The following is a 130,170-nucleotide window of genomic DNA, read 5'->3' as shown; positions in this document are numbered from 1 at the left end:
GAAAGGTAACGCACCGGCTCACCTAAGCTCGTTTGCAGGGGGCCGCGTGTCTCGTGAATGGCACAGAGTGCTTCAAAATGCCTTCACTTTAGTGCCAGTTTGCTCACCGGCGGCACACTCGAGACACACCGACGGCTCGAAGGAGTTGGTTTTCCTCTTATTTTAGCGCACTTTCCAACAACCGTCGAGGAAACGCGTGGTGAACGCGAATCAACGCGCTCGTGATTTGTGAATGTGTGCATTTTTCGCTTTTTTTTTTGCGACACAATCATAAGTGCGTGACGGAAAGGGAAGCAAACCTTGGAGGGTTAGTCGAGGGCGCGAGTCCTTTGCGCGAGTCATCCACTCGAGACTGGAACAAAATCAGTATTCCACCCCAAACGAACGACCCGAAGTCGATCAATGCCGACCAGCACATGGTTTTAGCTTGAGGATCACGTCCCTTATGGTGCATAGTGGTCGTGGTACGGATCCTTCGAGTGGAATGATTTAAATAAATTACAATCCACACAGGCGCCCGAAGCGCTCGTGCCTTTAATTGCCCATTAGCCACGATACTCCAAAAATTTTTATTTTTTTATTTTCTTAGCACGATTCAAGCTCTCCCCCCATTCCTAATTGTATCGCGTTAGTGAAGCAGCCTGGAGGGGAGTGATCCTCGAGCGGTCATTTCGTATGCTCGCAGTTCCTTTATGATTATTATGATTGATGATTTCCGCAAGCCACACCAACCGCACGGCAAGTGCCCACTCGCTCGCTTCTACTGCTATTTAGTGTCCAAATCGCTTAAAAACAACCCAACGAAGCTTGCAAAGCATATGTTTCATTAATTAAAGATCACCATTATTCCCCACCGCTAAATGCAGGGTTTCGCTGACACGTAATCAGTTGGCGATCATGGTTGTGTGTACAAAAAAAAGGCAAAGCAAAGCGATGCTAATAATCTCAACCGCTCGTCACGGCTAGACACCCGGTAAGCAAGCGAATCGCGAATGTGACACGGGTCTTCTCAAGTGCCAACGGTCACAAGCGAGTCAATCACCACACGACGCGGCTCGTCAACTCGAGCCCTCGAGAGCCCTGGGAAAAGTAAATCTACTCCCGCTCATTACCATCATGCCCATTTCCCTGACGGGCTCCTCCCGGGAGCAGCGTCATTGTCGATGACCCCAACGCTTGACTCGCGCTAGCCGTCAGCTAAATGTCTTCCCATCCGGGCACAACTTGCAAGGCTCCATGGAACGATTCGCGACGACTTGGCATGCAACGTGCGCACTCAAGCTCGACAGCACGCTCCGCCATGTTGATGATGCGCCATTTGAGCCGTGGAAAAAAAGGCACGTTTCTCGTTCGGGTTACGCGCGAATGGCAATCATTTTGCGCTCCAGTTCGGGGTTTAGGCGAACGCGCCAAGTGGGTGGCTCGTAAGGGGCGATCGATCGAGCCGGGTGACACTTCATAAATCATTCAACAGGCGCACGCAGGGACAACATGCAAATGGCGATCAAGGTCGCAGGTGGACGATAACGTTTAAAACGCTCGATTTCGAAGGCACACCCGTAGAGGACGGCTTTAAAGTCACCTTGCGTAGTGTGGCCGTCATTAAATGCGGGTTGAGCTGTTGCGTGTCATTGGAATGTGCCCTCTCCCACCAAAGCCAGTGGCCATTCGGAGGCGATAATACGCCATAAGGAGGTCGGAACTTCCCGAAACCCATCACCAAGTGAGGCAGCAATCTTCATCTCCGGTCGCCGGTGATCTAATGGTAGGTCCACGATCTACTGCTCACTTCAAGAACGCACGGCCAATTTCACCCCATCGATCGCCAACGCTCCAAAGTGCGCCGGAGATTGGACAATTACACCGCACCATCCATTTTGGGGGGAAGGTCCGCAATCTGCCATAAACGCACCCATTCCATTCGGTGAGCCACAAATAAGCGAACCATCATCGCGCGTTGGTACTCCCCTAATTTTGAAACCATCGCCAAGGGTTCGATCCGCAAGCTCGATCGACCGTCCCGTTAGACCTCGAAATGGTTCCACCCGGCGGACTCGCACTGGGTCAGTCCATTAATCATGGCGTCGGAAAAACTGCCGAGCTGCAACACCAACTCAACCTACCACAGATCTGCAGTGGCTGTTGCGAGGTTCCGTGTCACCGTGGTGTGCCAGGTTGATGGTTCAGGGACGGTGTAACCTAGATTTCCTGCCGGCACCCGATCTTCCGCCGGGTGTCAAAGAGTAAGACCAGGTCAGGTCACGTGTGCGATGGACCACAAAAAAAACACACCACAGCACGATCGAATGCAACCCACGGGGCCTTTCAGCACGCACGCAAGCTTCCGGTTCCATGCTTGAATGGCTCCCGGCATTGGTGTGTGCGTATGTGTGTCTCCAACAAAGCCTAAAAAACACAGAGACCCACCTTGCACCGACGTGGAATGGGAAATGCCACCGGCAACGCTTGTGCGATGTGATTTATGAACATTCTAAACATCGAGAGAGCAGAAATCGATACCCAGAAACGGTGCATTGACTCGACAACCGACGGTGCGACTCGTAAACCTTCATGGCCTAATGGCGCTGCAGGTTTACGGTGAACCCATGGCCCATGGAATCCGGAATGTTTGTCCCATTTCTAGCGCATCCCCGCAGGGTCGTCCCGTTGCGGCTTCTTCCCAACCAGATGATCGAACATAAACCATCGCCCCCAATTCCATGCTATCGTGGTACCAGCCATCCTCCGCCCAAAAAAAAAACGAGTTCCCCAGACTAGAGGGTCAAAAATGACAAAAAAAGCAACAGCTGCTGGAATGCAACCCACCCCCGTAGCTGCTCGGAGGCTGGAGAGTGGACCTTTGCAACAAAACCAACCCCCTCTCGGGGGCTGCTAGGAAAACGGGTTTGGCTCATGAATGCGCGCGCACACCCTTCCGAAGGGGCGGGGGAGAACGCAACGCACGTATGAGAGAGGGGGGGGGCGAAAGGGTGACAGATTTTTACGATCAATGCGGATTTCCACCAGATTCGAATGTCATTCCCAACCCCGTATTGGGTATTGTCTCAACCCCCGAGGGCCGTTCATAACGCGACGCAGAAAGAGAGAGACAAACGAGCTGGAACGAAACGGTTAACCTTACGCGCTGTTCTTCTGGTGGGTGGCTTTAGGACACCCATTCTGTCAGGTTGGGTATAGGAATAAACGGTACAACAACCACCGGAGAGTAATCGCTCGAAATCGCACCACCCAGCGGTAGATAAACACTCACCCCCTGCCCGAAAAAAGGAAAAGCGTCCCAAACAACGCCATCTGTTTCGCTTGCGATTACACAGTCGCCCTTCCACCGATAAACGCATTACGAAGCCAGTTGTGGAGCCCACGTCCACAAGGGTCGTGTTTTGTTGTACTCCCTCGATCGCCACACTTCAACAGTCAACAAAAAAAAACGGCAAACGAACGGCAGACCCCAAACGTGGTCAACGGTGCACTTGGTAACGACAACACATTCACAACCCCCCCGTTTGGTCAAGTTGCCATTTTTCGCCATCGTTTGTTGGCTGAAAACGGATGCCCTTTTTTGCAAACAACTCTGTTCGATTTGCAAACAACACCGCCGCGCTGCGCTGCGCCAATGGGCCATTCTGTCCGGCGGAAATATGTGCCGGAACCAGACGCGACATCTTGGTCTCGGTGTGTTTATGCATTCTTTCAAGGCTCGTGCATTCGATTGCGAGCGCGTGTGCATCTTGACATTTGAAGAACGAACGCGAGCTGCAGTAGGCCATGAAAGATGAGTCATTTCGACGGTTCAAGCTGGTGACAAGTTTTGCGCTGAGGCCCAATATTGTGACCTTTTTGGATTATGGTTTTGTGGCTTTGTTGAGATGCGCAATGTCTGAAAGCGAAGGTCCGGAAGTTTCCACAAATGGACGCAAAAAAAAAAATAGCGCCACTGCTCATCCGCTTGTGTGCGACCGACAGGGTCGTAATTTTGTCGCGTTTAAGCTCCAGAACAGACTCCTTCAATGGTGGGATTACAACCGGGCGTCATAGGGCGCTCGTAGGTCGTTTTTTTTTTCTCTTCCCCCACGAATGGAGCATAAATAGTGCCACTAACTACCATATTTTATCGCTAGAACAATACAATTCTCACACCTCACCGGCCGTGTGGGTGCGTTTGGCGTACATTATCATAAGTATATCTCGCCTGCGCTCGTGTCGATAAGCGCTAGCCAACATTCCCAGCCATATCAACGGGGCTTATTTATTCCTACGATCTAAACCTGGCTTACCGGCCAGTTTCCGTTCCCTTAGCCCTCGAGGCGGCCAGCAATTACTTCATTTCCCATTAGCCTCTGCGCCGGAGCACAATCGCTCGGAAGATGCACTCGCGTGAGACAGCGACACAACAGCGATGCGTCCCCTTTTTCTGACGTGCAAGCTGTTTTGTGGCGCAGAAAAAAACCGTGTGCCATAAAAATGGCTGGCGGATTAAAACGCGCGTCTGCACAACCTCAAGAAGGTGGTTGAGATTTTATTACCTTCTGCTGGGATTGACCTGTCGGTGAGCATATCTACCGATGCACCGGCACTCCAGGGTCGTATGTAAAGTGTTTGCCCATCAGCAACTTACTGCGACTTGACCCTAAGAAGGGAAGCCCAATGACATGTCCTTTTTTCGACAAATACAAGCGTATCACCTGCGCGTGGCACCAGGACGAGGTGATTAGACGCGACTCCTTGCTGCAGACACACAATCCCTTCCCGATTGGTTTGCGACGCCTTCCATTAAGGGGCAGCCACCTTCACAACAACCGGACACAAAGGCACACAGCTCGACGATAGGGATCGCTTGGCTAATGACGACGCCTGCACGACGCTCTCTTCCGTCCGGACGGTCGAAAAATTATGGCACCACCAATTTCCGTTCCTCCGATCTCCGAGGGTGCCCTCGGATTCGGCAAAACCAGCAACCAGCACCGTCTTCACCTTCGAGGCTGCCGGACCTGAACTCAGCAGCAGAACACGCAGTCGGTTGGAAACGTTCGCACCGGGAAGGCCAGTGTCGTCAGTGCTGTGGACGGAGGTGGCTTCAGGTGGCTCAGTATAATTAAGTCGCGATCCCCTCCGGGCGGCGGGCCGGCAAAGCTTCAAGGGTTTTTTTCTCTCTCTTCCGTCACACTCGAGTGCACAATTCGGTGCCAACCCGGCACAAACGAGGAACTAAGGAAGCGCGAGAACAAGTGAATGTTCTCGGTTTCTGCTCGCTCAAGCGAACCTCCAGCACCCACAACGGCTTGGAAGGCGGAAGACGGTTTTTGAGTGGTTTTGTGTTTTTTTTTTTCGTTATTATTTTGCCGGCCTACAGGGCGCGAAGAAGTCGAACACAACCTCGGTGTCAAGTGAAAGTGAACGAGTGCATGGTTTCGGCCGAAGGAAACGACATTGAGCGGGTCCGTTCGTAATTCCTGAGTCGCTCCAGAAGTCTTAGTTCACCGGTAAGAAACCATTATCCTCGCTGTCTGAAAGTACGCCATAAAAAGTGCATAAAACTGCCAGCGAAGATCGTTGTCTGTGTGCGTTGGTTGTTAAAAGACTTGTGTAGACCAGCTAAGCGACTTGTGCGAGACGAAGAGCGCGCGCGTGCTCACAAAAAAGTGACACTTTCGTCCATTTACTTCCTCTTGCGATGCGTTAACGAATCCAGAGCACACCTCTCAACCGGCTGCATTACATCACCTGCCGCAAGTAGTCCAGCATCAGCGCAATCTCCCGGTGCTGCCGGTGTTGTTTCACTTTCATCGTGGTCACTTTCCACCACCGGATGAACCTGTTTTCATGAACAGGAAATGTGAAAAGTGCCGTTTCGACCCCGAGTGCGTGTGCGCTTTCACCCGTCTGTAACTGTCGCACATTGGTTCGAGATCGAGCGCACCTGTTAAAGGATACGACGATCGCCATCAAAGGATGCACGGGCGCGATTTAAGAAGCAAACCATAGGCTACTAGATGCAGCCTTCTCTGACCATGATTTGTTCTTGTCCACCTGAAAATGACACGCCCGAGCTAAAGACGCGTGCCGATTTCGCTGCACAACAGAACAATCCACTCCTTGCAGCCCTTTAGGGCACTCTGCGACAAAGAACAGCCAACAGCTGGCACGGGTGGCACCAATCGAAATCACCCGGTCTTGCCGGGCGATTATTTCCTGCTCTATTTTACCACTGACCGCATTCCGTGCGATTCAGCGATTCGGTTGCCACCCTGGCGTAGCCAACAACTACCACACCCATATCGCGATGCCGATCTCGGTGCACCTGGAAGGGGAGACCTCTGGGCGGCGGTTCGAAACGGGTTTTTTTGTTTCTTCGTGCGGTGGGTCTAGTCTCTAGCCAAATGCCGGCCTGTAGATTGGATTTGTTGCTCCCCACCGAACGCGGTGTCTCGCGACGCGGTCACATTCCGCACAGCAAAAAGGGCCAAAGGGAACGAGTAACCGTGGCGGGAGATCGAGATCGAACAAACAAAAGCAACAAAAAAAAGGCGGATAAATTTATTTCAACGCGACATGAACCAGTAAAAAAGCGCTTGCACTAACGTTGCGCGCGAAACCAAACAGGTTGTGCAATATTTGGGCTGTCAATAATTGGAATCCCGCCCACCGGGTTCGAGCGAATCCTTGGCAACCCGACCCGGCGTCAAACATTGATGACCCAGCCAGGGTTGATTTTGGTTTTGCAGGATGGGTAACACGAAAACAATTCATTGGGGGCACGAATTTGGTTCCCATCGAGCGAAGGTAACGAAGGAAGCACACAAAAAGGGCGCTTCGCATCCTTTCACACGAAACCCTTCCTGTCCGGTTGAGAGAAGCACAACGCATACCACAAGGTGTTGCTACCTGCAGCACCTCAGTAAAATGGGGGGTTTGGACAAAAAAGAACGCACCCCTCTTTAGAAAGGGACCGCTCGTGTGGGACTTTCCCTCTCTGGCGCGTTTTTCGCGCTCCGTGTGTGTGTTTGTGTGTGCGGAACCACAGCCTGCTGCGATGCTCCACCACACACACACACACACACAAACACCAGCGCACAAGACTCCTGCAAGGCACCACACGATCGTGGAACAACCCCACCGCAAGAGGGTGGAGAGAGAGAGAAGGGCTCTGGCATTCGTCTCCGCCACGCAGCAACGCAGAAATATTTCGTCAAAGCGAAAAACAGGTTTTCCACTCCTTTCGTTGCTTCGTCTGGCTTGGCTGTTGTTGTTTGCGCTGAAGGACTCAGCGTGCGGCTGCGGGGAAGTGAGACCATTTCTTTTTTCCCTTTCATCCCTTTCGCACATCGATACCGCGTCCTCCTGGCAGGGAGGGCTGCTTCTGCTCCTGACGCTTCCTTTTCCTTCGTGTGTCGGCTTTCATCGTCGCGGCCTTATTCGCGGGAAGGTCCTGCCGGTGGAGAGGTCCCGGGTTTGGTTGCCGAGGTCCGGTTACCCTTAACGACCTGGCGGGGTTCGTGGGTGGTTGGGTTGGGAAACCGTACGCGGTGCAATCACGCGACTTATTGCCCCCGCGGCCACACTCGGCAACGGCACAAAGGAAGGTGGCAAACAAGAGGTGGATAAAAAAAGCTCCAGATCACCGCGACTACGGAGCAATCGTCCCGAGCGAGTCATTCGTCTGCCATTCCTGCGCACGGACCTCGGATACGGGTTTGTGTGTGCCGGTTAGTGGTTCTTTCGCCGTGTGTAAGTCACGTTCGAGTTCGAGTTGCGATCGAAAATTGTGCGAGAAGGAAAATAGGAAGTAGAAAAAGACAAAGCGCCATTTTCGCGCGCCATTTGTGGATCCGCGCGGTCAGTGGGTGACGTCAGTGGCGGATGTGAACCGGTGCCAAACTCCAACCACCTCAGGACACACGCACACACACATACTGGCGCATACCGTGAAGAAAACCGCAGAACGATCGTGATCGCGACGTCACGCAACTCCCCGCGTGGGAGTCAAAATGGCGCGTTCCTTTCCAATTGCAGCTTGCAGGTGAACGTGTACCGGTGGTCTAATAGTGGTCTCTTTTTTTTTTGTTTCCTCTTCCTTCTCTTTCGTTCTCACTATCTCCCACAGGACTAGACCGTGCAGTGAGGGCTTCAGCAGCGAAGCAAAGGAAAGGGATCCTCCAACAAACGCCCCAAATCATCCACGAGCCATCCGTACAACACCGGTCCACTCGCGTGTGTGTGAGTGCTGACGGGCACACACAAAATGGACGAGTCCGGTTCATCCCGGAACGGGCCAACGGCCGGCGGTCCGCCCGATGCCAGCGGATACGCGTACAAAAACGAAATCTCACTCTCGATCGGCGAGGACGATCAGAATTCGCGCACTAACAGCACGGCAGTGCCAACACCTTCACCACGGCACGTCGAGCTACCGATGTCCGGTGAGGGTGACACCAACGACTACGCTGCCCTTAATCGATCCAGTACCTCCGGTGGTTCACCGGGAGGAAAATCGAACGGGCTGGATAATCCCGCGTTCGAGCTCGATCAGGACAAACGGCCGCTCAGTTCGTTCGGTGTGCAGCCCAAGGACGAAAAGTCGCTTGGCGTTGTGTCGATGAATGGAAAGGCGGCCGGAGAGAAACCACTCGCCGAAGCCGTCAACCTGGAGCTGCTTAACATGTCCTCGAAGCCGGCCGCTAATGGGCATCATCAAAACGGCACTAATGGGACTGCAGGCGCGCTTCCGGTCAAGAAGGACACCGAGGTGGACCTTGGCGATCCGTACGACGAGTACTTCGTGCCGGTCAACGAGCACCGGAAGTTTATGAGGTAAGACGTCCTGTGACAGGCTAGCTGGGAGCTTTCGATCCTGAGAACCTGGTTCTCTCAGGATCCATCTGGGGAACTACCACGGGAACGCGTGTTGTTTGAACCTGGTTGAGTTCGTTTTGTTTCATTCATTTGCCATCGTTCAAAAAAACCATCGAAATCCCTCTAACCGTGGAACTAAACCCAACCGCTGTGCGCCTTGTGTTGCGATTTCGATCGCGTTTACTTCATCACCTCGAGTTCTTGCATCCCAAATCCACCTGCACCACGCCATCTATCGCTTCCTGCTCCTTTGTGCCGTGTGTGTTTGTGTTTGTGTGTGTGTGTGTTTTGTACGTTTTTACCACCCACCTCCACCCTACTCTCTATTGTCTTTCCGTCTCTCTTTTTTTCCAACCCTCGCCCGCCGGTTACGGTGGCACACGTGTGTCCTGCCCGACGTTACACGCGCTTCCGGTTCCGCTCGATTTTTCGGGGGAGGGTAGTGTGTCCTTCCAAAAACCCCGCCATGGCCACCCGGCGGCATGGCACGGTCGGCATGGTCGCGGGGTCGACTACACCGGGCACTCGGTCAGTGAGCCCGCCCCCGGCACGATGGACTATAAACAGTGGACCAAAATCACGAGGTACCTTTTCCCAGCCAGGATGCCCACCGACGGCATTCGATTATCACCAACACACGCACCGCCATTAGTCACCACCACCGTTAGCGCCTGGACACTCGTCGTTGGTTCCTTCCTCCCTCTCGGGAAAAATGTGGCCGTTTCCTTTCCGTCCTTTCCATGATCCGATCCCGTCCCTGGGTTGGCTTTGCACGCACTGTACACAAAACACCACCACGCAGACACGAAAGAGACGGCAGCTCATGTGAATACGTCATTAAAAGAACATTAAAAGGGACACACGGAGACAACCGACCGACTGCTTACGATCCACTATGTCGCCTGTCACTAAACCAAGCATTTCGCTCTTGATCGCTATCCCGCACTTCCGGCAGGTTCGTCTAACACCGCAAGGGTCGCTAACGGTGCACTGTACATATACACAGGTTCATACAGGTCTCGTGGTAACTGGCTCTAATTTGCTTCGGTTGCGCCCCAGGTGGGGACACGCTGGTTGGAGATTGGGACAAGGGAACTTGGTGGTTCAAATCCGCGTTGTACATAGCCTGTGTAGATACTGTCTGTTGATGGTCGAGAAAATGCGCTCTCACTAACCCTCGGTGTCCTTCGTTTTTTGCATTTCTCCAGGGGTGAAAAGCTGTACGTCACGAAGGATAAGCGCGAGAAGAAGCGCAAGAACTGGCCCTTCTGGTTGCTGGGGCTAGCGATTCTGCTAGCCGTGATCGTGGTCGCCATACTGGCCGGATCCGGTGTCATCTTTAACGATAGTCCCACTCCTGTTGAGTCACGCCAGTTTGGCGATAAAGTGGCCACGGCGGGCGTATTTGGTGCGGGTGGAAAACCACGATCGGAAAATGCAACCACAACGACGACGACAACGACGGGGAAATCCACTAGCACTGGCTACCCAACGACTCCATCACCTTCAAGCTCGACCATACCGCCGGTTCCACCGACGACTGAGGAGGTTACCACTTACGTACCGAACACCCTCGAGGGTCAGATCACGCTGACGAACGTGGAGTTCCTGGAAGCGTACCGCAATCCAAACAGTTCTGCTTATCGGGCGTTAGCAGCGGAGCTGGAAGAAGAACTCAAGGACACGCTTAGTACTCCGGATTCGCGGGGTCCCATCTACGTCAAGATCCTGAACATGAAGTAAGAGTCTTCCGTGATCGAGATCAATGGCGCTAGTTAGTTACTAATTGGTGTTGTTTTGTGTGTTCCTCATCCATCTAGGCCTGGTTCGGTGGTCGTGGATTATCGCGTCAGCTGGGAGGCGAATGCGATGGAGCTATCCGAGGACACGATGAAGCACCGGTTGAGCAACGCCTTGCTGCAGAATGGCAACTACTTGTCCACGTACATTGTGCCGACTAATACGATCCGTGTTGCCAGATTGCCCGACGTTTGCGTCATGCGGAATTCTGCAATGAAGTAAGTTTAGAAGTTCAGAGATATTGGGTGGCTTAAATTCTAACAAATATTCAATGTTGTACCGTTTCCCCGTAGCTGCGAGTATGGCTGTACATTTGATCCGAAGGTTGGTGATTTCATGTGCACCTGCCCCAGGGGAATGCTGCTGAATAACGAGGATGAAAGGACGTGCTACACCCCGGTTCCGGCACTCAACGTGCACGAGCTGGAAGATGAGGAACCAAAGAGCGAACCAGAGCCAGCGAGTGAACCAGAACCAGCGAGTGAACCAGAACCAGCGAGTGAACCGGAACCTAATAGTGAACCAGAACCAGCAAGTGGGCCAGAGCCTACTAGCGAACCAGAACCAGCTAGTGAACCTGAGCCAGCTAGTGAACCAGAGCCTGCTAGTGAACCAGAGCCGGCTAGTGAACCTGAGCCAGCTAGTGAACCTGAACCAGCTAGTGAACCAGAGCCGGCTAGTGTACCAGAGCCGGCTAGTGAACCAGAGCCAGCTAGTGAACCAGAGCCGGCTAGTGAACCAGAGCCAGCTAGTGAACCAGAGCCAGCTAGTGAACCAGAGCCTGCTAGTGAACCTGCTAGTGAGCCAGAACCTACCAGCGAACCAGAGCCTTCTAGTGAACCTGAGCCATCGAGCGAACCAGAACCATCTAGCGAACCAGAACCAACAAGTGAACCAGAATCAGCACATGAGCATTCTAAAAAATCAGAAGCAGTAGCAGAACCAGAACCGACGAGTGACCCCGAGCCTTCAGCGGAGCCTGAATCGTCAGGATCGGATATCTACACGAAGGCGTCTTCCAGTGACCACTCGGCCAAGCTGATCGTTTCCACTGAAGCATCCACTACGGAGGCAGAACCCCAAAGTGAACCGGAGCCTTCTAGCGAACCGGAGCCCTCGAGCGAACCGGAACCTTCAAGCGAACCGGAACCTTCGAGCGAACCAGAACCTTCAAGTGAACCGGAACCCTCGAGTGAACCAGAACCGACTAGCGAACCGGAACCGGCAGTAGAACCTGAGCCATCGTCGACTACTGATTTAGTGAAGGAGAAGTCGACGGAGTCGGAGAAAGTGCTACTGCAAGCCATTAAGTCCACAACCGAACGTGAAGTGATCATCTCGACATCGACACTCGGTCAACCGTCCGTGACGTACTCAACGACGGATGATTCTCAGCTGCCGGACTTTATGTTCGTTGATCAAGCTTCCATGGCGCGGCACATGAGCACGACGGAACACTCAACGCCCAAGGACACATCGTCGGTTACGGAGCAGGCTGTGAACGGCGAAACACCTGCACCCGTCACGGAAACGATCGTAGACGATACACCGATGCCGTCCACCTCGAGCTACTTCGTAACACCGAAGCCAACCACCGCACCTACGGCGAAATCCGTCAACGGTTTCGAAGGACGTTCGTTGCCAGCTAACGAAACCACCGAAAGCGGAAGTCCGGTGTATGCCACGTCCAGTCCTATTTCGCTGGAGCAGTGGCGTTCTTCGACTAGCTTCGCAACCTCCACAGAACCATTTGGACGAGAGTCGGGTCAGGACGAGGTGAGTCCTTTCCTGCCGGCAGGGATCGAAACATCCAGTGCGCGGAACGCAGCCACACAGTCGTATGCCGTAACCGAGACCGTGGTAGAAGCGGAAACGGCCGCACCAATTTTGGCGGCACACAACGAGTCACCGTTCCTGCCCGAGACGGAGAATAACGCGAGTTTGGTGAAGATCCTGCACGAGGGGCTAGACCGTCACGAGGCCTACGAAATTGAGACGCAACCGCAGTTCGTGGACGTGGTGCCGCTTACGAAGGATGGCGATCGAAATGAGTACAAGAAGCAGCTGAACACGCACGTCACGGAGACGATCTACATCACGACGACCATCCGCAGCCCGGTACCGGTCACGACGGATTCGCTGGAGGAGCTGTTGTCGGTGGCAAGTTCGCGGAACGTCGTGGAACAAACCACGAACAGTGAGGATGAAGAACTGATGACTAGCACGGAGCGTAGGATGGAAGAACCTACTACGACGGTGATGGAGCAAACCCGGCAAGCGATGCAGCAGGAGATGAGCACGAGTTCCACCGAGTCCTCGTCGACTCGCAAAGATGTACGGATGCCTAACGACTCCTCAACGGAGCAGATGTCCGACGGTGCGACTACGGCGGTGATGAACGAATCGAACGCGGACGAAAGTACGGAACCTCTCCTCCAGACGACCACGAACAGCGGCGAGGAGTCGATCGCTGCGACAACGCTCGAGATGGAGGAAGAGAAAACCACCCTCATGGAGCGGATGGAAATGGGCGAAAAATCTGGTCTGGTCCCTTCGACATCTACAACGACAACAACAGAAGGCACCAGTTCTACCACCACCACTACCACAACGTCATCAACGACAACAGTGGCACCATTGGTGACGGAAGCACTGGAACGGATCACCGCGATCGAGAAGGACCTTATCAGCCTGAAAGAGAACGACCTGACCGAAGACAACAACATTCTGGACAACGATCTTCGTGTCATACCCTTAAGCCCGGTGTGGACAAAAGAAACGACGCCAGGATCAACGACTCCACCGGGAACTCCCGAAGCAACGAACGGTGCAGCTCAGAACCTGATCCCAACCACGACGACCGGTCATTTTTTAGACGAAACGACGTTTCATTCGATTAGATCTGAGCGGTCGAATGGAACGTCGTTAATCGGAAGCCGCTTCTCGGAGCAGGAAGACCGGACCGGACCCACCAGCGTGTCCATGTTCACGAAGTGTGCCGTCGGTCAGTTCGAGTGCACCAACGGCACCTCGATCAAGGACGGTAGCTCGTGCATCCAGCGATCGGAACGGTGCGACTCAGTGTCCCACTGTTCGGACAACTCGGATGAGCAGGACTGCGAGCGGCTTGGTTGTCCGGGACATTTCCAGTGTCAGGATGGCGTGTGTTTGGCGCGCCAGCACGTGTGCGATGGTATCGCCCACTGTCAGGATGCGTCAGATGAGCAGGATTGTGCGGCGTGGCAGTGTAACTTCGACGAGTTGTCGTGCGATCCGGCAACCGGAAATGGGCCCTGTTTGCCGGCCTTGTGGAAGTGTGATGGGTTGGAGCAGTGCGCCAATGGGTACGACGAGAGTAACTGTCCGGATACGTGCACGAACGATGAGTACTTCTGTGCTGGACAGCGCAAGTGTATCCCGGAAGCGTGGCGTTGCGATGGTTCGATTGATTGTAGCGATGGCGAGGACGAACGGTTGTGCGATTGTCCGCTGGATAGCTTCAAGTGTCACACCGGCGGTTGTGTGGCGGGTGCGTACGTTTGCGATGGACATGCGCAGTGTCCGGATCAGTCAGACGAATGGAACTGCTACCAGTTGGACGCTGAGACGGGATCTTTACGCGTTAAACGCAACTCCTCCGAAGCGCTGGCTGTTTGTGGGGATGGTTGGAATGGACAGCTGGCGGAGTTGGTGTGTGCTGAGCTGGGATATGCCGGAGCTAGTAAGATCCTGTTCACGCGAGTCACCGGAAATGGGTCACTGGTGGACAGCATGTACCGCGTGACGGAGAAGAACCGGCTGGAGTTCGAACCGATCCACCTGATGGAGTGCAACCAGGGACTGGAGTTGTACTGCGAGGAATACCGTAAGTCAGGATTCGATAAAGGATCGCTCAGCTACACGTTCTCTCGTTCTAATGGCTTCTGGTTCTCTTTCGATAGGTTGCGGTCGTGAAAGGATACAACCAACGCTCGAACAGCGGATCGCTGGTGGTGCAACATCGGAACCCAACCAGTGGCCAAGTTTGGCACTGGCCTTCAGTAACAACGCCGCTATCAAGTGCACGACTAACATAGGTAAGAATCGAATTAATCAGAGAGATTCTGTGGGAGTTTGTATCGCACGGTGTCACTAACGGCGGTTGTGGTTTCGCATCCTTTCAGTTTCCCCACGATGGGTGTTGGCCAGCTACACCTGCATCATGGGCAAGACGGAGTTCGTGAACAACCGCAATGTGGCCGATATGAGCTGGAAACTGTTCGCCGGAAGCGCACAGTTCAACGCGTCACTGGAGGAACCGGAATCCAGCAACTCAAACGCCTCGTACCAGATCGTGGACGTGAAACGCATCGTGCCGTATCCACAGGTAAGCAGATTTAGCTGAAACTGACGAAGGCATCGAAGATCCTTCTGCTAACACTCGCTTTCGTTCCACCAGTCGAAGTACAAGCAGTTCATGTACACCGGAGATGTCGCACTGCTCGAGTTGGCCAGCCCACTCAGGCTGAACGAAAGGGTCGGCAGCGTTTGCCTCACGAAAGCAGCCAACATCGACTCGGAGCAGATCTGTCTCACCGCCGGTTGGGGTTCGGATCTCGAGAATACGGCCACGACGGAGCAGTACCTAAAGTACCTGCCCGTACCGACGATGCCTGCGGATCAGTGTAACTCCTCGATGCACTATAATGGAGCCCTGCCCAACGACGCCATCTGTGCTGGATACCTCAACAGCAACAAAACCACCTGCTACGTAAGTAGAGCGCCTCCCCAATGACCGTGCTTCTCTAAGAGACTGATGTGCTAATTTCCTACTCCTGTTTGCAGAATGATGAAGGTGCTCCGCTGATGTGCTATCTCGACGGATCCGGCCAATGGCAGCTGGAGGGTATCCTAAGCTACCACGGCAACTGCGGCAAGCGGCCACACCCGGCCATCTACAATGCAATTACCTCAACCATCTCCACCTGGATCCGGAACACCGTCGGTAACGAGCTGATGTTCGACCGAAGCGCCTCACATACGACCGTCGGAATCGCTTCAGAGGCCGTTAGCACCACCGGCGGTTCCTCGTCCACCTACAGTACCACTACACCGGGGTCTACGAGTGGCCTCAGCAGTTCGACTGCAGCTTCCACATCCGCCGATCGGTAATCAATCCGTCGGGCCGGGTTTCGCAATCGCACTAGGCGAGCACGTTTTGTACATAATGTCTACCAGTTAAACACTAGGGGGATCACTAGGGGAAAGGGAAGAGCGGGGAGGGGGGGGGAGGGCAGGGATATGTTACTAAAAAAGGCGATGTAAAATCGGGCAATGATACCACGAGGATCACGCTCTCCGAGCCAGATGAAAGCGAAAGAAGCAATATCGGTGAGCGATAGTAGGGATGTTTCGCACAAAAGAGCGTCAAACAAGCGAATGGAGCGCGAGGAGCAGGAAATCCTAGTCACAAAAGTCGAATATTTTGTGCCAATATAATTTTGAACGCCGCAGTGTGTACAGAGTGTGCATTCTATCCCAATCGTTCGACGTTCCGGCGAACACCATTCCTCCTCACGCTGTAATGTAACAATGCGAATGAAGCAACATGTAAACCAGAACGCAAGCAAGTGGTATAGCTTAGCCGCTGCTACGGTATCCATTAGAATTTAGAAACGGAAAACACCACAACCGCGCCAACAGGAAAGCCAAGCCGCCATGAAGATCCAGCAACGTCAATAGTGGGGAAAGTTTTGGTGCATCACCTTTTTTTTATGCATCTTAGGCGTAGCAAAATTTACGAAAGTTTCCAATGGCGGTATCAACGCGCGGTAGCAGGTTACAACTGACTCACTTTTCGTGACTTGCGCAAGACTAGGACCGATCGCTGGGGTCCACAGCTGGGGGTGTTCTTTTTTTTCTCATATTTTAGTTCGTTTGTGTAAGCGCAAATCGCGCAGTTGTGCTGTGGGGCGGTGTACCAGATTAGGGCGTGCGTGGAACGGCAGAACATACCGCCAACAGCACCGCATAGGCAAGTAATCGTGCAGTTTTTGAATGTAAAGCAATAAACAATTTATATCTACGACGCGTGTCCGTAAACTATATAAACGTGGGCACTTCTTATTTTTCGTTCGTTTGCGCACAGCCAATTACATAATATTGCGTAACAAATCACAGTGCCCTTCTTTATCGTTCCACGTTTGCGGCCGTTTCGTTCTTATAGCATGCAGTTACTTTCTTCGTCGCTCGCAATTCATGTTTCTCTTAAGTTCAAGACCGGGAAAAGATGACCGTCACTCGAAGCAACGGGGGGTTAGGGACTCATCAAGGAATCCTTACATGAATGTCCCAAACCGTCAAGCGCATATAATTGCGGAAAAAACACATCCACATGTGTGACGGTCTTGTCTGAAAAGGATAAGCGCCTCCTGGCTAACACAACGAGGACATACGATTTGACTCAAAGTGAATTTAATACCAATGAATTTCAAAGGTAAATCACAGAACGTGCTTTACAGTTGGACCAAATTGACCACCGGCAAGAAGCCCACCGGTTGTGGAAACCTCGAAGAGAGGTCGATCCTGTTCATGAATTTCACCATTTTCGATATTTTGCCGATGACACTTGACTTTAAAGGGAGTTGGGTTTCTTTCAAACAAGCAGCGAATGCTAAGTTAAAACACACAAGCGTTTAATGTTTTAGATAACCTTTGTCACAAATGTATTTTTTGTTTTGTGTAGACAAAAAAATACTAATTTTCTTCACAATTTTCGCTGGTGGCTTTTTGTGTCTGTGTTGCCTGCTGCCTGTGTGTTGTGTAAAAAGCCTGTTACACGTCGGACCGCATGGCTTTTATACTGCATCATCACGCGGTACAATCCCTGTTCCTCTCAAGCGGTGCCTGATTTCTTTTCTCCTAGCTCCTCCGCTTTGTGTTGTGCAAAACTATTTGCACATGAATTTCCCTCTGGAGCTGTTTCCTTTCGCCCCGCACCCCGAACGAAGAGAATGAAAACTCAATGGACGAGATTTGCGTGCTGGGAAACAGTGGTTTAAAAATCCTTAAGTTACCTGGCTTCGAAAAAAAAAACACACACACACCAGCACATGGCCGTCAGCAACGCATGCAATCCCTAAGCCGCAGCTAGCTTTCTGAAGGGAAGGGGGGATATCGAGGAGTGCACTGCGACTCCGGTTTTTATCGTTTACATTTACCTACTAAGGAAATTTATATCAACCTCTATCTATTTCTTCTAACACATAAAATTATACTAGTTAAAATAATATATGAAAGAAATGTGCTTGCTTCACCACGACGAAATCTGCGTGACGTCACCAGGATGGTTCAGGGAACCTTAACACGCGCGTCGTCAAAAACGCAATCAAGCGAAAGCGCACGAAGAAAACCTGCTACTATCGTTCACAGAAGCACGGAAAATCTTGCAACATGCTCGAGCACACCGCCCATAAGCTGGCCGCCATGCTCCTCGACAGTAGCATTGGGTCCCTTTTTTATTGCAGTAACCACAAGATTTTCCTTAACTAATTACGCCAACATGCCGTACAGCGAGCAGACTCTGATTGGCTGACTGGCTGGCTGGGGAGTAGGAATAAAAATGGTATGAAAACCAAACATCGCACTTATCACGAATTGGCAACGGAGTCGTACAAAAAGCGTATTTCATTACTCTGGCTACTTTATTTTCGCTTTCCACGGAATCGTGACAGAATCGCGCCTGCAGCACCGGAATCGACTTGCTCGACCTGAATATGCTTAGATGCTACGTTGCGACTACGACTTAAGAAGATGGTTATATCCCTTTGCTTCTGGATCTTGGTGCCACATGATGCGTTTATCGCCTAAGCACACGCTACATTCCGTATTCTATTATGCCTCCAATGCGCTTCCTTGTTTACAGTCGCGGTTCGCTTTCATACAAAACCTATCAAGGTCGAGGCCTTCGTCTAAAATCAGAAATGCGTTCACAAACGTTATCATGTATCCTTGTTTGTTTGTTGTTGCTTTTGTATGCTTAGCGTGTTTTGCGTCCCAGGATCAATGTGTCCTTCACCTCTACTACGTTAACGTAAGTTCAGTGGGTGCTCTGGGCGTTGTGAACCATCTTTTCCTCCCATTCGGCTTATCGTCTACTGTTTAAAATATACGGCCCGTTTTTCACGTCTCAGTGGTAGTTCGTTCAGTAACTGGCTACAGGTATGCTTCGTATGCCTTTCTCTCTGCTAGCACGTCTACCCTGCCTATCTTCTGACTTTGATTTGCAAAACCTGCACATGCTTCAACCTTTGCGATGTAACTCAGTTATCGAAAATTCTTCGATAGAGAGGTGTATCATAAGTTTCCAGATGTGATTACGCCATTAACATATCCTGCAACATCATATCTGCTAGCTCTCTCGTTCTTTTTGGGAAGAAAAACTATGTTTCCATCTGGTCATCTCTATTTTACTTACCGTTCCTTTTTTATAATAGCATTGGAACATTTTTATTTGAAATAATTTACAAGCCTTACATGCTATATTTACATTGTACCACGAATAAAAATAACTACGCAATGACAATGAAAAATATAGAAGTCTTTACCATTGGGTGTTCGCTTTCGTATGTTTGTTAGCATGTTTGTTGGTTCCTAATTTTCTTTAGTTGAATCTCCCCCCGCAATACGCACTGCGTAACAACAAGGTTTTCCATTCCGCTTGTTTTTTGTTGTCGTATCGAATCCGATTATTGCCGCATCAGTTTTGTTATCGCTCTTAGATTGCTGCACCGCAAACACGCGCGATGTGCCGGCTACTGCTAAAGCTACGTCTCACAGCAGCCATCAATAACGGCCGCATTAGCGTGTTTGGCGATACCCAAAAAACAGAGCTGAATACACTAAACTCCCACTACTCGTTCCCTTAAACATCTAATATTACACAACTCTCAGTTCTGCGGAAAAAATAAAGTTGCAAAAATTAAAAAAGCGTAGCGAAAACCGGAAACAAATATTTCAACAAAAGAATCTACTTATGAAAAGAAATAACCTGTCCTCTAAGCGAACCCTCCTATACAAAAAAAAAACAAACTTGCTAACAAAATTGAGTAACAAAATCGCAGAATGCAGGCAGAACGGATGCGATTCTCCGGCTTGTATGTCCCTGAAGGGCAGGTGATTCCTGTTTGGTTATTTCTATCTTAGTTGCAGTTCGTTTCCAGCCGCCAGCAGGTAAACAATATCATAAAATATTACGAAAGACCAAACTAGAATAAGGGATGGGGTGCATGAATGAAGATGCGCGCGTAGAAAAGACCCTAACAAACACTCGCTGAGGCTTGAGATAATGCTAATTGAAATGAAAAACTAGTTGACTTATAGTTACTATCCTTACTTTGCACTACTAAAAAAGTAATTTACCACCGCTTTGTGTCTATACTCCTATTTGTTATCTCTCTTTCTCTATCTCTATCTTTCTCTTTCTCTCTCTCTCGCCTACTCGCACACACTGTCGGATGTACTTTTCTTGTCTCTGCCTTACTATGAATGATAATGTTTGTTGCTGTAGTGCAGCTGACGCAACACTAGTGAAAGCGTATTGTTTGTTTCTGTTTGTGGAGTTGACGAAGATCCTGCTGATGTGACGGCCACCATCACCCCATGGCAATCTACTGTTGAAGGTGAAGCTATCGCCAGCATCATCAGTTGAAATCGAACAAATCAAACACACCTTCCGATTCGTTTAGCGACAAATTGTAGTCAGCAGCCGGTTCCAGCGGCAAGAACATTTCAAAATCTATAAAAGGACATAAACGCGATAAGTAATTCATCCTTATGACCTTGTTTAAACAATTTAATTCTGAAACGAATGTTTTATGTTCTCTAATTTTTGTCATAAAAAGATTCAAAATGCAATCTAACATTTATAAATAAAAAAACTGAATTCATTCCACTACTGGTGGAAACATGCTAACATCACAATTTTCTCCAGTAGAATGGAAATTTACACAAACACACACCAACATAATCCCACTCCCCAACATGGAGACTCGATGGCTGTTACAATGATTATTATCACCGGAACACCGGAGCTGAATCTCATGGTGCTACATGAGCGATACACTTATATTAATGCAGCGCCACGAGAGTTCAGCCCCGGTATTGATGACGATGATGATGACGATGATCGTGATAGATAGTCACACGGACAGAGGACCTATGATATGGGAGCACAACGCACACACACACACGATGCGAATGTGGATGAGCTGAAAACAAACAGAACTTCGACCCATGGCGAAGTACGTTTCATCATGTTAATGTTACTCTAATCTTGATGACCACATGTGTAAATAATGCGTTCCCCTGTGGCATGTAAGTCGATTGAACGAACCATCAAGCAAGAACTCAGACTGTGATGTGAAGCTATACAGGCAATCCACACAAATCACAGTTCCAAGTTCTTGCTAGATGCAGCCCGCCATTTTCAGTTCATGCGATTGATTTGCACCAACTCTCCAATTTGTAGTCCACCCCAAAGAAGTCACTCATATATAAAATCATTACAACACGACAAACAAAACTTACCATGCATTGACTCGAAATCTGTTATCCCGAATCGTTGATGAAGATTCTCCGGGGATGACTTGACGCTCGGCGCATTCAGTGCATAAGGGCTTTTGATGTTGAAATCGTACGGGAAAAGATGCGGGCTTAGCTTTGTGTCCGACAGTGACGCGTTCATGTTGGTGATCTCCTCTGGCATCGCCTTTCCACCGTTGACGTGGTTGTTGTTGATATTTAGGTTACTACCCATCAGGCCACTAGACAGCATGGACGACGATAGCGCTCCTTCGTGGTTGTCACCAGCACCCAACAGCGATCTGTCGCTTTCGATGAACGCACTCTCCGCTGACGTCGCAGTATGCGATGCGGTACTTCTACTATTACTACTATCAGGCACATGTTCGGATTTTACTCTCACGCCAGTCTTCGTCATCGGGGGCATCGCGGATTCAGTCGCTATTTGACTAGTATCGAAATGCGTCTCGGATTGATTCGTCGCAGCTGCACCAGCGTAGTAGCTGGTGCTCTCTATACCGCTGCTAGATGTGCTTATGACAGTATTCAAGGAGGATTCGAACCGTTCAGGATGCACCTCAACCTTTTTCGCAACACTAGTGCCGGGCAGGCTGAAGAGAGACGCCACAGCAGATTGCATTCTACTGGTGCTGTTATCAGTACTTTCCAAAGGCTCGGATTTCACTACGCTTCCTTCATCGAACAGCGCTCGGTTCAGGTTGCGTTGGGCTGCATATGGGGACGGTCGCTTTACACCTCCTGTTTAGTAGGATAAACGATTCGATAAGCATCAGTTGGTTAAGTCATAATTGGAACTTTTTCCTTTTGAAAATGTGCACACTCACTTCTTGGGCTGGAAGTTTTATCCACACGCTGGAAAGGAGATAGTATGGGTTCGAAATTTTCCAGCAACGGATCACCGCCGATCATTTCTGAACTATCGATAGTTCCGGTTTCCTCAGTCGGACAGATAAACACATCTATTTCACCTTTCTCCGACTTTAATACAATTTCCCTTTGCATTTTGTCGTTCATCCACTGAGAAGCGAATTGAAAAAAAAAACGAACACGAAAACAAACAAAATATATAATTCCTCTCTCCAGAAGTTTGTGCTTCATCCACAGCTAGCTCTGAAAGCTGCACCACCCACCTGTAACTTAGCCTCTGGTGGTGCCTTAATAACAACGATTGTCTGCTCTCGAAACATCTCCATCGAGTTCAGATCCTGACAGGTAAAGTAGCCGTGCTTTGTGTGCGCCATATCCTCGTTTGTGGCCTTCCGCAGCTCTACTATCATCTCCTCCAGCCGGTTCTCCTTCTGCTGCAGCCGATACCGTTCCCGTTGTATCCGCGTGTTGCGATCGATATTGCACACGGTGTTGCCGCACTTCCACTGGATGTTGTTTTTCGACTTCTTCTCCAGCATGCCGATGCCCTCGAGCACGTTGGTGATGTCGTAGATGCGTCGCTTCTGCACCTTCAGCTTTGTTGAAGCAATATTCAGATCGACGACTCCGTCGGGTGACTCGTTCAGCAGATCGATAAACTTTTTCGTCAACAAACCAAGCGATGTATCATACCTGCAGAGGTGCGGAATTACATAATGCAAAAGAGCGTTCAAAAGGGGGGTCAGCCGAGCTTAATCCATTGCATCCTTGCATACCTGGTTCGCTCCGAGTAGCGTTTCTTTGATGAAGAGGACGATATTGACGATGTTGGGGTTGAACAGGTAGAGTGGGGCGTCTTCATGCTACTGCCATTGCTGCTCTTGGCAAGTTTGGCCGGCGTGGGAGATATGCTCGACGTTTGCGATGACCGCTTGATAGCCTAGAAGCGAATACGGGAAAGTGATCGATGTAATTGATGTCATTTCGACAATCGTGTTTGTTACCAAGTAATGACAACATTTCTTAAAGGTACTAGAGCGAATGTGTAAAATGTGGGAAACGCAAACGTGTTGCAACGCACGAAATACTCACCCTGAAGAAGTTAGTAATCGGAGGATCGATCGCATTGTGTTTGCTGCTGTTGTAACTGTGGTGATTCTGCTGCAGCTGCTGCTGATGCTGTTGCTGCACCGTCTGGTGCAGCTTCCCGCCGCTACGAGAAGTTGATGAGGACGACGATGGCGTTGTTGTTGAAGTAGGCGTACTGTGAAAATGGCTGTTCCTCCCATTGGTTTGATTGATCCTACCGCTACTGCTATTACTACTGCTAGTGTTAACGCTACTGGGGTGGTGATGATGGCCACGCTGTTGTTCCGGGGTACTATGTTGCGATTGTTTGGAGATCGTTGGCGTCGAATGGGACACGACCGACACCGACGGAAATGACGTCACGCCACATCCGTAACCGTGATCGAGCAGGTGCGAGCTGATCTGCTGCTCCGGTTTCGCGTCCTCGTAATCATCATTCGACCCGACACTTTCGATACTGGTCATCGTTGTCTTCCGGCCGTAGCCCGTCCCAGCTCTACGGTCCCCGCTGGAGGAGCTGGAACCACCGATCGTGGCCTTGCTGACAGGTTGATACTCCATTTTCAAGCTTTGCCTAGCCCCAACGGCCTTTCCATGGGCTTGCTTTGCGTACATGGCGCGCTAGTTAGTGAGGATCAGTTTTCTCACCGGCTTTTCACCAGAGGAACTTCTGTTAGAAACCACCACCGCAATCTGAGGGCCACGTTCCGCCAATGTCATACATGGACCGGCACCGTCCAAAACACCATGCCACACACACTCACACAGACACACACAACCAAACGCGAGAGTGCGCTTCGAAAATTTGATGGAAACGGACCGAAAACAGCACCGATTCCTTCCTGCTATTCTGAACTTTTTGATGGCAACCTTTTTTTTGTGTTTTGTTTTGCACTATTCTCGTTCACTACACCATACTTGAAACTGGGTGGGTGGGTGGGTGAATGTGTATGAAACGTGGGTATGTGGGTGTACACGTGTTTATCCGTGTGTCGATAATCCTACGCGCCAGTGCAGCAAGCAAGTAGCGAAGGCATTCTGTGGCAATTACAACGTTTGCTTGTACGATCGTTCATCTGTAAAGGGATAGAGAAAGAGCAGAAACAAAACCAACCATAAATAAAAAGACAATTTAAAGTACGACAATGCGCGCCGGGGTCTGTCATCTGTCTGTCCGCGTTTGCTATTTGCGGGATGTGGTAAAGATATTTACGGTAATTATGTGACGGATTTGAAGCAACAGTGCAGGGCGCCGGCGTGTGCCTGGTGCAATGTACAATAATGTACAACTGATTCCAGACACCGGTTCTTAAGCAAACAACCTTGCACGATCGCCATTTAAATGCAACTGCGCACTTTATGCTGCTTTGCGACCCCCAAAAGCTCTGTCTCTCGTTCACTTTCTCTCGCTCTCGTTCTGCTGCTCTCTCTCTCTCTCTCTCCTTTGGGAGACCTGGCTTAATCTTTGCTTTTCTTTTTCTAGTCCTCTCGTCATACGCACAAAAATGCGGGCGCATAACATACACGACCGCAAGAGCATACCTCGAACCGGTGTAAAGAATCAAAAATTGAACGATACTCTGCCGTCCACCTTTTCCAGCAAACTGGAGTGCTGACCAAAGTGTGCACTAAACCGCGTGACCCATTTTAAATCGACCTCAAAAACGTTCTAAGCTATCCGCGTTCATCAGAAATTCGAACACCGCCAAGAAGCTAACAACGACCTGCCGTTATCACTAATCATCTGCTTGTTCACCTTCTTCTTCTGCTTAAAAAAAACGCTTGTCAATGCAACCCAAATGCATACACTTAACCAGCGCTCCCACGAAACTAAACCACCATTTAAGGTGCGACAGAAGCTCTTTAATCAAACCCTGCACACATTGGGTCAATTAACAACACCGTCACAAAGGGGGGGGGGGGATTTGTCAATTTAAAATTTAAAAAACTGAACCCCAAAACACCGATCCGGCTAGCGTCGTCGTAGGGTTGTGGAGTACCTCAGCGAAAGGTACCGAATGGATCAACGCAACAACGAAAAAAAAACAAGGTCTAGAGCACACACGCACCTTCCCCCCAGCAGCTTGGTGGAAAATAAATTCCGTCCCGACGACCCAGACAGCCACTGTTGCTCGGGGGATTGCGGATGCAACCTTGACGAAACACTCACGCACAGCTCCCTTCTATTGTTATTGACGTCGTTCTTGACCATCAGGTACCGAATGGCATATCTAAACTACACGCCAGCGCACCAAAACGCCACAATGAGAGTGATTGCTCTCGCTTCGACGAAGGAAAAGCGACCAAAAACTCAGTGCCTACGAATACTGTGGCAAATAACGCCCCCCCTCGACAACCGGCTGACGATGAAGGGGAGAGCCTTTGCAAAGCAAAACGATGGAGCAACCAGCAGCAGCAGCATAACCGGCAAAAGAAAACAGCGCGCATTCTCACACACAGAGTCCTTTTTCTCATGCCGGGTAAGGACGGCCGCGTATATGTGTACACATGCCCGCGAGATCAAACTACATCAGACTACCCATCCCGCGCGCATCGTTTCGTGGCATGCTGCGACCAACACCACACACAGCCAGCCAACATGAACATCATGAAACAGCATAAATCGCGCGAGCAGGTCTCGCATCTCTCCGCGAGCGCGCTTTTTTTCCGCTCGATGTAAACGTCGTGTGTATTTGTAAGTAGGCTTTGGCTTTTAGCGAGGCCGGCACGCGCGCGCTTTTTCCACCGCTCCCGGAGCCAAGCGTCATATCGTCGTCGTCGCTTTTCCTCTCAGTGACATCAGCCTGCGATGGAGGCGCGCGCGCGTTCTCTGCTGACTCTCTTGCTCGCCCGCTCTCTCTCTCTCTCTCACTCTCTGTGCGGGGAAAGCGAAACCCCAAAACGCAGTCAGCGCGCGCGCCATCAGCTCCAAAACCCCGGTGTGTAAACGCCTGATATATGCCGGTCGGTCGCTGACACAACAAACACAACATTGGCCCCGCGCATCATGAGCGCATGAGAGCCACTTTTCTGGGGAGACGATCTCTCTCTCTCTCTCTCTCTCTCTCTCCCGCCGTTCGTGATTGTTCTTGATTTTTCTTCATCCATAGTGAGCATATACACGATGATCCTGTGTGTTGCTCCATCCGGGGGCATGATGATTACACTATGGCAAGCATGCTGTGCCCCGTGTGCTCTCTCTCGCTCTCTGGGTGCCCTTTTTCTTGCTTTTTTTTTGTTTCTTCTACTATTTTCTGGCTCCCCTTTTACATAGTTGTGCGAGCGTTTTTGGTGGAGCCGCCACAACAGTCGGGGGAGAAATTCTCGCGCCCCTTTTTCAACGTCAAACCAAACGTCAGTTCGGTGTGACGTTTCGGAAAGCTCGACAACAACCGCCCATCATCACCACCAAACCAGCCGACATCCTTTTACTTGATCTTTCGCTCTTTTTGGCGCTGCACACCCCGGTTTTCTCTTGCCTGTAGGTTTCAACGAACGTATAAAAAAACCCCCACACCGCTCGATTGATTAGCTGATTCTCATCCCACGGTGTAATCAACCTGCTCTGGGTGGCTTTGGGTTGTGGAATGAAGCAATTAAACGGATACGGAACAGAACCGGCGGCAGAAAGCACTCGAAACACGCGCGCACACAATCCGCCAGAAGATCAATGGCCATTTTCTGGCCAACATAATCCTCCGTAACCTGGTAATCTCTCCCTGGGGATGTTCCGTCTGCTTTGAATGAAGGAAGCGTGCAGAAAAGGGGCTTAAAAACGCGCTAAAAATAGAACCCACAAAAACGGAGTAGTGGCTTGGAAACAGCTGAAAATTTCGCGCGCGCATACACACACACACCACCCCTGGCGGCGATCACATACTCTCTTTTTTTTCTCCAACATTCTCCCAACTTCACAATTCTGGGCGGGGGGGTAGGGAGATCAACGACAAGGGGGCCGAGAGGGGGAATCACATTCCGGAACCGGCAGAAGAAGGAAGAATCGAAATCTCTCCCCTCCTTTTGCGCAAAAAAAAAGAAAAAAAACCAGACACAAAGTGCACACGCAAAATGGAGTCTTGCGCTTGCGAATTGCCAGCCTCACACAAAAAGGATGCCTGCCTGCAAGAAGCCGGTTCAGCCCGGCCGGGTGCAATTATGCAGTGTGAATGCACATGGTGCGATGTGCAACTCTCTCGCGGCCTACCCTCGAGTTCTCGTCCTGGCACCGCCGCTCAGGTCTGCCACAATCACACAGACACCATGTGCGCGGAGGGTACACGCAAAGTGTGGCATCGTTTGTCGCTGTTGGCATGCCACCGTGACGAAATCATCGTCCCATGATTGACAATATCTGTGCGAGACCCAGCTGGGGGTCTTAGGTTAGCTTCTACCGAAACCTGGTGTCGAAAGATCCTCTCCCGTCATAAAAGAGTCCCTCCCCAAACCATTTCCCCGTGGCCAGAAGCTAGACAGTGACCCCCGCATTACGTTTGCAAGTACATCAGTTTTTGGTTGTATTTTTTTAAGATGGTGCCCAGCTTTTCGTCATCACGCCGGCTGGCTGGAAATGCCATTCAACGGAATCCGTGAATTTGAGTCTCCATCGCCCGCTGATATATTTGCTTAATTTATCACGCGCTGCTTACGGCGTACATAAATCAATGACTCATGCAACAATCACAATGAAACGCACATTGCATTTTTGTCAAAAGCAAAGAAGTTCATTCGCACATTCCGTTCCGTTGGCTTGTTGATGTATCTCTATGTACCAAAGGATCCTTTATGTTTCAATATCGTGACTCCCCCTCTGTTCCCGAAGGCGATCAATCGCACAATGAGGTGAGAGCTTTTTAGGCTGCCTTCATCGAAAGCTCACCTACTACCTTTTCCACGATCGTGCTGCTTGCTATGCTCACTCCGTCGTCACCAACCACGCGTCTTTCTAATCATTAATCGAGAACGAACATCCGGTGTGGGAGATGGGGAATGAGGTAGGGCAATGCGGCAGCAAGAGGGCTGCTAATGGGCCGACGACCATCATCATCACTCGCACACCGGATGTGAATGTTAAAAAGAATGATGTTTGGAAAGCAGGTTTCAAAACAATTTCATCTCCTGAATCTTCACCGCACTTTGTGTGCCCCCTCCTTTCCTTCCTTCGTTCTTTCTCTATCGCACACATACACAAATTTTAGACTTCTTCTCATCCTTCTCCTAGGAGGTGTGTTCAACTGGTTTTGAATCCGAACTCGGAGCGTAATTCGCGTGCTGGCCCCCAGCGAGTGCTAAAGATAAAATAAAGGGAAAAGAAACTCACGTACCATTTACAGGCAAACGGTGCGGTGCCTCTAAATGATACGCGAGGAGGCGGCCAAACTCGAGAGGATCCTCGCCAGCCGTGTTCCCGTTGCGCAAGCACACGCGGGATCACACACACACACACAGCAACTACCCCTATCTAACGCACCCCCACAACCCCCAGGCATCGATAACGCCAACGGTGGCGATTTCAATGGCACTGCTGTTTCTGCTGCTGACGCACCCCCTTTAGAAGGGAGGGAGGGAGATTGTGTAACCCCCCCCCCCCTCCCCCCTGCGTCCACTCAGGGGTAAGTCAGCACAAGCAGGCAAAAGGCTGAGCATAACTGGCAGGGAGGAGAGGTGTCATACAAGTGTGGGGCAACATACAACACACAACATAGCGCCAAAATATGAGGGGAGCCCACCGAAATGTTGCTCCACACTCGAATGGTGAGAGCAGAAAGAAGTGTGAGAGAGAGAGAGAGAGAGAGAGAGAGAAAAAGAACCTCACCAAAGAGATCAAGGTGTTTGGGGAGCATACAGGCGTATGCTAAAAATGTGCCTCAAATCCCCACAGGATGGAGGCGCGAGATGGTGATTCCAAGTGCCCCGGGGACGAGCACAATTCTCCGCACACACACACACACACACAGACCCGATGCTGTCCGCCCCACTGGCCATCATCCTATCGGCGTTCGAACCGGAAAAATGCCGCGCGATGCCACCGCGATATGGGAGAGAAGAGATCTTTGAACCCTCTGTGAACACGGCATCATGTTGCGAATGGTCCCCCCACCAACACACTTAGCGGAACGGAACGGATTTGCCGGGAAAGAAAAGCAGCAGCAGCAACAGCAACACGACGACCGACGGGAGAGCATCATCTTATAAAAGGCCACAAACAGAAGAGAAACAAAAAAAAGACCCACACCAATATCGGGGGGAGGGCGCCTTAAAGGGGAAGAAGAAAGGAAAAAAGGCCAACACTTAGCGGGAAGAAAATCGAGCATCGAAAGGATGCCACCGAATGGAGGAAAAAAGGATCGCCGAGGCCGCCCGAAGCTTCTCAGACGAAAGCGCACTCTGACCGGCCGGCCACCGGAAGGACCGACTCGCCATCGCCGGGAGGAGGAGAAGAGAGGGAGAGTGAGTGTTGCCTTCCGTGAGCATCCTGTGTCTGTGTCGGTTTTTTTTGGTTCCGCCTCGCAACGGATGTGATTAGTTGGCATGAGATGAGAAAACTCAGCTGGTTCTTTTGGGCCCCCCGATGGAAGCAACCGAAAGCTCGATCTTCTGCTTTTATTACGCATTCAAAATGGCCACCGTCCATATCTCGGGTCGGGGTGCCGTGTATGCGTTGCTTTCTGCCCACAGGATCTATCTCATTTTCCACCCTAAAAATGGACCAGTTCCTTGCGTGAGAGGAGAGCAGTCACCGACAAAGGGACTCCCCCAAAAAAAAAGGCCAAACCAACAACACCACATTCTCGAGCAACATGTTCTCGTCCTTCCTTCCATTCCACACGTTGTCTACTCTCTCTCCCCCACCCCACACTCCACCCGCCAACGGACCCCTGTTAAAGGTCGTTCATGTTGCTGCTACCGTTTGCTTCTGTCACTTTGATTAGTCTGTCAGTGAAAATTGACACTTTCGGTAAAGAGAAAAGCTTCGTTGCCGGGTTCGTTCGCTTCCTGTGTTGCCACCTAACGCCACACACACACACACGATGCTGCTGAACGGAATCATTTTGTTCGCGGTACATTAAGGAACAACTTCATTCTCCTCCTCCACACCCCCACCGAGCGCAATTCGAGCATACTTCCGTTGTGCGGCCGGGGCAAACGACCCACCGAAAAAGGTGGGAGGGGGGTGAAAAAGTGGTGACGAGAAGGGGGCAGTGGGGGAGATTTAAAGTCCCCCAGTTTTGGCTTTAAAAACCACCTCCCCAGTACGGTCGCCGCGTCGTTGATCATAAACGTGACGAAATGTGTTCTCTCGCACACACTAGCAGCACCGAATGGCGCCCGCGCACACACATGACGCGCGACCGCTTGATACCGGGGTGTGTTTGTTTCGGTTGGCCGGACCTCCGAGGTTCTAACCAACATTCCTCGCAAACCCTATGGTGGGGTTTAGCAATGGGAAAAACTAAAGAAAAGCTGACACAACACACAAACATCGGTGGGTTGTCTCCTTCTTTTCAGGATCGATCGGGGGTCCTTCCACCAAAATGACGCCTCCACTCAACATCCAAACAACACACACGTAATTTTCGCTCGTTCCACGATTCAATGCCAAACCCACCCAGCTAGGTTTGCCCCAACTGGTTTGAAAAATAATATCGCTGAAACTAAATCCTTTTTCGATCGCCAGCATCTCCCTGCGGGTGCCGACAAACGGCGCCGGCATGTCCTTCCCAGCCAAACCACCCCTTTCGCTTTCCATTCAAAACACGGGTGCTGCTACCAGCAGCGCAACCGGTGCACCGTACGGCTTATGTTCGTGTTCCCTCTTTTTACGAGACCTAAGGATCATGCTCCTGACGAGAGCTGGCAGCGGGTATAATCTGGAAAGGAAGGAACACACAACACATTCGCATCGTCGAATGTGAGAAACCTTCCAAAAACACGGCCAAAGAAGACGTTCCAGACCGGGAAACGGTGATTGCGCTACGCCATTCGTCCTCCAGGGTTGTTGTGCCTTGTGCATTGAGCGATTTAAGCACTTCGAGCAAATAAATACATCACACAGGGGAGTGAAGGGAGCGAAACCCAGTGCGCTCTAATCAGAAAGGGGGCCCCCGTTGCCACACTCGTACCATCCCCGTAGGTTGCGGATTCCGGGCGTGCAGTTAAGAAAATTCCACACACACAGTGATTGCCGGCGACCGTGTGTGTGCGTTGCGACTGCATTCTGATGCACCCCGATATTTGTGTTGGCTTCAACAACGCCGGGGACACGACACGCACATGCAATCGGATCCTTAGCAACTGCCACCGGGAGGTCCCGAAAGGACAACAACGGGGATATCCTAGGCGGTTCGTGGAAGTGTGGCCTTTGACTCGAATTTGGTGATTGTACGAATGCGATTGGTTCTGGTCCGAAGCAGCAGACTCGATTATCGATTCACTTGAGCGGGAATGTTGAGGCTGTAATGACATGAAAATGCAACAGTGCGCGCCCTCCCCAAAGTGCTTTCGATCGCAATCTAACCTCGTTTTTGCACGTACCTTCGTGTTTCGAGAATGTACGTGTGTGGGTCGTCGTTGCGCGCGATTGTTACTCACATGTACTTTTCCCCGATCCGCACACACCCATCGCCCCTCGGTTGACCTTCCTTTTCCCGATGCACAAGTTGCGGATTCTGGGCATCAGAAACATCCGTCAGGATTCACCGGTGTGCGGCAACCGGCCCACCCCGAACGACCGGAAGTTGCGCTGTCAATTAACACATTCGATTCGAGCATCCCCCGTGCGGTGGAAAACAGAACCGGGAAAAGCTGGCCAATTAGGCAGAGACCGGTTGGATATTGGGCTCGCCCACTATCAGCACAAACTTTTCATGTAGCACCTTGCTCTCTCCCTCTCTCTATCTGTTTTCCTGAGTGTGTCCCTCCGTCTGCTGAAGAGGCAGCTGTCACTTTATATATTCATGGATGACATTTCGAGCTTCGATTGCGATTGTCAGCGGTAAGCAAAAATTGCGGACGACGGATCGCAGTGGGCGTCGTTTTCTTTTTTCAAGGCAGCAACACACCGCACACACTAGGGGGATTCTGGCATGCAAATAGCAGCCTAGGATGACGGGGTCCAGGATGATCGCGTTTTACAATGCACGTATACGATAGACTTACGTGCTCTCATCACCAAACGCCTGCAGCTGCCGGGTGTACCACGATAGAACCACGCAAAATTCCGAACTCAGAAATCTGTAGCAAATCACCAATCATTCAAACGCACCATCGCGGCGGCGGCTGCACAACATCGAAGAGTAGGCGCGCGCGCGCACACAAACACTCAGCCGCATACACACCACGTTCGCAGGCCGGAAGCAGTTGCCTCTCGCTCGCAAAACATGCTCTTCTAGTGGATGGCCATGATTTTGACACGATCACCGCGCGACAAAACACATTTACTAGAGAGAAGGTGGGTTTCTTCTTTTCCTACGGCAGCAGCAACACCGCCGTACCACTGGCAGCAACACCAACCACGACCGCCGGGCAGCGACGACGATGGTTCGACCCCATTCTTTTGGCTGTCAAAAAACTCTGCTCAGTGGGGGGAGGGGGTGGCGGGGGAGAGGTCAGGCCTCGGTGTCACGGGCACGAAAAACGTCTGGGGGTTTTGCTTTCGCCCACGGGCAAATGGTGGCACGCGACCTCCGTCCAAAGGTAGCTTATATTCCCTCTGCTCTGACGGTGAGCTTATTTGCCACACTGCTCTTATGCTCTTATCGTGGCTGGGGGCTCGAGGAAAGCACCGACGGGCGGTGGCCGAAAGTTCCCTTTGCGCACTTACGTTGCACTCTTCCGCACTACGTTGCTTCGCGGACCGGAAACGCACAAAAAAATACCGCCAACGGCGCCGCCAGCCCAACACCGAGTGTGAGTGCGGAAGGAATGGATGTCTGGTTCGTTCGTTTGTCCGTTCGCTCGAAAAAAGGGACCTCCCCGCGGTTGCTATCGAACGAACGGGAAAGTGGTCTAGCGAAAAAAGCGTGTGCTGCGCCGCTGCTGCTGCTGACACGACGACGACGACGAAACGGCAGCGGTTGCTGGCTCTGGCGTTTTGCTTGCCTTGGCCTTCGTCGATTCTGTGTCGTATGAGCAAGATGCAGAACACGGTATATACCCACACACGCCACGATGGTGCCTGCCTCACTTACTCTTGTGCTATTTCACTCTCTCGGTGCCGATCCTCACCACCATGCAGACCGGCTGCTGTCTCGTTCTAGTGCGGCTGACTGCCACCTTGTCTACCCGCTTGGCTGGCTGGTGCTGCTGATGCCGCACGGCGAGTCACGACACTCAAACCACGAAAGCTCTCGTGGGCTGTAAATGTCGCGGGATCAGCCGCCAAGCACGGCCAATGGATACTATTGTCACCCAGCGTGAAAACTTACTGCTGTGGTGTTGCTGCCTCGCTCAATGCGGACTGGCTGCTGATATGTTGTTGCTGTTGCTGCTGCTGCTGCTTCTACTGCCGTAAAACACCGACTGTGTGCGTGCGATTTCTGCTTGCCTGCTTGCGGGTGTGTTCGTGTGCCGTCAGCGTCAATCGATTAACGCAACATGCCCAGCATTCTTCGACGCATTTGTCGTTTCGTCGATTATTCCGGGCACCGGGCAGCGATACGAAAGTCGAGCGCGGGCACAATCGCCGCTTGTCAGTGCAAATGCGCGAATTGTCAATGGGCAGCGTAGAGCTTGACAGCAGAACGATACCAGGGAATCCATTGAAACGAGGGAGAAAATGAACGCACCAGGCGAAACACCGTCGGTGTAGGGAAAAGCGAAGGAAAACTGGGACCGAACTTCACTCGGTAGCGCGCACGAGTGACGGTTTCCGTTTGAAAATGGCAAATGAGCGTCCCGAAGGGCTCGTCAATAGGAACAACGCATCGTTGCATTCCCCTGCAGCTGACTGCAGCGAAGGGAGAGGAAAACATAATGTGACTGACTTTTACCTTCGTTTGCTGTGCCTTAATTTCCCCCTTTTTTGAATGTTTTCCGCTTGTCCTGTTTCGCCTTAGACCCCGGCGCCGTGTGCTAGCACGCAGCAGCAGGGCGCTCTCGGCTTGAAGGGATAAGAGACGCTATAGTTACGCATTGTTGCATTGCTCGTAAGAAGGGCGAGAAAAAAGGGAACCGTCTTTGTGGACAGGCAAAAAAAGGACTTTCCCGCACGGGAGAAAAGCAGGCGCAGCAGATGTGTCTTGCGCTACCCCCCTCCTCACGGCTGTTGTCTCTCCGCACCACGTGGTCTATTAAATATGGAGCAGATGAAGCATCGTTGCAATTGCAATGCTCTTCTGCTCACGCAACAGCCGTTAGCGATCCGAGGTTCGGGTTCAGCTTAAGCTTGTTCGCTAACGTGTGTAATGTTTCGTTTGGTTTGGGGTTTGGTTCACCCATCCTTTCACTCGCTAATGAAACATCGGCAATTAGGGTCTTTGTGCTCGGAGAGAAAACCAGTACATAACAAGCGGGCCAGTATGATACATAGCTCATTCTCGATCATATACATCAGACATGGGGTACATGGATAGAAACTAGTTGAACACATGTACTTGCCTATAGTTGATCGAACGGTTTTCCGACCTGAAAAGAAAAATGTAAAACAAATGGGAACGTGAACAAATCAAATATGCACATCGATCAGCTATAGCAAAGTACACGTCTCTACTACCGATTTCCAGCTCATCCAAGCAGGCTGAAGGTATACACCGGACATATTCTTATCGGAAACACAATCAGAGAATTGATTAACCCAGTTTTGTTGCAGCAAGTCGTCAACGGATTTTCTCATTCAAATTGAACCCGCGTACCCAGCGCTGACAGTAATGTTTGAAAGCTCCCTCTAGGGAGATTCGATGATCGATTGTGTACAATTTTGATGCTCCGCCGTCGACGGCTACGCGCGCTTTACACGCAACTGTCAAAATCGGCCGAGTGCGACTCGCCTTGCACGAACACACTCTCCGCTACCACACGGTGTACCGAAGTGTTCGTGACAGCTGAGAAACGCCAGTTGGCTGTCAAAACGCGGCTCCAACGCATACGTCTAAACAACATATGGCAATGACAACAAAAGCAACGACCGCTTTTCGCGCTCTTCCCATGCTCCTCCGTCACGCGCTCTCTCACTCTCTCGCGCCGCGTTCCGGGGTCCCTGCGCCAGCATTTCGCTCTCTGGCTGTTATGCTGCGTTTAAAGGTTCCGCTTCGCGCGTTAGGGGCCCGCCGTCGTCGACTTCTTCCACCCGGTACCACCCTGCGCACCCTTACCCCTCGTGATAGCGAGGATCGCGGACCATCCCGTACGAAAGCGGGAACGTCTTCAGGCGCTCCAGGCGGAGGGCTGCAAAAGGTGAAGGGATGCGATGCCGGGATTCACACACAATCCTGCGCGCGACCCTTCCGAGCGCGCGAGCGACGTTGAATTTTCCCAAACCCATCGTCATCTGTTCCATTCAAACGACCGCAACCACCCAATGGCTGGGAAATGCGTGAATTTACGACACACACGCACACACTCTTGCACAAGGCCGTCATCGTTCGGGTTTGGCTTGGGTTTTTCGCCTAGGATGCCGCTCTCCATAAAACGACGTCCGTAATAATCGCGTCCCGGATGGTGTGTGATAAACAGGGGGGAGGTCAACGCATTCCGCACCAAATCCCACACTTGAATTAATTCGCTAAAAATACCTCAGCCCTTATGTCGCCACCACACACGTCCCAGTCCCGTGGCACCGCATCCGCGAACGAGAGGAAGCTTTGGGAGCGTGTAATTACCGAGAAGTTAATCTGAAATGCTTTTCGCAAAAAAAAAACCGCACGCATCCGTCGTTTTTTTTTGTGCCCCAGAATATGGTTTATATGTGCGTTCCCGAGCCAGCATAAAGCATAAATCCACAGCCTACTTGGGTATGCTTTTGGTGGGCTACGTGACCAACACTTACGCACTCGCGCTCGAGGCAACAAATCGACAACGGTGGGTGATAGGTAAGCGGCACCCTGAAAGCTTCACCGGCCCAAAGACGTTGGTAAAAGCCGTCAAATGATGGTAATGACTCGCGTGTGCTTGTCACAAGGCCCATCATACCGCGATACGAAGGGTGGGGGTGAGAAATTGGGAAGCGAAAAGCGTTTAGCGGAAACCCTTCTGGCGTATATTGCCTCGAACGTGAATCACACATACGCACAAAAATCGGCAAAGGGCGATCGGGAGGGCGTCTTTCCTCGTTCTACGCACGTACTGAGCGTTTCCAGAGGGCACAAGGAGCAGGGCTCTAGACTAGTCAGGCACCACACTCATACCCATGCACGCGCAGGACAAACAGATAGCCAGATGCCGAACTGCGAGCTTTCTACCTACCTACCTACTTGCGCGTCGTCCGGACCCCTACCCTAACGGATGATGAGCGGAGGCTTGTTTCCCATCCTGGCGTTAAAGTAATGCTCCCTCTTCCCTCTTGTCCCTTCCGCGAGCAGGAGCTAGGACGAAAGGCAACCCCAGGATCCTAGCTTCATCCTTGCTTACGTTCGTTCCGTTTCTCTCGCACTCGCCCTCGGTTTTAGCCGCTGAATTCCTTTTTTTTCGATCGTATGCGTTGCGACCCGGAAAACGAGTCAGAACGGGACGCAGCACGGGTTAGAGCGAGATGTGTGGGGGCGCCTTGGGAAGCGAGGCACCCCTTGGGATGGTTAAGGGCTACCATTGCAAGTTCCTAACCGGGATCTTATTCTTGGACGGGCTAAAACGCTATTAAACATCGGTCCACCAGCAAACCGTGGCGTTTTCTTGGCGTTGTGTTGTTTTGTGCGCTTTTTCGCTTCCCTGTTTCCCTGTCCTGTCCGCACCCCTTGGGTCCGTTGCTTTCGGGGTTTTCTTTAACTGCGTGTAGAGGCATTCCTCAACAAAACCGAAGCACGAAAATCCACACCTCGCACCACCTACCCACGTTCAGTTCAGGAAGGGTGAGCACCCACCCCAGCCCCCAAGCGGCAGCTTGAGAACGGTATTGTCAATGTATGGAGAAAATCCGCACCAACATCCTGCCGGGCCATTGTGCCGCAAATAAAAAAAAGCTCCCACCACGAATCCTGACCTTATCACCCACTCGGTGAAAAACATTGCGAAACGATGCGCCGGAAAAAAGGTATTTCAGTGACCGCGGAACCGCAGGGCTTACAACCCACGGAAAGATCGACCACCACCACCACGCGCCGTTGCTTGGCGTTGCCGGGCGGCTTTTCGCGTTTGAAGAAAAATGAACAACACTTTGCCAATGGAAAGAAAATGACACATCGCGGCAGCCGCCATCGGGACCACGGGGCGGAAGTCTAGACCGCTAGAGGAAAAAAAAGCCGATTATTTGTACCCGTACCGTGTACGCTGCAGCGAGCCCTTGGCCGTCCTTCCTGCTCGTCCTTGGCGCTGCTGGCGTGGGGTGGGAAACTGCGTGGCGATCCGTCCGCCCTTTTTTTGGAACACCGTTGGCACTTTCGTAAGTGTGAAAATGTTTGGTCACTTCTTGACAATTTTCTACTGCGCCGCATACGCACAACAGCAGATTCTGCTCGGCTTCTTGCTCGACGTTTCTTGACAGCGCCCGAGTTGCGCCTCTGGCATCGACAAGCCGCCTTCACCCGTCGAGTGCCGTTACTTTGCAGGCGTACGGCGATGGGCAACGTTTGCATTTGCTGCCGCACGTTGCCACACCGAATTTTGTGCACCTTTTCGCGGTCCACCTACGATTATTTCACAGAAACTTTTCCGCCTGCTTTGCACAACTCTCGCGCGGATGGAGCATAAACATCAACTACGCCGATGCAACAATGTACGCGGTCTAGAGAAACGTCGTTCAACAATGACGTGCGTCGTGTGAATTTTGATAGCGTACGCTTTCCCGCACTTCCGTTGCGATTAAATCGCGAGGCTCCGTTGAGTGGCCGTGTGTGTAGTTTACGAATTGCTCGCTTCCGGAAAGAACTGGAGCGAAATTACATCTTTTTCTAGGGAATATTTTACCGCGTGGCTCAAATCCACTCGGGCGCCAGTTATCTATTACTTAGTACAACGCACCACTGGTTCGACAGCGTTCGTGCTGGGCGGAGATGATTTCCTTTCGATTATTGAATACGTTTCCTTCGTTTAACTAATATATTTTCTTTTAATTCAACTGCTTCAGACGCAGTCGGAACGGTAACCTGAATCGAATGACGTTTCCCTTACAATGCACTGAATTCACGGTTGGCGTTTTTAGACCAAATTCGTGGATGTTACAAGAGAGAGAGAGGCATTGAGGAGGGCAGAGACGTCAGGGAGAGCAAAGACAGAGAGAGCGAGAGATAACGAAAGGGAATGTGAGCACCCGCACCTGGCTGTTGAGTAAGAGGCATTGAGAAGGAGCGTAAAGAGGGGAAATCATATGTTTACAAAGGCGCGCGGACTGACAATCAAAACAAACCGGCAATGTCATGAACCAACTCATGGTGGTAGAGGATTTTTCATGCCAGCAATACCATTTTCTGGTTTTTTGTAGAATTAGGGTATAATATGCTAACCGAAAAACGGCATGCAAATAAAGTTGATACAAGATAATAAAGCATAACTACAACTAAAAAACGTAAAGCGGTCGGGATTCATGATCATGAATCTGCTTGGGAGACCGTCTGCGGTCGATAAAATAATGAAAATATAATAAAACACATCAATTTATCCAGCTTTTAATTATCACGTAACTCGTACCACTCTTTTGTTGGTCTATTTGTTTTTTTTTTCTTGAATTGTGATATTCTTGAAAACATTTATAAGCCACATGAACACCTGTTTTATAAAATACTACATGAGACTTTGAACACACACCCTCTGGAACGTGTATTTAAGGGATAGTTTATGGGTTAGAGGTACAGTACATAATGTTAAAATGTTATATAACATCTACATAATGCTTATATAAAAAGTCATAATTTTAGGACTCATATTTACAACTAATAAGTAATAATTAAGAAGTAAGTTTTATATCTGTTGTATTCGGCTGTTTACCTGCTAAGAGAGCAAAGAAAAGAATATTTGTACATTATGAGGCCCACCGGCTCTGAGGAATCAGCGAAGATGCAATTTGCGATGGAGAAAAGCCATCTGATTTCCCAGATTTGGATTATAATCTATGTTATATATATTTAGATACAATGGAAGTGCAAAGTAGGGGAAAAATTTGTCAAAACATTTTATGCATAAAGGACATATTGTATGAATCATTTGGCATCTGAGCAATACATATGTAGGTTTATTTTTAGGAACGAATATGTGATCTACATAAACATTAAATATTATTTGCTTTTCTAAGTATTTTTCGGAAGGGCGGGAAGATCCATAAAAAACGGACATGACATGTGCATGACGTCAGAATATCTCCGGTAATCCAGGTTGAGAGCCCGCTCTCTCATTCAAACTGACATTCAGCTTTATGGTCTAAAAGCTGGTCTAAAATGGCACAAACTGCTCAACCTCTCGGATCAGCAGTGAGGGACCGTGATAGATAATGTAAACATTCCGTGAGATATGCGCGACGGAGAGAGATAGAGAGAGAGGGAGAGAAAGAGCGCAAACTCATAAATTCCAGACAGGAACATCAAGCACAAGCTGAAGATCATCGTTTGCGATCTTAAAAAAGCTCGTCCTCCTCGAGAGCACGTTATTTCAAGTGACGGAATCAAAGAGTTAGCTGGGAAACATGTCCACTTCGGTAACATGTGTAGCGCCGGTGAACATTGCCATCATTAAGTACTGTAAGTTTTTGCTGTTCTGTCTCGAAGGTCCGATTTACACAAAATCGTTCAAACGCATCTTTTTTCAGGGGGAAAGCGTGACGATGACCTGATTTTACCGATAAACGATTCGATCAGCGTTACACTCTCGACAGACCACGTAAGTTATAACGATGTGCCTTCATGAATGTTGAATAATGCATGGGGAAAATATACAGAATCTCTGCATTTATATGCTCGTTGCCAGCTCCGCACTAGAACTACGATAACTGCCGGACCGGAATTATCTAAGAATGTGCTTCGTTTGAATGGAGTTGAAGAGAGTTTCGATAACCCTCGGATTCAACGCTGCCTAACTGAAGGTATAGCCTTGTACAGGAAACCAATAGCTAAACACTAAGCTTATTTTTTGTGTGAATATTTTACGAATGGTGTGTTGTCATCGCAGTACGAAAAAGAGCTAAAGCATCTGGAAAATGTCCCAACCCAGCGATGATAGATTGGAACATACATGTTGAGTCGGAGAACAATTTTCCCACTGCAGCTGGGTTGGCTTCGAGTGCTGCAGGCTACGCTTGTTTCGGTGAGTAAAGATTCATAAATGTTCTTGTGATTTTTATGCAAAACAAAAACATATTTTTTAGTTTACACTTTGGCTACGTTGTACGGCATTGAATGTGAAGAGCTAAGCGGGATAGCACGGATGGGAAGTGGTTCGGCATGTCGCAGTTTATATTCTGGCTACGTACAATGGGTTCGCGGTGATCGTTCCGACGGTGCTGATTCGATAGCCGTCCAACTGGCACCGGCGTCTACCTGGCCGGAAATGCATGTACTAATTTTGGTCGTCAACGATCACAAAAAAGCAACCGCATCTACTCATGGTATGGCTACAAGTGTGAAAACTTCCGACTTACTAAAATATCGTGCAACCGAGTGTGTTCCGCAGCGTGTGCAGCAGTTGCAAAAGGTAAACAACAAATAATTGAGTTAGTTGGACTGTTCTATGACAATAGTGTATTATAATCATTTTTTCTATATTGCAGGCTATACGGGAACACGATTTCGAAACATTTGGGCGTCTCGCTATGAGAGATAGTAATCAGTTCCATGCTGTTTGCTTGGATACGTACCCACCATGCTTTTACATGAATGATGTGTCGCGTAAAATCATTCAACTGGTGCATAAAATCAACAGTTTCGCTAGTGAAAGCATCAAAGTTGCATACAGTTTTGACGCAGGCCCGAATGCATGCTTGTTTTTACTGGAGAAAGACGTACCCGAGGTATCAGCCATCGTTGCTCATGTCTTTCCATTTAACCAATGCACGGAACAGGAATATTACAAAGGTATCCCGAAGGATGATGCTGCCATGAAGGCCATTCCTAATGATGTATTGGACAAGTACTCGGTAGATGAACCTAACGCTCTGCGCTACATTATTCATACAAAGGTTGGCGAAGGACCTCAGCGCGTCGATTAAAAGCTTCAGTTATGATTGATGGTCATTTGCGTATATTTAGAGAATTTAGAATCCACTATTGCTATGACAGTTGGCCATTTGCGAATTGTTAGGGAATGGGTTTTTTAGGGTCTTTTCAGGGCATTTTATAAAGGCTTATCTATGCGTGCTATAATTTATTTGTTTTAATTTTATACTTATTGGTTTTTGGAATAAAATGTTGGATCGCAAAAACTTTGCTATTTCAAAAGTTTGGATTGGTTTACAATTGATCAAGAAAAGAACTAAGGTAACTCCGTCCTGGTATCGGGCTCTTGTGGCATAACCAGTATTTCGTTTAATCTCAACTGCATTCTTCCTAGCGCAGGGATGAAAAGTAGCTAAATAATCCCTTTTCTTTTGGCGCAAGCCCTTTTCTGATAAATTTAGTCGGGATTGCAAATGAGTGCATTACTCATAACTCATTTTGAAGCTCTGGTCGAAGAATGTTTTTTTTTTTAATATTCATCCAATTCCTGCACTACAACCTGTCTTCTGTCTTGTAAATGGGACTCTAGACCCCTTTTGTTATTATTTTTTAGTGCTGCCTCCCTATCGTTCCGCTCTATTATATAGCTCAATTTATGCAAGCTCAAATATAGGCGTTGGTTTTTTAGAATAATGTTTGTACAGAATCCACACTCAATCAAGCATAATTAACGGTAAAAATTCATATTTTAAAACAAATAAACAATCAATTGACGTTTACATGAAACGTAGAGTGACATTAGCCACTATCAGCTGTAGTTTTTGTTTTTATTCCGCTTAAGGAAATCTTTGTAGTTCGTCGCTGAAACGAGTGCAATTTCCGAATGATGTGCGCTAAAAAAGGGAGTTGAACTTCTTAATTGCTTCAACGTACTAGAACAGTGATCAACTTACTTGCCTGCGTGAAACTATCATTGATTCCAAAAAACAGCATGTCTGATAAAACGATAAGACAGTGTAAATTGATACTGTATATATGTCGCCTCAGATATCCGCGATACCCGGCATTCTGCTTTCCGGCATTTGTTTTTCTACAAGCGCTCAAAAAAATCCAGAGGGACCTGAGGCTACGATCACTGGATTTCTATCTACAACCAATACCAAACACCTTGTTTGAGCAACTACAGTCCGACCAGCTCGTGAATTCTGAGCATACGCTCTTTGTTTCACCAACGGTGTTCCGGGAGTACGTCGTGGAGCATGAGATTAATTGGATCAATCTTGTGCTGAAAGTCGCCAAGCCACCCCAGCTGGCGGATTCGAACCAGGAAAAGAGTCTGGTTTCGATTATACTTAACAAACAGGACGTGTCTTTGTTGTGCCAACTCGCCCCCCACAATAAAGTGCCGTTGAACGCGCTCTGGGTCAAGGAGAATTTGGTGGAAAATTTAAAAGAACGATACACGTTCGAAGGTGAGTCGATATGGAGTCGTTTACAACGAATCTCCGAAGGGCAGCATCTTCCGGCGATTGTCGCCAAGGCAAACGTGTTCATCTACCAAACTCCGTATGATTTGAGCTCCGACATGGTTGACTTCATCCTCGGACGGTACTTTGAGACACCGCAATTGATGTATCGAAACCACACGTACCAGGTTCCGCTTACGGAGCGTTTTCTCGGCAACACATTCTACACCAAACATTTTGCCATCCTGCTGCACATGAGGTCGCTTTGGTTTAAATGCTTAAACCTCGACTCTGCTGCCGGAGCATTTGAGATGTACGGCATCGCGCAAAAAAGTCTAACAACGCTACAGCAGACAACGACGTACAACAACTTCCTGCTTTCGGAACGCTTCGATGGATTGATCATGCGGCCAAGCTGTCCTTTTGGACTAAAAAAATACTTCGATTCACTGTTGTCATCGTTGCAGGCCTATATGAAAACGGAAAACAATGGGCTGCTGCAGAACGGAATATACCCGGTGTTCATGCTGCGTGGCGAACGCGGGATCGGCAAGATGTCCGTGTTGCGGTCGGTGGCTGGTACGCTTGGTATTCCGATTTTCTACGCGGACTGTAGTGAAATCATGACATCTATAAGCTCGCAGACGGAGACGAAATTAAGCAGCACATTCAACAAGGCGAAAATTTGTGAACCATTGATTATTTGTCTTGAGAATTTCGAAGTTTTCGGAGTGGACAACGAGGGCCACGAAGATCAGCGCATAACAGGATCCTTTCAGGCCGAGTTGACAACTCTTTTCGAGCGAAAATACTCCCATCCGGTTGTGGTGATCGCGCTGGCAAACCAAAAGGAATCGAACACACCAAAGCTGACCTCACTTTTCCTCGAGGTCATACAGTTCCATCCTCCTACGACGAGCGAGCGGTTCGAGCTGCTTCATTGGATTTCCATCGGTCACAAACAACGGCTTGCTGATCACCAGCTGCAAAAAATCGCTGATCAAAGCCAAGGGTTTACGTTGTCCGATTTAGAACTGCTGTACGGTAATGCGTTGGAGCTTTGGCGCTGTTCCGATGCACCACGTGTGCATTTGAGACATTTCCTCGAGTCGTTGGAAAAAATGCAAGCCACCTTCTCGGACAGCCTCGGAGCACCGAAGGTTCCAAAGGTGCTGTGGTCGGAGATTGGCGGATTGGCGAAACTGAAATCGGAGATACAAAACTCGATCGGATTGCCCCTTCGTCACAAGCACCTGATGGGGAAGAATATGCGACGATCGGGAATCCTGCTCTACGGTCCACCGGGTACCGGAAAGACACTGATCGCCAAAGCGGTCGCGACTGAGTGCAACCTTAGCTTCCTCTCGGTTCAAGGGCCCGAGCTGTTGAACATGTACGTCGGTCAGAGCGAACAGAACGTGCGCGAGGTGTTCGCACGTGCCCGGACCGCTTCACCGTGCGTTCTTTTTCTGGATGAGTTGGATTCCCTGGCACCCAATCGGGGCGTGAGTGGTGACTCAGGCGGTGTGATGGATCGGGTTGTCTCGCAGATGTTGAGCGAAATGGACGGCATTTCGAAGGATCCAGGACAGCAAATTTTCATACTGGCAGCTACCAACCGACCGGATCTAATCGATCCGGCTCTGTTGCGACCAGGGCGCTTCGATAAGTTGTTGTACGTTGGACCGAGCTGCACGGTGGAGGACAAGGAGAGTGTCCTCCGGGCCGTGACGGGACGGTTCCGCCTGGCAGAGAACCTTACATTGAGAAAGATCGCCGAAAGCCTAACGCAGGACATGACCGGGGCCGATATGTACTCGATCTGCTCTAACGCGTGGTTGAGTGCTGTTCGACGGACCGTCAAAGAAGCAATTGCTGGAGGTAATGCATCGCTTTTGGATACACAAAATTTCCAGTTGGCTAATACTGAACATTTTCTTACGCGCATTTTTCAGATGCGATTGACGAAGGCCTCAATGCGAACCAAGTGATCGTCGGTGAGGACGATTTTAGGGAAGCGATAAAAAAATTTATACCCTCGATCAGCCCATCCGATATGGCATATTTTAATCAGCTGAAGGGTAATTTCAGTGTGTAATTAGACTTATTTACTGCATGCTGCGTTACAATCACGTTGTGCTGAGAATTCATCTGAGATGTACAGCAAATCGGTAACGGGTTTTGGGAACGGTGTATTCATTTTTAAAGCACCTTTGTTAATTAGTTCTAGGTAGCTAAATAAAGCTGATCAAGAAAGACAAATATAGATTACGCTTTTTCATTCCCAACCATTCGGTGACTCGTATCAATAAATGTACTTTTGAAACAAGCAGAAGCAATTTCAAACGCATGCCTTTTTACATTATCTTATCACTAGCAAATCGTGACTTTATTTCGACAAAATTCTCGTAATGACTTTTATTACATTTCTTTCGTGCGTTTTGACCTCCCTGTTTCACATATGTTCTCTCAGGAGTTGGGTCGTACAGTAATAACGAGGGGTTATTTATTAAATTATCAATGTGCGGGTCACATGAGAAAAGAAGAGCTAAGAACGAAATAGGCAACGAACAGGCAAGAAAAAAAAGGAAATGTAAATTTACGCTTACACTGAATATGCTGAACATGCGCGCGTACACGCCCCTTACCGTCTTCTTCTTTATGGTTTATTCGGTAGGTTTACGTTCCACCAAATGATGATGTATTTAAACTTGTATAGTAATTCGAATCGGTCTCAACTAGCCCATGGATTGCATGTATGTTGTTAGCTGCCAGTTTTTTTAAGTAGTGAATTTTTACTTATGGACCGACTTCGTAAGCATGAAGTTTTAACACAGTGTTGCCCTTTTTGGTGCCCGCCCATGTACTTGTAGGAGATTTTCAAGTATTTGCCTCCGCTAGACGTGAAAAATAGCCAGCTCAGTTGCAAGCCTTTAGTAACGCAATCAACACACAAATATGTCTACATAATAGGAGTCCTTAACGTACTGTAAGTAAGTGATAACTATACTAAATGTACACATATGACGCTAAGCAAAATTATTTTAAAAAAGATTTAATTGAGCAGATAAATTGAGGAATAATAGAGAATGTAGAAAGTATTGGAAAATGTAGGCTGATAATGCAAAAAATTAAATGCAAAACGTAAACGAAGACACTGTTAGTATCTACCTCCGTGGAGTTATCTTGAGCGGGGCAGTTTCTGAAGATTTTATCACTCAAGGATTTATCATCTATGCAACAACGCTTCATATACCGTGCATTGTAAATCGTTCCACGATGTGAACAAAAAAAATGAATCGAAAAGTTATATGCCTTAATGTAGCAATATCATCCACGTGCCTCGCTAACGTAACACATAGTTTCACACGTCGAACCTTTAGTCTGCTTTTCTGGGTTTGCGTTTTCTCACGTCTGGACTGGTGGTGGTCTTTTCCTTCTTTTCTTCCACGACTGGTTCGGCTTCCTTTTTGTCCTCTCCCTTCTTGGCGGTGGTCGATTCGTCATCCTCCGAATTGTCACTACCGGAATACTTTTCGCCCTCCGAGGTTTCCTTTTCTTCCGGGTCCGTTTCGGCGTTCTCATCCTCTTCCGCCTCATCGTCGTCGTACTCGCCATCAGCATCGGCGGTTCGCTTTTCTTCGTCCTCATCCACCAGCTCGTCACCACGCAGCTCTTCTGGTACCTTTTCGGCGCGCACTTTCTGCTTGTGTTCGGAGAAGCTTTGCCGCTGGCCGGACTTGGGCGGGAACAGACAATCGATTATGCACACCAGTATGAGTCCGAAGATTGCACCCAGCAAAACTGTCCCAATTCCGAACAACGTGTACGAGCCCCACACCGGCAAGCCGTACTCCTTCAACAGCATCGTGTTCAATTCCTAGCATAGATAACCGAAACCAAAGGGGGAGGAAAACGAAACAATTGAAACCCTGTTCGATCTGTGATCCACCCCGCGGAAGTTGATCCTTTCCCACTTACCCGCAGTCGGGTTCTACTTACTTTCAAGAAGTGTGAAAGCTTGAAGAACAACGATACCAGCGACATTTGAATCGAATCCGGGTTGCGCCACGCCGAAACCTGCTCTAGCGATTCCCATTTCTTCTCCTCGACAAACGTCATGAACGATTCCATGTCCCGAGGACCTTTATACTGGCGGAATTCGCCATTTATCACGTGGAATATTGTTGGCAGCGCTGTGACAAAGAACCTTCCGCTCAGACCCGGCGATGACGTCACATCCACCTTGGCAGTCTTAATATTCAGATCATCCGACCACGTCGAAAGGTCATCCCAGGTTGGTGCGAGGGTCTTACAAGCGGGACACCACGGTGCATAGCTATGTAAAAAAGAAAAACAAATGGTTAACCAAACGTGGAGGAACATATGATCGAAATGCATCATCCGCGGTGCAGCGTCATGCGGCCTGAGCAAATGCATCAGGAAACCGGGACAAATGACGACGCAATTACGAAGAAACGCAATACTTACAACTCGACTAGCCACTCGTCGGTAAGCATTCGGTCCCAGTTTGATTCGTCCAGTTCGATAACCTGAGATTTCGATCCGGGTTGCGAATGCACCAGGTGTACACCAAGGCCACATATTAGAGCCACCACTAATGCTGACTGGCACATCATTTTTGCGCCGGATAGACGCTGCGGATAAGCGTCGCGCTTCGAAAAGGATGCTCGTTGAGCTGGATAATTATTGGTGATTTTCAGCACCACCGGCGGCCGGTCGTACGAACGGAAAGGAAAAACAAAAAGTATTTCAGCGTGGAACGAAGCTCCACTCGGTTTTTGGATACGTCAAATTCAACAAGAGAATGAAATTCTTCCAGTATTTCGTTATTCTTTTCTGGCCAGTACGATCAATGCAGAAAGCAAGGTCAGTCAACTTGAAATGCCTATGTCAACAGTAACGGTTGACTGTTTGACAGTTTACGACCTAAGCTGTACGTTATTCGCATATTTGCTGACTACGCGATCAGTTTACTTGATTTTGAATTGTTTTTTTTTAAATGACGGTTTAGGGATGTTAAACTGATGTATCGATGATGTCCAAAAGTTCAAATAGGATGTGCATTTCCTCCCAACAGAAAGGTTGCAAATTTTCTTGGATGTAATCGGAGGTTTTTTGTCATGTAGCTATCGCCATTTAAATAAGATGATTCTAAATAAAGAATGTTTGTAGCTTGTTTCGTAGAGATGAAAATTTACAAGATGTACTAATAGTCTTGCAGCCTCAGGACATCTCGCACCTCCCAACATTCTTTTTGGACATTGGCTAGTACTTCAAATTTGGTGACATCGAATTCCATGTGTGGAAATTCAACCAAATGTTAGAATCTGTTGCAACAGCTGCATTCAATCGACGATGACTATGGTGCAGGTTTTTCCATAATAATGGATAAGCCTAGACATAATACGACAGATAAGAGGAATTAAAACCAGATTCTACTTGCGCAGGACTATATAAATGAAAATCTTAGTAGTGCCTTAAAAAGTTTTCGTATATAAATTATTCTCCACACTTGCAATTAAGTTTTAATTAATGAAAAAGGGTGATTTTTATCCATTAATTATAGATACAGCTGAGCTTGCACTATCTAAACTATCCTTTGAATCATTCAAGCACTCACGGCACAACCTGGTGGTTCCTATACGAAAGGTCACTGTTGACATTGAATGTATTTTTTTTGCCCCAATGTAAACAACATCAAATGAGACTCGCTTGAAACGAACGTTCAAGCGGATCAAACGAAATCGACGAAACGGAAAGGATCAGTTTGCAACGCTGTTTTAATATCCTGTAACAAGGCGGTAATGTGTAGTTAGTAGAGTCATGTCTGTTCAGCTCAGTCATCGATCGACAATGCGAGGTCTTCGCAAATGCCCTCAGTGCGGAACACTGAACGGAAACCGCACTTCGAAGTGTAAAAATGAAACCTGCCACCAGGCTTTACGGGACAACTGCAACCAAATCATCCGAAGTGGTTCTTCCTTTGCAGTGCAACTCCTGCCAATTGAGCGAATCAGGGATGCAATGTACATAGTCTCCCTCCCGAACGGTGTGCGGTGTTTGCTCGCAACGACAAGCCTCGAAGAAAATGGCCCAATAGCCATACTATCGAGTACGGCAAGTCGCGGTACGGACATTCCTGATATAGAAACGATGAGCCGCATGATCGTAGGATGCAAACTTAGAGCCGAAGCACTGCCCATACTCAAAGGCGCGATTGATTCGCTCGCTATCCCGCAAGACGAGAAACGTGCTCTGTGGGAAAAGCGATCTCAGCTGAACATGTGCCCATTGGTTCAACGTGTTACCAGCGATCTCTTTGTCGTCGGTCATAGGGACACAGCGTACGGTGTGCACCAAGTGATGGCGTTGAAAAAAAGTAAAAAATATTCTCACTTCCACTGCGATTGTGTGTCGACGATGGAAAAATTAGGCTCTGTCGCATGTTGGCACATAGTTGCAGTAGCTGCAGGATTGCTTAGTGCACCGGCCAAGATTGGCAATGGGTTGTCTTCTCTACTGCAGAATTTCGTTGAGCACCGAGGGCAAGATGAATGGCACAGCTCGTACGATGTGAATTCAGCATTTTCATACGAATATCTCCTGGCTGGGGAAACGATTTCCAGTGAAAATATTGAAATGCAATCAATCCTCAATCCAACGATAATGGAATTTTTCAGCGATCAAGAAGACGCTCAGCTGGCTCTAGGATCGCCGGATATGTTTAATATCGACAGTCATTCGGTAAGGTCGAACGACGAGCTGGCGGCGGGTGAGGCAACTAACGCATTACCGCCTACGGCCAACATTTACGATCTTTCCGCAGCTGGTGAAGAAAGTCTCCACCTTATGGATTGTCAAATTGAGTTGATGGACGAGTTCGATCCAACGGATCGTATTGATTTTTGCCCTTCTGATGTCGAAGGCGACGACAGTTCGATGATTCCAGCCAGTCCCAGCGCAAACCCCACGGTAGGGCAAGATGCAACGGAAGCGAGTCACAAGCAGAAGCTCGTAGAAATAACGGCTAAAAAATGTGCCCTCGAACTGGGTGACCGCGTGGCGAAAGAGAAGCTCACACGTGGCAGCTACAATGTGCGCAAGATTCTCAATGCTCTCGAATCAAACGGAATCATTTTAAACCGTTTGCGCGGTCTTTCCGATCCGTTGTACGAGGCAACGCTTTGCAGCCTTTCGTTTACACATTGGCTTGAGTCCGTCATCGAACAGCTGAACTACGTCATCGATTACAACGCGGCCGGGAAACCGGACGTGCAGACATTCCGCATACAGGAAGACTTCTATCGGTGCTTGCGAACTCGGTTTTCCCGCGGCCACTTCCGGCGCCAGCCCGAACCAACGCCATCTTCATCAGAAATCGATCGTGCCCCACAGGTGTTTAAATTTACACGCCCCAAAGCGCTGCTGGATGTGTTCAGCACCGATAGGATGGAGCTTGCGTTGGAGAAATTTTTCGTCCGCTCACCGGACGGCCAACGATTTGAGGAATTTCTCGTTGACCTACCGAATGGTGAGGATCACCGCAAGGCGATACGACCGAGCTGTTACAGCACCTACATTAAATTTGGCCGCTACAAACACGAGCCGGATCCTGAGCGGGAGTACAGCTTTATCCTCGAATGGACCGGTGACGTTCTGCCGCGCAGTAAATTTGGTGATCTACGAATTTCGTTCGAGTACGGTCATCGCATGAACAATAAGTACTTACATCCACCCCCATCGTTATGCGCTGTAGAGTAACAAATTTATTGTGTATAACATTCAAAGACAGGAGCAGGGCCATAATGTTATTGCGCGTAGAGCTGCCTCTTCAAACTAGCCCCATTGCGAGCAGTCTGCTGGATGAAGAGTGAATATACGTCTCGCATAAGATAATTAGTTTACAATGAGAGCATTTTGCTGCGTTACCAACATACAGTTAACATGAAGGTAGAAATAAATTAAAAAAGAAAAAAGAAGTAGTAAAAACTTGAGCGATAGGAAATCGGAATGTTGTCACGATAATCTCATTCCAGTACGCCTTCAAATCATGCCAAGGATATCACGAATATGCTTGCGGTCGGCATTCAAGGGCATCTGATACTGGGCGGCAGCACAAACGTTGGAAGTGTAAAAGGGAGTAAAAAACAGAAGGATCTCCAAGTGGATTAATAAACGTATGAACACGGTTAAACGGTTGACTAACGAACTCGCCATAGGCGATGATGCGGTGCTTAAAGCTCCGCATTTGGTTGCACACGAAATAGGATAGTTTCGGTAAGTAGTCGCCTCCAATCATCGCGATAGCGTGATCTGTTGGCCGCTCGGTACAGCTTACGTTTGGCCGCTCCACTGATGTCCGAGTAGAGAAAGTAGTAGGTCGATGCGATCAACAGTTCCTGGTTGTAGTTTGCTAGGGACCATTCGAACACATTCAGCACGCAGTCGTCATTTAGCAGCGTCTTGATTATGTTCAGCACGGGCTTCTCGACGGTCGGAAGCAAATATTTCTGTGCCAAACTGAGCGCATCGAGGCTCGCTTCGATCACCTTCGGTGGCGGTGCCATGCCAGTTAGCTTGTTAAGCGTCTGTAGCCGGATGAGGTAGAAGAAATACCGCAACCCGTCGGCAGTGATTGGCTCCTGCAGGTGTACCTCGTTGTTTTTTGACTCGATGAAGTGGTCACCCTCGAACATACGGCGGAACACTTCGCTGCCCTCCATGAGAAGCGCTTTGCTAACGAGAACCGTTTCCTGCGGACCAGTCGGGGTACTCCGCACGCGGAAGGTAACCTTTTCGTCCGCACTGACCGCTGACTCGTCGCAGATCGTGAGCGTGTTGTCGAATTCTTTCTCCTCAAGCTTTTCACTGGGCGTGCCTGTGTCCTCCTCCTCACCAACGATACCCACATTCTGGGCGAGACGCGTTATCGCCGAACAGGCGATCCCACTTAACCGTTGTTGGAGCTGGTTCAGGTGTTCGGTATCTCCCCCGGGAGCGCCAACGGAGATACCATCGTCCAGTATGTAGTCCATCACCATCTCCAGTACTTTCATGTCGAACAGCAGCTTGTGCAGGAGCCGTGTGTCCCGTACGACGAACATCACAATGATGGAAACTCGCAGCTGCAGGTCGCGTTCGCCCGTTCGTAAAATGTGTGCGATCTCACCCTGCCCGTAGCCCGTCTCTCCGACCGACCCAAACAGGGACATCAGATCGTTGCAGGCCGTGCGCATTTCGTCACAGCTCCAGCAGCGGGCCCCATGCGTCGGGTAAGGACTCTTCATCTCGTGCAGCCTGAAGACGAAGTCCTGCTTCAGCAATGGCAAAAAGTGATTCACGTGTTTCAGTATGTTTGCCAGCGTTTGGAACGCGCGGCCACGTGGTTTTTTGGACTGTTTGCAGATTTTTAGTAGCGTTTCCAGCGTATCCGCCTGCACGAACTCCATCGCGGGAAAGGACTTCGAAACGGACCACAGTAACGTCAGCGTTGGTTGCATGGGATATTTTTCGAACGTTTTAGCCGTAGCGATCTCCAGCTCGATCTTGAACATTTCGTTATCATCGATACAATCGTCCGAGTGGGGCGTTTTGGACGGCCTCAGCCCTAAGCTGTCCTCATCTGGCAAATCCTTTTCCTCGGCATTATCCAGCCATTTGGCGTTGGAGCTATCTTCTATAAGGTACGCCACCATATCGAAATCATTCATTTCTTCCGCCCCATCGAGCGTCTCTTCTTCTAGCTTCTTTTCCTCTTCCTCCGCACCGGAAGGGTCCGTACTGATGGGTGAAATTTGTTTGCCTATCGGCCCCTCGCCGATGTCGCCCGTTTCGTCTTCCTGCTCGTGATCGCTGCACACTGGAGAGTAGATCTCCGTGTCATCGCCAAACGCTTCGTCCTCTGGAACGCGAGGAGGACTAGACCCCACGCTTGTGGAAGGACTGCGCACCGTGCCGTAGCTGGTGCTGGCGTAACCGCTGCTTCCGCTGTCCGGAGATTCCGGCGCCGAACAGTACGGATCCAGTTTGGATTGCTTTGCGGCCTTATGATGCGGTTGCTGCTGCTGCAGCTGCTGTTGGTGGTATGCATTGCTCGATTTGTAGTGAAACAGTAGATCGCTACGGCGCATTTTGCCCGTTTTTGCGTAGTTCGATCGGCGTTTGCTGAACACGCTCGCGTGCGTCGTGCGCTGGCTCTCTTCCTCATCGTGGCGTATGTGTGAGATCTCCTTTTCGGCTATAATACCATTCAGCATTCGCACAAGAAAGCTCACTAGCCCGTTACTGAGAAGAATCTCGTTGCTTAAACTATCGAACCGGTACTGGTACAGAGCGTACAGGATCATCGCTTGTTCGCGCTTCTCGTTCGATTGCTTCGCGATTTTCATAAACGACTGTAGGGCACCACTTCGCCGGATGTGACCACGATTGCATGCTTCCTTGGTAAGCAAGCACATCATATTGATGCAGTATCGCTTCTCCGAGTCGTCTGTGAATCGATAGGGGGAAAAACAAACCGTATTAAAACGACATTTTTGTAACACGACTTAAGGTCCACCCACTTACCTAAGCTGGCGTACATGATCAGATCCGCAGCCATCTTTATCACACCGCACGACGTGAGCCTATCGATCGCATCCGGATGGGCCGCCAGGTTCGACACCACCTTAAGCGACAGCGCTCGAAACGGACTAGTTTGACCGCAAAGGTAAACGAGACAATGTAAACCCGTTCCCGCTTCACCGTATATATCGTCAACCACCTGCTGCAGCATTGTGGTCGTCATCATCTGCAGACACTTGAGTACGCTCTCGAATAGCTTGCTCACTTCATCCGACTCTGGCAGCCGGAAATCCAGCCGATCCTTCCAGCGGTAGGTCTGTATCACCTGGTATCCCACGATGTCGCAAAGCTGGCTGTGTTCCATGTTTCGCACGATGTTGTTGAACTTTTCCTTCGTCACCATCCGGTCGGGAGCGTGCCAGTGCTTTAAAACCACCTTTTCCTCATCGCCACTAGAGGTGGGTTTGATTTCTTCGACACTAACCGTCGATTGGTCGTTTGGCGGTGAACCGTTCGCATCGGAATCGATCTGGGCGTATCGCACCAGCAGATGCACGATTTTTCCGATGCATCCCTGATCCATCATCGTAGTACGTAACGATTTTTCGCGCCACAGTTGTCGTATTGCGCGGATCACCATAATCAGCACGGCAGTGTTGTCCGACTCGTTAAGGATCGTGCTGAGAACGTATGCGATATTACCATTGTCCCGAGCGATTTTGTAGCTGATTGGTTCGTGCTGGGCAAGATTACCCAACAAACGGCAGCCCCGACACTGGATGCTTGCATTGGGAATGTTGGAAATGATCGAGACCAACGGTCTCAGTATACCACATTCGAACGCCTGAAAGTGCAGAAACGAACCAGTTAGTGAAAACGCGCATTCCCTTGTCGACTTCCACTACAGCTACCATCACCCTTCGTGCGCTCGCCCGCGTGCCACCTGCCACCTCACCCCCTGTGATGAGATACCTTTCGCAAACCGATAAAGCCAAAAACTCACCTGTTTGCAGCATTCCTTTCTCGTGCAACAATTGCCCAATATGCTAAGCACCACTTCTATCACCTTTTCGTAGGGTTTGCTAAGCAAACCGACCAACACCTCGATTCCACGGAGAGACGAAAACATCTTGATGCCATTTTCAGTCGTCACAAAATGCGTGCGAATGGAGACCAAATTTCGATAGATGGCGTTCTTTTCATTCGACTTTTGGATGCTGCCAAGCAAGCCGACCAATTTGGCTTCCTCCATCACACAGAGCAATGGAGTTTAGCGATCGAAAACATTAAATAAGAAGCAAATTTTCACGCACTGTCGAGGTGATTTCGACTTTTTTTTCTCCAAAACGTCAAAACCACGTAAGGCAGCTTGTGCCGTACGCGTGAACGAGAGCGACAAAGAGAAGACGAGAGAGAAAGAGACCACCCGAGGTTCCGCCGTGCGCTAGTGGGAAAAACTATGTTAAAATGCACTTAGTAGGGAAAAGGGCGCTTTTGATGGAAAATAAGTGCTTCAAACTGCAGCATAGTTTACTGCAATCATCATTCGGCTAGCAAAGCCACCAGCATGCTTTTTGAGTAAGTGAACACCAAACTCGTTTATCATAAAGGTTTATTGTTTTTTTTTACTGATTCCTCTGCTCACTCCCAATTTTCATCGACTTTACCGGTCTAACGATCACGATTAGTTTCATAGCTAAAATGTCACGAACGCGTTGGGGCCCGTGGTGTCCTTTTCTTTGCGGAATTTTGCCAAGCTCCGTGGAGATGCATTATCCGCCCCAATATTCAATTCTCTTTTCCGACAATTATACCAATTTCCTAGTGCTTCCTTTACCACTTGTTCCCCGTTGTTCGGACCAGACCTTACTGTGTTATGCTAATGCAAACTTGAAGCTTCTTCGTTTGCCTATTTACCGTCGGTGTACTTCGAATTCTGAAAGTGCATTGTTTTTTCTTTTTATTTTTTAATTGTGTACCCGCCTGCCAGAGCCGTTTTCCAAGAATCATACCCAACAAGCGCCCCATGTGCGTGGCTATGGAACTGATTTCATTGGGAAATATGAAAGCTCTGATGAAACGAAGTATCAAACGCTAAAATCATGTTTCGATTACCATCAAATGTAACGGTGCTTGGCATGCTTTTAGTGGCTTAAAGTAAAAGAGAAGAATAATAACAACAGAACATCAGCAGTTCCGCCTAAGCTTTGCACGCTTTACGACATGGTTTGAAAGAATGAAGATCGCGAAACCAGCAAACTAGCATATAGCGTACCAATTGCACAAAACGAATGATAGCCGATCGCAGCCCATCGATCGACCCTTGCTCTCCTAGGGCACGAAGCGATGGAGTGCAAACCATGAAAATCATACTTCTACTTATGTTTCTTTTCTCTAAGAGATATACTTTTTTTTTCTTTAATATATATATGTTATATGTATAAGGTTCGATAGAATTATCAATTACCGCATTACTATTTCTACACATGTTTTTTTCTTATTCCACGCCATTTGTTCGTTCCCTGGCGTGATTATCGAATTCGATCCTTTTCCACATTTCGTGAGCCCCATGCGCCCCTTCAGCTTAGTTGGCTTCATCGCTGCTTTAACGTCTACTAGAGGATGGTTTGTTGCCTGGGCGGTCGTATTTTGCGTTGCATGCCCGCGTAATTTAGCTAGATTTTTAACAATGAACGTGTCGCTTATTACCATCGCCTTATATCAATGGTTGGCCGAACAGTTTTGGATCTGTTTTTTCGATTCTAGGAAAAATGTACAACAGCACACTACCATCCATCAATCACACAAATGCACACACACAAAAACACCCATTACAAGCGGATTTTTCTATTTGTTTTCCTTTTGCTGCAAAACGGGGCCGGGGTAAGCTTAGCCGAACCATGATGGGCCGGTTTCATAAGCGTATGTAACCGGTAACTGTTTTGCGGAGTCGCGTAGGTAGAGTGGAAGATCGCTCCCGAGTGTCATTACTATGTATGTACGAGTGTGTGGCGGTACTATTTGGGTAGATCGCCGGCTTCGATAGTACTACACAACATGGTTATTTTTGCGTGAGCTATCGAATCCTGCCTCAGCTGTAAGCGGGGTGCGCGCCAAAGTAAGCTTATCTGTGGAAGCAGCATGCAGGCTGCTGGTGAATTTAGCATTAACAATTTAAACAAATACAAAGACACAAAATAACACTCTTGGTGCACGTGCTTATTGCGATTGCAGCCTCTGAATTTTCAATAATATTTTTGTTTTTTTTGCGGCTCCAAAAAGAACGGTTCACCCTTACATGCTAACTCCTAAAACTGCATCTCAACTGTTTCACCATATATCCTATAAGACAAGAAATCGATCTACCGAAAAAAATGAAACATGTAGCAACAAATACTTAAAATCTGTTGCATCTTGCACACTGTTGCACTCAGCTTCCGCCGAAATTGTTACGATACTATTTCATCTGGGAAGTAATTTGTCTATTGCAGTAGCACAACCAGCGGTTCTATTGCTGCTGATGCTGGCGCTGCTGTTGCTGCTATCGCCGCTGCTGTTACAGCTGCTGCTTCTGCTGAGACTGAAGCTACTGTTGTTGCTACTATTGAGGATGGCGCCGAACGCACCACTGTCGCCTGATGTTGCTGTGTCAGAAGGGGGGCGGTCAAATTGTCTAATTCGATAATATTAGCACGAGCAGTTGTCCCCGCTTCGTGGTCGGCTATCCCGCGTGTTCAACTTGATCTGGTCGGGGAAGTCGTTATAGAGATCAACGGTCTGTAGTGAAGGACAGAGGCACAAAAATAAAGGTTATTCGTTTATCGCACAATATCCTACCGAAGGCTTGGTATTTGGGCTCTGTTACTTACGTCCGATTCTTGGGCTATTGCATTTTTGGCGATAGTTTGGAAAGCTAAATCAACGTTGATGCCCTCCTTGGCCGATGTTTCAAAGTACGGTATGTCGTTCTTTGTCTGGCACCATTGTTGAGCACGTTTCGTCGACACCTGTGCAGCGGACGTGAAAATACAATTACATTTTAGTTACATCTCGCAATCACCATAGCACTTTACTCGCGGCACTTACTGCACGGTTCTCCAAGTCTATTTTGTTTCCCAGCACAACGAACGGGAAATGGTCGGGATCACGCGGACTAGCTTGTATTAAAAACTCGTCTCGCCAGGATTCGAGATTTTTGAATGTATTGGGTGCAGTCGTATCATAGACCAGCACGCAGCAATCCGCCCCACGGTAGAAGGCCACACCGAGCGATTGGAACCGCTCCTGACCGGCCGTGTCCCAGATCTGCGAGAGCATCATTTGCATACGGTTAAGGTTTGATTCGAGCAAGCAATTTGACACAGCATTCCGATTGCGCTAATTTACCTGCATCGTTACGACTCTCTCGTCGATCACCACTTCTTTCGTGAGAAAGTCAGCTCCAATCGTCGCCTTATACTGGTTTGTGAAGCGTTTGTTCACGTACTGGTTCATCAGCGAAGTCTTTCCGACACTGCTGTCTCCAAGGACGATCACCTTCAGCAACGCTTTTTTACGGGTAGCCATCTCGTATGCTTGATCCTAGTTAGCTTTACTTCACGTAGATACTGTGTTCACTGAGGAAGGAGGGGGAAAACGATTAAAATACAGCAGTTAAAAGATGGGTGTCATTATCCGTGTCCACTAGAAGTGTATACTATTTGTCGGAGCAGAAATAGTTCACAAGTTACTCTGGTTTCCAGGTGACTTTGCCCCACACGGATGTACAGATAGATAAGAAAGATTACGGCAGACCACTAAAGCAACATTTAAATGCGAAGATAGCTCGGTTTGACATCATAGAATGGGTGGATCCCCTTGAAGGATGCAACGCCCATGTTAATGTTGATTGGAAGTCACTTTACGAAGAAGCAACGTGGCTCTTACGTTATATCATACGTTCCAATAGGATTAGATTGGAGCCAAGAAGACAACGGCGAAACAAAGAAAGAAAGAACAATGTCGAGGAATGTCGCCCTAGCAGTACAGGGCACAGTAGGACAAAGGAGAGATCCCGAAAGCGTACAGTTCACCACCCTTGGCGATAATGTGACCGTAGTATTTTAATGAATCATTCGCTGCTGTGGCGGGTCCATTGAACTGCTGGTACCGATACTGACAATCGAAATATTATTTCCCGGACCCGCACGAGATGTAACTCGTAGCGATAGGGAGAATTCACCGTGAAAATCCGGGAGAAAAAAGTCACCAGCTACAGTCAGTGTAATTGATAACGCTGGTCGACGTTAAGCCAAATGGTTGGGCTACTTCCCAGTGCTTTGTTTCCTGTTGATGTACTGTTGTTGCCTGAATTGCAGCTTGGGAAAAGTGTAAACAACGGATCTCCAAAGGCTCTAGCCAGCAAAACCATGACGAATCAATCAAGTGTCCCACATTTATTACGAATTGGTGCGCTCGGTACCACCCATTCGCAGCTGTTATTGTGACACATCGATCGCTGTTCCGGACGAGACGGTTTTTGTTATCATTTATGGCCATGCCATTTTGTGAACGTCTGCGCGAAATGAACTTGCCCGCTAGGTTTGCTGCCGTACGTTGATGGTTTTTCAACCTGCAACAAAGAATGCGAAACGCCACTAGACAACAGGCAGTGGCTCGGGCTGACCCTTGAGTTGCAAATATTTACACATAAAGAAAGCGAACCATTGCGTAGTAGCCCTTGAATCATTTCCACACAAAACGCACGCACGTACGCACACAGCTGAGCACACGGATCCTGTTTTGGCGAGAACGTACACAAACCAAGGAGAACGTGCACTTCATTGCGTAGCTTGATTTGTGACATTTTCTGTCCATGAGTCCATGGTTATTGGATGTTTAAAAAAATAATCCGCTTTGGCAGCGTTGCGTCATTTTCTACTACATTTGGCTCTAGAATAAAATTTGTTTCCATTCATATCACATCCCATGAGTCACGAATCCGTCAAGCTACTGTACTGGTCGTTCCAGCAAGTTCCATATTGCCTTCACATTCCAACAAGCAACAACTGCAGCAGCCATTCAAATGCTACTCGGCCAGAGTGCGTTTCTGCGCCGTTTCTTGACCGAACTCGATTAGTAAAGGGGGGCCGCCACAGCATGTATCATCTTTACGTCATCGCTAGATGGGAATGCATACCAACACCCCATTTTGGTTGGCGACAAACGACACCTCACTATGATCACAACGCCCGACCTCAACCGAGCGAACGTCATCGCTTGTTGTCATGGTGGATGGTTAACAAAAGCCCAGCGATGATTTAAACAAAACGCAATTAACAGCTTCTTGCATAGAGCACACACACTCACGCACATAAGCACTCGAACTTTTGTGGTAGCTTGCGACCTACAGCCAACAGCGCAGAATTTCGTTGACCCAACCGAACGGATGGCATAGAAAACGAAAATCTAGCTCCTCGTCTAATACACAGAGAAGGGAGAAGAAAAAAAATCAAGTCATCAAGCGAAGAGAACGGCGTAGAAAACGGTGCTGCGCTTATCTGCTGCTAACTACGTTAACCGATGAAAACGAGTGGTTCCACAGAGACGAACGTGTTCGATTTTTGGTAACTCTCGTACGTGTTCCGGAAACGCACTTGCCAGCGATAACTGCATTGACCACTGGAGACACCGAGCAAACAAAAGAATTCACGTCATATGCCCCCGTTCGGAGGTGATTTCGTCGCACGCAACAGTGATGGTGGTTTCCTTGGTCGACTAGGCTAATGTTTTGAAACGACAACCTCTCACCCTAGGTGTAACAGACACATTTTCCTAACGAAACAAACGATTACCTACACGATAGCGGGTGTGCGGGTTTCCTTTTCGGAGAGGATTGTTTTTCTTTTCACGTTAAAAACTGCAGAATAACTTTGTTACGACGAAACTAAACTAAGTTGGCTGAGAGCTAATAAGAACATAGATTGAGAGGTCGGTTTAGGCATTTATGACGCCATCTTGGTTTCATCGTTTGACATTTGTTCGGACGTGTGACAGTTGTTGGTTTTCCAGGGGTGAACAGCTTTTGCGAATTCTTTCTTTGGCATCTGATATCAAACCAAAAAGGTTTGCTTTGTGCTTTACACAGTCAATAAAAGCGTATAGTTTTATACGCAGAATTAATTATTTTAAATTCCTAGAAAAAAATTCAAACCTAGTTTGACAAGCAATAGCTACTAAAAATACTGTTGAACTACTTACAGAAAAAGAAAATACCTAAGATCATTTTTCTATGAGCAAAGTTAAATTATTCGCTATAAAATCGTTACTGAATTAAAAAAAGAAATATTCATTTGGTTGGAAGAAGTTTCATCGTGGGTGTATCCTTTTTTGTTCTCATTTAACTGCAGAATAGAGTATTTTAAATCGGATGCAGGGGTAGAGACCAACTTTATTATTGTTAAATTGTCTAATATATTTGTTAAGTAATACCGCTTACCGTTAATGCTTAAGTTCCTCAAGCATGAAACAAATTACTGGTTGGTCTGTTCCCTGTTCAAGCAAACATCTATAAAGGAAGTATTAAATTTTGTTCATATAATACCAAACTTATAAATCAAAACTGGAATCAAATATATTGTTTGTTCTGCAAAAGTTTATTCATCAAGGTTTTATTACTTATTCTTGTGTAAATGCATGCTTAGTTAAACTAAATACGATGAAACATGAGATGATATCAAATGTGTTCCATGGCAGAAACAAGGAAAGTCAATCAGATTACATATGCTAGAATTTAAGCATTTTTTCCCCGTTGGTCGGGAGCCGAAAGTCATAAATCAACTCCATAGAGCGGGACTTAGGAAAAACGACTCTTTGGAAGCTGTTAAAGGGATGAAATGATGCGAAAAAAAAACCTAAATCCCAGAAATCGACCATCGCCGCAGCGCTTTGGGAGAAAACGTGACAAGAAACCGGGAATCCTTCGTGCCGCAAAATTTCTAATCCTATCTGCGCACAATTGTCCAGTTGAGAAAATCTCGCAAAATCTCATTAAATGCCGCCGCTGACCCCCGGTGGCATCGGTGCATGGTAAGTCAACGCAGGGTCCCGAGTTTCGCAACCCGGCCCCGGGTCAATGCCACAAAAGAAACTAGCGACCTCCTTCACCGTGCCTGTTGCTGGCCGATCCTCCGTTTCTCCGGGAGCGGCAAAAGGATAGCATGCTAATCTACTTTTGCTAATTGCATTAAAAATTCGAAGATGAAGCGTAAAATCGACAAACATTGACAAAAGGTGTCGGTGGCTACCCATCCAGCCTGCCTGCTGTGAACGGTGCCAGTTCGCCCAAGCAACATGGGTTGCGGGATTAAACGTTAAGAGGATATAATCGGGCCCGGGTCCTCCCACACCGATGGCTTCCGTTGGCGGACCCTTTGCGGAGTCTCTGTATGCGAACTTCAGGCAAAGCGTCTGAGCTCGTCCTTGCACAGCTTGAGACACGATAGCCCAGCCCAAACGTTGGTGGATGGATAACGATTATGATAATTGTTCGGTGCCGCAATAAAATCATCATAATTGTGGTTTTACGCTCGGAAAACTGCCCAGAACCCGGTATCTCGAGGCTCCCCGAGAAGGTGGTGGCTTGGACAGGTAGCTAGAAGGCTACCCTCGAAGTGTTGTCTGGGAGGAGCCAGGACATTAGTGCTGGCACAAGCGAACTGTAGACTAAACGAGTTCGCTCTATACATCGCGCCGAGGGACTCGGTTTTAAAGGCTGCAATCTCCGGCAACCAAGCCATTGTTGCGGTATTTCAGGACCAAATGGTTTGCTGTCGTGTCATCATGCGATCCTTCCTGTGATGCGGACGTGATGCTGTGCCGGAGGTTTTCCCAACTTTTTCCCAGCACTTTTTTTTTCAATCCAACCGGCTCGGGATGCTGTCGATCGGCAGCAACGTACGTCTATAGAATGCAACGCAAGGACCTTCCCGTCGCAACAATTGGGCCCGGGAAAAAAGGCGCAAAATTAAATGGCACATTGCGAACATCCCACCCGGCGGGATGGGACTCTTCGGAGCCAGTTTCCCATGCGCTTCACGCTTGCGACAGGTTTCGGCCGTTTAACCTGCCCACGGGTGGGATACATTTATTCGACCGCCAATCGAGTTCGACCGGCTGGCCCATTCGGTTGACCATTATCGAACACGTCACCCCGAAACGGGCTCCGAAAGTAAGGTCCAGCTAAGTGCAAGGACATGCGCCACCTCGCCACCGGTACGCCCGGAATCCCGGGTTCACTTTCTCGTGTGTCTGCGTGCCGTGATAATGAGCAAGTAATTAAGTCCGCTGGCTGGTCGGGTAGCTTCCAACCAGGGGGTTGCAAGCCCTTGCAGCACACCTTTTGGATGGGGTGCGGAAATGCGTCGCAAAATGCTTCCCCCGAAAAGCTGCGCCCAATGGCCGGACGCAGGTCACGGCACAATATCGGGCTTAATTAGGTTAAATCGTGCGCATGTGTGTCACCGGTGGGACCGGGCGGGCTGGCCATTTTTGGCAGGTATCCTGCAAACGTTGGAACACGACCCCATCGGGACACGATTCGGAAGACGGTTTTTCGGCGACAAGCGCGATGACGATTGGGTCTCCCTTTTCTGTTCCGGGCTCCGGGTGCGCAATGATCGATCGATCCCAAACCGCTCGATGGTCGGAAGCGTTGGAGAAGGGGGTGGGTGGGGGGGGGGAGGGGAGAGAGGGGCCACCGCGTGTCTCTTCCCCAGGGCAAGCGGAACCATCCATCATCGTGCGCTGTCGATGCGGTGAAATGTGTGCCGTTAATTAAATCGAGTACCAAAAACAAGTCATATTCCCCGAAAAAGCTGGCCGCAGGGTGAACCAGAGAAGGGTGGCAGGGTTTGGCCGGGCGAAAGGCAACGGGAAAGGCACCCAGCGGGCCCTCTAACGGTCGGTGCCGTGGCCACGAAGCTGACCCCGCACGAAAAGGGAAGCGAGAAAGATATGATTATCACTTGTATATTACGTATAATCTAAAATACTTTATAACGTATAATTATGTTATTTGGACCGGGGGCACAACCGGTTGTTGGTTGGCAACGGGAGGGTGGGTGGGGATGGAGGGGTCTTAGAGAGAAGGGTGGGGGAGGACACGACCATCAAAAAGGCAGGATTCGCTCGAGAAGACCATGCGAAACACTCGGTTTAATGGTTGGCTAAAATATGAGAAAAAAAACCCCAACGAATGAGGATATTTCATGTGAAAAATGGAAGGATTTCATTATTCAATCAGAATCGGTTTAACGTTTGGTTCAGTTATTTAGAACACGGTGTATTTTATTACTTTTTCGTCTGGCAAAAAGTGGGAATTTTTTTAAGAAAATCAAGCACCCGCAATCGAAGCCGGGCATTTTAGACGAAAAGCAAAATCGATCGCAAACTGCAGCAACTGTGCGAATTCCACCGGAGACTGGAGCCACGTATCCTTGGTCCTTGGTGGGGCAAAAAAGAAAAAAAAACCGAAGGACTGGAAAGGGCACACACACACACACACCAGACTCAAGTGAATGCCAGTTTTTGCGCCCTCAGGGCGGAAACGGAGCATTTGCTTTCGTCGGTTTGCAACCTCGCGGGGCAAGTGATTTCTGTTGGTTGTTCAATTTTCGAAAATTTTGCTCAACAACTCACAACTCCGCCCTTGCTCTCTCTCTTTTCCTCGCTTCATCACTTACTCCCTTCGCTCGGGGACCCCACGGGTCCGTGGTTTGTCGGGTGTTTTGCTCGCACAAATTACAAACAAGTGTGGATAATGAACGAAAATAAGCTCAAGTTGGCGTTGTTTTCACCGTTTTCGTCGAGTTTCACAAGCGATCGAGAAAGATCGAGCGCGCGCGCGAGAGAGAGAGAGGGTGAGCATCCTTTTTTTTTCTTCGCGATCTGCGCGACCACCTGAAGCCCTCCACCGGTATCGGGTGCACCCGTTGAGGAGCTAGCGAAAAGACGAATAAAACAAAAAAAAAGAATAAGAGTAAGTATAAAGGTGAAAAAGGAAATCTTGCCAGCCACAAAACGACGCCGAGTGTCGATGATTAGGGATACTTAAAAAGGGGTGCGTGTTGGTAATCGGTTTTTGCGTACTTGACGATAATCGGGCGAACTCGAGCGAACGGGGCAAACCCGAGGCGCAAAGCAACAGGCACCACCCCCTTCACCCCCTCCCGGTAGGGGTGAGTTCTCCTTGCGAAGGGCCCTGGCAGCGGGCTTGCCGGTGTTTTTTTGCTGTGTTTTTCTCTGTTTTTTGAGGGATTTCCACGCACGACCAAACGATGGATGATTTCTTTACACTACCAAATTGAAGCACGGTAGCCCCGTGGCTCCGTGGCTGCGTGGCTCCGTGGCCCCGCGGGTACAGGCTCGTTTGTGCTGATGAAATGCGCTTTTAAATGCACAAAACGATGTTTCGCTTCCCCTGAGGGCGCAGTTTCATCCTACGGGGTCGCGGAACCGAAAAACGGGTGTCGATCGGTACTAATGACCACGACGACGCTGACGCTGCTAACGACGAGAAACCGGCACCGTAAGGATGCACCCTGGCTGAGTGTGTGTGTGTGGCAGATTGGGGTGCGTTTGTGAAAATTGGCCACCTCGGTTGAACAAATCGTGACGATTATTTGAGGAGCTCTTAATCGATTGCTTCCGGTCGAAAAGCTGGGCCATGGAGATGCGTCACAGGGTTTGCGAGCGTGTGATTTGGTCACCTTGACGACCTGTGGGAGGAGTGTGTGTCGCCTACTAAGATAGTGAAAAGGATCTTCTAGGCGAAGTTTATGCTAGTGTCAATCGCCGGAAACAATCCAACTGGAACTAGGGACTTATTATCCAATGAATTCTTAATTAAATCTAGCGCAATAAATACCATGCTATTTTGAACACGTTTTCTGTGTAGGAAGGTAGTGTAGATAAGGATATATTGCAACTCACATTAGTACCCAAAAACTCCCTTTAAATACTTCTAACAGGCGATTTCTGACCAGCAAAAGTACGACATATGTTACTCCTAAAAGAGCATCGAACGCAAGGTTTAGGTATATGTTTAAATTTTATTTATCGATTACAGTGGGGTGTTCGCTCGTGAATCATTGCGGCTTACGATAACCTACCCTACTCGCTATAGCTATTAAATAATTGCGATAATTTACAGATTACTCTCCCGCCGGCCGGATCCTTCCAGGACGAGGTGCGCACCGGGGGAACCTAGTAGCTAGCAGCTAGTTTGTAGTATGTTTTAGGAGAAACAAAAAAAGAAAACATCATACTCTCTCCCTCTCTCTCTCTCTTCTCTACTCCGTCAACCCTCCGTGGTCGTAGCCTCGTATCAGTGGTTTTTTTTTGTCTTATTTGCATTTAAGCGCGCGCTAGCAGATAAACGGGACTCGTTACTAAGAGAGTGACTAAACACCGCCACGGCACCGGTCTGTCCTATGTACAAATCGCTTCTTAAAATCTTAAAATGACAGAAAAGAATTAAAAACAATCCGCTGGTAAATGGTGCCGGGCTTCCAGAAAAAACCTACGCTATGTACAAACAACGGCGGAGAACATAATAATACTTTCGTTCGTCTGCTCAAACGAGCCGCGCGGTTTCGACACCGAACCGCACACAAAAATCACTGGTACACTTTCGCAGTTTGGCACTCGTCTCAAGGACGATTCCCCAAGGACGATCCCCCTATGTGATCACAAGGATCTAGCCGTTGTGGTGCATGTTTTCCTCATCACTCGGGCAATCGTCCATGTCGATGAACTCGTCCTCGTCGTCCTCGTCCTCGCAGCTGCCGGTTGGGCTCGAGGCTGAGCGGTTCTGGTGGTCTCCGTCGGTGGATTTTCCCGATCCAGAACCACCCTCTTCCTGCTGCATGCGCTTGTGCTTCGTGCGCCTGTTCTGGAACCATACTTTCACCTACCAAAAAGAAAGAGAGAAAAACCGGGGTTTTAATTTCAGTTCGTTCGTTTTCACTTAACTCGTCCATCGGAAGGGACGCTATCGCTCGATTTCTGTCCTTTGATCAACCGACGCGTGTGACTCGTGACACGATCTAAGGCTAGCCAGGGAATCGAGCGTATCGATGTTGCCCTTTTGTTCACGGCTCGCCAGACGGAATTATAAGTCAACCAAATGATCACGCCACCCACCGGCACACCAGTCAACCGAGCAGGTGTAATTATGAGCGAAATAGCGGGCTCTAGGTGTAATTTAATCTAATTTACACCGACCGAGCGCGCGCGTCAGTGTTGGTCGGAAAAAGCTCCTTACAGGACGGGCCGGCTTTTCATGGCTCCTTGGGTGGGATTTCGTTGGTGCCAACCACCCACAAAGCCGATCCGGATTTACGATCCCACACACGCGTAGGGCTTCCGTTGGCGTCGGTTGGCCAACAGCATATCCAACTTCAAAGGACACTCGGGCTCGGGTCAGGGTGGTTCTGGCCACTGATCAACCGATGGCTTCCCTACACTTTTTTGCTTCTTCCAATTTTGCCATAATTACCTGCGTCTCGGAGAGGTTCAAGTTCTGCGCCAGCTGCTTACGCTCCGCACCGACGACGTAGTGGTTGCTTTCGAAGGCGTGCTCCAGCTTGAGCAGCTGCGAGGGTGAGAAAGCCGTCCTGACGCGCTTCGACTTGCGGAACGGTATGAGGTAGTCTGGTGGATGAGAAGAAGTAGAAGAAGAAGAAGAAAATGGTATCAGTAAGCGGGGTTTGTGGGAGCTCGGTTTGGGGAGTTGCCACGTGACACAACCCCTGGTGGGGGAGGTGAGAAAGGTTAGCAAAAGCGCTGATAAGTAGGCGGATGAGGCGACTAATACTGGGCCAATGAGGGCCAATAACGTTTCCACGAAGGACGGCAGCGAAAAAAAAAGAAAAAAAACAGGGACGCCTCACCTTAACCGCGTCAACCACGTGGAATGGCGTGGAACGAGCGGCGTGCGTGCGCGTGTGTGTGTAATCAGTGTTAAACATATGTACCATTTTTGCGTAAACATCCCCCCCACTGTTGTGGCACTCGGAGCACCCTTTTGCGAGGGCACACACCCACACGCACGCCGCACGCTCGTTCACATTTTCCGCAGTGTAGTGCCGATGTTGGGCCGTGTAATTAAATAATTATATATCATTACGGCAAATGTATATATATATAATGCACTTTGGCTGGTTTAGCGAAACCCTCCCAACACACATACACACACACACAAACACAAGGGGAAGTGCAGAAAAAAGGGACTTCCGCTCGATGGTCGCGAGCAGGTGCGTGTGACCGGCTATGGACATGTTTATCGCATGTGTAAATGATTTTTTAATGGACGCTCTATCGCACACGCGCGCAGTTGAAGTGAAAAATCTGCACCGTTTTAAGCACCGCGTAAGGGAAAACGACAGCGAGAGAGAGAGCGAGTGCGAATGATGAAAATTCCTCTAATGACGTGAGGCGATCCGTGATCGCGGATTTTCCACCCGCAGCCGGGAAAGCGAGCGACCACAAACGGCGGCCATTTCACCTAAAGCGGGCCCCAAGAGGGCTTTCCCAAGACTGAGAGCTTTGAGAGGCAGACGGAAACAATGTTTCGTGGGGTGCACTTTTTCTCTCACTCTACCCCTCTCCGTACGACAGCAGAGCGACGCCATTACGTAAACGCCAACCCCCAGAGGGTGGGCTGTAGAGTGGTTCGCTCAATTAAAAAGCAATCAACACACTCTCGGCACTAGGGCAGCGCCATCGAACTCGCGCCCCAATCGCCCACCATCTTCTAGGGTGTCTAGGGCGTTTTTTTTTTGCAGCCGTAATTACCTTTTAATCAACCTCCCGAGCGCACTAATTAATACATTTCGCTTGGCCCCGTCGAGCCACCGGGTGCCCGTGTTTGGTCGTCATTGGCCAAACCGGTGGTGGACGGGGGGAAAAACAAGGGAGGGAGAGAATGAGAGAGAGAGAGAGAGAGAGAGAGAGAAGGAGAGTGAGAAAAAAAACAACATCAGCCACACAACAAGCTCCCATGCGAATGGCTGTGCCCGCTACCGAACGCAACTCCTGCGTGTAATTCAATTAAAGTAATCGTATCACTGTGACGCGATCGCACCTTTCCGCGAGTGGCCCTTTTTCCCTCGTCTGGGACACACAGACACACACACGTACACGCACACAGCCACATAAGCTCTCCCATGCCTGTCATTCGATCCGCGCGACACTGCCCTCGTTCGTTCGTTCGTTCGTTCGTTTTTGCCGGAGAACGGTGAAGGAGTAAGCGAGCTCGAGGGGTGCGAAGGAGTGACCAAACCCCCCCCCCCTCTCCCCCGCAGGTCACCCCTTTCCCTTCCTCCCCCAACGCTTGGTTGATGGGATCGCGATCGAGGAAGGGTGCGTCGCACCACTCGGCGCCTTTTTTCCTGCCATTTGCTGAACGCGCCGAGCTCGGCGGGTGGAAATAGGCGCGAAGTTGAAAATTAAGTTAATTTAGATAATTCAATTCCACCACCACCACGCCTTTCCAGTGCTGACTCACCCCGAACCCTCATGGGCGAGCGGGCGGCCATTAAGTTTGGTGGCGTGTTTGTTAGGGGTGGGTTTTTATTTTTATTTTTCTTCTACCGTCGTTTGTCCTGGGGGAGGTTGATTTCGCACTCCCGCCTGCAATTGATCCGCTCGGGTGCAAGTGTGTGTGTGTGTTGGAGGCCCTTTTTTGTTGTTTTTGTTGCTGGTTAGCCCCTGAATGCCAGCCTGCTCGATCGCAATTACACGATTGAGACCCCTTTTTTTGTTGGGATGTACTAACCCACCCTCTGAACGCCTTCGCCCCCACGCTCACAGTAGGTGTGTGGGGCCGCTCCTTTTTCCTGCTCGTTTATGCTCGCTTATGAACACATACTGGTCGTGGGCACAATTCTTGCGTTCCAGCGCCGACTAATTAACAGCACAGCTAGATCGGTGATCTAGCGATCGGTTTCACTTTTTCAAAACAAAAAAAAAAACCCCACCCCAATCGAAGGAGGTGTTGATTTAATGAGCGCGCGCGCGCGCGCGTGTGTGTGTGTTTGTGTTTGGACATTTTTCCCCTCCAAATCTCCACCGGCAGACGTACGAAAGGACGATAACATCTGCTTCTCTCCGGGTTCAGAATTCATAAGAGGCTGGTTTTTCTTCTTCTTCTTCTTCTTCTTCTTCTTTTTTGCCTTTGTCCACCCGACACTCCGTCTCGCTTGCACACCTAGGTCTAAGAGAGCCGAGGCCAAGTGCCTTGGGGCCTTTGTGTGCATATTTCTTCCGGCTTATCTTGCATCGGTTTCATATTTTGATATTTTTTACTGCCGGCTTCGTCGAGCTTATTATTACATTATTATGCTTCTTGTTTTGTTTGTTTTGTTTTTTTTATTGTTTTTGTTTTTGCTTCGCTCGTCCGCTCCGTTTTGTGGCTCGGATTTGAGTTTTCTCGTCATCGCGCGCCTGACACCGACACGCCGCGGCTGGTGCGTGGCTCCTTCAGCGCAAATGAATATTTCATCATCTCACACGCCGGCGCGGCTTTTATAGCGCACACGATATGCCTGTATGTTGTGCGTTTGTTTGTGTGTGTGTATGTGTGTGTTTAATGCGTTTTCTCTTGACTCTTTGCAAGGGTTTTCCAACGCTTTTTTCTCTTTCAATCGCCACTTTCCTTAGGGTGCATTTTTGCGGGCGAATAAAGAGAAGAAAAAAACGCATGCACTTTTAGCAGGCACTGCGGAAGAGACGAAACATGCAGGGGGTGGAGCAGGCGCCATTCGGAATCGTGCACCAACCGCCACCCCCACCCTTTCTGGCAGCGCTAATGCAATTCAAACGAAACATGGCCCGGTGCAGGGCCCAAGCTAAAAGGGCGTACATACGTAAACACTTCCGAAAACAAGCAATTAAGCGGCGGAAAGGAGGAAAGACGGAAAAAATCAAGCTTTACACATACATACACTCGATCTGCCCGAGCGGCTCAAAAGTGAAGCGAAATTAGTGCATAATTAATTAACGGCCGCAGTGGTAGCCCGGCGGTGTTGTAAAATGCAATTTGTGGGCTCGTCCACATGAGCCTGTGTATGTGTTTGGAGGTGAGCGGAAAAAAACCGGACGAAGATCAATTTGTTAGACCATTTCCACCGATCAAGCGCTCGATCGAAGCTCACCGAAAGGCGGATTTCGATGAGAAATCGCATTGTCCCTCACCTTTTTCGCATCCTGATCGCTTCCTTTCCGTTCGCCAGGCGTGTAATTATGAATGAAGACGATCCGAGTCGATCGCGATGTCAGACAAACCCCCCTTCGAGGGGTGGAGAACCCTGTCGCCGCACCGATCAACTCTTCCAAATCGCGCGCAAAGGTAAAAAAATGACCCAACCGATTGGGACTGCGTCGAGATGGGAGGCTTCTTCTGGGAAGATCGTGTGCCCGTGTGCGTTTGTGAGTGTGTGTGTGTATCGTTGTTGTGTGTACGATCACCAGGATCAGCTTGGGACCCGCGTGAACAACGCGATCGTGCGCGCTCAAACAAACGAAAAACGACGTCGCGATGAGGACGGTATCGGTATTAAATATCTCATTAATTTATTTTCAACGCCATAAATTAATGGCCTGATTGGGTACCGGCAGCCGTTGCCGTTGGGCAGGTATCTGTTATCGTGCTTTCTCTCTCTCGCTTCCTCTCTTTTGCATGAGATTTTCGTCATGAAAATTGTGCATTTTTCATAGCGGCTGCTTGTTTGCCCTTCAAGCAAGATTCGTTGTTAAAAATAAAAATAAAAAAAAACGGCAACAAGAACCATCAAGCCTCCGATCAACGAAGGCTACGCAAAAAGGCGGCCCTCTCCTTCGGCCTCAATCTTTCATCATAAGTGTCCATTTTTGTTTCGTTGTTGTTTGCGCGTTTGTTAATTATTCTACCTGTTGCGTGGCGAGAACGTCGGGCGAAAAATGGGCAAAATTTGCAACGGCCCCATCAGCGCAAGGAAGAAGCGAGCGCAGGAATAATTGGCACTTACGCTAAACGCATTCTCGTTCGAGTTGAGCCGCCCTAAGGCTAGTTTCCCGCCACCGTGGAACCTTTTTCCATTTCGGTAGGACGGGTTTGCTCAGACCGAGGGAGCCCTAAATGAATGCCGCCGGTGTGCCGAAACATTCGTCCTAATGTTTATGAGTTTACTTTGGGCGCGATGTGATAATTTACTAACAAGAACATCGCATTCCGGCACCTTTCTGGGCTAAGGGCGTATTGGTGGGTAGTGGTGGTGCATTTTTCCTGCCGGTTTTCTTTCGATTGTTTGCGCTACTAAAGCCGGTTAGCCCTCGACGAGCCCTTCGGAGAGCACATTTACGCCCAGCGCCCTGTGTTGGCTGTGTTCGCGCTGTAATTGCGTACTCAAAATTCCAACAAGCGCGGAAAAATTTGCTTACAAACGAATAAAACGCGAGCATTCGCAAGTGGAAGCGAATGAAAAAAAATTCCGCACGCCATGCTAACAAGGCCCTCGGGGAAGAAGGACCACGTAGGGACGACGCTAAACAGCCCACGAAATAAGAGTACTCCCAGTATGAGGCAAGCGAGAAGGCAACAGGCACACATGCTGCCCCGAAAACGAAGCAACGAAAAAAAAAAACAACAAAGAAAATAAGGTGGCAGGAAAAAGCATCCCGAGCGCCCCGAAAGTGGCATAAATTATTCGTCCCGGTCGTCGACGTGGTCGTTAAAGTGCGTATAAATTCTGGAATTCGATTTATTGCCGCAGCATCCGACGAAATTATGAAGCGTCGCACCGAACCCAGGGGGTGGATCGATCGGGCGGTGGGCATTGGCACAACTTTTCATAACTTTTGCACCGTGTTAATCTGCCCTTTTTTGCGCCTGCGCCTTTCGCGTGTTCGCACGAGGCGATAAATTAGCGATAAATGAGCTTTTATTAACAGCCAACGCGATCGCGCGAGGGCGATCGATGACGCTCGGAAAGGAAGCACGATCAACCCAGGAGGGATAGGGTGGAAAATCGAAAGGAAAAGCGCGACACTCGGTGATGCTCGAGAAGCACGATGATTAAGTGGGGTTCATTCGCATTCGGAAGCTGGCTGACGATCGTACACGCACACGATCGCTGGAATAGGAATGCCACTTCACTTTTTTTCTGTGGCTTCCGGTTGCGCGAGGTGACGACGTCTAGTCTCGCTTGTCTGTTGAACATGTGCGGGGTTTTTTTTTGCTTCTCTCCCTTCAAACATTTATTGATTTATCATCTCGAAGGAGCTCATCCGATTTGCCCGCACGGGAAAAGGGATCCGCTAGGGTTGCCACAACATTTACACCGGTCACGGTTGTTGGCGCAATAAAATCACCTCCGTCTGGCCAGCACGACACGGGCAACACGGTTCTTTTTATTTCCTCCCCAAGAACACGACCAAGTAACGACAAGTACGCGCCATAAAGAAAGCAACAATGGGCAACATCAAGGACCCGTTGTGTTGGGTTTTTTTTTATTGCAAAGGGACACCCAACCCGTGACCCTTGTGTGTGCGTTCTAATTAGATCGGAATGATGGGGTTTTTACGATCGCGATCGCGTTGCCCGAGAAAGGTCCCGGCGGGAAGAAAGCACAACCAGATAAGTGACCCCGTGAGTGTTCTCGGAACTCTTCCCTGCAGGAGACGGATATCCTGGGGTGATGGGTTTTTGAAATTTGGGCTACTTAAACAAAGCTCTGCATCGTGATCGTGCGTGGGAGAGTGTGTGTGTGAGAGAGAGAGAGAGACAGCGGGATAACCGCTTGCCGACGGGAGATGCAGCACAAAAAGAGGCAATAAAAACAAACGGGAATAAAGCGCACCAGCAAAAGGGGAAATAAAAAAGAGGATCGCTTCGGTGGCGATTTATGGCTGCACGATCGAACGAAAGCAATGATCGGTGTTCCCGTATTAGCTTGCAGCCTTTTTCCTTCGAGTGCAGGTTGTTTTTTTGCGCTCTCGCCTTGGGGGTGGATTTTTGAGGTGTTCTTCCGTGGAGTGGTTCTTATTTTTGGGGGAGCATCTAGCATTTTTGGGGGATACTTACTGCCTGGGAAGCCGATCGGGAAAACGCCACGGCCATGACGACTCAGCAGCCACGGATAAAGCGGATAGCTATCGCGCGGTGGCAGGTTCGGGTTATGCAGATGAGCGGCCGCTGGATGCGGTGGAAAGGGCTGACCGGCTTGAGCGTGTGCCAGGGCGGCCGCCTGGAACTGGGCTGCGAGGAAATGCTGGTTGTGGGCGGCCTGTACCATTTCGGGTGTGTGCAGGAACGGTGGAAGAGCCTTGATGTCGGTTGGAGGACCTCCGCCGGGTTGACCCGCTCCACCCGCCGATGGATGTGGTGGGTGGGCCGAAGGTTGTGGAGGACTCACGGGGAAGGGCCGTACGAGTCCTGCTGGCAGTCCTGGCACAACGATTGGACCCACGGGCGGTGGTGGTGGTTGTGGTGGGCCACCACCCGCTGATGGTCCTACACCCAATCCGACTAACCCGCTTGGTGGACCCGATGGTGGTGGTTGGGGTGAAACCGGTGGTGAAGGGCTACGAGGACGCTTAAGGGACAGTGGACCAACGGGACCGACGGTGGAGTGGACCGGTGGTGAGAGACGCGATTGAAGCGCTTCCAGTGAACGGGCGCTCGCGTGGCTTCCTTCGAGACTTTGCGGACTTTCGGGGAGTCGCGTGAGACTGTAGTTGTGTGGTGGCGAAAGGCTCTGGAGTCGGTTCAACCGCACGGAGTAGCTCTCGGAAGCGAGTGGGCTGGGTGAACGCTGGGGTGGTAGTGGACCCACACCCCCACCCACTTCCGGTTTGGTAACGGTGTGTGGAGGCGACGGAGGTGACTTGGGCGTCGTGTTGCCGACTATCGAGTCGATGCTGAAACCGATGCGGGGCTGCAGCGTCGGCATCTTGTAGTTGGCGGCAATCTTGAACACCTTCTCGTCCGTACGACACGTGTCGATCATGAAGCTGGTGGCACTAGCGGGGATTCGATGGACGCGGCTCGCGAAACGGTTGCGACGCAATTTTTTCTTCTTTTATTTCCGCACTTTGGCGTTCGGTTCTGGTTTTTCTTTTTTTATGAGGGCAGCTATGTAAAACCACCGCTCATTACACGGGCACGGCGCGGGCGTAAACACACGCACGCGCACACACACCAACGCACATACGTGCACCTACGCGCAAGGTGACGGGTCCAACGCACGAGTCAAACGCAAACGCAACCGATGCGATACGTCGTCCACTACGATTCCTCCTTCGAGGTGGTCGTTGGGCGTTGAATGCACTGTTGATGCTCACACGCACCTACACCCACACACACACACACGCGCGTACACACGCACAAGGACACACGGGTTCACTAGGTGTCAGGCAACGCAAACAAGAGCCCAAACGAGGCACACTGCGCAAGAAAACACACGAGACACAACGGGGCACGCAACACGGACAATGTGAGGGTTCTGCGCACGGCGAACGTCAAACTCGGAATGATTCGAGCTGCAGCGAGTGGAACTGGAATTTCTTCTTTGTCGAATGGTTCGAAGGGGCCACCGTAGCGTATCGTGCGCATTGCTCACACGCCTGTGAGAGCGAGCGAGAGCCACACAGCGATGTAGCGTGTCGCATGCGCCATGCTGTGCTGCGCGTTCGAAAAAGTGGGCGGAGCTACTTCGATGCGCACAACCATCGCAGTAGCGTGCCCGCGAGTACATACATATGTACTGGGTGGTGTTTTTCGCACCTCCACCGCACCGTTTTTTGGGGTGTTTGTGTGTGCGAGCTGCCACGGGAAGCTGCGTGTGTATTTTTTTGTTTGTCTTTCTCGTCCTGCAACGGTAAGATCGGTCTCGGGTGAATCGATCGATCGAATCGAAGGATTAGAAGCGAGCACAGCACGGGGAACTGAAGAGGGCACTTTTCCTCCCGTTTGTTTGCGGGAAATTCCACCCGCGTGTGTTCGCCCCAACTCTCCCCATTTTCCCATCGCCGATGCCGCGAGTTTGCCTTATTTATGATACACTATTAGGAGCGCTTGTTATAAGTTCATTCGTTAATTGGTCTAGTTCATTTACGTTTGTTTTCGCTTGTTCGCCTTGTTGGTCGATTGGGACAAGCAATGGAAACTCTCTCGCGTACTCAGTCGCCCGTCTCAGGCGCTGCTATTTTAATTGGTGCCGCGTTTTTTTTTGTTTTTCCTGACATTGTGCCGTGGTGTCAACCTTTTGCGGAGGTAGGTCTCCTCACGCGAGCCGTGCCAATTGCGATGATAAGTGAAATGTTTTCACTTCTTTTTTTTCCTCCCATTTTCTTATCGCGCTTTGTTACGCCCCGCGGCGGTGCGGTAATGAGACTCGATTGTGTTCCAATTTTTTACACACATACACACACACACACACACACGCATCAGAAGCTAGGCCAACGAGGACGCGTGAGCATTTATTCACAACCCCTGACAGATCCCGGTGCAACTAGCACGGACTCTCCGGGGGCCACCAGAAAGTGTGGACAAAAAATTAAACGATTCACTGAGATTGATTTAGACGATAATTGTCCTTATTTATTTAATTAATGTAGCTTTTTGTTTCTGAGCTCGCGCGGCATGAGTTGCTGCTGTTACTTGTGGGACCAATGTAAGGAGAACGGAAATTAATCGTGCTCGAGCATTCGGGCCAAGGCTGGAGCTGGCTGATCGTATGCGCTGATAAGAGCAATTAATTAGACCCACGTCCATCAAGCCCGCGTATTTCTCCATGAGCTCAGGTGCGTGACAAAAAACTGAAACCCCCCAGTGGGCTCGCAGGACTCACCAAGCCAACCGTCGTCGCGATCAGAGGTCACGCGTGCCTTTCATGATTGACATAATTCAATTTAAGATCATACACTGCTCGAGGTGCGTGTGTCTGTTCGCGCGCTTCCAGGCCTACTTAATTAAATGAACTACAAATACGATTAACCTCGCATGTAATGCTTAAAGCGCAAAGTGAACGAAGTTACAACTCCGTTCGACTTTACACCCCCAAGGTGGAAACCTATCCCGGGCTGGCAACTTTTCAGAAGTAATCTGTTTTAAAGCACACCTTGGTCGCATAGCTTTGCCATAATTTTAATCTTGTTGAAATGGCCCCATGGTCCTTACGAACGATCAACGCAACGTTACACAACGCGCTCTACAAGTGCACAAGAACCGCTCTGCAGGCGTTTCCCGGCGAAACCTAGCAAGGACGGCTTGAAACGGTTAGGCAGACCGGAAAATGGGTCTGGTCACGGGCTGGCATCGTTTACCAGCAAGCGCCACCCAGCAACGGCCCCCGAACCGAATTCCCGTCAACGAACGTTACGTTTTGGGTTCGAATCGTCAAACCATTTGAGGGTCCTTGTTTTTTTTTGTCTAACACCTCGAGCGACCCCAGACGGGATTACTTGCGGTGACGCCACGGGAGATTGTGAATCATTATTGCGTTCTATCGCCATCTAGCTCTTTCTCGCCCACCTTTGCGTTCTTTACAACGCTTCACAACCGTATCGTGTGTCGCGGGAAGTCCTTGGACGCGTTCTTCCCTTAATCGTCGAACCTTAACCAACAATTACCACGCCAAGGGGCTCGAGTTTTCCCAGGTGCCCCTCTGTTTGAAGCGGAGCCTAATCTCCGGCGTTTTCTCCCAGGCCCCGGTGAGGTTTCCCGTGTCTTCCCGTGTTGCGACGGGCTCGGATGGGGCTTCCCGGGTGGCCAGGAACCAGGAGAATGGAAAGCGGGACCCTTGGAACCGGGGGGAAAAAGGTGAGAAAATTTGAAGACGATGAATGTGGCCGTTTGAAAGTAATTGGATAAATGATGTCAAAGTGGCGCCAGGGTGATAACGTTTTTAAGCCGCTCCTGGCTGGATTTGGAAAATCTGGGCCACTTGTGAAAATGAGCCACGGAAAATGTCCCGCCTACGTCACTAGTCAATCATTACGGGTGCGTGGTTGAGTTTGGGGGCTGCATATCGCGCATTCTAACGTGCCCATTGGCGTGACATCGTAAGTCACCTCAGCGGGCAGAATGGGCGCTCTGTCTCCGCGCTGCAGCGGAATAAAATTACACAAATTTACCACTTATTAATTAAAACATCACCGGCATAAAGTTGGGCTTATTTGCGAATAAATCAACACGTTAACATGAAATATTTATGAGGCAAGTGCTACCCGCGGGCCCCAGCGTGAAGCCTCACGAGGCGATCCCAGCGCGATCTTGTCGACGTTTTCTTCATCACCTTTCGAAAAAAAAAACCCGGAACCAGGGTGCCGAACGAACGCAGCGATCGTTCGCGTTCTGCGCGTCAGCCCAAAAGCCAGCCGTTTGAGGATCTTTTTCCTTTGTTTGCCTTCGTTGCAACCCGCCATCCTTTCGAGAGGGGGCCTGGGTCATCTGGAAAGGGTTCAGCGATTCGGTGCAGCTTTTTTGCGATGCGAATCAACACGCTCAGCCACGGTTCAACCGACCTGCCGAGGTTCCGTGTTAATGCCCGCGCACCGAGATGATGATAATGGCGCTGATGATGATGATGATGATGATGGGACCGAGGATGGTGATTTTATGGGCCAGAAAATGGGGCAGTCCTTCAATTTCGCCTCAATGCTGGTGTTTCCCCGACCAAGAAGTGATCCGTCGGTGGCCAAATATTTGTTTTCCCATTCCCGCAAAGCCATCGGAGGCAGGCGAAAAGTTAACAATTCACCGATGCACATTACGGGCCGATGGTGCCTTCGAGACAGTGGTCCGAGCGAGCCGAGGGTTTAAAATTAACGACAGCCCCAAAATTGAAGCCGTACGGTGCAATTGGTCGAGGTATTCATGTGCCGTTTGGTGCGTTTAACTCATGACGGCAGCAGCCGGATGTGGTTGCCAGTCCATCACCTTCAATGGCGGCCACAGAGGGCAAACTCGGCGTGCACTGACATCTCATTTATTTTCCCCATTCAAGATCGATCGCTCGGTGTTGATGAAGCGCAACCGTACCGGAACGGCCGGCTGCTTCCTGGGAATGGGGATTGCTTCCTCGTTCGGAAGCAAGCTGTTGATTTCAGTTAGCCAAGTGTGGTGCGAGTGCTGCTGTTGAGCATGGCGCCTTTTTTCGAGCGTTGGTTGACGATGTAGTTAATTGAAAGAAAATGTTACTCGAAACGGCAACAATGCAACGTGTTGTTGTGCAGTGATTTATTACGAAGAGAGTAGTGCTTCATTTTGGAGGTTTATTTGGTTATTTACTTAATGCGGCATGTTGTAGCGTTATGCTCTATGGAAAGTATAATATGCATTCAATTTCGAGGTTTATTTGGTTATCTATTTAGCTCTCTGCTGAATCGAGTACACTGATTTATTGCGAGTAGAATAATCACTGAATTTAGTTGCCTTTTCACAATCTCATTCTCAATTGTTGATGATTTTTGAAACATGATAATTAGCTCTGTATAAGAGGATATGTTGATTCAAAATTAGCCGTACATTTTGTCTGAACGAATTAAACCACAAACATTTAAATTGAATTTCCCAAAGCATACTGCAGGACGAAAAGCATGAGAGTTAAGCTTCTTTCGAAATACCTCAGCACAGCACAGAACCATACCGTAATGGTGTCCATTTTCTCGGAACAGCAGCTAATTGCTGAGAACCACTCACAGCTACTTTGTCCATTCCACGCCGCGCCAAGGCGATGCTTGCTTGCGAGGACGCAAACCGAGATTCCCAATCTCATTACATTTTCCCATCCCAGACGCCCGAAGCTCGATGTGCGTATGATCTGTCGAAAATCGCTTCATCGGCTCGCCTCCCGATCGAATCGGTACATGGACAGGTTTCCCATGGTACAATTATCACCGAGGGCGCGCCTCAGGAACACCAATTTCGCCTCACCGTGTGAGAAAAGTAGCGCTTCCTTCGCGCGGCCACCAACAAAAAAAACACCCATCTGCTTAATTAGAAACTCATTCGGTAGCCGGGCTGTGGCTGTAAAGAGCAGCCGATGTACTAAGCGAGGTGATCCTCTCGACAGCTTCCCAAGCAGCATCACCGATCGAGGACGTCCCTGGCAGCTTCCCCAACTGCTGCTGCTGATGCTGCAATTACTTACCGCTCGCTGAAACGGCTCGACCGAAAGCGTCGTCTGCGCCTAATGCTTCACCCTGAGCCGAGTGCCTGTACGTGTCCGTTAGCTCACACTTTACGAGCTTAATTGAACCGAGGCCCGGGCAAATAATTAGTGGAAGCGTTACCGGTTTTGTGCTTAAATTAAGCCATTTTTCTGTCCGTCGCGTCCCCACCGAATCAGCGCGCTTAATCAGCGCCCTTCTCCATCTTAATCTCGCTTCACTCTGTTTCTCTCTCTCTCTCTCTCTCTCTCTCTCTCTCTCTCTCGCACACACACACACACATACACACCCCACCCCCGGAAGGGAGGTGAGTGTCTTATCAGCGTCGGTTAGATCGGGTTTCTGCGAAGACAGAGACATTAAACTCACGGTTAATTATGTCGATTCTCATGATCGCGCCCGCAAACACCGCACATCGAGCAGCAGGAGACGGGTCGAAGATGGGGGTTGGGGGGAATTTTGGGGACCGCCGAACAGGGCAGGGCCCCCTGGCGGCCTAATTAACTAATGATGGGTTGCGTTGCGTTGTTTTCTTCACGAATTTTGGTTTTCCATACGCGCCTGACGGTGGTGGCGCGCATCGCATCAAGAAATTGATAAAAATGCCATAAAAATCTCGGGACCCGCGGGCTCGCCAGGAACGTGCACAAACAAAAACGTAAAATGGGCCCCTACAAAACAAAGAGCGGGGAAGAAAAAAACCAACTCACCCCAAATGTACGGTGCGGACTGTTGAAAAAAAACCGTGGACAAGAAACTCATCATCTCTCAGGCGAAATCGCCGCTGAAAGCGCAACCAGCCATAAACGGGCGCGCGGTTCACAGATTTTACGACCCCCTCGATCCCCGGCCACATCCGGCCAAAAACTACCGCCCTTATCAATCGGCGCGTCCCCACGTTCTACCCGCTCGATGCGCCAGCCCTTTGTCGGCCCCGTTTGGTCAAGGATAAGGCGATGCTGGCGATGGAAAAAGGGGTTTGCTTGTTCGTGGGGCTTCTCGCGATCCCGCGATCACTCGATCGCGCACTCCCGTGCATCCGATCGGGCGGGAAAGTGCGTGAGCCAGTGTCTTTGTGTGTATGCTTTTGTACAGCTGCAAGTGTGTGAGTGGTGTGCAGCGACATGTCCCGGACCGGAAAAGACGCACGGCGACACCGAGAGTGGTCGTAAAATGGCAATAAAATTATTATCAAATTTAGATAAGAAAATCCGACACATGAAACTTAATGAGAGACTAAATTATGCTGATTAACTGGCCTCCTGTTGATGGAATTCCGTCCAACGGTCTGGCGGGTTTAATGCAGCGTTGATCGCCGTTGGTTCGTCTTGAATGATCACCCATTGGGGACGTTTTTATTTACTGTGCTGCTGCGTATGGTTCATTTCGAGGTGCTGGTGCGATTTTTTGTGCCCTTGGTGCTGCTGACACTGCACGTTAGCAACCGATTAGAGCACGAAAGCAGTTTGCCATGACATTCTTGAGCGTGGTTGCTTAGTTTCTTGGCCAGGTTCACGGGAGCTTAAGGGTTTAACGAGATTTTTTTGTACATTTACATTCATCTTGTTTTTTTTTTAATGTTGAGCGATTCAGCACCGTATATTTTTACTAATTTTTTGTTATTTATACGCCGCTAGGAGGCTTTAAATTGTTGCGCATGTCTTCGGGTACCCTTTCGGCTATTTATCATGTGTACGGACATAAAACCTTACGGATTTACGGTCATTCGTCAGTCGGTCATGCAGGCATTTTTTATATTTTTACTGTAGGAATGTATATTAGCAAAATATTCCTTATGTACCTTCATCTTGGTTCATTTGAGCACTGTTTGAATTGGCATTATGGAGGTATTTTAATTTTTTTGCCACACTACGAACCATTTCGAACACCCCTAAGGGTAAAAGCTCTTTTTCGCTCAAACGGCTGCGACCCACAAAGCACCGGGGCAAAGCAAACAACACAACATATCGCGTAATAAATTTGGACGTTTTTGGTGAAGGTTGCCCCCGGGGTGAGGGCAAAATATTTGCCAAATTCAAATTAAATTTCGCTCCCCCCCTCCCCCATCGCCACCTAATGCGCCACCCACCCTTGTCGCTCTGCTCGTGCTTATCGAGGGGCTCAAAAACGTGACCACAAACAGATCGCACCGTGCACGAGGCTCGGTTTTTTTGTAAATCAGATCTCCAGCTGTCACGACGGAGGTGAAACGCGCCACAAAAACCCGCACCAGTCGAGAAGCCGCGGACGTCTCAATTATGAAGCGAGCGTCCTTAAGACGATTTCCCACCAGCCCCACGAGCAGTTCAGTAAGAGTCCCCCGCAAGTGATGCACCATCCAACCGCGGGGGCTCATTGGCGCGTGAAGCGCAGCGAATTTTCCCATTCGAACACCAGGGCGCACCCCATGGGATTCGGGTGGGGATTTAAGGTTTTCTCGCGCTCGCGCGCACGCTCACCCTAATGCTAATGCCCGTGCCAGTGGCCAGCAGCATAAAGTTGTTAAGCAAATATTTGCCATCGTAGCAGCGAGCCCCAGCGAGCGCCAGCGGGAGAGCGATGGAGTAAATCATCGTGAAACATTTCGGTCATTTTGGCATTCCGCCAGGACGCTGGCCGCGAATACCGGAGGGAAAACCCCGTGACCTGTTGGGTGCGGCTCTTTCTGGCTCACATTCGTTTGCGCAGTTTTCTCGTTTGCATCCAATGTGTGCGGGAAAGGGATGTCTGATTTTTGTTGTTGTTGTTGTTGCTTTTCTTATGCCTTGAACGCCTCATGCTGGTCAGCCGAGGTCTTGCTTGCGCCAGAGCTCATTGCTCATCATACATATTTCATTTCATTTTGCACCACCCGGCATCCACCTGGGTTCTGGGGTTCCTGGGTCTGCGTTGATTTATTCCTACCGAACCGAAAGGGCAGCCGGCACACACAGACACACACTGATGAAGGGCTTCGACTGGGCCGAAAAAATGTCCGATCGTGTGATGTTTTAATTATCGTTTGTACGCCACGAGAAGCGCCCGTAGAGCGTCGTCACGACGGGGGCATCCCGAAGCGAAATGAAAATAATAAACTAAAATTAAGACGAATAACTTCCCCCTCCGCCTTGAGTGGTTGGAAAATATTGACCATAAGGGCGAGAGAAATCATGCCCCCGCGGGCCGTCAGGTGAACCGCCCTTGCGGCGATTAGGCTGCGAGAAGAATGGCCTATTTGTTTTCGGACACTCGAGGTTTCGGTTCAATCGAGCGCGGAGATGATGCTCTCTTTTAGCTTTCGAGGGTGTAGCAGTTTTTGTGCAATAAACAAAAATAGACCGAAGGCTGCACCGGCCAGCTGATGGGCGTTTAAATTAACGTAACAGGGAAGAACAAAAAAAAAAGAGCGCCCAACAGTAAGCACCTTTTTGTGGGTTTAGAAACATGCGCTTGTGGGATGTTTCGAAAGATCCTCAAATTGCCTCCGACAAATAAGCTTTTAAGGCGTTTCGGGGCTCGCATAGAAAGAAAAAAGAAACGTCTAAACTTCGAACGTGTGTGTGTGTGTGTGTATGTGCGCCCTCGATTAATTTTCCCGCCCCGTGTAGGATGTCCAGCTAGAAAAAGGATGTATTAATTCCTCTCAACAGCGCTCGCTCGAACAGCATGGGGTCGCCGGACGAAAGAACGCATGGCGCTAAGGGTGCGAGCGGGAGGATAGTAATAAAAAAATGTTAAAGAAAACACACACCCAACGGAGCCAAAAATAAATAAAACGAACCGTGTCAGCCGTAACATTGGCGGCCCCGGGGTTGATATATGCGGTGCCGTAGCGTCATAATTTCTCTCTACGAACACTCACTCCGGGTGTTCCGGTGTGGTGTGAAATAATAATAATGTGCCTGGCCGCTCGGCTTGTGGCGTTAGAAAAGCCCCGGTTCTTTCGAGATGCACCGGCAACAGGTTGGCGATTAATAAAATAATTGATCGAATCGATTGCAGCAGGTACGCGCGAACAGGGCGACAACATGTTGCGCACGCTGGGCACGCAAACCAGCACGAGGTGTCGAGAATGTTTGTTTCAAACCCAACGAGTCTCGCTTTTCACGGAAGGACCTGTGGCGAAGGAGGTGCGTTTTTGTTCGATTCCCAAGAAAGGGAACCCAGCAGAACGTACACTGTTTGTTGTGTGCATTGTGGAGAAAGGTGTGAAACGGCTCTAATGAGAAAGGTGTACCGATTCCGTGAAGGCGCTGGTCAGGATCGCGCGTACCTGCGTGGATCCTTGCTCGAAGGGGGATCGATCGCGATCGCCGGAACAAGAGAGACAGAGCGAGAGAGAGAGAGAGAGAGAGAGAGAGAGAGAGAGAGAGAGATTGAGCGTTGATAAAGGACACGGAGAGGTGACCAAGGCACGGAACCTGTGTTACCTGGTTGGTGTCGCTGGAAGATCATCTCGGGTTCTCAGACGACTCAGGGAGACAGAGTGGCTATGGCGCTGGCAGACGGTTTGTTACGCGGGGTTAACAATATGGCCGGATTGTCGGGACGAGCGTACCAATTGCGAAGGGTGCGTGTTTTGTTGACTTGTGGGAACATTTTACGGGCACAAGGAAACAATGGACGAAAGGCAATCGAAGTGCGTTTGTTAACAGCTTTGTTACATTTAGGCGTGCAGGACTAACGACGTGCCATTTGTGGCGTTTAAGTTGTGATCGTTTTCGTGTTTCAAATTGACACTACGTAAAGGAGTTTATTTGGGTTAAAAAAGAGGGTTTTCATACATTCGAATGGACCTTCCATTTATCGATCGCTCTCAAATAATGTCATTTTCGCGAAGTATACACAACCAATTTCCGGTGAATATCATACCGAATATCATGCTCGTGTATTGCTCAATTATACGTCAAGCACAAGAGGGAAAAATCAGGGAAAATGGCTCGTACAATCAGGCGAAATGGGCTCACGGAGTGAAATTAATCACAATGCTTCCGCCTCCAGCTTCCATTCCAACAAGAACGCACTAGGCTCACACAATCGACCAACATTCAACACCATCAAGCGTATGCAGGACCATCCTGCACCCTCGGCAAGCAATCCGCCATTTGCCTCGCGAAACCGCAGGACGATGGGGATGGTTCGTATCGTTTTATTTGCTTGGCAACCCGCACCAACCAGCCAGCGAGTCAGCGAGCAGTTCCATCTGGCCCCGGGCAAACCAGCTATCAGATTCTACGCGAATCCCGCCCGCCTTACCGCCTATTCAACCCCGGCCCTCGGAAGCTGCCGGGCAGAAAGAGCAAATGGCGATAATAACGAAAATAAAGCACCAAATAGCACGGCGAGCAATTATAGAATGAACTTTTAACAAGCTTCTAATAATATATAATAAATAAAGTAAATATATGCCATTACGGTGAGGCGCAAGAAAAACCTCCCATTTGTTAAGCGCCCGGAAAGTGCCTCTCGCATCCCCATGTTACCGTCTCCTGGATCCGATCCATTCCACCTTTCAACCTGGCTGCAGCTGTTGTAAATTGAACCGGGCTGAACCCCTTTTGCTTTTGCAGCATCACGCCGCGCACCGTGGCTTTTTCTCGCGCACACACAACACCAAACGGCACCAATGGCGGACCAATGGTGCTTCGAAAACACGACACCGTGAAGGAAATCGCGACCCGTCACCTCGAACGCTCGAGAACCTCTAGCTCCGCCTTTTTTCGAACTCGCACCCTCGCGCGGCAACTCGGCCGGTTGCGAATAGGGGTGAACTCGCGCATTCGGAAGTGGTGGGGTCCGGACTTCCGGAAGGGCGCACCCGAAACGGGCGAATCGATCGATCCGAGCAGGCTGGCGCGTCGGCGAAGGACTCGCTCGCACACCGGTAGGTGAGCTTTTTCGTTTTGACACATGCGCGCGTGTGCGTGGCGAAAGCTTATTTCCCCATCGCGAGTAAGTACGCCAAGCGGTTCAAGCCACGGAATGATGGTAAAGGAATAGCGAGAAGGAAAAAAAAAGCTGCACAAAAACCCGCACACGGCCAATCGCTAATGACACGCTTCGCGATTGCTCGACCACGATGGTGTTGGTTCGCGCGGTGCCGTTGCCGTGGCAACTCGCGAACATGCCAGAGGGTCGCGTGAAGCGCAGCAGGCTGGAAACCTCTACTAAACTCTCCCCACCCTCCCACGGGTTCGGGTGTTTGTGTGAGCGGCATTTTCCGCGACCGGGAGGTGTGTGTTTGTATGGAGAGCCCGCGACGGCCCTGGCGTACGGGCGCGAACGATGGAAAAGGAGCCGCTTTTTATTATGTGCTCAGCGTTCGTCGAATATGGAGCGCCATTGTGGCGAGTGCGCGCGCGAGCGAGCGAGAGATGGAGCCTGTGTGTGTGTGTGTGTGAGTCAACACCGCCATCGCGGGACGTGGAAACCAGTGTGAGAGAGTGAACGTGTGAGTGAGTGAGCGAGAGAGAGAGAGTGTGAGAAAACCTGCCAGGCTCGAAAGGATTGCATCCCGGTAAGGTGCGTTTGATTGTTGGTGCTGATGATGATGCTAATGTAGCAAAGCGCTCGAGTTACCGCGCCGTAACGACTCTCGCAGGGCGCAACCAGGCGTTATCCTTTTTCGTTTGTTTGCGCCGTTTTTTTTTCCACACATTCGTTTTGGGCAAATTTTCCAAGGACCAGCACGAAGGGAGGTCTATCTTTGGAGTCATAAATCCGCACGAATGGTTGCGCTCTGGTGCGTGCGCCTCAGGACACAGTGTTTAGTGTGTGCGAAATGTAGTTTAAAGTGGATTTACAATCGGCAAGGATACTTTCCATTCGTGGTGTTTCAGTGCCTAAGACGCTTGCCAGCGGAAACGAATCCGCATTATGCACGAAAGGTGTAAATTCGCAAGTGCCGATTTTGCGTTGAAATGAGCCATCATTCGGTCGTGGTTGCCCATGAGAAACCTTCTCCGGTGCCATGTGAGTTGTGTGATAATAGCAGACTATTAGTGGCACGGACCTCAGATGCTTGCAACTCACCAGTGACGCAGCGGTGAAGCTCGCAAACGTGTCGAGCCGGCACTTCCTATGGCCTTAGCGACGACGCTCATGGTCATGGCGCTGCCCACCCAAAAGCCTCGCATCGGCTTCAGCATCGAGTCGATCGTGGGTGGCGAAAAGGGCCCATCGCCAACACCACCAGCAGCCCACCCACCGGTGCCACACTTTTCGCCCAGCAGCGAATCTTCCGAGCGTCCGTTGAGTCCTCTCAGTGATGGTGCTTTTCCGCCTGAAACACATCCGCTGCTTTTCCAGAGCCGTGGAGGTCACCTTCAGCACCTGCCTCATCAGCGGCCTTTTCTGTTGCAGCATCAGCAGAATCGTGGGCAACCCACCGGAACACCGCCTGTTCCGTTGGAGTTGAATGTCCGTAACGAGCCCTCGGAGTCTCCTCGAAGTCCTGGCTTTCGAGCGTCGTCGATGCGGATGATCGATCTGAGCAGTGGTTCTAGCCGCAGTTCACCACCTCCCCAAGGGCGGTTTTCTCCCGAACCGGACCACTTGGGGAGCCGGCGAAGAGACAGAGAATCCCCGCGAAGTCCGGAATCATCGCAAGGATCGGGTAAAGGTGGTCCCATCGTGGTGCCCGGTATTCCGGCTGGTCTGGTGCGACCTTTTCCGATGGGTCCTGGGACCGGTGAGTTGAAAACGCTGCCACCGTTCATGAGTAACAATGCGGCGGCTGAATTGGCCGTGCAAGCGGCTCACAACCAGCATTTCCTGGCGGCGCAATTCCAAGCGGCTGCCGCGTTACAAGCTCACGTGCAGGCCCATGGAGGGCAGGCTGGATTTCCCGGACATCCGGTGCACCTTCACCATCATCATCCGGCCGCTGGGATGCCACGAGACAGCTATCCGCTCTACCCGTGGCTGCTGAGTCGGCACGGTCGCAACGTTTTTCCGCCACGCTTTCCCGGGAGTAAGTACACCGTGGGTTTGGGTGAGATTAAAAGAAAACATTATTACCATTTGGCTGTGATGGGCGCAAGCCTTTGTAGTGATTTTCCATCATCCATTAATGAAAAACGAATGCTCAAAAATCGGTCCTCACGCCGTTGCTATGGTGCTGAAGATCAAGCCTGCTGTGTGGAAAATGCGAAAACCGTCAGCTGAACCGACCGAACGGTTGCTTGTTAACAGGGATTAAAAGGCTGACGGTTGTGCGCAGTTCGCAGAAGCGGCTCGTCACGTGACGGCGGTTTAAAGCCTGCGCCGATCGGACTCCATTTCCGTTGCTTTCGTTTTAATTGAGTGATAGATCGAGCGCACTTTCCACGGGGTGTTGTAACGCGGCCACTGTGTGTGTGTGTGTGTGCGAAAGGGAGCTAGTGAATGAACGCGAGAGAGAGGGAGAGAGCGAGAGAGATGAGACAAACTCCTCGGCAAGTCGGTTTAATGTGGGAACATCAACCTCACCGTCAGGCTCCGGGCAGATGGCCGTTTGGTGGGCAACGACAAGAGCCCAGTGCGCAGGGTCGGAAACATCCGCACGTAGGGCCACCGAACGTGGCCCTTGAAGGGCTCTCATTTTGATTGACACGACGGGCACATTGTTTGTCATCCCTAGTTGGCTGTGACGATTGCGTGCCACGATTGGGTTTCGCTCCCGTGCGGCTGCCTGGGAAGGAACTGCTCCTAATGTGAGGTTTTGTACGACAGTAGCCGTAATGAAGTACTGCTCGGCTTTAATGATGTGCTATTGTTGCCGGCGACAGTGAGGGCTCGCGGATCGGCGGAGAATCTTTACGTTTTTAATTAGCAGAAGGTGTCTCATCCGAGCGATTTTGTGCAATCGCAAAACCATATTCGAGCTACCTTTCACGCTACTTTGGGTCGTAGAATGATCGCTTCCAATGGGACGTTGCTCTTTATGGTTGGCTTATGGATTCATTAAGGGCCAAATTCATCGACCAGGCTCTTTGTTGACAGCCTGGTAAATGACCTTTGTAACTGGACTATTTTTACGAGAATGTAACCACGAGATAAATTTTACGTTTGTTTCTACGCTTATAATTCAATTAAAATAGCTACCTAAATTATTATTTGTGTTTGAGAATATGTTAACGTATCAGAACGTTCCGGAAATGATTCTTCTAGACAAATGTTTGAAATAATATGCTATTTAAAAAAATTCTAATATCTTGGTGGTTCAATTTTCTTCTGTTCGCTGAACATTACGGTATATGTTTACTGTCATTATAAAATGTTCAAGAAAACCGACAAAAGGGGCTAAATTATGAGCTTCTTAAATCGGATTAATAATCAACAAGATTGTTCAAGGCTTAAAATCTCAAAGTATGGCAATTTCTGTCGCACAAGGAGACGTGCGTCTCGGAATTAAAAACGAATAAACTATAAAATTAGTAGAAGTTACCACCCATGCGTTACAAACTGTATTTTCCCTTGAGCAAGCGTTATTTTTTTTCACGAGAAAGCACGATAACTTATCGAGCGTATCTAACACAACTAATCAGTACCGGCATCCCGATGGAATGTAACACGATAAGCATTGCGCAAACGGATGTACAGATTAGTAACGCACCGTCAGGACTCGTAGATCGCCAGTTGCCAGTCCTCAACAGACACCGGGACGCCGGCGAAGAACGGTTACTCCCTTTCGTCCTTTCACCATTTAATTTGACGCCATTTAGGCAGCTATTGAGTTTCAATCGGCATGAAAAAGTGAACAAGCAAATGTGCCACCGATGGTGGTGGCCACGAGCGGGCGACCTTTGAAAGAAAGTAAAGGACTCGATTCGGTAGCATCACCCGGGGGCTGGTTGTCACATGATCCTTGCGTACGGTTTCAGGATCATCTGCGTGAGTGGTCCCGATAGCTGGGAAACGGCAGAAAAGTTCTAGTTCAACGATTTTTCCAGCCCACCGATCGATGAGCGAAGCTTTAACAAACTAATTGGTATCGTTTGGGAGGCGAGTTTGGGTGGTAGGGAAAGAAAATAACAACGTTTAAAAAAAACACACAAGTGATACATCGTGTGTCTCGATGCCCTCGAACGCCCTTCACAAACATCTGCAGTTGGGCGAGACCACCGACGGATTGCGCCGGAGAAAGTGGCTGAAGGGCACGCAACGCGGACTAAAACAAAAGCCACAGCACGATGGGTACAACAACGAAAAAAGGGGCACGAAAAAGGGAAGCGGTGACAGGCCGACACATGCGAAGGGCTCACACGCAACGCAAAGGGCCGACGATGGGACATAATTCAATGTTTGGGAACATCACCCGTCGGTGGCCGTCGTCGACACGGTGGCGGCCGGCAGAATTAGCCTCTCGGAGTCAATAATTGAGCGTGTAACGAGTCAACCGGGAGGGACGGTTTGTTCTCATTTCATCCCATTTAAAATTCCATAAATCTTGCCCTAGTTACGGGCCAGGCGGCCGATGAGACAGACCCCAGCTCACATTACTGAGCAGCCGACTGTGGGCGGTGGCATTGAACGGAGGTCCGTCAGATCTGATTTAATCTGAGCTGTCTCGAAAAGTCTGAGAATCTGCCATGCTAACGCCATGTACTAGCATTCGCTAAGCGTGTGCACGCGGTGGAATGTTTGTGCATCGATTTAATGACGCCTGGGAAGCGCAAATTCTCCGTATTCAATAACACCTGAACCTGACCCAAAGGCTCGGGGGCTCGGTTTTCCGCTCGATGTCTGCCCTCGTTGCAGCGACGTTGGTGATGACATTGATTAAAACAAAATACCGGTGCCTTATCGGCCCACTTTCGCCCGGGCCGTCTCCCGTTCTCGCAAATAATAAATCAATATTCATAGCTAACGGCACCATTCGCGCAGGGCACCTGACAACAATGCAAAATCAACGCCCCCGCGGTTGACGCGGTGCTCGATTTAGGGCATTTCGCATGGGGAAAAAAAAAGAACCCGCAGTCGGCCAACACCGGTATTAAACGGCCGTGGATTAATTGCTGAACAAACTATGGAAAACTGCTGCAAACGTTCACAAGCGAGCACAAAATGAGCTTTTTCTCCCTTTTTAGAAATGAAGTGGGTGGTTCCAAAAAAAGCAGAAACCCAGTGAAGGTGTTATCGTCACGTAAAGGAAAAAATCGCCACAAAATTGCCTGCATTTGTGGCCAACGAAGCCGGGCTACTAAACCGGGCACCATCTTACGGGGGTGCCGTCGGGTGCCTCGTAATACCCGCCCCCCCGGTCCGGTGCGTACGAAAAATTCCAATTAGTGCCGTCTCAGATGCCCCGTTTTGCCACCGACCACAAACTACGCAGACGCGCGTACGTAGGAGGTACGGTCTGCTCGTGCGCTCGTGTGCGACATGCATATAATTGACAGTAGCTATTAACGCGCGACGAAATGGTGTGGTGCGTTCTCCGCGCACAACACACGACAGTAAACGAACCAATTTTGCCTTCCGGGCAGGATGCGATGGCCGACCCGGGCGAAATGAACTTCCCGAGCCACTGGCAGCCCTTCAGCGGTTAATTCCTCATCGAAAAGTGAGAAGCATAAATCGTCCGCGTTTGCCCGGTGGAGGAACGCAAACAAAACGCAACAACGGAGAGGGCCGAAAATTAAAAAAAAAAAAACAAGAACATCCACTAAAACAAAGCCGCGCAAAACAACAAGCAACAGCAAATTTAACGCACAAACGAACGCACGGATGAACGAGCAGCAGACGATAATTAATTAGTTTCCAGCCGTGGCACGGGAGGGTTTGTGCCGAGGGGTGGCAGGGGTGGCCCAAAAACAACCTCTCCACCCCCCGCACACAACCCCCGTAGGGGGATGAGACGAACATGGCCGAAGCACCCGCTGAAGGTGTTTTCATATATCAGTGCGTATATAAATAAAGATAATCTACGCCACGTTCCGTTTGGTGCCGCTTTCGCACCATTCTTTCCGTCGGGTGGGTTTCCCCCCCCCTCCGCCTCCGATCACCTGGTCACATCCCCCGTGGTCTGGGTTCCTCGAACCAACTCTCGGAGAGCTGACTTTCCGTGGTTTTGAATCCACCCGGCGAGTGGGATGGAAAACCGCACCCCCGACAAAAAAAAACACTTCTCCATGTTGCGGGGGTGAAAAAGAAGAGGAGGAGATAGCGAGGGTACCGGAGAGGGCGTTTAAAATCCATAACACATTTATCGCGCGGTCGCCCGCTCGTAATAAAAATGATTAGTGAGATCTTACTTTCCTGGTCAAGATCGGGATCGTGATCGCGTGCTCGTAGCACGTTCGTCCCTTTCGATGGGGGTGTGCATCGATACATGGGTGCAAAGCCTGGCCAGTAGTGGGCAGCTGTGGGCTCGTGTGTGTGAATTTTTTTTCCATGCCTTCTCTCTGTTATTTCTTGAGTCCGTTTTGGGTGTGTTTTCCCCCGAAGCGCAGGAAAACGATCGCGAGCGAAGGCGAGTGTCAGCGAACACGCAATGCTTATGTAGGCGCGTTAGTCCTGCACGTCCCGACAAGCATGAGCCTAGGCAGCTTGTTGCATCTTCACACCCGCCGCTTGACCCGGGAGATGTTCGCTGAGGGTGATGTGTTTTTACGCCGCTCGGTGTTCGCTGAAAGATTGCTTCTCCGCCCTCTGGTTGGTTTTCCGGTTGCTCGAAGATGACCCACCTGAACACGTGTCACTGTAGCCGAGAAGATTTGTCTACATTCCACTGTCCGGCTGGTTCCGTGGCCAGGTGACTTCATTTATTTATTTATCGTTTTCCCATCCCGACGTTCGAGATCAGGTGCTTCGGTCGCGCAGAAGACGCGAATGCTGCTTTGTTGAGGGATCAATTTGAGCAGATAAGAGAACGCTAACGATTAGCTCATTTAAGGCGGAATTGAATGGCAGTTTGGCGCCCTAATCATACGTTCGCTGGGACATCGTTAGCGTTTTGTGAAAAAAAAAAAAAAAACAGAAAACAAATTAATTTTCCTTCCCGCGTCGTCTTCCCGTTACGGCAGGCCCCTTAGTTACACCGTTTTGATTGCCAATTGGCCGCTGGAAAGCTCGTCCGATGGCGAACAGAAGGCAGAAAATTAATCCGCATCTCAACCGGTGATACCGATCGATCGATCTGGTCGATCGTCAGATCAATCTGCTCGAATGCAGCGTTCCAGCGAGCTCAACCAACTGCAACATCTCGCGATCGCAGAATGAGCTCGATCAGCACTAATAAAGAACGCACGCGAAATGCAACGAAAATGGTTGCACTTTTGGCTAATTGGACACTGCACGAGCGCGCGAGTGATCAAGCAAGACAAAGATAGAGAGAGGCCTCAAAACGTAACGTTTGCTTGTTTGCAGCAGCGCATTTGAATTCGGGTTGCCGTTTTTTGGTTTGCACAATACCCTGCTCGTTTGCGCAAAAAGACAAATCCCTTTCGCGCACACACGCGCGCGCGCGCGCGCGTGGCCAACTAATGACGCTTTGCGGGAGATGCTAATCAAATCAATTTGCGAGCGCACCGTCCGTACGGTCCTTTTTGAACAGAAGCCCAGAATGAAACCAGAAGCCTCCATCGGGTTCCAAGGCACAAGTGCTGCTGTTGCACATTCGCAGCCAATACCAGGTGAACCCACAGAAGGGCTTTTCCCTACCGAGTCGTGGTCGTGACGAGGCCGAATGAGGTCAACGATTGTGTGCATAATATTATTAAATCAATTTCGCGAAAACGACCCCGTCCGAAAGTGTGCGATCTGGTCGGGAATGCACGCATCGGAATGCGGACCTTCGGTGAGCTCGGGACAACAAATTCATTAGTAGCATAATTAACGACCCAGCCCCGGTTGGGAGCGTGTTCTTGCAACAGCAGCGCGAGTTTCACTGCTATCGATCGTGATCTTGACGTGATCGGATCAGAGACGAGATTTTTCTGTTGTTGCGTCGCATTTTTTTTTTGCTACTCGTCTCCTTCCGCAGGAACCGGAGCGCGGGTTAGGTGGCGGTAGCTAACAAGCCCGCGGCTCCAATCCACCTCACAACCCATCAACGGGCCACAGGTTCGCGATCTGCGGCTGCAATTGTGCGGTGGTGCAATTATTTTCTTTTATCTTCATTGCACTTAATTGCCACCAAATTAGAGATAATTTAATTAAACGCTGCGTTTTGCGCTCTCTCGGTGCGGATTACGGGCTGCGTGCGGCGATTACTTGAGCTTCGAGCGATCGTCGCTGGGGTAGGGAGAAGATTTAGCGAGGTTTCTTGGAAAAAGGCGGAACACACACACACACACACGCGCACGCACGCGCACAGACAAGCGAGTGAACGCACGAGAGCGAAACATCGAATCGTCGGTTGGTTGATTGAATGATGTTTCGTTTGTTGGGTTTAAAAGGGGGAAAAATGTATGCACATTCTCACCATCGTTCACCACACGGAGGCACAAGTTGTTGGGAAATTTATGCGGACCCACCCCAAAAAAAAGGTTGATTAACGATCGACCGGATCGTGGTGATCAACGATCGCATAAAAGCAACCCCACGGATGCAGCCCATTAGCCCGCCTAACCGCCTAAAACGTACGCAGCCAGTTACAAATCTATTAAACCCGCTCGCGGAAAGGTTAAACGAAACCAAACTCAAACGAAAGCCAGCGGTGGAATGAAAATTATCATGTTTGCACTTACCGGTGCGGTGCCCTCGCGGTGCTGCACCGTGTGTGCAGTTGGCAGTTAATTTAAGCGCAGCCTTATTTAGCCTTCCCAACTCTCGCCGCCCATGATCACGCGGTGGACGCGAACCGAAAACGGAGCCACCTCACGACGCCTGGAAATGGGGACTTGACTTGGACTCGAGTCCCGGGCGTGCATGTAATGTGCATCACGATTAGTGCACATTATGCACCGAAATCAATCAAATTAAGCATCGTTAAGTGCGCTGCGTACGGCTCCGCTGTGTGTGTGTGTGTCCTCCTTCGAGCCCATGGGGTCAAGGAGCAAGAGGGGAAGGACACGCACGGTCGCTCATTAAAATCGGTTGGGCTCGCGAAGTAACGCACGTCAGCGCCGTGGAAGGAAACACCATTATCAAAATGATGGACAATCGAAGTAAAATGATCGCCTTCGGCCCGGCACGGATGTTGATGGGACGGTACCTCACATGCTATAATTACACCGCCATTAATGCGATGCGATCGAGTTTACCCGTCGCTCGCCATTGCACACTGCAGCTTTCGTTCTCTCTCTCTCTCTCTCTCTCTCTCTCTCTCTCTCTCTCTCTCTCGCTCACTCACTCACTCGTTCACTCTCAAACACAGGCCTGTCGCGCTGGTGATCGATTCCGATGCAAAGGGAATAAAGCAGAAACACCGACAGCAAAACCAGCGCGGGTTGTTTGCACTAGCCGGAATTGGCAGGCCGATTGGCCGGTTGGTTGGTAATTTTTGCACTTCCCATCGGACCCAGTTCGCGATGCGTTCAATTTGTGCGCGAATATTTGCGAATTACCCCCGTGTGCGCGTCCTGCGCGTCCTTGCTGCTTCACCGCGGCGCTCTTTTTTTCTTTTTCTTTTTCGGTTTGGTAGGAGGAAATAATTGGAATCAATTGTTGCACACTTTACACGGTCGTTTGGCTGGCTCCGTTCCTGACGATTCCACGCATGGATGGGAATAATCAACGCGCCAATGTCCTGGCTTCACACCCCTTGGGTTCACATCCTTCTGTGGTGCACGCGTCCTCTTTTTGCTCATTTTCTCTCACTCTCTCTCGCTCTCTCGATCGTTTTGGCCATTATTTACTTGCTCACCCGGCGTCGATTATTATGCACGCCACGGCTGCGATGTTATGCGATGCCTATCAGCTAATGGGATTTTAATCGCTAGGTCTCCGGGATTGCGCCCCTTTGTTTGGGGACGTTCACCGTGCGCCATGAAGTCCTGCATCCTGCCTGCTGGCTAGCCTGCGCAGCTTGGTCTTGGTTTCCGCGTGAGGACAAACAATGTTGCACCGTGGCGCCGAAGATCTCGCGATAGCCTCATTAGTGACATTAGAGAGTGCAACATCTGCCGGGCTAATCTCGACAATGTTTTGGGCTCTCGGTGTTTCATCGATCGTTTGTTTGTACTCCGACCCCGGCCCCGGTGTGAATTCGATTGATGCGCACAAATCGATGCCAGGTCACGGATAGTGGGCCGATCGATCGACTCCAACGTCCCGCCCAAACAATGGCACAACACCTACACGACCGGGTGGCCTTTTAGTGTTCAATTATAAAGCCATTAATCAAACAACTAGCAAAGTTCTGTCAGGTTTTTGAGTGTGTTTCCGACGGTGGCGAAAAAAACCTCCAGCCCTCAAAAAACCTCCGAGGGCTCCGAGTACCGTTTTTGGGGTCGCAACGACGACGAGCGTTTGTTTTGTTAGGAGCTCGGGGGTGGGATATTTAGCGTTCGCCAACCGACACGGCGTCGAAGCGTAAACCCGATTTGGCATTTCAATTGGAGCGTTTTTCTTCCTGGGCTTCTAGTTTTCGTCCTGCCCCCGGTTGGATCGCTCCGAATGTTTACACTTGGCACTGAATTGCCACCGTGTTTTGTGTGTTTTTTTTTCTCCTTTTTAGTTTAGCGCAGGCCAACTCGCGTGCCCGCGTTTTGTGTATATTTATGTCGGCATTATGGATTTTCGCTAATGCGCCAACTGCACCGGTCCGCAGCCCGCAGCGAGCGCAGCGTATTTGCAAGCGAAAATGACACAATGTTGACGGCGGCGTCGGTTGCGGGAAACTTCTGCTTTGAAAAAAAAGTGCAACTGTTTGGCTTGAATCCTGCGCACCGAAAAGCTTGCAATAACGCCTGCTAAATTGTGCCACATCCTACCGACTCGCTTTTGCTTCATTAAGTGCGGCCCGTCTGGTGGCGCTTTCTTTACGGAACTAATCGACACGAATCGCGCGATCGGGACAGTTTTATCTCGCGCGTTTGATCTTGCGGCCGTCCGGCTTTTTTTTTTGCAAAAGCCACGCGTGATCGATCGGCCAACCAAACCGGTCACACCGGCTGATTAGAGCCGCGCGTAATCAGCCACCCCTGGGCCGAGCCAGCGCAAATGCCCGAGCTTACCGCGAGCTCCGCGTTTTTAACGCTTGCGTTTAGTGCCAATTAGCAGATTAACTATTTATTAAAACTCATTAGGCATGACAAGCAAAGTGACAAGTTTATAAAATATTGCACATAAAACCAGCATGTGATGTGGCCGGTGATGGAGCGCTCTCGGGTTTTGCCCAGGGTTGCATGGAGGCCAGCCTAATGATACAGTCTCCTGCCCGACGAGTCGGCCGAGGGTTGATGGCGTCACTGAAATGGGGGAAAACGGTCGGGTAATGTGCGCTCCGCACCGCATGCAGGAGTCGCTCGAGGTGACACATCGGTCGGTTGTTTGTATGCGAGTCCGTACGATCGCTACAACCCCGATGCAGGCCCAGTGGCGACTGGCGATCATTAACGGTTTTGCGATAAATTAGTCCTCCCTCATGGCGTACGTGCGGCGTGTAGCGTCACACACACACACACACACACATCCACCCCACCAGCCCACGGGGTCCCACGATAGGAAACCGATTAAGAAACGGTTTATTAAAGACCAATTCTTTTCTCGTTTTCATCATTTTCACTGCACCGCCCCGGACCATGCGCAACCGGACGCGGACCCGGATCGCATAATGGTGCCCACGGTTGGAGCCCACGGAAGGCGGCCGGCCAGCTCCATTTAAAGGCACGTTCGTTTCTGGCAGCTTCTTCTCTCTCTCTCTCGTTGGTGGCTACTTGCGTTGCCTTCATCGATGCAAATGTATGCATCATAATGATGTGTAATTATTTAATTATATTGTATTTTATAGACTGCCCAGCATGGTCGGTAGGGCGCGTCGGTTACGAGCGCTGATGATAAGAGCACACCACCGTGATGGGGCGAATGCGAAGTGGCATGAGGCGGATGATAAAAGGAAAAATAAACCACCGTAATAAGGCTCGCACGTCAGCCCGATCGGTGCCGTGGATGGCAATCTAGTTGTTGATGATTACCGTTTCGATTTGCTAATGTTTCGCGCATGCGCAGATGGTTGGCCGGATATGGCCACGGAACGGAAGCATTGGAAAGCGTTTTTGCGTCGAGCGTTTGAGCGTAGTTTGTACAAATTTAGGGAGACGGGAGATATTGTTGAACGCACTGCCATGATTTAATTTTCCAGCAACTGTCGAGTGCAACACTGGCACGATAAATACATCGCGTTGTTTCAAGACCCTGCCCAGCTAGGTGCTGACGTTTCCCATTCGCGGCCAGCTCGCAAATGATAATGTCGAGTCAAATTAGAAACTTTAGACCGACGCGGCTCTATTTGGTGTGCTTGCTTTTTATTTTTGTTTTGGGGGGTTTTTTTCTCCAAACTCAAACGCAAAACCAAACCCAGCTCAAATTGCCTCCGATTCGGATTGCTTTCTTTTCTCGAGAATCACCTTAGGCTAGCACGAACCTTTTTCCGCCACTCAAATCAAATCGTGCACGCAACCAACTATGCAACCATGCAAGGAACCAGCAAGCACACATACACGAGCACACACACACACGTACAAAGACCTACCCGTCGTTCGTCCTGACGTCCATCAAAGCAGCTTGTTAGTAAATTATCACATCGCGGCCAAAGTAAACTCCTCATAAACATTAGGACATAATGGAGGCAAGCGTAGAAAATCGTGAAAACGTTATTATCGCCGTACGCATTTTTGTGCGCCATTCCCCACCGCCCCGGGTGGTGGAAAGAAGGGCGCAACGAACGAGGAACGAGGCGTGTGTGTGTGTGTGCGCGTACGTGTGTTCGAATTTCGATGCTCGCTCGCATTCCCGGACAGCTGACAGTGGCCCCCGGCGTACGGTGGGAATGATCAGGCAAATTATCTTCTGTCAGTTCCGTCGGTGGTTGGTTGGGCTTTGCGTTGGGGTTTAGGCCACCGATCGGAAGGTTCTAACGAGAATGCGAAAAGCGGGCCTCGAGAAGGTGTACCGAATGCACCGGGATCCCCGGGGCAGCACCATTTTTGCACCGACCCTAATGTGTCTAATCTTGGCTTCGTTTCTTCCCTGCGCAGACTACTTGCTGCCCTTTCGCAAGCCAAAACGCGTCCGGACGGCTTTCTCACCGTCGCAGCTCCTGAAGCTGGAGCACGCCTTCGAGGGCAACCACTACGTGGTCGGTGCGGAACGGAAATCGCTGGCGCAGGTCCTCAGCCTCACCGAAACGCAGGTAAGGTGCTTTCCTTTTTCAGGTGAACGAGCAGTAGAAGCAACGCGATGGTACTAGCTGCTTGAGAGCGTTTTTGGCAGCTTCGTTTGCCGTTGTACTGAAAAAAAAGATGGATTTTAAAGCAAACATATCCAAGGGTTTGGAACGTATCAATTCAGCCCCTTTTCTTAAGCTCTTTATCTCTCGCTCTGTTGCCGTTGTTTTCCACCGTTGTATAGTTGATGTTTCTCAACCGTCAAAAAAATAATAAAAAATAAAGGATACCCAGCTACCTCAGTAGGCTGCTCGCATTGTCACATAAATAGATTATCCCCGAGCGAATACAGCACGCGAACAAAGCCCAACCCAGCATGGCATCCTGCGAGCCTCGAAATCACCCGAAGATGATGACGGCAATTTTCCCCTCCATTTTATTGGATTGGCGCAAAATTTGATCACGTTCCAAGGTTCCGGCTCTTTCGAGCACCCTACGTGACAGAGGGGGAAAAAACTCAACCTAGCGAGGGAAAAATAAATTGTTAGCACTTTGTTGAACAAATATTCGCAATCTGCCAGGGATGGCTGCCCCCGGGGCGAAAGTGTGCAAGTAAATAAAGACAATTTGCTGCCAGAGATCGAGGGTTGACGGAGAGTGGCTGGTTGACGTGAGGGAACCGGAACGGACTGCCGAAAGGGAGGGTGAAAATATGAAAAACCGCGTAAACTCCCCCATAATCAACGACCCGGACTGGGGGTGGGTGGGTTAGAAGGACTATTACGGTCGAATACGATGCAAGGGATGCTGGAGCAACATTAAGTTAAGGCAAGTTGCTGCTATTCTCGATCGGTGTTGGTTGGCTGCCTAGGGAAGTGCGTCCTTCCGCGTCCTAGCACGCGCTCTCATCGAGGGCAGCCATTATCGGTGAAGTAATAAAATGGAGGATAAGGTGGTTAGCCGTTAATAAAATGCGTATCAATTCCCAATTGCACGCGCAATCCGTGTTTGGATAGGGCGACCGTTCCGGAAGGGTCCCGGTTTCGGTGTTGGCAGCTACTTGCGAAGGGATAGAGGACAGAGGATGATAGTATAGAGAGGATAGAGAATGATAGGAGTGGCATCTGGAACGAACCGTTCGAGAAGCGTTTGTTGAATCACTTCCACTGGGAAAGCGAGCAAAGTGCAAGTGAGCTTTAAACGCGAACGAAAACCGCACTAAACTAGCAGCTGTATTAAACGAAAGTCCAGGTCGTCCTTCAACCCTACGGTCGGCTTACGTTCTCACTTGGCACTGATAATCACGTTTACACGGTCACGTGGCGGGCAAATAAGTTAAATGATCCGTGCAGGAAATTAAGTGATTTATCGAATTAAAGCCTCGGTTCCGGCCGAGGTTTCTCCGACCTTGTCTAGCCTAGCTCCGCTGATCCGATTTTGATTTCTGTAGGTCAAAGTGTGGTTCCAGAACCGGCGCACGAAGCACAAGCGCATGCAGCAGGAAGAGGACGCCAAATCCGGTGGCACCGGTGGTGGTGATGGCCAGCAGCAGCACCAGCACAGCCCCGGCAGTCCGAATGCTAGCTATGAGGACGAGGACGACGAGGACGAGCTGATCGACATGGAGATGGATGACAATTGTCCCAGCGAGGAGGACGAGCAGGACCAAGGCTGAATGGTGCGGTGAAAAACATGGCAAACCGGAAGCAAGAAACAGCGAGAGAGAGAGAGAGAGAGACCTCATTCCGACGATTAATTGTCCACCGTGCGCGCGATAGAGCCTGGGTCCTTACGGGGGTCCTGGAGACGGGATGTTTTGTTGTTTCGTTCACAGGATAATCAACATTCGTGCAACCGGTGTCAAGCAGTAACTAAAGTTCCTCCCTGGTTTGGCACGAGTTTGCCAGTGAGCTAATGCATATGATAGGGCGAGACTAACGGTGCGCTAAGTTTAGATTTAGTTGAGTCGATTTTTATGGACGCCACGTGTGTGAAATGAGGGTGATGAATAGATAAATCATGTAAGAGCGAACAATCCCTGGCATGGCATGTCTAGAGTGGTGACATTTTGTACGCATTCGTGAGACAGGAAGCTAGAAAAAAGGAAAAAAAACCCGGTGGATCGCAAATGATGTGCCAAATGTAGCGTTTTTTGTTCTTATCCTGTTGGTCACCGGAAATTTAGCAGGAAGTGCGTGTGTATACGTTCGTGTTATGCGCTGGTGGAAGTTCGTTCGAAATGGAACGAAAAAAAAAAACACTGACGCATTATTTATTGATCATACTTTCCGGTAGAGATTACTTTAGTTTGAATAATCGCAATCGATCAGCAAGCGTGCTGCTTTCGCTCGCAAAATGGTAACTCGCACTGTGTTTTGTACATATTGTAACGTTGTAAATAAATAAACCATTCAAAAGCCGAAAAACTCGCCACCGAGCGCCCGGGCGCGTGTGTGTTTTTTATCTCTCTCGGAGAAAACGATCATCGTCGAAACCTTTAACTGTTTGCCATGTTTTTTTTTCACTACCATTCTGCCGGGTGGATTATTTCGATTTCGAGTTTGAAAACCTGCCGGTGTGCCAGGAATGCCCGCGAACCCGCACAGAAAGCTGGCCAAACGGGTTCACGGCGCACCCCAAAAAAGCAAAACGTGTAGATAGATGCACGGCCCAAACACCTATAATTAGCATTGCACCGGACGACGCTTTTCAAAGTCAAAGCACTCGAATTAGCGCAGAATATGCTCAACACTCGGTGGTTTGGATGTATCTTTTGCGTTTTCTTTTTTTTTGTTTTGCTTTGCGTTTTTATTTTGCGCTTTGTTATTCGTTACCGTCGCCATGACTTCTCGTTTGCGGAGTTCGCGAGCTCCTTGGCGACGGCGCTGCGTTGGGGATGGTCCTTTACGTGCCGTGGACGCGACCGGGCAGAGAAGAAGAAGAAGAAGAAAAAAAAAGAAGAAGCAAAAGGCAGAAATCAATTTCGGACCCCATCAGATCCTGCCACGTCGTTTTGGGGGCAAGGGTTTGGTTGGGTACGGGTTGGCTCCCCACGGAACGGCCCCAAGGATTGCTGGGCGAACGAGGCGAAAAGACGAACCCCGCAGTGTGGGGCGCTGAAGCAACGCGAAAAGACACCAAACCGAACCGGCAACATGCACGCCTTCGGGAACGCTGTTCCGAAAATTACCCCACTAAGAGCCTGTAATTTAGAATCGAAAATTGATGCTCTTGTTATAATTAATTCGCCCAATAAGGCAATTTACACCAGCCCCTAACCGGGCCGGTGCTTATGTTGCGAAAATAACCAAAGACGACCAAACACAGGGTGTAGCGGAAAAGGAACACGAAATACGGCACTCATCTCACGCCGGAGGAAAAACACAGAGCCACACACACACAGGCACACATATACGGGCGCGAAAAGTACGAAACGAAACAATAACGACGTTTTTTTTTTTCGGAGGCCCCTTTGGATTGGGGCTCCGATGGCCAGATGCCTAGATGGGCTAATTTTTTCTCCCTTCTTTTTTGCTTCTTCTTCTTGCTGCACAAGGGAGCAAGGGAAATTGTTTCACCCGCTTTCGCGCCATTTAGAAGACTGGGGGAGACTGGGTTTATTTTCGATCACCCGAAATTTACTACTTCCTCCGGTGCGTTGTGGTCGCGCGAAGCAACCTGGCTGAGCAAAGTGGGCTAAAACAGCGAAAAAAAAGGAGCAAAACGGCTGAAGGGACCTTCGCCAACCGGGGCCTTCGCCAGGGGAAGCGCGATCGCGATCGCCGTGCGGGCGATGTGTAAATTAAGGGCAGCAAAGTAAACTAGTTACCCGGGCGAGAGCGATCCGACGCGCGGGGAAATATTAATAACGTTTCCAATAAATAAATATTGGTGATTTAATGTGAAACTTAAATATTTTTCTTTCGACCCTTCGCAAGTACGCGGCCGGTGGTGTGGGGAGCGAGTGCCGAGGGCCCCGTGATAAACGGCTGTGTTGAAAACGGTGGAGTGAAAAACCCCAAGCCAACCTCCATCGTTGGCATGGAAACGGGAGAGAAACCGGAGAAGAAAAGTCAATTATAATACGTTGTATAATCAACACTTCATAACTCATCGCTTAAGAAGGAGAAGGCGAGTGCGCCGTGCGCATACGATCCGTGGTGGAATGGCGAACCGGAAAGACAAAAATGAAGTGCACCAAAGATGCAATGCAAAGATGCAACCGAAGGGGCGAAATCGGGCGCCGACGGTAGGTGCGAAATCGAATTTAAGCGAGTGTCGTTTCGTTCTCGTGGTTACTTTTGTTGGTCTCGCTGACTCTCACCGCGAGGAAAGGGCTCCGGGAAAAGGGTTCCGGTGGCGGTGGGAACGATTTGTAGCCCATCCGCACGGTTGCTCGGTGGCGCGTGACTATTAAGTGGGCGGTTTTTAGTAGTGCACACCGTTAAATGCTAATGCTAAATGCCGTCTAGCTGCCGAGCGATTCACGTGTGCGCCGAACGGCGATACGGTTTCCAGGAAAACCTATAAACTAATGGGAATTCATAGTTTCGGTGTTGCGTGGCTTACGTGTGCGAAGTCACAAGCGCAGCAGCGTCTACAGTGTGTGCCACGACAATGGCGCTTGGTCTGTGACGACAGCCGGGTGAAATATGTCGTTGAGCAGCGCTACCTAGTAGGCTGTTTCTTTTGAGTAAAATTCAGGTGCTTTATGCAACTCGCATCGCAAGCCAATCGCTTGACATGGTGATGCGAAAGCACAGCACACACTGTGCCGCGTATCGTTTGGGCAAAAATAGAATCGGTCCTTATCACCTGACACCATCGAAAAAACGTAGGAGTTTTATTTATTCACCGGACGGTCCACTGCGCGCCCGTTCCCGGAATGAAGGTCCGAACGCTACCTGCTCGCCCGGCTAGATGAGCTTTTACTGCTAGCCGTGCCTCAATCGACTTCCAGGAACAATAATTATATTTAAATAAGAGACAGCGCGAGCGAGAGACAGAACGAGTGAGCAAACGACGGTCCTGCGGATATTTGAATGCCCTCCGCAGTGCAAATGGTCGGGCGCTGGTTGAATGGAGCAATTTAAATTCCATTACTCTTGCCGGTCGTTTGTTTTCCCCGTTTTGGGAGCCACTGCGCCATCGGTGACTCATCTAGGCGATGACGTTTGGCTTTTTTTTCTGATTCCCTCCTCCAAACGCTCGTTTCGGGGCCCAATTTTCCACTTTGCACGCATATGCACACACACACACATACGCAGGTCGGCAATCAATTACGACGAAACACTGAAATTATATTGATTTAATCCCTAAGCGGCGCAGTCCACGTTTCGCGTGGCATTTTCGAACCAGCAGCCCACGATCGGTGGCTCCGACGAACCGTCGCAGGTTCGTGTTGCTGCACCCAAATTAAGGGTTACTTTTCTCAACCACCGAGGGTGCCCGCAAGGCGTGCGTTTCATTCCAACGATGGAGCGAGCTAATCGAGCCAACGGGCTCGGTGTGTGTTAGGATCAATTCTAGGAAGTCCGCACGGACGAGCTAACTCATTTGCTCTAATTTGTATCATTTTCACGGCGAAATGGCAAAGAGAGCCGTATGTGTGTGTGGATTTAGACGATCGCGCAGGAGTTGCCTCACGAACAGGTCCGAAATCGGATCAGCGTCAAAAGGATCCCACCCCAGTGGTGTTTAGGGTGCATTTTTAGATGAGCTCCAAGTTAGATTGTTAAGGGAGAAAAAAAAACTTTGGTTACAGTGATTATTTTAACCACGAAAGCGTTACATTTGAATCTGCTCCACAAAACGGTCGCATGCACCGAATGCTCATTTGTAGTTCACCTTCCGGTGCCAGATGGTCATCGCAGGACTCACAAAGAAACGGAAAGGCGAGCCAAATAATAACTAATCGATTAGCATCTTGTATTTGTTGCTTTTTTTTGCGCTCTCTCTCTCTCTCTCTCTTCATCATCTTGCGCCCCAAAAACTGTGGCTATATACGAACCCGAGATGGCCATTTTTTCGGGGTCATCGAAGACATAACGGGTAGGCAGACCTCGAACAAATAAATTAATACAACCCAGCCCGCACCAGCCCAGGTCGGCGCACCGGGCTGCCGGTCCCACGAGCGCAACGGACGGGTTAACTAACTATCGAGCCCAAACGATCTTCAGCTCATTTATCATATTACAAAGCAGACTGTCATTATTAAGAAATAAGCTCGACCGAGAACAACTTCATTTTATCTTCGCTTCTCGAACGAGCGGCTCGCGCCCGGACCCGCGCAGGTATTTGTTAATGTTTTGTTTGGAATCCTGGCACGATCGATTTCACGGTTCGCGGTGGTTCGGATTCCTCGGCCCAGTGGGCCGGTTTTTTGGCGACCTTTATGGGTTGCCTTTTGGGGTTGTTTTTTTTTTCTCCCCTCTGTGGACCTGGGACCTGAAGGCGTGATTCGTATTGTCGCTGCTCATTATCACCGCGTGCAATAAACTGCGGTCCTATTGCGTGCGGGTGTTGTAAATCACCCAGGGATCCGGCTTTCGCCCATTCGCCCAGCACACCGGAAGAACACCGAACCGAGGGTGGGTTTTTGCGTGTCCTGCTGGGAGCGAAAGCCGCGTTCCATGAAATGCAAATTTGCGGTTGAAGACGCATGATCTTATGCTGAGCATAAGGGCACGGACAGTTCGGGGTTTCCCCGTGGGCCAGGACTCCCAAGCGCACGGTGTCCTAGGGAACGTCAACAGGTAACGGCACACCGGCGAGGATCACCAGGCGAGGATGGAATCGTGCCGAGGGCGGAGTCAGTAGATTATCTTCTCTTATTGTCAGCTCGATTGTACCGGGAGACCCTGTGGCTTCGACTTATCGGTGATCGGTTTGCCGTTTCACGCGGGGCCATGTGCCCTTCTCGCCGGCAAAGGACTCACGCGGGCCGGGGGTCATTTGTTTTTCTTGCCAAGATGATCGGTGTTTTTTTGCTGCCGAACAAATATTAATACAATTATGCTAATCGGCTTAGCCTGGTCCCGGCACACCGAATGCACTGAAAGGAAGGCCTTTAGGCCACACCGTTGGCCTCCGCAGCTAATGGGATTTACATGACAGTTTGTGCTTTCCGGGTTCGGTAGAGCAGGCGGTTTTATTTGACTCCCGCGAAAAACCGGGGCAGAACTATGACAGAGCTGTGGCAGAGTTGTGTTCGAAAAATGTCTTGTCCCAGGGTTGCAGGAGTTTCGCAGGCTCACGGCGATGACTCAAAGCTCCAGAAAGTCCTGGAACCCTCGATGGAGTGCCTGCATGAACACGCGCTTTAGACTACGCTTAGCGGGAACCAGTTTCTGCTTGTGTTGGCACCAAAACGGGGCGATTTCGTCGGTTGCCAAATATTTATTCGTTTAGCTAAATACCATTTAATCGCGTTCAGTTGGCCGTGTAATTATTAATGATTTATGAGCGGTAAGTATAGCCATCGTTCGCGATATGTCTGCTAACAGAGCGACGCAAAGATGCGCAGCCGGCGAGAAAAAAAAAGCTACAGAAAACAAAAAAAAAACGCCACACACTCACGCCCGAAATGAATCTGCAGCGAAATCGTTCCATCTGTAAACGGGAACGCCTTCCCGGCTGGTGAGTTCGCAGTTTATGACGTCCATTCATTCGTTTTTGCCTTCCTGGCCGGGTTCGGGATCTTTCGCACGGCCACGACTGGTCGCGGCTTTTTTAGGGCTTATTTTCGGTTTCCACTTCATCATTGCATCGGTTATATTTTGTGGGCATTAAAGAGTTCCTCGGAATTCCATGTGAGGAAGTTGGTTGATTATTTGGTCAAAAAAAAAAAAAAAACAAGACTCTAAAATAAAATAAAGAATGTATATTCGTTAAGCTCATTTCGGGGGGTTTTATCTCCTGCGCGCCGATACGCGGCACAGGATGTCAATAATTATCCTGCGTCGAGTTTTAGTGCTAATAAAGCGATTTTTTTTACACCTCGCCTATATCCCGCGAAGCTTTTACGGCATGTTGCGGTTCCAGTTTTGGGTGCGAGAATGCGAGACCGGCCGTAAAATGCCATTCAAATTCATGAATGTTAATACACCCGTAGCACAAATACGACGCACCGCTAACAGGCACAACCGGCTAGACGGTGGTACAATTATGTTTCAACCACCTCAAAGCCTCATTAAATCTGGCCAGGGCAGCCGCGCTGGGATAACGCCTAAAATCGCCTCGTTTTGTGGCTCCTCCCAAACAGACACACACACCTTCCAGCTTGAGGCGTGATGATCAATCATGATTAACGCATGCGCGATCATATCATGCCGATAGCGCTCGTCTCGGCTGTCGATACCGAGCGCACGACATTACGGCGCTGGAATGAAGACGAAAACACACATCGAAACGCATCACAGCGAACGAAACCAAAGCAGGATAAAATGTTGGAAAATTTTTAAATAATAAAATTAATTGAATGATTTGTCACGGTAATACCGCCCGGTTGCCCTGTGGCCGTGTTCCACCCAACGATCAGAACTCGCGCACACACAAACACACACACATCCCAGTGCGCATTGTAATTTGAATATCCAGCAGTTCCATCAATCGAACCTCGAAGCGTAAAGTCACATGTCATCCCAATCAGTGGGATAATAAATCAATCGAGCGAGCGCAAGTGGAAGCATTCGGTGATCGTTCTCGACGAAAAAAGCACACACAAACACACACACACACGGACTCGTTTAGTCGCACATTTTTCCATCCCTTCGCGGTGTGAAACGAAAACAGGGCACAGAAAAATTCGAACGGACAGCGCGCAAAGCGGGGCAAATTATAAATTTGACACATTAATCTCGAGTGTGGGCTTTATTCCATCTCGGTTGCCGTTCGACACCCGAAGGTTCCTCTGGGCCGAGTTTAATGAGCATTGTGTTTGACAACTAACGCGCGCGATCAGCATAATCGGCAGCAGCGTGGGTCAATCAAATCGAGCCCCGATCGCGCGGAGATCGATGCTTTATTTTATGGACCAAAAGACGAGAAACATCTTTATTAGCCAAAGCCTGCGTGTAAACGACGCGCCATCCTGGCCCGGCTCGAGCTGCACCTTGAGCCCACACCATTTTGGCCTACATTCTCGAAGGCTGCGGCTCAATCCTGGCCGGATGGTTTTGCGATTTCTCATCGCCTCCGTTCACATGCGAGTGCGATAATTTCTGTAATTCACCTAATCGCAGATAAACATCTATAATCGACGACGGTATGTAATAGTTTTCCACGCGTTTTTTTTTCTCTCTTACTCCTGCGCGCTTTTGGTCGCCCGTTGAAGACCCTTTTTTTTACGCCCCATTCGCGCTGGGGTGGGAGAGATGATTGTTGATTTGTTCACATCTATGTGTGCGTGTGTGTGTGTATGTGGGATTACAACCACTCCATTATGGCTCCTTCGGAAGCGCCCCAAAGTAGGGCTCCCTTAGCTTAGGCCAAAGAAACTGTATCGATATAAATCAAGGAAAGAAAAGCAAATAATTACCGGGTCCAAGCGCGTTTTGGCGTTTGAGGCGCCCCTCCTCCTCCCCTTAAAAGGGGGCTTCTGGAAAGGGGGATGGGAGGCATAAAGTCGCGAAGGGCTTGGGCAATTTAGGAGCACCTAGTCGATCTTCTGCCTCTAGATTTAGAACTGTCTAATCGCCACCACAGCCAAACTGGAAAATGTATCTTTCGACGATAATTTCGGGGCATTTTCTCTCTTTCTCTCTGTTTGTATCTCTCTCTCTCTCTCTCTCTCTCTCTCTCTCTCTCCAATTTGCCCATTTGGTAGCTCAACAGCAACCAAGCGCCGGGCAGCCTCCGCACGGTAATCGCTCACGAAAACTATCCGGCGCCAACGGTTTGAAGTTGGATTAGAATCCAACTCGTCCCTGGTCTATCCTCTGTGGGGGGGATGTTTTGAGGGCAGCATTTTCTGCCCCTTCTCGTTGATTTTTAGTTGTTGTTGTCCCAAACAAGGCTCCGAGGCCCGGGAAATGCTTGCGAGCGCAAAAGAAGTAACAAGAAGACGAAAAAAAAAAACGCAACGCTCGCACCAATAAACAGCAAATTACACTTAATGATGTCTAATTTGGAATGTTTAACGTTAATCTTCCGGCTAATTGAGTGGGCTGTTATTAGATTTTCTAATCTTTTATTATAATTAGATTTATCAAAGATCGAAAATTATAGGTGCAAGGATCATGCAGTGTGTGCGCGTTTTCGTTCGTGCGTTAATTTCGGGAATGGCGCAAAGCGAGTGATGAGATTTGTTTTTTCCACTCGCTGCCCTCGGGGGATGGTTCTTGACCCGGTGATGAACCACGCGGACACAGATAAAGCTGGAATTTGTGGCCAAGCTTTGGTTTCCTTCAGTTCCTCAAACAAACCAAAAAAAAAAAGAAATAGAAGAAATGAAATAAAAACCAAACCAGCCCCCGGAAGGCGAGGCGTTCGAGCTTTCGGGTGCTTGAAAGCTTATAATTTGTCTGCCTTTACGACGCGTTTTACAGCGAGTTTGTGCCCGTCACCGTACGCCCGACGGCCCTGGACGGGTGACAATTTGCGATTTCGAAATGTCCCATAATCAGGACAGTTTCAACGCTTCGTAACAAGCGCGTCGGCTATTTTCCCCAGCCCGGCCACGGCCACGCGGGACGACGCGATCAATCGCGGCCAGGAACAATTAATAACGCTTTACGACCGTCATCATTCTCCATTACGGTTGTGTCCTTTGCTTCGCGCTGTAAGCTACTTGCGATCGAGCGGCGTAAGTTCGCTTGTGTTTTTTCTCTCGTTGTTGTTCGCGCCCGATGGGACATGTGTGAAAGTTGCTGGTACGCGACGAGACCTGCGCTAGCTGAGAGTTGGCCTCCACGGTTGGGAACCCTCAAACACCTTTTTCACCGGCGTGCTGCTTCACAACGAATCAACCGAACATTGTGGTGCCGTGCGCGAAATGGCACAGCTTGTTTCTTGGAATCACACACGCGCGCGTACACAATTGTGTGACGAAGGCAGGCTCAGAAATTGTTTATTAATTTCCCGCGAAGGGAAACTAGATTGAGCTGATCGTGTTGTGGCTCCCGTACCTGAACGGGGTGGCTGATTAATGCCAACGGTTGCGTACGATCGCAGAATGGGAATGATTCGTGCATGCTTAGAAGCTGCGTTTACGGCTCGATTGAAGCAAATTGGTCAGCATCGGACGGGTCGGCGTGGCGAATATGCATACCATTAGCGAATGATTGATGAACCTCCCGGGAAAGCAGCGTTAGTGTGCGCTATGTGACACAAAATGCCATGCCCCGGTTATTAGCGTCTTGTGCCGATCAAATGGGCTGTAGTTCTTTAATTTGTCGCGGTTTGGGTGCCTCAAAAAAAAGCGTGATTTCGGTCACTTTGCATAACGACCACGCGTGCAACCGCATATTGGCATCGAGGATCGGCATCGATCGATCGGGGACTGACTGATTAATATTTATATAATATGTGGGCATTTATCGACCAGCGTACAACTGGCCCTATTTCGGCCAGTCGTGTTCCGCATTCGGTTGCCTCAAACCGTCCATCAAAAACTGTGGGAACGCATGTTCTTTCCTGATTATGGTCTCCCCTCCTCGAGCTAATTTGAATCATTTCGTCATAACCCGAGCACCCGGTGGTGCCTCGCTTGAAAACGTACGCTCGATGAATCGCCTTTTAAGAGGAACGTTCCAATCATTTATCGGCGCTCTTTAATGAGCGATTCATTTTGGGCAAATTAAAATAAGCCTCATATAAAAATGTTCCACACCGTCACCCACCGTCGGCCCCAGGAGAGGGGGTGGTGGTTGTGTCGCACGACAGGTTTTCCCCCCACCCATAACCACCCGCTCCTCCTCCTCCTTCTCCTCCTCACTCCACTGAGTGCAGGGGTGTAATAAAAACATCGATCCGTTCGGAATCTAGAATCGGTCTCCCCCTCTGGGACCACGCCGGCTCGTTAAGACATGCTGTTCTCATATTAAACATGCTCGGAAGAGGCAAAAACAACACTTCTAGTTTGTTTTGCGTCCCCCTCCCAGTGGGTTGTGTTTTATTTTCTTTCCTTCTCTTTCCCTGAGGTCTTCTCGTTCTCGTGTCCAGCTTTTTCAGCTCGTTTTATCACCGAGCCCCTCCGGTGCACAGGTGAGCGAGGTGTCGGGAGGTTTCTCACGGAAGCTTCACCGGTGCTCGGGAGGGACCAAGAAGCTGGGCTGGAATAGTGGACTCCGTGGCCCCGACAGCAGGAGCAGTTCCGTGCGGCCGTAAAAACGCAACCGAAAAACTCCCATTCTCCGCAGCATCCCAGCGCGAGCCGTTTTGGGCAAACAAAGCGAAACGAGAGCAACACACACACGAGCGCGCACAAAAAAAAAGAAAGAAAGGGAAAAAGAAAACAAACGCCCGGCGAGAAGGAATGACGGACCAAAAACACCAAAAGCATGAACAATAAATTTGTATAAATTCGACCATAAAACAGTGTGATATCTCTCTAACATTTTTGCTCTCGTTGGCCTAACCAACAGCGAACGGAATGTGTTCGCGTTGTTACAGTTAGTGCGTTTTTGTTTCGTTTTACTTTTTTGTTGTCGTGATGTCTTGCCTCGGAAAGCTGCCAGTGGGTTCTCGATTCCGTTGGTCTGCACGCGGCCTTCGACGGTGGGGTTTTGCCGCGGGATATGTTCTAAGAATTGACAGTTTTTTACCCTCCCTTCGGAGGCAGTATCTAATCATTGAACGAGGCGTATGAACCGCTTAGAACGTTACTCTTCTTCCACGGAGGCGCATCGGAAGGAGATAGCTCTAACGGGTCAATTATGGATTCAAATCGATGATCACTTCAGATCGTAGTGGTTGAGGGGTTAATAAACGGAGACCCTGCGGTGTCGAAGCATTCAATAAAACAAAACGTGTGCCATAAATGCACGCAGGAATGGAGCAGCAATGCAACGTAAAACCATCCTCACCTAGCCGTTGAAAAAAGGGACACACACCAATTATCTAGTGGCCCGCGATAAAGCGATTAAAGCGCGGTTGTTTGCGATATGATTGGCTCGCTCGCGTCAGCGGATCGATCTTTCCCACGATCGAAACAATGCCGAGCCGGTCATCAAGCGGTGTAATCGATAGCCGTGTTCGCCTTTAAAGTCGCATGATATAAACCATGCCGGTGGGCAGGTTTTCCAGCGCGGGACCGCTTTCGCCGGTGTTGACAGTTCATGCTGCATAATCAATTCAAAGCGATGTGATTCGAATAGCACCAGGCTTCGGGGGACCAGGGACCAGCCTTTCGGTGGGGTGAATGGAAAACCCTGTAGCTCCGTTACCGGCCAGGACACAGGTTGGGGTCTCCAAGTAAAGCCTCACCCTGTTGGCGGCTGATTTAGTCGCGGTACGTCCGCCCGAATTTATGTTCATTCATGTTCGAGTTTTACAATTTTCCACATAATTTAATACGTTATTTGATTTTATTATGCATAAACATTTATCGTTTCTGGCAGTTTTATATCGGCCGGGTTGCTTTTTGCCAGCTGAATGGGGCGTTGACGCCAACGAACGGTGCAGGTGCAGGGTCAGCGACTTTGGTAGAATATGAATTATTTAATTAAAGGCACCGTGTTGTGCGCCAGGCCGCCTGGTTCTGTTAGGCTCGTCGTAAATCAGGCCACTCTGGTTTGGGCACCGACCATCGTACCACAGACTATTTTGTGTATGTGAAATGTGCTCGCAAACTTTTATGCCCCGTAAACTATTAAAACCATCAATTCTACGTGTTTCAGATTTGAACAGAGAACGAAAAAAAAAAGCATACACGACATCGACGGGTGAGCTGCTCCTGAAAATGTTGCAAAACTCATGCATCGATAATAAGCCGAGCGGCACAAGGATAACGTGCAATGGGATCGTATAAAGTGCGATCGAACGATTTACGATGGGAGAGTGTTCGCCTTTTGATGGAACTTTTTGGTTGTTTCATGACTTCACGACCAGACACGTTCTCGTTCGTTTCTCTGGAGGAAATGCGGGAGCTCCAGTATGCAGAATGGGGTGGGCTGGCCTTATGAAGTCAACCTTTTGGCGAGCCGTGTCTTTTCGTGTCATAAAATTTTAAGCTGGTCGAGCAAAAGCGTCCTGCCAACGGCTGTATCGACGACTTTACGACCGTCGCATCTGGCGGCGTTGCATTCCGCGGTGCATAATAATCGTTCGGAATGTGAATGCGATTAGGAAGCGGTTCCGCACGGTGCAGCTCTTCCGTGAAATGTGATAAAAGACCCGGTCCTGTGGCCCAGCCGTGGCAGGGAAAAGTAGCCGGCAGACGTATTTATGGGACATGCGGGTTACGATGTCAAGATGTCGTTTGATGAGCCCTCAAAGCGCTCGTTAGAATACACAATTGGTGGTGTAGCCGTTGGAGCGCATGTTAAATAGCCGCAACCGGTGAAATGTGCAACAGAGTGTATTTAATTAAGACAAGGTGTACACATTTCCATCGGCACGCTGGAGTGCATTAAACGAGGCCCGGGTGCGTAGTTCGCAGCGTGTATCACACCTCATTTGAGCGCGCGCGAATGGGACATAGAACATACCAGGCTCGGTTGTGTGCTTGGGCTAACAATGCTCTAGCATGGAGAGAATAAATTACGGCTAATTGAGACTGATTATTTCGATACGTGCCGTTGACGTGGGCATAACCGTTCGATCACGTACCGTATCACTTGGCGTGGGCTCACTCACCCGGCCCGGTATCGGGTGAACAAGATTAGCCTTCCGTTTCAAATGTTGCCATCAACGAAACCAACCGTTGGGGGCTCAAGCAATGCACCACCGTTCGATCGACCGGTTGATTGCCCGGAGAGAGCGTCCTATAATTTATTGATCGTGATTTTCCACGGGATAGATGTGCCATGGGATTAGCGGACGATTTCCGAGAGCCCGCGATGCACAAATTCCGCTGCCAGCCAGCCTTGGCACCGACCGGGCGCAATCTTTCTTGGTTTTGTTTTATTTTTCTCTCTCTCTTTCTCTCGTTCGTTTTTCTTTTCGAAATGGTGCCGCTGCAACCGTTGATGACGACGAGGACGACGACGATGCCGCCAGTGACGGGGGAAAACTTGTTATTTACAAATTGATTTTAACAAACATGATTGTTTTCTGCGCCATTTGCGGCTGTTACACTTCTGCTTCCAACTAACTAACGGATTCCTATTACTGCAGGCGATTGGGTTCGGATAGTGGGTTTGTGTGCAGATTTCCATCGGTCAGAAATAAGGAAATTGCCAGAAATAAATTGGCATAAAGTGTCGCCTCTCCATGATGAGAAAAACTGCCATACTAAGAAGCAAAAAAGGTATACGAGATAAATTGTGACACCAGTTCCATAATGTGTGATCGCCATAGTCTGAAATAATATGGTCCATCATCTAGCGATCGATTAAGGGGGCTTTTTTGTCCATCTCAATCTCACCGCACAAAGTGCACAGAGCTGCCGCAGAATCGTCCCACATCACAGCCGACGTTTGAGTGAGATGAAAACCGAGGACATAGGGCAAGGCTTCTATCAATATCAGAACCGTGGCTTGCTAGTGGATCGTAATTTTCGACCGAATTACTTCCACCATCCCGGAGGCGATCCGCAACGGGCACGGGTTGGCATCGCTGGCGGACGAAAGTGTTGCTGCTCGAGCTGTTCGAGGCCCTTTCTTTCCTGGAACCGGGAAGTGTAATAAAAATTTAAATTAGTACATAAAGCAACGATACAAAATTGCAACCCCCATCTCGATCGATCACCGGGCCGCATCGTGATTCGGTAGGCTAAATTGAGTTTGTGCGCTATTTATCTGCTGCGTCCTATGGGCTGCGGCAAATTTTCCACCGCCCCTAGGAGCGGCCGTACCTCGATCAGGGAAGCCAGAGAGCGGGTGTAATGAGGTGAAAATTGTGCTAACTTTTCACACAATCCTGAGCCGTGCTGGGTGGAGGTTTTCCTTCTTCTAGCGTTTCCGTCGCTAGTGCTTCAGGTGAGAGATTAGAGAAAAATCACGATCTCGATTCGTACCAGCACGCTGTCGAGCGCTAGTTGCAGCGGGATAGCGTTCCCCACAAAAGAAACGCTTACGAAGAACGATCGAGGGCTTCCTGCACGATGCACATTACGCGGCATTGATCCACTAAACTGCATCCCGCTCGTAATTACCATCTGCAATAGTGTGTGGTGCATTCTGGCGGCCATCGTAAGAACTGCAATTGCGGTTGATTTGCTCCGCTGCATGACATTAAAGCAGTTCCATTTGCAAACGTTCGCCAAACCTTCGCTTCAGGGCATCTGGAACGCACCGGTCGCTACTTTGTAGTGCAGTCTGTTGTGCCAGAACGCGAGCTGCAACCGGGTGCATCCTGCATTTGCGTCCAGCTCGACCTATTCGGTAGCCTTTTCGATGTGTGTGTGTGTGTGTTTCTCATTTCAATGTGGAGCAGGGGTTGCAGCTGGCCCGTTGGCGTCGTTTGGTGAGTAGGATCCTTTCTCTCTGCTGGCCCCAATGCCTGACACATGCGCTTCTCGAGCAACACCGAGTGCTGGAAAATGTGTACAATTAACGTTAAATCGAGCTGCTGGGCCGTTGGAAGGAAAGAAGATTGATGGAAATTATAGCCAACACGCGGAGTACCGTGAATCGCGAGGGAGGCACAACCGAGTGCATCATGGCACCCAGCGTAATGGCAACAGCCACTCGGAGTTGTGCAGTGATCAGTCTTGGTCGTCTGTTGGTTGGTGCGATTTCCATGCACACAGCCACCCGGTGTCGGGTGTAGAATTATGCCAGAGCCCTCCCTGGAGGGCCTCCAGAAACGGACCCCCATTTTGCCCTCGACGGACGTCAGTCGGCGAGGGCTGCCCGTCATATGTGGCTCAAGGATATGCCCGGAAGGGTTCGGACGGCTAGCGGACGGGACGGCGGATAGGGTCGTTGATTTGAAAGCTGAACGCAAATTGATGATCGCGTGATCGCACGCTAGCCGCTGCGATCGAAGTGAGGAGAAAACAACAACCGTTTACGATTAAAGTAAAATTAATCTCATTTTGTTGTCCGAGATCCTTGCCGGAATTACGTCGGGTCGAAGCGCCCGCGGAAGTACGCGATCGAGCGTGGCGTGGAGCGAGGGCAGTCGCTGGTCCTAAATGAGCACCTTGTGCGGGAATCGGGATCCATGGGCTGGTTGTTGCCGACATTAATAACGAATTAGTAATGGCAGCGTTGTGTGCCCTTGGGAGACACAACGAGAGCGAGCGAGAGAGAGAGTGTGCATGCAAAATAGTGTCTTCGCTCTGCTCGGAAAAATAGCCTAAACACTCAAATGAGGGAGTTTCCGATGCATTGTGTATGATTTACGATCGTCGGGTTCGACCAACCGATGCACCGTGTTGCACCTACCGAGGCTTCTTTTGTTTTACAATTATCGCGATAGTCGAAATCCCCTCAAATATGGTGTATTTAAGCTTTGTACGGCAGCTCCCATCGGGTGCTTTTCTAATCCCGAGGGCTTTCGCCCAGCTTACGGTGGTAATCTAATCAAGGAAGCTAACGAATCACGCCCACCACCAGATCAATCGCTTTAAAGCCGAAAAACGCACACCCGATACATCACGCTCCGGCGGTGCAGCCTGCGGTCCCGCGTGAGCCCTTTTTCGCCCTTTCGATCCCTTCGCTTTCGAGGCTCTGGCTTCTAAGCACCTGAGCCAATTTCTTAGGCCCGTAAGCAGGCAAAAGGCAGATAAAACAAATCACGCTGCGTCGGAGAAAGAGAGAGAGAGAGAGCGAGTTAGTGAATTTTCCAACGAAATTTTCACTCCCTTGCTGGTGGCGATGGCTTTCCCAGGAGCTGCAGTTTGAGCTGAACCCGTCGGCTGCTACCGGGTAAAGGCTCGTTCTGCTCATGCACATCCGCCACAGAGACTCGGTTCGCAACGCCAGTTTGCTACCGGCAGGAATGCTACGAACGAGGAACGCAGCGAAAGAGGATATTCTTTCTTGACTTTTAGCCTTCTGCGGCCGAAGGATTATCGCCCGGCGGAGATAATGATACGCTTTAGGGGTTTCGGCAGCGATCGAGGGCCCACGCTAAGGCGATCCTTGGCAAAACCCGCAAACGCCATTGAAGGGCATCTCGGACCGACGCGGGTTAGGCCACAAAAAAGTCACTCCGTGAAGGGGTCTTGGGATTGTTCATGTGAGCGAGCACGAAAGAAAGCACTGATTGCACGCATCAGTGGCCGGGCGTTTCCTTTCAGGCCGTCATCGGACCCGCTCAGGCTTAGACACCCGGTGGAAAAACGCAAAAAAAATGGTGCCCGCGTTGCATGGGATAAGTATTTTATGCTTATGTTCGTGCACTTTTTAGCCCGCGTCAGCCCGGGTGCAGCCGCACGCATTGTACGGTGTAAGTCAAGTGTTTACTTTCAATTTCTTAAAAATCACTCGAGAGCCCTGTTCGCCCTGGTCATTAAATGGGCTCTCAACGTACGCCACTGCTAAGTCGCTCCTCGTCAAGGGGCAAAATTCAAGAAGCTAATCTCTCACTTCACGATGTTGTTTTTTTTTATGTTCTTTTTGTGCGGGGGTATTTTTATGTTGCCTTTAACGATGACTCTTGGCCGGGTGTGGACCACCACGTCGAGCTGGTGAGTGCTCTCTCTCTCTATCTCCTTTACGTCCGGCTGTGATGGTCTGGCGAAATGGCGTGTTTCGAAGACGGAACCTGGAGGCGTTTACGATGACGGTAGTAATTAGAAAATTGCACAATTTACCCCCACCAAGAGCAGCTAGAAGGAGAAGAATTTGTAGAAGAATTTTGTTGCTACTGAGCGCTGGGAAAAGGACGAAAGAAACGAACGAAAAAACACAACGCTTGCATTCCTTACGGCATTCTCATCGATGACATGCATTGACGGCTGGGAACACCCAACGAGACCCTTGGCTGGGTGCTACCTGGGTGCGCTGAGTCAACAGGTTAGTTCTTAACGAAGCATTAACGATCATCATTTGCCTGCCTGAATGGTGCTTCTGCTTGAGAGCGTCCATTACGGGTGTTCGTGGAGATTTCGATAATAATTTGTGACGGAATTGGTAGCGACCAGCGTAAACCGTACCATTTTACGCTCATGTGGCTGGCAACATTGTGCCGGGGTTTGCTATCCCAATTTGGACTCGTTTTTGTGCATCAATCTTTGGCGTGGTTTGTTCGTTCAGCGATGCTTATTTATTTCACGCCACACAAAGTACACACAACGTATCTGATGCCGTTTCGATAAGCCTGTGTTATTTAAATTAAAACAATTTGAAAGCCGTAGCAAAACACAAAATGGTTCTTTTGTCTTCTTTTTTTTATTGGGAAGCTTCATCCCTGTGCTGATGTTCGGGGCTCAAAAACGTGCTTGCTCTCGTCGAACGATTCTCCAGGGCGAAGATCAACCGAGCGATTTCGCCTCAGCTAGAGGCACACACCATCCACGCTCGAAACCAGGCAACAATTCAACAGACAACGTGGAGTCGACAGCGAGAGAAACAACCACGAAAAAGAAGCCATTATCATCAGAAGTGATCTTAATTGTCACCGTGTTATATGCCACCTTTTTGTCCCGGCACGCTAAACGGTTGCGGGCGTGTTTGGCCGTATCCGGCTGTGGTGCCCCGGCCAGTCCCGGCCGGCGCTGGAGGTGCATAATTTTATTGTTTGTCACACTTGGAGCTTCCCAGAAGCAGCGACGATGAAGGGCCCCTTGGGTTGAGGCCCGGACAAACCCGCCCCAAAACGAGATGGCATAATTTCAAACCGCGCCATCCCATCGCGTCCCAACGATACGCAGGCTTCCACGTGTTCGGATACGGTCGCTCCTTCGGTTTGATGCTCGCTGTCATCTTTTTACTGGTGACTTCGTTTGAATTTCAAATCATTTCCCCGAAGCCCAACAGAACCTAGCCCGGAGGTGGAGGAAAATGACATAAAACGGAGGGATTTCGAGTCTGGTAGCTCGTTCAGGAGCTACGCGCGAGAGCGAAATGGAGAACGATCATGCGCGGATGATACGCGACCTGGTGCGAGGTGATAATAATTTCAAATTTCGGGCAAGCTGCTCACCGTGGGTTAGGCGGGCAGGCATTACGCGTAGAAAAAGGGATCATCGCCACACCTCGCTGTGGAAAAAGGGGATGAATGAAATAAAATTAAACAATACTACTCCATCGAGCGATCCGACCCGGGGTCGAGGCTATTATTCGTATAGGACGCGTTCCGTCGCTGGCCATTATTGTGATTATTATCACCGGCGGTTAAGGCTGTAGGACACAACCGAGCGTATGATCGCCATTGTTGTGCGGTGGTGTTGCTGCTCGCCTTAATGGCTGGCAGTGAGTGGCAACCTCACGGGCGCACTGACCATGGTACGCACCCAGCACCGATCGGTATCTTGCGGCAATTGAATGAAAATTAATTTATTATGCTTTCCGTATCCTGCTGCCGGCGGTCCGTCGGTTCGCGGCTGCACCCGGAGTTCCCGTGAATGAAGTTGTGCCTGTGATAGCGATCGCCGAGATTGATGCTTCCTGGATGAATGGAATAATTGATTCATGGATCCGACCGGAGCCGGAGTCTGTGCGCTTCAATACCAACGCGCGCGGGTTTTTCGTAGAAGTACCGGGGCTTTTTGTTTTCGGCCACGATTTCCGCTAAAAGATATCGTAACCATTTCCTGCCCGTTTTCGCTGTGCTCCCAGGAGTCATTTCATCCCCGGATGTGTCCCGGATGGGGTTGAAACAAATCTCATCGTTTCGGGCAAATGCCTTCAAACCGCGTGGTGACAGTCCAAGTCGCCATTTACTGTTTGCGCTACTCGTGCCCGTTACCTTGGCAACCGCACGTCGCACGACGATGTAAAAGCTTTATCAGGCTCGTCTGCCGGCACGAAACTTAAGCTTAATTACTTCGCGATCCTCACGAGCCGCGGATCGGGAGTGGCCGTGCTGGAGCGCCATCAAAAACGGCTGTCCAAAAACTCGTTCCAAGCCTAGCGGACGCGCGTCTAGCCGCGAAGTGATGCCGGTGACTGAGCTTGATGGATTTCAGCGGTTGATTAAGACATTAAAAAGCGCCTTCCCGCTCAATCCCACCCGAAACCCGAAGCCCGGGATCAGGATGGACGAGACGATCGCATTCGTCGCGGTCCAGCGGGCGGCCGACGGTCAATTTACGGTACCGGCCCGGGTCCAGGTGGGAAAGACAAATGATCCACGCTTAAGTGGGCCTCGCCAGCTCGCAAGCGGCCGCTGGCTGACGGCTGGGGCGAAGAAATTGAGACGCCACGGACCCCGTGAAAGCCGGGCATCCGTAGTGATGGTTTATGGGGGATTTTAGCTGTTGATGGTTATGTTCGGGATGATTTCGTGGCCCATTATTAATGCTTTTGTTTTGGGAAGGCCTCTGCGAACGGTTGGCACCGTGGTCACGTTCACGAGGGGACGAAAGTGTGGCGGTTGGCTGTTTTTTCTTCGTGAATAATCAAATGACGGTTTCTAGCCCGCCACGCCGTGGATTCGTGTTGGAAACCAATTATGTTCACTCTTTCAGTGCTGTAGAATGGATGATTTGCTTAAAATTCAGCTGGGTTTATGTAAATACCATGTTTACTTAGTATATTATATTTATGGGTATTTCAATCAATTTTAGGCTGCGTGTTTATGTACAACAGTTGCTATGTTGTGGATTGAAAATCAGGTGCGTATTTGAGGGCGTTTTATATGCGCATGAAAATTCACACGAATCGTTTGAACGCGTTCTCATTAATTTGTTATTTTCAAGCATTTCCCAGTGCGTCAATTATTCTGTTTGCTCCAAAGTGCTCCGGAAGAAAAGCGCAATTTTCATCTCAACGCCTTCCGTGGGCTCGTTACGCCTTATGACAAACTGAACTATGTTAAAAGCAACATTCGAAACTAAGCAATAATTGATTTAATAGCTTTCACAGCTCTCCGAGTGCCTTTTTGCTGCGTTTCGCAAAAGCATTCACGGAAATCCCACCAACGAACCGACCGCCAGAAGCCGTCCATCTCAGTTCACACGGTCCTACCGTGGCCACCGTGGCAAAACCGATGGAACATCGAAATGGGCAGAAAACTGCTCACCGGTACCGCACCTGACATGATGGGGACCGTTTAGCTTGGTTTGTGCTCAGAATTCATAAGCACGCACGGCGGCAGCGAAAGCGCTCCCAAAACGCGCCCGAAACGGTACGCCAAGAATATGCAATATCGATTCGAAAGTAATTAAAATGAGCACCGCCATTTCGACCAGACCGCGCTCCACTTTACAGGCATGGCGTGGGAATCCACGCGGCCGGCGGATCAGCCAGCCGTTTGATGGTGTTTCGATTTCTACTCCTCCGTCAGCTCCTGATTTGGCGATCAAATTGAGTCATCGTACGTACGCGGCTGGCGGTTCTGTTGAAGATACGCGCGACCCGAGCCACAGCGATCAAACGACCGATCGTGGCGACGACGACGACAACGACGACGAAACGCTGGGAAAGCAAATCGTCGATAGTTTTACGATATGCAAACAAGGCGCCCATGCTTCCCAGATCACGCCGATCATCGAAACTTTCTCACTATCACTGGCACCAGCGGGTTTCCTGGAGCCTCGCAGACTCCAGCAAGCCCTGCTGCGGTGCTGCAAAGGTGCGAAGCGAACGAAGGAATAAATAGTGCAACAGCTTCATTCGTCGGTGACTGCGCTCGAGCTATTGGGAAGCGAGCACGCAGGAAATGGGGAAAAAAAGGAAATGAAAAAAGTAAAGCCAAGCAAGCCCCAAGGTGTCCCGAGGTGAGAATCGACAAAATATATTCATTTATTTATATTAACCCGCCCCGGGGTGTAAGTAAACATTTTCTTCTCGTTCGGCTCCGGCCTCGGCAATAATCATCATATTAATTTTGTATTACACCCTTTGCCTCGACCTGCCAGGCTTCGGCCGATCGTGCGATCGCCGCGAACGAGCTGCGTCCGGTTCGCTTTCGGGCGTTCGTTTGCGCTTGGTTTATTGGGATTTTTATTTCCATTTCGTACCTATTTAGGATAGATATTTTATATCTTATTATGAATGCGCTCGCGAAGTGCCTTTTTTCCCGCGTCTCGGACGGCCTCCCGGTGGGGGCCTCCACATGGGCTCGAGCGCGTACGGAACGGATGCGAAACGGCGAATGGCAAAAACTAAAAAAAAAACAAACCCCGTTGCCAAAGGACTCCCCGGACCCCGGGGTCGGAGAGAAATCGACGCATACGTAATGCGAAAGTGCAACTATTTCACGTCGATTTAACAAGGCGCTGATTGGGTTGAGCGATGGTTTGTTTAACCAGCGGTGAAATGATCGCCGTTCGAATCCGCTAAAGGGCACGCGCGGGTTGCAGCGTTCGCGATCGCGTCCCGTACGTGTTTCGGTTGTCCTGCCTTTGCTGCGTTTACTTCAGCAAATGCGAATGCAGTTTTAGTGGACCTGGTTTTTGATGCACTTTTACGACGCAGCTATTGTGCGATTGTAAGCGTGGTGCGATTGTTTCTAAGCTCGGTTACAAATTTAGCACTCACCGATCACGCCTCGCGGGGTGGCGATATTTATGGGTGGTGTATTTGCTTAACGAGACGCCGTGATCAAATGGCACCATTAGCTGCAATAAAAACACTGCTCCATGCTCATGATGGTGCGGGGCAAAAACAAACGGCCGTAGTGTAAAATACTCCCAAGAAGAATAAGAAGAAGAAGATGATGGAAAAAACGACTCCACTAAACACGGAAAAAACCAAGCGCGCCATCCCTTAGCCGGTGCGTTATCATACCGGTGGTTCTGGGGCTCGCTTTCCCGGGGGTTTGGGACGGCCGGCGAGGGAACAAACACACCTAGCTGCAGGATATGCGAGGAGTTATAAATTGCCTCTCATCGAACCGGGAGCAACCGGACGCGCGCGGTGGGCTAGAAAGTGAGACGAGCGCAAAAAATATGAAGGAAACCGACACCGAAACAAGGGGGTGAGCTCAACACGAGCACAATTTCGCACATTCGCGGACAGTGGGTGGATGGGTGGTTGGGTGGCAGTTGGAATAAGGGAGGGGGGATCGTAAAAATGTACAACACACCCGAGACAGCCCGTTCCGGTTTGGGATTGCATCTCCCGCGAGAAGGCCCGCGGGGTGGCAAAATAAATGCACTCGCAAACCGAACTGGCAGTTCGAACGAAAGGCGATAATTTATTACACGTGTAATATCTGTTTTATCCGTGCGGGGCCGAACCATTTCGTGGCCGCGTAGTCGCGAGTGCCAGCACCCTGTCGGTCGCTCGGTGCCCACGGTGCTGGTTTGTTTATAATATTAGGTGCAGATTATTTGCAAACGTGCGCACCTACCGGTGCGCGCCCGTTTGGAAATGCATGTGCAACTGCATCGACGTGTCTGCGTGCGCGCCGTGCAACGCTGTGTACATATTGATGAAATTCGCTTTAAATGAATGGACGTGATAATGGGCATAAAATTTATTACATCGAAAATTAGAGATGATTAAATTGTTTTCCCCTTTTACGGTGTGCTTCGCTTGCGGCTTTGCTTCCAACAGGCCAACCATGCCACGGACGCGTGAGATGCAACGCAAATGCATCCTCCGCCTTGACGGAGCTCTCTGTTGCTGCTGTAGCTGGTGAGCTTTCGACTTCGTGAGAAGTTTTCTTTATGGCTGCCGTTGAGGCCGTGGCCACGGGTTTTGGCACAATTTATCGCGCGCGCGCGCAGGCCGCCGAGGTACCGACGCACAAATGTGTCACCCGGTGTCGGGGAAATTGGCGGAAACCAGCTGCTGGCCGGGGCCGGGAAACCCGAACCGTGCCCGAAAATGGTGATCATTTTAATGCGATTAAGCCATTACGATAAGGAAACATAACAATTAAGCTAACGAAACACACACGGATCGGTTGACAAATTTTGTGGACAACTTCATTTCCTTGGGACGCGTAAAGCGGGACAGACCGGGGCTGGTTGGGGCCATGAGTCGTGCGCGGGCTAAAAGCTCGCTGCCGACCTGCCGTGCCGCTTATGTGCGCTATGGTCACGGTTTAGCTGCAGTTGTGCGCTCGTTTTACGTGCTGCACTCGAGCGGAATGTCTTCATTCCCGGGGTTGAGTTATTGCCACTATGGGCTAGTGTTGGGCGTTTGGCGTGGATTTCTCGTTTAGTCGTGTGTGTGTGTGTTTTTGTCGTTAGGAAAAGAGACTTTTCCTCCACATCTCACAACCAGACGTATCGAATATTCTACGCGTTAAGAGCGCCTAGTGCACAACCAGAACCAGGATGCTAATGCTCGAATTATTTGCCCATGAATATTCCGCTCAATTTATGAGTAGATCCAGCGCTTTTTTCCCACAGTTAGTTAGCGACTGGGGCAACGTTTGTTTGTCCACCCCTTGCCCCAGCGCATTCGCGCTCAGTTATCTGATGCTAGATTAGCAGGAATTTCGTCATGAGAACAGTCGCGCCGTACAGAATTTGGCATAATTTATATCCGCGGCCGGTTTTCCACCGCACGGCACCGAGCATCGTACCTGCCACGATAACCTCGCTATCAGTCCACCTCGTGGAGAAGATCTCGCAACTCCATCCGCGTCCGAGGAGATGGGATTTCTCTCGCGATGGTTCACGGCAAAAGCATATATGCATGCCTAAAAATACGCACACTTCAGAGGGCTTGCAAAACTGCCGGATACCGCATGTTGCCGGTGTTTAGTTACGAGGTGGTTAGACCGCGCGTTTACGGGGTGCTATTCGCAACAGCAACAACACCGCAACAAGCCGTTCCCAAAAGGACCTAATGGCGTGAAATGCATTGTTTGCGGGCGTTCTGTAGCTGGCGTGTCCACAATTATGCATGTTGACACAGTGCGTCGATGGCAGCCCCGCGCAGGTCACTTAATTCGTTTTAATTGTCGTCCAAAAAACAACCGACCGTGTGGTGTCGTGTGGAATGTCGAAAACACACCAACCGACATGGGGTTTTTGGTGGAGCAAAAGCGCTAAAAAAATACTGCACATTCACACCGGGCCACACTTATCTATTCCGACACCGTGCAGGACGAGCCGTCGCGAAGCTCGGCTTGTAGTTATGCGTATTAACCGATACGGTCGCGACATACCCGAGCCCGGTGGGAGGGTTTATTAGCATGGATCGCTCCTTGTTTTATGATGGAAGCCTTCCGCACTGACGCGGTATTCCGTTCGCGTTTGGAGTTTGTGCCACAATTACCCGCGAAGCACCGCTCCGATAACCGAAATGTAAACCGCCGCCGACGACGACACTGGCGCACGAACACCAGCGCGAAATGAACATAAACAAACAATTAAGCGATTGTTAACAACAGTTTGAGCATAAGATTTATGGGCTGCGTTTTAATGCGGGTTCGCCTGATTGCCGCACCGGCGGCCGGGCAGGTGAGTGGGTTTTACGAGCGAAAAGTGGCCAGTGGTTGGCTTTTTTTTTTCTTCTGTTCCTTCATTTACCTTTAGCGGCCCGGCGACTAACCCCACTAACCAACTCCGGTTGCGCCACGGAGGACCAAGTGACCGCGGGAAACCTACACCATGGCTGAACACCGCTGGCACTTTTAATTCACACGGCATCCGTCCGTGCCGGGCCGTCGATACTGATTTAAAGTGCACATTAACTGGCATTTAAAATATGACACTATTTTTTTTGTTTTGGTTCTCTCTCTCTCTCTCTTGCCTCAAATTTCCCTCTATTCGGGCGCGCGCTTGGTGCCGGAGCATTTTCCGGAGCCCGCGGGTTCGGTCACGTCTACCCAGGGCACCACTCAGTGTTCAAGTGTTTTCAGCGCACGTTCATTAATGTGAAACTGTTCCGGCTCCGGGCCGCTCCGTCGGCAAATGTCATATCATGAATTCTAAATAACGACATTAAACGGCGTATGACGCGGGTTCGATCGCTTGAGAGGCCGGATCGGTTCGCTTGAGGGCACTGCGTATTTTTTTTTCTCTCTTTATACGCCGGTGATGAATATTAAAATCAAAACCGTGCTGAGGCCCGTCCCCGGGGTCGGCCTAGTGATGCGCGTTTTATATGTCCTACGCATCCTTTCTAGCTTTCTTCTCCTGGCGCGCGCTTCGAGCGGGACTGTTCGCCCACGGGGGGGTTGGCGTGTGTTTGCTCATTCCAGACGGGCTCGAGCGTTTATAATTTAATGCACCGTAATTATTCCACAGTGAGCCCGATGCCTGGAGCATTAACGAGGGTTTTTTAACCGGAGCGTTGGTCGGTGGCCAGGATTGTTGGAACGCAGAGTGGTCGCAAATGGCCGCGAAATCGACTTTTGGGAAGCTGATTTGGTGTGCAAGGAATGAGTCTTTGCAATAAATCGATGGCATGATCATTCGATTGGGGAATTAAATTTAAGAACTCCACAAATCTATTTAAGAGATGAGGAATTTCCCAATGTTGATTTGAAGTTAAATTCGCGTGCGTACAAATATTTCAGTGATCTAAGAATCCTATTTCTCGTGCCCGTCTAGTAGGCTGACGAAGCGCTATGACAACGTGCTAGATTCCTGCTTAAAAAGGCTGTCTTTGATTGAGTCGAATGCTTCGGAATCTCGCTGATTGGGTGTTGGGAGAAATGATTTTCTCACGAGCACGGCACGGCACGTCTGTTGCGAACGCAATACGCCATATTGCATTCGATTTATCCTCGTTCCATCTGATCACACCGAGCCAACGAGCCCGGAGAAAAACCATTTCCCATCGGTGAAAAATGGACAGGGACAAGAAAAACGTGCATACTCCTCCAACACACGCCTTGGCCACGGACAGCGCCTGGATATTGACTGTAAATGTTTCCATAACTCTAATCAGCCCATCATTCAATTAATTTGATTTTCTCAACCCTGCCTGCGTATTGTACCGCTGGGAGGGAGTGAGAGAGCGAGAGAGAGAGAGAGAGAGAGTGGCAGATTCCGTTTTGCCGAGCCCCGCTCGTGTGACTATAAAATAGTGGAAATAATTTATTCAATTATAAACCTATTAATTTTCTCATAGACATTAGTTATGATGTTTCCTCGCCCGTTTGAGGTCGTTTATTTTCTTCCTGCTCGCTGGCTGGTGTAATTTAGCCGAAGCCCCGCGTGTCTCAGCTCACACCCGGCCTCGTCTGTCCTTCGCCTCGTAAGTTCCAAGGAGCGAATCACGATCCAGGGGGTGACGATCAGAATCGCAGAAGGACGGAGCTGCTGGCTAGCCCAGAACACCCGGCCCACGAGAAGACGACGACGACGACGACGACAATAACCATCGAAAGGCTTCTCCAAGCACCTCGACGAGTTAAAGATCGTGTCGTTTGGGGTTTAGCGTATATTTTTTTTGTTCTCTCCCCCCGGCGTGTTATTTCTTTATTATGCTTCATTTCGGCTCAGTTAGCCTGCCGTTGGCCGGGGTCCTGCGCGCGACTCATCTAATTTATGTGCATTATTATAATTCGACATTTATGTGTTGTCACTGATTAGGCGAGATCAGCGCGCCCGTGTCGAAGTCGCTGGAGCATCGGGCTTCGAACTTCTCGCGCTAAGAATCCAAGCTCCCCGACACCGTCGACCTGTTTGGTTTTGGGTCTGGCTTTTTTTTATGGGCCATTTTCGAAGCGTTCGAAATAAAAGGGACAAACGATCGATATGGTCTTTCGCGTGTCATGTTTTCCCACCAAACCGCTGTGCCATCGATTGCCCGGCCAATGTGCCGTGAGCCGCGGGATTTCGATCGAGGTGCGGCGCTTGCACGAGCCGAGGAAAGCCCAAAACGGCCCCGGGAAAAGTGATACTTATGAGGCACTCGCTACGATCGCGCTGCACGATCACGATCACGCAGGACCGAATGGGACGTCGTGGAGAGGACATTTGTTTGTGTGTTGTTTAGTTTCAATAATTGATTGGAATTAGGAGAAGATGACTTAATTACCGGTATGTTTTGTGGCGTTGAAGCGGGTTAAGCAAAATCGATGAGATTTTTCGATTGCTATTGTTCTTCTACAGAATTGGGGTAAAATTGACCTGTTTTAGGATGCTGCGTTGTTTTGGTTTTGCCTTTTTGGCATGCCTGGCAGTGGTTTTGAAGCGTCGTGATGTATTGGGAGAAGTCGCCGAGAGAAAGAAGAAAAAAAAACTTCCCCAAACGAGGAGCATCACAGCGCTCGCGACCAGTTCGACCGAGATGTCGATCAGCGATAATGAGGCGAATGACACAATGTGTTTTAATTGGGGCTTTAGAAATTAATTTATGCCCCAGCACCGGTGCGACTGGCCGGGCACGGTTTCCCACCAGCCCGACCCGACCCGTTGCCATCGGGATGGGGCCGGATGAGTCGGTTACAAATTTATGGCTACAAATTTGGTACAGATTTTTCTCTTTCACACGTTTTTTCGGTGTGCCTCGCGGGGCGCTGGTTAGTGGGTAAAATTAATGTGATATCTAGCGAGCTGATCATATTTCTGGCTCCCTCCCGGCACGCCCGTGATTTCCTCGACCACGGCCGATCAGGTGGTGGCGATCGTAACGTTAACGAATTAAGTCGAGCTCGTTTGCCCGTCCGATTGCACCTAGGTTCGTCGGTTGGTAGTGTGTGTTTTTTTTTTGGTTCATCTTCTACGAGAACCAAAATAACATGTCCAACCTAGGCTAGTTGGTGATTGATGTCATAAATCAACCGGGCGAACGGTGGGCCGGTGCGCCCCGAAATTCCATCTTCCCGAAGCCACCAGAGCACACCGGTGGTGCGCTTTCGCCGGAGGACGGAGCCAATTATGGGTTTCATCAGTGCGAAAGAAGGGTCGCAGGATTATTAGAGAATCATTTCGCTGCCCTTCTTCTGGGAAGCCGAGCCCGAAAGGCGAGCGCTTCAGGTAGGCAAGACACCGCGGGTTAAGCTCCTCACGATTGCACTTCTGCTTGATCGTTCTGATCCTGCCAAACGACCCTTCGAGACGTCACTCAGCGGTTCGAACGCACGCAGAGCCCTGCACAGGGCAGGTCAACGCGTCCGAGAGGGATAGAACGAGTGCGTTCGCTTTGTCTGCTTATCCGGGCTCGTTCTCGTTGAACCCGGTTCCTTGTCACGCTGTCAACAAGGACCGCGAACCGATGCGTCAGCCCGTATCCGTTTCTAATCCTTTGTTATGAAATTGGATTAGCCGTGATGACATTTTCGGCTTCGACCGGGCTCGCTCGAACGTAAGGGCCACGATGGCCGAATCGGTGCCATCAGCTGTCATAATATTTCTCATCGCGTTGCGTTTGGGAAGCCGGGAGGTTTCATCATCGAATCGAAATTGACGAAAATTAGGGAACACCGGTGTGACAACCATCGAAACCTCCCATCGCGGAAGGACGATGTCGATGCGCTGTGGATCCGTAACGATGTTGATGTCGATCTCGTTGACTCGCTAGGTCGATGATGTCGATCGAGCCGAGGCAGCCATTGCCAGCCCATGTGTTGGCTCTTTTCACGAGCAGTACATACCAAACAACCTGATCAGTTTCGTGTCCGTCGCTGGTTTGATTGATTGTGTAAAGCTTAAAACACTCGCCAGGGATGCTCTAGCGCCGATCCGGTGAACCGATGGAGCCCCCGAAAGCCCAAAGCCGCCCTGAAATTGATAGCTGCCCTCCATAGGACCCATGGAAAATGAAAAGCCAAACAACACCGAGCGCCCCGTAATAAGCCAAGCACCTCACAAAACCGCCAAATCGATCGCGCACACAAAACCCGCCGGGAAAGGCGTGCTTTCCTTCACTTTTGTGAGCATTCCGTTGAAACGATTTAGTACCTGGGGCGTGCGGCCTTTTGCCCCCACCCGAACTCGAGCGTTCCCCGGCGGCCGCCACGCCACTCACGACTCATCATCCTCGCGATCATCATCATCATCGGCGGCGGCGGCGGCATCAGCAGCAGTAGAAACGGCAGCATCGGCCCGACCCAGCCTGCTAAGCACCGAAATGGAAGAAATTGGCTGGCACACGGTACGGAATCGGAGCACTGTCGAAAAGCGATCTGTCAAAATTAATAATAGCCTTCAAAAGAGAAAATTATGATGGTGTACATTTCACACACACA

General features: G+C 49.8%; 10 protein-coding genes across 10 annotated transcripts; 5 read left to right on the top strand and 5 right to left on the bottom strand.

The window, feature by feature from the left end:
• Nucleotides 1-8,260: 8,260 nt before the first annotated feature.
• On the top strand, nt 8,261-15,882 carry LOC128731079 (uncharacterized). Its single transcript, XM_053824175.1, has 9 exons — nt 8,261-8,829; nt 9,315-9,455; nt 10,080-10,610; nt 10,692-10,889; nt 10,965-14,536; nt 14,613-14,747; nt 14,835-15,037; nt 15,110-15,421; nt 15,496-15,882. The coding sequence occupies exons 1-9, from the start codon at nt 8,261-8,263 to the stop codon at nt 15,820-15,822; spliced, it is 5,988 nt and encodes a 1,995-aa protein (XP_053680150.1). The 3' UTR covers nt 15,823-15,882.
• A 4,118-nt stretch (nt 15,883-20,000) lies between these two features.
• Nucleotides 20,001-23,823, bottom strand: LOC128720027 (transcription factor E2f1). The gene is made up of 6 exons (XM_053813672.1): nt 23,212-23,823; nt 22,896-23,059; nt 22,383-22,812; nt 22,077-22,269; nt 21,238-21,990; nt 20,001-20,446 (listed from the first exon to the last, which is right to left on the bottom strand). The coding sequence occupies exons 1-6, from the start codon at nt 23,821-23,823 to the stop codon at nt 20,352-20,354; spliced, it is 2,247 nt and encodes a 748-aa protein (XP_053669647.1). The 3' UTR covers nt 20,001-20,351.
• A 16,147-nt stretch (nt 23,824-39,970) lies between these two features.
• Nucleotides 39,971-41,692, top strand: LOC128730403 (diphosphomevalonate decarboxylase). The gene is made up of 6 exons (XM_053823449.1): nt 39,971-40,025; nt 40,094-40,164; nt 40,252-40,366; nt 40,453-40,587; nt 40,649-40,974; nt 41,051-41,692. The coding sequence occupies exons 1-6, from the start codon at nt 39,971-39,973 to the stop codon at nt 41,486-41,488; spliced, it is 1,140 nt and encodes a 379-aa protein (XP_053679424.1). The 3' UTR covers nt 41,489-41,692.
• Nucleotides 41,693-42,426: 734 nt separating this feature from the next.
• LOC128720360 (uncharacterized) lies at nt 42,427-44,999 on the top strand. Its single transcript, XM_053814025.1, has 2 exons — nt 42,427-44,782; nt 44,857-44,999. Exons 1-2 carry the CDS (start codon nt 42,427-42,429, stop codon nt 44,997-44,999), a joined length of 2,499 nt encoding a protein of 832 aa, XP_053670000.1.
• Nucleotides 45,000-45,289: 290 nt separating this feature from the next.
• On the bottom strand, nt 45,290-47,638 carry LOC128730760 (thioredoxin-related transmembrane protein 1). The gene is made up of 3 exons (XM_053823838.1): nt 47,393-47,638; nt 46,904-47,240; nt 45,290-46,781 (listed from the first exon to the last, which is right to left on the bottom strand). The coding sequence occupies exons 1-3, from the start codon at nt 47,539-47,541 to the stop codon at nt 46,281-46,283; spliced, it is 987 nt and encodes a 328-aa protein (XP_053679813.1). The 5' UTR covers nt 47,542-47,638; the 3' UTR covers nt 45,290-46,280.
• A 1,110-nt stretch (nt 47,639-48,748) lies between these two features.
• On the top strand, nt 48,749-50,705 carry LOC128722665 (uncharacterized protein C2orf42). The gene has a single exon (XM_053816345.1). The coding sequence runs from the start codon at nt 48,749-48,751 to the stop codon at nt 50,684-50,686; it is 1,938 nt and encodes a 645-aa protein (XP_053672320.1). The 3' UTR covers nt 50,687-50,705.
• A 454-nt stretch (nt 50,706-51,159) lies between these two features.
• Nucleotides 51,160-54,740, bottom strand: LOC128731414 (uncharacterized). The gene is made up of 3 exons (XM_053824535.1): nt 54,492-54,740; nt 53,492-54,332; nt 51,160-53,414 (listed from the first exon to the last, which is right to left on the bottom strand). Exons 1-3 carry the CDS (start codon nt 54,738-54,740, stop codon nt 51,160-51,162), a joined length of 3,345 nt encoding a protein of 1,114 aa, XP_053680510.1.
• A 1,088-nt stretch (nt 54,741-55,828) lies between these two features.
• On the bottom strand, nt 55,829-60,418 carry LOC128720744 (ras-related protein Rab-7a). The gene is made up of 5 exons (XM_053814439.1): nt 60,326-60,418; nt 57,875-58,104; nt 57,575-57,793; nt 57,358-57,495; nt 55,829-57,265 (listed from the first exon to the last, which is right to left on the bottom strand). Exons 2-5 carry the CDS (start codon nt 58,052-58,054, stop codon nt 57,176-57,178), a joined length of 627 nt encoding a protein of 208 aa, XP_053670414.1. The 5' UTR covers nt 58,055-58,104; nt 60,326-60,418; the 3' UTR covers nt 55,829-57,175.
• Nucleotides 60,419-66,224: 5,806 nt separating this feature from the next.
• On the bottom strand, nt 66,225-74,605 carry LOC128730946 (homeotic protein empty spiracles-like). Its single transcript, XM_053824038.1, has 3 exons — nt 73,590-74,605; nt 67,026-67,180; nt 66,225-66,437 (listed from the first exon to the last, which is right to left on the bottom strand). The coding sequence occupies exons 1-3, from the start codon at nt 74,512-74,514 to the stop codon at nt 66,225-66,227; spliced, it is 1,293 nt and encodes a 430-aa protein (XP_053680013.1). The 5' UTR covers nt 74,515-74,605.
• A 12,132-nt stretch (nt 74,606-86,737) lies between these two features.
• LOC128720097 (homeotic protein empty spiracles-like) lies at nt 86,738-100,585 on the top strand. Its single transcript, XM_053813742.1, has 3 exons — nt 86,738-87,629; nt 98,782-98,936; nt 100,361-100,585. Exons 1-3 carry the CDS (start codon nt 86,738-86,740, stop codon nt 100,583-100,585), a joined length of 1,272 nt encoding a protein of 423 aa, XP_053669717.1.
• Nucleotides 100,586-130,170: the final 29,585 nt, after the last annotated feature.

The sequence above is a fragment of the Anopheles nili genome, chromosome 2 (assembly GCF_943737925.1).
Source record: "Anopheles nili chromosome 2, idAnoNiliSN_F5_01, whole genome shotgun sequence".
Taxonomy (NCBI): Eukaryota; Metazoa; Arthropoda; class Insecta; order Diptera; family Culicidae; genus Anopheles; species Anopheles nili.
The sequence above is the reverse complement of the archived record's forward strand: the minus strand, read 5'-3'. Positions and strand labels throughout refer to the sequence as shown.

Excerpts from the sequence above, each read along its gene's own strand:
- LOC128720744 (XM_053814439.1), bottom strand. The coding sequence starts at position 58,054 with ATGGCTACCCGTAAAAAAGCGTTGCTGAAGGTGATCGTCCTTGGAGAC. Across the intron at positions 57,794-57,874 it reads AGAGAGTCGTAACGATGCAG|ATCTGGGACACGGCCGGTCA; the intron begins GTAAATTAGCGC and ends ATGCTCTCGCAG. Across the intron at positions 57,496-57,574 it reads TAGACTTGGAGAACCGTGCA|GTGTCGACGAAACGTGCTCA; the intron begins GTAAGTGCCGCG and ends TCCGCTGCACAG.
- LOC128730946 (XM_053824038.1), bottom strand. The coding sequence starts at position 74,514 with ATGATCGACACGTGTCGTACGGACGAGAAGGTGTTCAAGATTGCCGCC. Across the intron at positions 67,181-73,589 it reads CCCGATCGGCTTCCCAGGCA|ACTACCTCATACCGTTCCGC; the intron begins GTAAGTATCCCC and ends CTCATCCACCAG. Across the intron at positions 66,438-67,025 it reads TGAACCTCTCCGAGACGCAG|GTGAAAGTATGGTTCCAGAA; the intron begins GTAATTATGGCA and ends TCTTTTTGGTAG.
- LOC128720027 (XM_053813672.1), bottom strand. The coding sequence starts at position 23,823 with ATGTACGCAAAGCAAGCCCATGGAAAGGCCGTTGGGGCTAGGCAAAGC. Across the intron at positions 23,060-23,211 it reads CGATTACTAACTTCTTCAGG|GCTATCAAGCGGTCATCGCA; the intron begins GTGAGTATTTCG and ends ATTCGCTTCTAG. Across the intron at positions 20,447-21,237 it reads AGATTTCGAGTCAATGCATG|ATTTTGAAATGTTCTTGCCG; the intron begins GTAAGTTTTGTT and ends GTCCTTTTATAG.
- LOC128722665 (XM_053816345.1), top strand. The coding sequence starts at position 48,749 with ATGTCTGTTCAGCTCAGTCATCGATCGACAATGCGAGGTCTTCGCAAA.
- LOC128720360 (XM_053814025.1), top strand. The coding sequence starts at position 42,427 with ATGTCTGATAAAACGATAAGACAGTGTAAATTGATACTGTATATATGT. Across the intron at positions 44,783-44,856 it reads CAAAGAAGCAATTGCTGGAG|ATGCGATTGACGAAGGCCTC; the intron begins GTAATGCATCGC and ends CGCATTTTTCAG.
- LOC128730760 (XM_053823838.1), bottom strand. The coding sequence starts at position 47,541 with ATGATGTGCCAGTCAGCATTAGTGGTGGCTCTAATATGTGGCCTTGGT. Across the intron at positions 47,241-47,392 it reads GACGAGTGGCTAGTCGAGTT|CTATGCACCGTGGTGTCCCG; the intron begins GTAAGTATTGCG and ends TTTTTTACATAG. Across the intron at positions 46,782-46,903 it reads AGCTTTCACACTTCTTGAAA|GAATTGAACACGATGCTGTT; the intron begins GTAAGTAGAACC and ends TATCTATGCTAG.
- LOC128731079 (XM_053824175.1), top strand. The coding sequence starts at position 8,261 with ATGGACGAGTCCGGTTCATCCCGGAACGGGCCAACGGCCGGCGGTCCG. Across the intron at positions 9,456-10,079 it reads CAGTGGACCAAAATCACGAG|GGGTGAAAAGCTGTACGTCA; the intron begins GTACCTTTTCCC and ends GCATTTCTCCAG. Across the intron at positions 15,422-15,495 it reads GCAACAAAACCACCTGCTAC|AATGATGAAGGTGCTCCGCT; the intron begins GTAAGTAGAGCG and ends TCCTGTTTGCAG.
- LOC128731414 (XM_053824535.1), bottom strand. The coding sequence starts at position 54,740 with ATGGAGGAAGCCAAATTGGTCGGCTTGCTTGGCAGCATCCAAAAGTCG. Across the intron at positions 54,333-54,491 it reads GAAAGGAATGCTGCAAACAG|GCGTTCGAATGTGGTATACT; the intron begins GTGAGTTTTTGG and ends CTGCACTTTCAG. Across the intron at positions 53,415-53,491 it reads GATCATGTACGCCAGCTTAG|ACGACTCGGAGAAGCGATAC; the intron begins GTAAGTGGGTGG and ends ATCGATTCACAG.
- LOC128720097 (XM_053813742.1), top strand. The coding sequence starts at position 86,738 with ATGGCCTTAGCGACGACGCTCATGGTCATGGCGCTGCCCACCCAAAAG. Across the intron at positions 87,630-98,781 it reads TCCGCCACGCTTTCCCGGGA|ACTACTTGCTGCCCTTTCGC; the intron begins GTAAGTACACCG and ends TTCCCTGCGCAG. Across the intron at positions 98,937-100,360 it reads TCAGCCTCACCGAAACGCAG|GTCAAAGTGTGGTTCCAGAA; the intron begins GTAAGGTGCTTT and ends TGATTTCTGTAG.
- LOC128730403 (XM_053823449.1), top strand. The coding sequence starts at position 39,971 with ATGTCCACTTCGGTAACATGTGTAGCGCCGGTGAACATTGCCATCATT. Across the intron at positions 40,026-40,093 it reads CATTGCCATCATTAAGTACT|GGGGAAAGCGTGACGATGAC; the intron begins GTAAGTTTTTGC and ends ATCTTTTTTCAG. Across the intron at positions 40,165-40,251 it reads TTACACTCTCGACAGACCAC|CTCCGCACTAGAACTACGAT; the intron begins GTAAGTTATAAC and ends GCTCGTTGCCAG.